General features: G+C 38.5%; 1 protein-coding gene across 2 annotated transcripts; it reads right to left on the reverse strand.

Annotated features, from left to right (window-relative positions):
• Positions 1 to 6,381: 6,381 nt before the first annotated feature.
• LOC136872057 (centromere protein L) lies at positions 6,382 to 120,851 on the reverse strand. Of its 2 annotated transcripts, XM_067145912.2 has the most exons (6): positions 120,496 to 120,851; positions 120,153 to 120,396; positions 91,306 to 91,524; positions 70,998 to 71,203; positions 36,541 to 36,914; positions 6,382 to 7,723 (listed from the first exon to the last, which is right to left on the reverse strand). In XM_067145912.2, the coding sequence occupies exons 3-6, from the start codon at positions 91,475 to 91,477 to the stop codon at positions 7,456 to 7,458; spliced, it is 1,020 nt and encodes a 339-aa protein (XP_067002013.2). In that variant the 5' UTR covers positions 91,478 to 91,524; positions 120,153 to 120,396; positions 120,496 to 120,851; the 3' UTR covers positions 6,382 to 7,455. The 2 variants fall into 2 exon arrangements, with proteins under 2 accessions (XP_067002013.2, XP_067002012.2); XM_067145911.2 differs by lacking the exon at positions 120,153 to 120,396.
• Between the last annotated feature and the right edge of the window lie 23,328 nt (positions 120,852 to 144,179).

Genomic DNA, 144,179 nt, shown 5'->3' on the forward strand with positions numbered 1-144,179 from the left:
CTTGGGCTGGGAAGACTTTGGAGAATGGAGACTTACTGCTCGACTAAGTGGTATGTATTATAAGTAATCAATCTCATTGTTTATCTGTACTGAATTTCAAGTAAATCTTAAAAATCACGAATATTTATTCAAATAATCCACCTACTCAATACAATGTTCCTGTAGTTAGGACTTAATCCTTTTTACAATCTAACGCTATTTTCAAATAATCAAAACAATCAAGTAATCAAAATAAGAACTTGTAAAATAGACTTTTTAAGCCTGTACAATGTAGAAAACCGGACGAGTTGGCCATGTGGTTAGGAGCGCGCAGTTGTGAGCTTGCATCCGGGAGATAGTGGGTTCAAACCCCACTGTCGGGAGGCCTGAAAATTGTTTTCCGTGGTTTCCCATTTTCACACCAGGCAAATGCCGGAGATGTACCTTAATTAAGGCCACGACTGCTTCCTTCCCATTCCTAGACATTTCCTGTCCCCATCGGCACGATAAGACCTATGTGTTCACAATTAAGTATTTATTTATTTTCCACCTAGTCGATACAATGATTGCTTAAGGCAATTTTAAAGGTCAAAAGTGGTACATGTTTCGTATATTATCAACATCTTCAGCCACATAACACTGTTTAGATGAAAAATATATAAAATTGACAAAGTAATGCTTTAGAGGAAGTGTCCTTAAAATTAACATAAGATTGACAAGATTAAAACAAACAAATAACTCAAGAGAAAATATATAAATTATTTCTACAATAGAAAGCAGTCGTCAAGGAAACACTTGTACAATATTCCATAGAGAAATTGTCCTAATAAATAAGAAAATAATATAATAAATAAATAATAAATAATATAATAAATAAATAATAATATTAATATACTTAATTGTGAATCTAATGAAGTGTGATACGGACCATGAAACTGATTTTATGTAAGACCTATGTGTGTCGGTGCGACGTAAAAAAAAATGTAGAAACTAAGTTGTATGTTAGAACATAATCAGGATCCTGATTATTCACTATGAGGTGCGATGTTGGCTGATGATGTCCAGCAAGAGGGCGAAACATATCCCAATTAGAAGGTTATAATAAGGATTAAGTCCAAACTATAAGAACATTGTATGTATTGAATAGGTGGATTATTTAAATAAATATTTGCGATTTTTAAGACTTAAGTGGTATGTTCCGAGCTGTCAGTGGAGAGATGGTGTGGGATGACATTAGCAGAGGAACACGCTTGAGCTGTGTCTTTAAAAGTAGGAAAGATAAATTTGGAATTCAAGAGGACAAAAGTTCATTAAAGGAGGTGGAGTTAGGGGCTGGAACAACTTACCAAGGGAGAGTTCAATAAATTTCCAATTTCTTTGCAATCGTTTATGAAAAGGCTAGGAAAACAAGACAGGAAATCTGCCACCTGGGCCACTGCCCTAAATGCAGATCAGTAGTGACTGATTGATTATTGTCGGTATAATACACTCACAATGGAAGTTCTGTCGAGGCTAGGTACTGAAGCCCAGGAACTGCAGTCAGAATATAAAGGTAAGAATAAGGTTGTCTTACAACTCATGAAGCATTTTGAAATACCAAGCAGAGCAGAAGAGATTTATACAGACATTGTTGAAAGTCACCATCAGGTTTCAGTTTTCAATTATTGGAATTCATATTTTGTTTCTTTTTATGTTACTATTTTGCACTTATGTTTATCAAAATGGTACGGAACAATGTGATACTAAAGAACCGCACTTCAATGCAATATGAACAATAAGGATGCCTTCTTTATAACATCTGCCAAAAGGATAGGGAAAAGAAAAAACGGCACTTAATTTGTATATTGACAACTGTCATCTTTGCATTTATAGACTTTCCAAAACACTTTGAACTTTCATCTCTCTATTCTGATATCAGCAACAAAAATGTTAGAAATATCAAACACATAATCAAATTCGTACTTTAAAAATCAGTGTAAAAGTAATGTAAAAATATACTGTTCATACAATTAGTATTTAGGTAGATTTAAAAAATGCATTTCCTGAAAAAATTTGCTTATAGCATTTATCAATTTAAAAAAAATATGCTGAATTCAATATAAAATATTAACACTATATTATAGTTTTCAGTTATCGATTCAAGTTGATTTATTTAAATTTTCATTTGAAAAGTTCATTTCATTTGGAATAAACTTTTCTTGATTCCAAATATTTTTAACTGTTTAATTTTAGGATAATTTCCTTGTAATTTTTCTTTACCTCCTATCTTTATGCAGTTAAATCCATCAGACACATGGACCATGGATGGTCCACACCCTGTGGATTCTAATGCGATCATTGGAGCTAATGGGCACAATATACAGGAATCTATGGTTTGGTTCAGGGTAGCTTATGTGATTGTTTGGTTTCTTATCAAAATGCAATGGGCAAGTTCTAGCAGGCTCACAAAAATATAAGTTTGATCCTAACAATTAACACAACTCTTTATACTTCTCGCTAACTTTTCCATTCAAATTTAAACAACTTTCACTAAACTATAATGTGAAAGAGAATAATGATATGCACAAGATTTTCATTCCTGTAGAATAAGTTACACCATGAGCAGCATATTAGGCCACTGGTAACAAAATGTTTCATTTATATGACTTTACTATACAACTTTGTCACTTTTTACTTCAAAGAAATGATGTGTCAGTATTCATTATCATCCTTACAAAATCTAATCCACTAAAGGAGAAATACAGGATGATCCGTTTGAGATGTCAGAAAAGTAAAACACCATATACAAGAAACTATTCAAATTGATTGTCTGCTAATGGTAGGAAAGTCTGAAGTTTGTGTCCCAGCATATTAGCACTCAACATATTTGCTATTGCGAATGTGGCACAGACCATACCTCAAGTCCAAGTTACACCAAGTGTTGCACAGCGTTTCTGGAGTGATTTGCTGAAAAGCTGCTATAATCTTCCTCCGCAGGTCGCTTAGATTCCGTGGTTTTTGTGCATACACTGTTGAGTTGATGTAGCCCCACACAAAAAAATCTAGAGGCGTTAAGTCTGGGCTATTTGGACGCCATGGGACAGGTCCACCAGCACTATGAAAGCCCAAGAATGGTGTCCAGTATCCCATCTTCCTGTAATTGATGGACTACAAAATACTTTATCATATCACAATAACTAACAGCACGAACAGTCTCCTCCGCAAAAATGAATGGGCCGTAAACTACCTCATGGGTCACTCCGCACAACACGCTCAATTTAGGGCTGGCTCTTTCGAGTTCGTATGAGACATGTGGATTCTTGGTTACCCAAATAATGCAGTTATGTGTATTGACTCTGTCACTCACATGAAATATGGCTCCGTCCGTGAACATCCATCAATTTGACCATTCATCAACGCTCCCTGCCACTCACACATCAACACAGCAAAACTGAGTAAAACTTCGTAATTCAGCTGCATCAGTGCTTGTGTTTACTGAATACAGTATGGAAACATCTTAAGGTGCTGTCTAACAATCCTCCGACATGTTGTGTATGGTGAATTCTGCTTTGCTCATGACTGGCGGAGTGACTTTCGTGGACTCTGAGTTACAGCTTCACAACTATCTTCCCAGTTGTTTGTATCACGCAGCCTTCCGCCTGCGTGAGGCATTCGGAATCCATTTTCCAAGAACATGTTGTACCATCTAACAATGTCTTGATGTAATGGGATATACCTACCTGATGTCTGAAAGCTCACTGGATCACTATGACATTCGAAAATTTTGCATACCATATGACACACTGAGCGCATTGTGGCGTAACGACCATTTTGTTTTTCACTTAACAATTGACGCACCGTGTGTGCTAATTTATACCAACTCCATAAAATTAGTTTTTCCGGTATTACTGGTATTAGTAAAATTACGAACTTTATCATATAGATCCGTATTCATACAGTTAAAATTAAGAAACAATGTTAGGTTTATGGTCTACCCAGCCAATAGACATCACTTTACAAGTGAAAACTACTTAATATAAAAACATATTAAACATATTTTGGGACATGTTTCATCTCTATTTGAGATTTCTCGATCCATAAAATCACGTGGTAGATTACGAAACTCATTGTTCGGAAAGTGAAAAAATTGGAAGAACCCAATGCCTTTTTAAGAACTATTTGAGATACTCTAAAGATATAATATACACATTATTTACACAAAATTGCCCTCACTTCTTGCAAAAACTTTTGTTATCTTCAATGTTAAAATTTGAAATATAACTTCTCCTACCAGAATATCTTAATTTTGAAAGAAATTTCCATACAAGTTGAAGTTCCGAGGTGGATTTTGTCCCAATCCTATTCCAAGGGCAGAATTTAAATCTCCCTCAGTCAACACACTGAAAACTACCAGATAACAACACTGCTTGTAACATTTTCAAGTAAGGTCGTTCAAAATTTAACATTGAAGAAAGATTGTTTGCAAACTACTTTAACCCTTTATAGGATAGTGGTTAATTAATTAACCACCTCGGATAAGGTTGACTATATATTGTATTTAGCTGCAACCTTATCATCATCAGTGTTCAGCTCGAACGCTTTGTGGTCCCAACATTACTCACAACCTTAGTTTTCAGTACGGCCATCAGAGAGAAGCGCCCGCGATTTTTTGTGGTCAAAATTTTAACCACAGTGCATTTTCGATAGCTAATAGCAGCACACGAAGTTTATTCAGCCAGTAAGTTAATATTTCTGTTATTTATTTGCATAAAACTATGTTATATCAGTGAGTTATTAGTAAAAGTAATAGTTTTTGCTATGACTGTAATTGGTTGCGAAACTTGTAGCCATATATGTGATTATACTTTAGGCTTTGTAAACAGCTGTCCAATCTAACCTCACTTTTTCATTTCGCAGGTCTTGCTTTTCTTGCTAAATTATTGGTTCTTCTCCAGTTTCCTGTGATTTTACTGCGATATTAGGTGAGTACAAAGTGTGTTTCGTACACTAAAGTTGAAATACTGATAAGAATGTATTGTGCTTAGATGATACGGAGATAATAATATGAAAGCAGTAACTTGAAAACTCTCGTAAATATATTACAGCTTTTTAGATGCTCTTTGAAATAGTATAGAAAGTGCATAGTGCAAAATGAAGTTTTGGATGAAGAGAGAGATAATGTTGGTGCATGGTTATTGTATCTTTTATTTTAATAAATCAGTTTTTCTTATATTTTTTCTTATATTTACTGTCGCAGAAGCATGCCACGTCTACAAACATCTGAAATTGAGGGACTGTGGGATACACTAGGAACAGATTCAGAAGCCGATGATGATTTTGATGCTGAGGATGCCTTAGTCATACCAGTAGCAGGTACTAGTACGAGCAGTGGTGAAGCAATGGCAGGTACCATCAGTGCACAGTTGATGGAAGAGGATTCGGATGGGAGCATGTATGATCCAGCTGACCCGGACCAAGCAGATAAGAGCCAGCAATCTTTAGTTTCAACATCCGATTCATATTCTGATCCTGAACCAGACTCAGACTCCTCGAGTCTAACTCTGCAGCCTCCACAGTATAATATTACTAATAGAGCAAAAGGCCCAATAGTTTCCAGAGCTTGGTATTCTCTCACCCATTTGGACCCAATGTACTGTGAATTTAGCTTCTCCACTTCAGATATTTATGATTTTCTTCTCTGAATGTATATTCAAAACCATAGTTGATGAATCCAATAAAACAAATTCAATAAATGAATATAATTTATGGATGTGGTTAATTTATTGACCACAAAATATGCATGTCCCTAATAGGATTGTGGTTAAAATTTTGCCAAACAATTTTAGTAGTGATTATCATAAAAGGATTTAGCTGCTATTGATTAAAGGTTTGTTGGTTCTAGTATTTACTTTAGAAGGTAAGTATGTTACTTTTTGGCCATTATGAACAAAAAAAAAAAGTTTTGCCCTATAAAGGGTTAAACTACTTTATTAAATAATGTGTATGTTTACTTCAGTGTTTTCTCGACAGTTCATAAAGCAACTTCCGTTTTAAATTACTAGACAGCAACAATAAACATTGTATTCTTTTACAAGACGTTATGGCTGGCATGTCATATTTCAAATTTTAACATTGAAGATAAGTTTTTGCAAGAAGTGAGGACAATTTTGTGTAAATTATGTGTATATTAATCTTTAGCATATCTTAAAAAGGCATTGGGTTCTTCCATTTTTTTCAATTTTTGAACAATGAATTTTGTAAACTACCACGTGATTTTATGGTTGAAGAAGTCTCAAATAGAGACGAAACAAGTCCCAAAATATGTTTAATATATTTTTATATTAAATAGTTTTCACTTGTGGTATTGTATACTGATTGGGTGAACCATAAACCTAACATTGTTTCTTAACTACTGGTATTACCTGAAATCTAATGTTTGCACTGTGAACCACGTGCTGTTGGGTTGCCTCCTGGAGCATGGGTGGAGGTGCATTAGACTTGTTTTTGTGTTTTGTTTTCTGTGTACAATAGCATTGCCATGCCCCTGGAAATGTCACTCATTGTTAACTCCCATCATTTATGCTTACATTAAAGAAAACAGTTAAGAGATATATACATTAACTTAATAAATATAACGTTATACTTTGCTGACATCTCAAACGGATCACCCCGCAATACAGAGTCTCATAAGTTCATTTAAAATCCTAATATCACGTAGATCAGCAATCAGAGTTAAATGATTAAGGGATTTGGAGTGGACTGAATATAGCAGGAGAGAAGTTTTAAAATGCTTCAAATATATTTCATTGAAATTCAAACAAGTTAGTAATGATTTCAATAGTCTGGAAGTCTTTCAGTTTAGTGAATAGTCCAGCTTAGAGAATTCAAATTAACAAATAAAATCACTAAGATACTACTCACAATATTTAGGAATTGTAGTGCCTTCAAACTATCTTTTACGAATTCATCCAAACATACTCTTCAGTCACAAACACTCACTTCAGAGTTCCCTTCTGTAATAGAAGATTTGCCATAACAGTTTAATATACTGGAAATAACTTGTGGACTTTTTCTGGTGTAGTGTGTACTTGTTCTTAAGGTTATCTTTTTATAATTAGATCCACTCCAAAAAGAGTTACAATTTATCGGTGCAGCTGCAGTAAAATTCAATGTACTACTCTGAAGTTGTCATCTTTTAAGAAACACAGCAATACTTTAAAACAACTGATTAGTTCATGATCAGCGTGATCAAAATGAAAGGATCATGAATATAAAACAATATACTGTATTTTCATCTAATTTACAGAGTAAAAGTTGTACTAAAAAGTTATATTTACATATAATAACATGTTATAGAGCATTAGATGAAAATGCTGTTAACACTTCTATAAATTAACAAATAACTAAACTGGTAAAACTGCACAGGAAAAAAAATCAAAAGTTTTTCATTCAGGAGTATTTGTTCCAACAAATCTAAAGTGAGGTATTAAAAAGGTCTCATTCACCCTGTACACAGAGCGACGGTGTAGCACAGTCAAGGATTACAGAAACGGTACAAATAAAACTGAGTAGTTTATCAGCAAGAGTAGTAGAGCGAACTTTTAGCACCCCGTTAGATGCCAAGTATAAATCTCTTGAAATGATTTTCTCCAGACGACACAAACCCAAATTAACTCCATATACACAGTACACATGTTCCATTAGCCCATCTTGTAGAGTCATAATTTCACTGTATAACAGTTCATCTTTCTGGTCATCATGAATACTGAAAGGAAACAACATAAATGGCATTAGTATCATCATTGTAGAGTTTTCTATTGTTAGCAATTAGTAATTTTTCCCTTGCTATACAAAGACCTTTAAAAATCAAGTGAAGGAACAAAGGATTTCACAAGTTATCACTAGCATGTCAATTCCAATTTCCTTGTTCTTCAAGATTATTAATATGATGATGATGATGATGATGATGATGATGATGATGATGATGATAATAATAATAATAATAATAATAATAATAATAATAATAATAATAATAATAATAATAATAATAATAGCTTACATTTCAATAAAGGACAGAAAATCCAACAGATAGCCATATAACCTGCTTGCTAAAAATAGCAATTAAAACAATTTCAAGATAAATGTTGTTCTGTGTGAACTGACTGGAGGCCAATCAGTTAGATTCCCTAATAGGGGTGGCTATGTGTTGAATATTCTCTCTCTATTATTATTTATTACTGAAAGGAGTAGGCTTATATTGTTTATCCTTTGATGATGATTTGGCCAAGAACACATGGCAAATAAATTTACTCCAGGTAAATGGGCGTTCCACTTTGCACCTGAGACCAAGCAACAATCACACCAGTGACTTCGCCAAAGTCGCGGAAATTCAAGCAAACACAGTCTGCCGGTAAAGTCATGACAACTCTGTTTTGTGATCGAAAAGGGGTATTGTTGGTCGACTTCATGCCCAGTGGAAAGCGATTCAGCACCGACGACGAGGTGAAAGATGAGGTTCACAACTTCCTGAGCAGCATGGCGGCGAGTTGGTGTGACATGGGCATACAGAAACTGTCACAGCGTCTACAAAAATGCATCGACTGAAATGGTGATTATGTAGAAAAATAGCTAAAGGTTCAAGCTGTAAAGTGATATAAACCATTGTAGAAATAAACAGGTGTATGTATTTATAAAAAAAAATAGGAGACCTTATTTTTTGGGATTACCCTCGTAATATAAAGAATGCACCCAAACAGTTGAAGACTGATAATGGTAAAATGAAGAAGGGATAATTGATACAGCTCAATAAGCTAGGGAAATAATGCAATGAAAAAAAGAATTAGGAAACTGGAAATAGCCTAACAATGAAAAGAAAAAATTCAAAAGTTTTTCCATTTAGGAGTATTTGTTCCAATAAATCTAAAGTTAGGCATTAAAAATGTCTAATTCACCCTGTTCATTGTTGGGCTGTTTCCAGTATCCTAATTCTTGTTTGGTTGCATTATTTCTCTAGCTTATTGAGCTATATCAATTTTCACTTCTTTGTTTTACCATGATCAGTCTTCAACTGTTTGGGTGCATTCTTTATATTAGTTATGTATTCAGGTTTATAATCTGTATAACAACAAGAAACCCCTCTCTACGGCAGCAAAATGAAGACATTAGAGCACAGTAATTAACCCAAAATATGAAGATCTGTAAGAAGAACTGGACACCAAGGGAAGTGAGAAATGTATCTGCTTGCTAGCAAACACAGGGGATATGACAACGGATACCCATGTGCATTGAAGACAAGGAAGTGTGCTGACTGCAGGACAGAAATCATATCCTGGACAGGCCGCAGTACTTCAAAGAAATTTCAAATGTGGAATTTCCACATCCACCTATTCCATACAGCGTGCCTTGCTTGGGACCGAACTGTATGACTTCCAATGAAGTCATCTATGCCATGAGGTATATGAAGAACTCAATAACACCAGACCAGATGATCTACCAGGATATATTTTGAAGCTGAAAGAACTCCTTAATGACGCCTCTTCAATGCCATGGGAGATGATGGTCATGCTCCAACTGACTGGGCAACAAACATACCAGTGCCCATATTTAAGAAAAATGGCAACCCAACAGACTGCTTAAACTATTGACCGGTCCGCTTCGTGTAATCATACAGCGAAAATACCTGAGCGGATTCTTGACCAGCGCCAGAAAGACATTGTTACAATAGGCATCAACCAGTGTGCTTTTATAAAGAGAGTGAATACTTCTGAAGCAATCTTTGCAGCCTGCATGCTTCTGAAGAAACATTAACAACAGAATAACCCATTACATGTGGCATTCCTTGACCTAGAGAAAGCATTTGGTAGCATTAAGGTGACACTCCTGAAATAAACAGAAATTTTTACCTAATGCATGGATGTTCACGAAACTTTGTGGAAATGTCACATACATAAAAGTAGAGATATCATGAACATTTCTTACATACACAATGAATAGTTTTTCAAAATATTTTTTTTAAATCTGGTTTTGAAATTTTTAATTCCATTTTTTCATGAAATTTAATTAAAATGTTACTGGAAATTTGTAATTAGGTAGATAATAGTTCTTTAAAAAGCACTGCATATCGATTTTTCTGTACATACTGTAATTTATATAAGGAGATATATCGTACTAAAGTTTGTGTAATTTTTATGTTCTAAAATTATGGACTTAAAAACCCCTACTACTTGAAAAAATTCTGCAATCGAAAATTCCATTGCAGGTTTCCTAATATATCTGTGATACATGTACTATATAAATTTTGTTACATTTGGCAGAATACTATGGGAGAAAAATGGGATTTAAGTGTAATATTACAATTGACGGGAAAATTAAAGCAAAGTTCAAGTGTCATTTTCTTCTTGATTCATTACCTAAAAGTCACCAGAACTGCATGTTTTTCCTTCCTTTTCTTTCATAGCCGCTTCTGTACGAATACTGGTAACTTTGGAAGCTTGTCTCTTCTTCTTCTTCTTCTCCTCTTCCTCCTCCTCCTCCTCCAAAGAAAGGAAAATGATTCACCTGCATTTTGTTTTTCACAATGCAATTTTTCCCGAGTCGAAGTTACGGGGATTGTAGTTTCTGTCATGCCATGATTGTTGGCTATAGGTGAAGGACATACAGGGCTTTAAGTTGATGCGACACTTTCCTGATGAGAACAATATGATTCCGATAACATTTCATGACTTTTTGTCCCTGGTTTTTTCAATAGAGATTCCTGTTCGGTAATATCTGGTCCCCATTTCTTTCCTATCAAACGTTCAGCAATTTGTCGCTTAGCTAAGGCTGATTTATGTTTACACATATTGTTTATTCCCTTGGATACAAGCTATCAATTATTAAAGCACACTGTCTTTCGATAACAATACAGGGTGTCTACTGAGTTCCATTTTCAAAATTCCAGTATATTCAGTATATATCAGCAACATTCCAGTACGTAATACCAGGTGAGTTGGCCGTACAGTTAAGGGCGCGCAGCTGTGAGCTTGCATCCGGTCTTTCCTATCCCATCGTCGCCATAAGACCATCTGTGTCGGTGCAATGTAAAGTAAAAAAACAGTACCTACTGCTATGAATTTTTTAAAGTTCTTCAGGAAAAATTACACCCTTGACGATTTCAAGTTTGTAATTTTTTGCCAACAAATGCACATTTTGCTTTTAATAAATTCAATCAGCCTTGATTTTTTAAAATGAAAATCCACAGCCTGTTTCCAGCTGTTTAACTGGGTCAGGAATGGAATGAATGAAGCCCCAATCTAGCGGCGAGGATAGGAATTGTGCCGGCTGCCGAAGCCTGTCGCACTCCTCTGGGGCAATTATTAATGACTGATAGATGAAATGAAATGATATTGGAGAGTGGCGCTGGAATGAAAGATGACAGGGAAAACCGGAGTACCCAGAGAAAAACCTGTCCCGCCTCCGCTTTGTCCAGCACAAATATCACATGGAGTGACCAGGATTTGAACCACGGAACCCAGAGGTGAGAGGCTGGTGCGCTGCCACCTGAGCCATGGAGGCTCACTTTGACTTTTTTTAAATACAATTTCTTTTATGCATTTTTTACAGGGCCTACCAATTCCTCTCACACCCCTCCACTCCACCCATTGCTTTTAAAACACTTTAATTTAGACAATTTATACAATTCTTGCTTTGGAAAAAAATCCCAATGAATACAAAATTGTTTGTAAGACTATTAAAACAATTACAAGACAAAAAGTTGACAAATGCCACTTTTTTATAAATGAAAAAAAATCATTGTATTTACAGCTTCGTAACTGTTTGTTTTCAATTTACAATAGTATAAAAAACAAAAACACACTCTCTCTCGCTCTCTCTCTTGAAAAGTCTTATCTAACATCACAGCTTCTAAGTGACAATGCACTTTTGGCTATTTCGATCACTTTTTAACACTTACTCCCAATAAGCACAGTCAAAGAAGGAGTATCACGTAACACACACTGTGGAAGTAAACCGTTCTTAGATTCTGTACCAGTCTTATTCTAAGTAAAAACTTGTTCTACATAATCAGGCACAAGAAAGACATATATATGAAGTCAATCACATTTATATGCAACACAGAAAAAGATATAAAATTTGTTACTCTATACACAGTAGTTTTTATGCTTTATAATATGGCATATGTAATGTACAAAACGTTGTGAGCTATGCTGTATAATTTACACATTTTGTAACAAATTTGTGAATTATTATTATATGTATTTAATTATCAATTCACAATGACTATAGCTTGCACTCACAAAGTACACACACTTACAACAGTCTTTTCACCTCTTTCTCCAGTTCTTCTGCCTCTTCCTTAGCACTCTCCATAATATATCGTTTCTTCAATTCAATGTTTTATTTCTTCCGCTGCTTTCTTTATGCTGCAATGTTACCTGTACTCTTTTTATACTTATCTAAAGCTTTAATTCTCAATGTTGATGCATTTTTGGCTGCATGGATCATCTTTTCCGAAACACTGACAGCTAATACTCCACTAGCTGCAGATACTGCATCATACACCGGACGCTGTGCAATCAAGCTATTTTCATGAAGATTCTCTGCTATGCATTCTTTGTTTATTGAAAAACCTCATTCTACAGTAGCGTTGCCATGAAACAATACAAGTACTTTTTGTATGAAGTGGATCAGTTCTTTAGAAACATTGTGTTGAAAATAGGCGGTGCTAAGAAAATCATCCAATCGATCGGTTTTGGGATCAAAGAGCGCAAAAAATTGTGAATGTTCCATTCAGAGTTGTTGTGTGCTGTTTTATATGCACCATGAACAGTATGCAAGGAGTAGGTACCAAAATCCAACAGCTCCGGATTTGAAGGTGTATCACCTACGTACTTCTTTAGATCTTTCAAAAACTTCATACTTGCAGCATCTTTTTCGTATCCAAACCAGGGTCTTTCAAGTATTGCAAAAAAGTCATCAGAAGGTCCTCAGCAGTAGCATGACCTAAAAATAAGAGGAAAGACTTCTTTCAAAGTTGACTGGTTGGACAGAACAATAAATTCAGATTGTTGCTAATGAAACATATCTTGTTTGAACTAAGTTTCCACCCCAAATACTAACAGCTATATCCATTTGACCCTTCTGAGTGACAGAATTTAAACTTTCATTAAAAGAAATACAAAAGCAAGGACATTTTTTAACCAAGTTTGTCAATTCTTTTTGGAAGTATGGACCCAGTCAATATGTAACTATGTATCCAAGATTATCCTTCTGCAACTTGAACTTCTTCGCAATTTTGCTGTCAGGAAACATGATTTTAAAAAAAAAGATCACTTCAAACGCCAAAACTTCTAGCAGAAGAATGAGTCACAACTTGAGTAATAGCCCACAATATCTCTGCAGTAATAACTTCATCCTTGATGATAAAATTGTTAAGAGTGCTTCTAGGCACAGCACAAGCATGCTTATCATAAACAACTTAAGTTAGCACTTCACACCAAGTTCAGCTTTCACTGGAACAGAGTTTGTATTTGATGGAGCAGCATTCACAGGAACAGAGCCTGTAGCTGCTTCTTTGGCAGGTATCATGTGAAACAGTTTTTTGCTGCAACTTGAAGCGTTTACTCTTTCGATGTGCCTTTTGCCTTTGGCATGAGATTGAACTGAAGACACCCCCAAGTAGGTAATATCAAAATTAGTCCAACACAAAGAGCAATACCCTTTATAGTTATCACTTTCCACTCTCTGAAGCCAATTCCAATCTGAATTTATTGTTCTGCCAAACCAGTCATCTTTGAAAGAAGTCTTTCCTCTTATTTTACTCAATGTCTCTGAAAAATAAGTGCAATACCAATGTAAACAAATAAATAAATAATAATGGATGAATTATATCATATGCATAATATACGCTTACTTGAAGTATAGCATATAATATAATGCAACCATTGTTATCATACTTGAGGTATTGCAAAAAAGAAGAATGAAGGAAAACGGAACGGAAGATGAAAACAGTATTAGTAGAAAAGGGGACGTTACGACTGTCTACAACACCAAGAGAGACGCCGGGCGATGAGGACGCCATGTCCTGACGCCAGGTTATTAGAGAAAATCATGTTATTATTCTGGTAACTGTAATTTCACTACTATACTACACAGGTATAACTTTTCAATAAAATCACTTTTAAGTTATAATTAGGGAGAGGATTTTTATGTAATTACATATTTTTTTTGCGTAAGTTTTAACGCAAGTTATGAAGTTCATTATTCCTATTGTGCATCCCCAAGTGTAAAAACTGAATCATATTTCACATAAAAACACATATTTTCACAATTTTTTTATGTAAATACATATTTTAAGAAAATCTATAATAAGCACATAAATCGCCAATATTTGTTGATCAATAAAATTTAAAATGCTTCTGTATTATAAAACAATGCTCATATTTTCATTTTACGATTACGGTATTGTTTTTAACAGTGTATTTAACATAATGTATCTGAATGTTTCGGCTATTTATGGACTTCCCTCCATAAGTTCTAAAACTTGCTGGTCACTGGCTACGTCGTTACATTTAGACAGCAATTTGATTTGCTGCACAAGATGTTTCCTTGCATGATGCCATTCCAACTCTTTATGAGTCAGCCCTCTCGGTTTTTGTTTATAGAATATCAGCGAAAGGCAATCACGGAGAGATAAGGTGACGTAATTCCGTTACGACATGGGAGACTCGGAAGAATATTGCCCCATCATTAGGTAGTGGAATTTCATCACTCATCTCATCACTCCTAAGAATAAGGTTGGCTGTTCGGGTCCATATATCATTCCCATGGTCGTGTGATTTTGTATGGATTAATAAGAAATATTTCCTTCAGTGTCCGCTGCTATTCTTTTTATTGAAACAGTGATTCACCGTAAATGCATGTCTCGTAACCTGCAAAATAATGCCAAAAGAGAAGTCGAGTACAAGGTCGCGTCTTCAACAATATGTAGTGGAATTTAAAAGCATTTTCACTACCGATGGAAAAGTATTATTTTGCCAACCGTGTGGTAAAAGAGTACGTGCAGATCAACGTTCTCAAGTAATCCAGCATTTGTCCGGAAATAAGCATACTGCGGCTGCTTCGCGTGTGCGTTCGCGACAATCACTAATAGCTGAACCAGCTACTTCAAATGCAGGCCCATCTAAATATTCCCAGTATTATTTAGATGTGTGCAGAGCATTTGTTTGTGCCGACATTCCTCTTGGTAAAATAAATAATCCGAGACTGAGAAATTTCCTAACAAAGTACATTAATTTTGAGCCTCCAGACAAATCCACATTAAGGAAAAACTATCTCCCAAAATGTTACGAAGAAACTTTACAGAGAATTCGGGCAGTATGTGATAGCGAAAATCTGATTCAAGTGGCAGAAAAGTAGGAAATGTTGTAGTTGGTGTGTTGAAGAATGACAAAATTGCTTTCGAACATTCTTATTTGCTAGTGTGTAAAGAAATGCTTGCTGCAAACCACGTCACTGTAGCTAGGTTATTCAATGAAGCCATGCACTTACTTTGGCCAAAAGGTATAAAATACGACCATGTATTGCTTTTCCTTACTGACAGTGCAGCTTACATGAAAAAGGCAGCCGAAGGCCTTTCTGTGAGCTTTCCGAAAATGATACACGTAACTTGCGTTGTTCATGCTCTACACAGGTTATGTGAAACTGTGCGGGCTCAGTATCCTCAAGTGGATAAATTAGTGTCTAATGGCAAAAAAGTCTTCGTAAAAGCGCCCTCAAGAATCGATCTCTTTAAAGAGAAAAACCCGTATCTTGCGCTTCCTCCTCTGCCTATTGTTACGCGGTGGGGTACCTGGCTTAGCGATGTGGTATACTACGCAGACAATTTCGACCGGGCGAGTTGGCCGTGCGTGTAGAGGCGCGCGGCTGTGAGCTTGCATCCGGGAGATAGTAGGTTCAAATCCCACTATCGGCAGCCCTGAAAATGGTTTTCCGTGGTTTCCCATTTTCACACCAGGCAAATGCTGGGGCTGTACCTTAATTAAGGCCACGGCCGCTTCCTTCCAACTCCTAGGCCTTTCCTATCCTATCGTCGCCATAAGACCTATCTGTGTCGGTGCGACGTAAAGCCCCTAGCAAAAAAAAAAAAAATTTCGAAAGTTTTGCAGCCGTTGTGAACGTGCTAGATAAAAACGACACGTCGTCAATTGAGATTCTTCAAGAGATACTAAAAGACAGCTCTTTGAAAAATGATTTGGCATTTATATCTGCCAATCTAAGCTTCTTGTGTAAAACTATAGACATACTTGAAAAATCCACTAACCTGTTGTCCAAACAGTAAAGGAAGTGCGCGCTGTTGAAAATAAATTAGACACACTCCCGGATTCGCAGGTACAGGGACTACATAAAATCAGTTTCATGGTCCGTATCGCACTTCAATAGATTCACAATTAAGTATTTATTATTTTCCACCTAGTCGATACAATGATTGCCAGGTACCCCACCGGGTAACAATAGGCAGAGGAGGAAGCGCAAGATCCGGGTTTTTCTTTTTAAAGAGATCGATTCTTGAGGGCGCTTTTACAAAGACTTTTTTGCCATTAGACACTAATTTATCCACTTGAGGTCAAATATCAACATTTGTTCAGGAAAAACAGAGGATTTCAAACAATGTGCCAAATTTCTAATGTATTAGAGGGTGCTCATGTTGGCGAAATTGATGGCGTTATTGTTGGTGACATTCCTCTCTTTAACTATGCTCGTCTGACTTCCTGTGATGTGGAGCGATCGTTTTCGCAGTATAAGGCGTTCTTTAGAGATAATCGGCATGCATTTGTGATGGACAATTTGGAGATGACCTTTGTTGTTCACTGCAATTCTGAGACTACTTCTAGCAACTAATATTCCAGCGTGTGATGGCTGAGTACGAACTGGTAGGCGTACTATTTTTTCAAAGATGATAGGTTGCTTTTGCCATATTTAAGCAAATCATTACCTTTAAAAAATAACCATCCATAATATCTACTCTGGAATATCAAAAATTAATATACCATACAGCACATTTCCATACACACACATCATTTTGCCTTAAGGAGCATGTTTGGTAGCACCATATTCTAATACAAAACATTATACTTATTTCTTGAGCGCGAGTAGTTATGTGATATTTAAAGGAAAATAATTTCAATTTTTTTATCACATATTTTAAGGTTTTTCAGCACATAAAAAAATATTTTTCACATTTTTTGCACATAAAAATCCGCTCCCTAGTTATAATGCCATCTTAAACCATTATTCTTATTACCTGGACTTTGAGTGCAAATATCCAGGGTATACTGTAAAGAATGATAATATTTGTTCCAGTATATTTTACAATTTTTCCAGTACTTCCAGTACCTATATTAAATTCCAGTACTTCCAGTCAGTAGACATCTTTAGTAGTATGATACACAACTACAAGAGGTTACTTGTGTGCATACTTCACAAATATAAACAGACTGGCTAATACCACAGATATACAAAAAAAATTTAAAAAAATTGAAAGATAAGAATTTCATTTTGGTCTGAATTGAACTGAATCACAATTAAATTAATAATATATTATGCTTCCATCTATTCTGTACGATAACACTAGTAATGCGAGGTTACTTCACAAGTCGATCACAAATGGTACTGTATTTGACCCCAGATCTGGGTCACCATCGGCCGATCGTTCAAAAGGTACAAGATAAAAGCAATGCACAGATGAATAACAAGTAACGTAGAAGATATAAAGATTTTTCAAGACAAAAGTTTGCGTGGAGTTATATAACACTTGAGTATAAAGCACTAGGTTTTAATAATGGCTTTAAAATCTTGATGTGAAGATGGATAAATAGCTTGATGTTAAATCTTATAATCCTGTGTTTGATATATTAAGATGCAAATAGCTAGTTGCTTTGTTATCCACAAAAGTTGAAATTAAACATCATTGTGAAGAGAAATAAGTAAAACAGAGTGCAGTATTAGAACAATTGAGAATCACAGTTGACAAACTAAGGTATCTTTAAGATAAATGCTCAAGTAGTTCTTGAGGTGGAGAAGAGATCAATTTGAAGGTCATATTGTTCTGAAAAATGGTTGATTTTAATTTCCAGTTCGATGTGGAAATGGAAAAACATAATCAGAGTAAAAAAAGCCAATTTAGGGGAGGGATACAATTTAAAGGCAAAAGAAAAATATAATATATAATTCACATTGCATAGCGTAATACAATGAGGGGCTGAATTTGGAAATGTGTAAGAGAGCGGAAAGGGAAAGAGGAGAAAGGGAGAAGGGAAGGAGAAGGTGGGGTAGAGGGAAAGGAGGAAAGGGGAGTGAATTTAAGGCGGGGCAGATGGTAAAAGATTTGGATGGGTACTATGCAAGGCATGAAAAATCAAATTTTAGTTTAAAGATTTAACACTTTTATAAATAAAGATAAGAAAATCGAAAAGAATATTTGGTTTCTCTGAAACGTCGTTTAAATTGAAATTAGGATTAATATACTGGTCAAGATGAATGTAACAACTTTCGCTTGTATTAAGTAGGGGGCCTTTGTTTATTATTTCAAGTATTTGCATGACCTGTTCTATGTTGGCAAAATTATGTTTAGAATCATGCATATGCTGTCCTACTGCAGAGAATCTATTGTATTTTAAAGCATTAACATGTTCTAAATATCTAATAGTAAAATTATGCCTGGTCTGTCCCACATACGAAGAACTGCAGTTGTTGCATTTAAATCTGTAAACCCCAGATTTTGAAAAAGAATTAGATTTGTTCACCAAGGTAGAGTTATGTAGGATATCTACATTCCTGTTGTTAGTTCTAAAAGTTATTTTTACATTGTGCTTTTTGAAAATGTTGGTGACTTTATAAACATTTTTATTAAAAGTAAAAGTGAAAAATGCAGAGTCATTGAGTTTTTATTCCATTAAAGTGGTTTTGGGACGGTGCTCGAATTTGTTGATTATTCTATCTATGAAAAATTTGTTATAGCCGTTGAATTTAGCAATAGCGTGGATAGTATTCAATTCGTTTCTCAAATCTTTCTCATACATAGGAATATTAAAGGCACGAAAGACTAGGCTGTTGTAAGTTGCACATTTGTGTGCTTGCGGATGCAAAGAGTCTTGTCGAATTATGGATGCTGTTTGCGTGGGTTTTCCAAAAATTTTGTAGGATAAAGAGGAAGGATGTCTGTGAATGGTCAAATCTAAAAAGTGTATAGCTTTGTTAGTCTCAGATTCAAGAGTAAATATGAGAGTCAATGTTCTTGAGAAAACGTGTAGAAGCCGCGTTAGAAATTTCTTCATTCATAATAACTAGTGTATCATCAACATATCTGGCCCAAAAGAGGATATTAGTAAAATTATCAATTTTTGTGTATTCTAAAAAATCAAGATAGATCTCCACCAAAATGCCTGAGTGGAAAATTTTCCATTTGGAATTGCTAGGCGGGCAATAATTCCATTGTGGAGATTTATCTCCCGTATGCAGTTATCAGACTGTGCCTCATATATAGGCTTCTGATAAGCTCACCTGCATACACCCAGCGTCAGTGGGTAGGGTCTGACACATCCCACTCTGACGAGTCTAGTGTCAGACCTAAGACGAAACGCTGGTTAATAGAGCAAACACCTGAGAAGCCTTACATCTGATATGTTTTTGGAAATGCCTGAGGCCGGTGAGCCCATGGCTAAACATCTTGCTGATATATAGTATTGTCAAAGGTGAAAATGTTATTATTAACGGCCAATTTAGTCTTGAATTTCTAGTTTACTTAGGTGACTGTATTTATTTATTTTCGATAATGGGGAATAACTTTGAGGTCTGTATACTGGGGTACATACAAAGGGCACTAGGAAAGATTTGCAATACGCAAAAATGGTTGGCTGGACACCCCTGTTATGGTGAGGGATGAAAAGAGGGGTGAAATTCAGTCTAGAAGACAGCAAGGCGCGACCTTCACACCAGTTGTTACCAAGCAGTGGGAATGAAAGCAAGTTAAGATGTCAGTGTGGTCTAAAGGTGAATATCGTGCAATTATCTGCTACAATTTTGTTTGTGGATTAACTGTTGACCAGTGCCTGGAGGAAATGATTCCTGTGATGGGGAAAGACAACAACAATTTTCCGCTGGTACTAAGAGTTATAGAGGGGAAATTTTGGGGTTGAAGACAATCCTCGTTCTGGGCGACCGCTAGAATCAGTGACTGAGGAAAACATTGAAGATGTGAGGAAAATGTTGCAGCAAGAGAGGCGGTTGACATATCAGCAGGTAGAAGAGACCCTCCACATCCCTGCACCAGCTATTCATTCAATTCTACACGACCATCTTCATGTTAGAAAGGTTTGTTCCCTTTGGGTGCCCCATGCACTTTCAGAGGAACGAAGGGCGCATCGAGTGAAATGGTGCCGAGAAATGCTAAAACACTTTGAAAATGGGACTTCGCGTAACGTCAATAGCATTGTTACAAGTGACGAAACTTGGCTTTATTATCACGATGCCCCAACAAAATCCCAGAACAAGTTGTGGCTGTTTGAAGATGAGGATACTCCTGTGACTGTGCAAAAGTCAAGGTCAGTGAAGAAAAGGATGATTGCAGTATTCTTCACTAAACGGGACAGCCTGACTCGGGTTGTGCTAGAAACACAAAGGACAATTATTGCAAAGTGGTACAGTGAGACTTGTCTGCCTCAGGTCATCCTAGCTCTCAAGCAGCTCCATCCAAGGTCACGGCTCAACACTTGGCTCTTGCATCATGAAATTGCTCCTGCGTATCGTGCTAATGTAACAATGATCAGGGTTGACTGTGCTTGATCACCCTTCATACAGTCCTGATTTTGCCCCATGTAACTTTGCACTCTTCCCAGAAGTGAAGATGAAGCTGAAAGGGTGGCGTTTTGCATCCGATGAGGAGCTTCTGGTAGCATGGGATCAAGAGTGTGAAAATGTAACCGAAGGAAAGTGGCAGTGTTGGTTCAGTGACTGGTTTCGACGTATGAAGAAGGGTATTAAGTGTGGTGGAAATTATTCTGAAAAAGTCTAAAGCGTTCACTCACATTGCAAACTTTCCTAGTGCTCTTTGTACAACCTGTGACAACGAAGTTCAATAAATAGCTCTGTACTTAAAAGTGACTTACATTTTACTTCTTCTGAATTTTACAGTGTCTACCCCCGTCATTTTTACATTGCCTCTTCTACTGATCCGGAGTGAACTTGATCTTTTATTTTCTTTTTCCTGTGCATTGTTTTTCATGTTTTAATTGGCTGATGATGATCTGAACTAGGGTCGAAACCGGTACCACTTCTACTTATTATTAAATAAGAATGTAATCACTGCATTTCTTATTCTTTTGTATTGAATAGGTTGAACCTCTTTATTTATTATTTCAATTTTAACTGTTCATTTCCCAACGTTGACAATCGTACGCCCGTGCAACCCCTTCTCCATCTCGCCCCTTTGGTAGTCCCGATCGCAGGTCCAGCATTGTATCTCCGCCTCGACGGTGTGTAAACGTCATTCAACCCTCTAACTCGCCTATAGTAAGCGATGGTGCAGCAAGGAAGTGCTGGAATTGTGGGAAACTACGGCATGTTTCAAAGAATTGTTGGTCTAAGTCTCCTCTGAAATGTTCAAATTGTGGTCTAGCTGGTGTCACTCAGCACGTGTCCCCCCGGTGCAACCCTCAGCAGGGAAACTAAAGGCACGCCGGCATGATGGCCCGTCGTTGGCGCCTGATGTTGGTGTTAATAAAAGGGTCTGGGGCCTTCCCTCATCTACACCCTGGGCCAAGATTTATGTTGGATCGCGCATACTCTTTGCCTTATTAGACACCGGTTCCTGCGTTTCGTTCATGAACCAATCCCTTGTATCTTCTATGGATTTAAAGTATCTCCAAGCCTGTGAGAGCTTGGGAAAGTTCATGTCTGCCGATGGCCGTCAGGTATGTCCGGTGGGTCGAGTCAAGTGTCATGTTACAATTCATTATCTTTCATGGGATTGGACATTTAATGTTGTTCCCGATCTGTTTGTCCCGGTTATTTTAGGAATCAATTTTATGCTGGCTACTGGTCTATCTATTGATTTCATCACTCGTACCTTTGCCTTTCGATTCAAATCTGGAGTAAGTTACCCTTTTGAAGCCCCGTTCCAGCGTGCCACTGTATGTGCCCTTTCGAAATCTCAACTTCCTAATGCCTCGTGTGAATTGACTGAGAACCAAAACTTGATCTTAAACGGTCTGTTGGAAGAATTTTCCGATGTTTTAACTGCTGATTTAGGTTGTGCTAAAAATGCCTCCTATTCCATCTAACTGAAAGATGATATCCCTGTTAGGTCGCATCCATTCGGTTGCTCGCCTCCAAAACTGTCCGCAATGAGAGAAACTGTTAACGACCTCTTGGAAAAGAAGGTGATTAGCCCCTCCAAGTCTCCTTTCAGTAGCCCCGCTTTCCTTGTCTCCAAAAAGGATGGTAGATTTAGGTTCATGACAGATTATTGTAAGGTCAATAAGAACATAGTCTTCGACAGCTTCCCCTTACCCACCACTGAAAGTGCCTTTCAACATTTTCATGGCGCTAAATTCTTCACCGTGTTTGACTTTAATTCAGCGTACTACCAAATCCCTTTGGACCCCAAAAGTCGCCCTTGCACTGCCTTCGCCACTCCCTTTGGATTATTTGAATTTAAGAAAGTACCGATGGGCATCTCTATTGGTGGACAAGCGCGAGAAACCATTGAGAAACATGAATATTGAGGAAAAATGGGAGGAAGCCGTTGCTCACTTGGTCCGAGCCCGAGACCGGGTGGCAAAAAGGTTCAACCGGGGAAGGAAAAACGTCACCCCAGAAGTCGGAGACCTAGTTGTGGTGAAAATGTTTCCTATAAGCTCGACGGCCAACCAAATCGCTGCCAAACTCTGCCATAAATGGTCAAGTCCCAAGAGAATTGTAAGGTTCCTGGGACCGGTAACTGTAGAATTGGAGGATCTGACAAGTAAGAGGTTATCTAACGCTCATGTATCCTTATTGAAACCATATCATCAACGGAGCCAGTAAAGCTTCATCATTTTCCATTATATTTTAGTAGTTGTACATGTTCATTTTGCTTGTTGTATAATTACCAGTGTTCTAAAATCCTTTTTCTTTCAGGGAAAATAATATTGAAAAAAATCAAAGGGAATGGAAAGGAATATCGGTGTCATTGGGTGAAGAAGAGACGAAGTAAGTTGTGAATTCCTTGGAGACATGAGGATTTTGTGGTTAATCTCAATTTCCCCTTGGCTACCTAACTCCTACCCGTGAATATATTGAATGAATTGCTTGAAAAACAGACTGATTGATTCAGTGTGTTATTATTCAAGAAAGTACAGGGCCTCAGAGTGAGGTGGACTTTTATAGTGCATTGTTATAACTGATTTTTGTAATTATATATGCCATGTGCATATCTTTAGTTTTAGTTAGATTTTAGGTTCTTTAGTATTTAGCAGTGTGCACACTTTAGTTTTAAGGTTTTTTTTTAACCTCGCTTTAAAATTTGTCTCCTTGTCTGATCAACAAGAAAAGACACATTTTAAAAGGGGGCAGTGAGATGAGACATGCTAATATAGCATGTTCGTAAAAAGCGATGTTTCCCGTATTGCTAAGAGCTTGTATCAGCTTTAGCTTGATTGACTTAACTATTTTCAAGGTTGTACTACAGAGGGCAGCACCCTCAGTTGTGAACACTGAGGATCATTCTTTCCGGCGAGTCTGTAACTTTATCTCTCTTTGACTCAAATGTTTGTTGTTGTTATGAGAGAGGAATATGAAAATGGACTCCTCGCAGATCGGAGTGGCTTTTCTGAGCTATAGGTGGGTATTTAATAGATTTAAACTCGGCCTATTCTGCCATCCTTCTTTTTAATTTGACGGCTGATATTGCAGGTATGGTGGTCCTTGTATTTATATTGGTTCTATGCTTTGTCCCATGAGGTAGATCATACACAACACTCTACGTTTACGGCAGTAAATTAACAAGAAAGAAAGGAAAAATTAACTGGAACACAAATAAGTGAATAAAGAGTACAAGCTGGAAGCGAACCCTGAACAAGAACAAGATACTTACCATAAATAAGGCCAAGAAAACCCACCCGGAACTAGAAGAAAGAAAATTGTACCTGGTACCAACTAGTTAATTTAAGAAAGAACAACACATTCATAGGGGAATTTAAAACAAATGATATATTTAGTGAGTTAATCTTTAAGAAGTTTAGAGGAAGGAAATACTCAACGCAGGAGAAATTAAAAAGGTATAAATTAATTTGTAAGATATCAAGTAAATATATTTTAAAACTTAGGGTGATCAATCCCCCCCCCCCCAAAAAATAAAGGAAAACACTAAATTATTAAATAAGTGAGGCCTCATCATACCAGCAACAGTTAGTTTGACTCTAGTATCAGTTCACACTGAATCCATTGTAAAGTCTTCCAGATCCACCGAGCTCTCACCAAGGGAATAAATCAAAGAAGTGGAGAAAAATTAACACGACACAAAGTACCCCTAAGAAACCGAAGGATAACCGAAATTAAAAATTAAATAGTCTAAACACGAGCACAAGGTCACCCAAGAGAAGAGAAAACAATCAGAATAAAGCATAATCACATCAATACCAAAAGAGTTGGCAAACAACCAACAACATCCACGATCCGGGAAAAACTCAGCATTAAAAATCAGTCAACAAAACCGATTAAAAAAAACGTTGGCAAGGTAACCAACAAACGCCATGTATCAAGCATGGTAACGGGTAACCACGGATACAAGGCTCATCTGAAACAAGGGAATGAAAGGAAAATCAAGGAACAAGAAACTCAAACCAAATACTAACTCAAACACAGCATAATTAAATAAATACTGTCCACTTGGTTAGAACTCAACTGGATAAATTGACTCCCTTAGAATGTTTTGATAAGGTAGCTAAATTGATACTTTACAAGCTTTACCCACGCTTTACCACATGAGCGTAAGGTATTCGAACTCCGATACATCTTAAATGATTTTACATATTTCACCCGAATAAAGGTTTCAAAGATTTCTTTCAAAATGATGATAATATCCAAATTTCTTTTAAAAGGCCGAGATCTACCTTTCAATTAAGAGTCCACCATTACTACACGACGGATACTGAAATTGTTTGAAGCTGAAGAGAATTAGATACGTAGAATTGCCGAAAATCTTCAATGAATTAGGAAGGCGTCAAGACGCCATTTTAAAAAAAACTTACATTCTGGATGATGAAGCGATGCAACGATTAAATTAAAAATACCAACTAGAGCAGATCCCGTGTTGATTAAAGACGCAAGATCGTAAGGAGGGCCAAGGGAGAGGCCCTCTTCACTCTTTTCTTCAAATCACATCCATAACGAGAGGCGGAATGCGCTCCCACCAGACAGGCAAGAACCGTGCGTCCATCTCAGTTCACAACTCACGCCAGACTCCTCCTCAATAATCGGAGATTAGCTTTTCTTCTGGAAGCGAGCTCTCATTCGTTAGTGGGCGGAGCATCGTAGGACGAAAGCTCAGGTAGAGAGCGCCTCATACAAGGTTCATTTCTTCCCGCAGTTTCAAGGAAACACCGCGACAGCGCAGATCAATGCACATTTTTAGTAAATAAATTCTCAAGCAGTACCGAACCAAAAAGAAGGTAATTCCAGCAGATAGAGATAATTTGTTACCAATTTCCACGGGGATTAGCCCAGGTCCAAAAACGTTAGGAGAGAGAAGACGAATAAATTTGACACCTCGGTGTCAGCTTATATTGTGATTTTCTTGTGCCTTTAATCATAACTGATTGATATGCATCTTCGCGCTCTGCGGCGTAAATGGACTGTGTGTTTGTTGCTGTTATTGTGATGGTGAGATGTGGGTAACTGGGTCTCTGATCAATTCTATTTATGCGCACTGCATTCTAATGTATTTTGCCATCAAATGAATGTATGCCCTGCGTGTAAACGCAGAGACCCATTCGTGTAGTACGGAGTGTGTATGCTGGTGGACTTATGCGTGACCAATGGGTCCCTATTGTCCTGCTGATGAAATATTTGTGTCGTGCACGTTACTCTGACATATGTGAGACCTTTGTTTGTGACCATGAGGGTCATACTACATGACTTTGTGATCTACTTTTTGAATGGAGCTACCACTCCTATTGTTGCCCGATACCGGCAATGTCTGAATGTTTTGGGTGTGTGTTCGTGAGTGTGGGGAGTAAAAAGATGACGTATCGGTCAGTTTAATTTTTCCTTTTGATCTTGTTTCCGTACCTTATGATTGTTTTTTCGGTACGATGTTAATTATTTTGCCTTGATCTCTGTTTTGACCGTTTGCTTGCCCACGAGGCCACCATGTTTGTTTACTTAAATTCAGGTGATGCGCATGCCTGTGATTCTCTTTGGATTTGATTATTGTTCTTTGGTCCAGTGATGTTTTCTCTCTCGGCCATCCCGATACCTGCATTCCTTTATTATATCTGCTCTGTGTTTCTTCTCCGGGATGCTGGGGAATCTTATCTTTCTATAGCTATTGTTGTCGAGATGATATTGGAGTTTGATGGATGTGTATGTAAAACAATGTAATTAATCTCGTGGAAAGAACGACCAAACAAATCCGCGTCGATTGTTTTCTGATTAACTAATTATGTAGTTTAATTATAATTGCGACGGTGAGCACGTCACAAATTAAATATTAATTTTGGTGTTTGAGAAATGCTGTGCTCATGCTTTCATGTTCTATTTCGACTGAACCAAATGAACACAAGTAAGTATCCTTTTTATTTTTTTTCTACTGGTGGCTTCATTTTCTTTTTCTTTGAAATCTTATTATATTAATAATCCCTCATTTAAATTTTATTTGAATTTTATTACTAGTAGTTAGTTCCATCCCTGTTGCACATTGTTAATGAGGGATGTTTCCAGTTCAGGGCTGTGCCTTGGCCTTTCCTAGTCGCGGTCCACGCCTCGAATCTCCCGATGTGCGTATTGTATTATGTTGTATATTATTGGTAAGGGAGGGGTGTGGTGCAGTAGTGAATTAAGTCCTCACACGCACAATTGTGTGGGTGCTGTTTTTCAGATGATAGTTCTTATTTTGTAAAATAAACTGTAAGCACATGTACTTGAGAACATTTTAGTAAATTTTTAACGTACAAACATAAATTCACACCTCCAGTTTTCTTTCAGATCTGATGAAAAGGTGCTGCCGATAAAAGGGCTGTGAAAGCAAAACTCGTCCTCAGTGTAGAAAATTATATTATATTATAATGTATACTTATGTTTGAACAATGATTTTAATTGTTCCACACTGTAAAGAAGAACATCTGATCATGTACATATGTATATTCACATGCACTGAGGTAATTTTTCTTTTTTTGTAAGTAGTGAATTAAGTCCTGACATGCACAATTGTGTGGGTGCTTTTTCTCATATGTTAATTTTCATTTTGTAGAATAAACAAAAAATATATGCATTTAAGAGTATTTTAGTCAGTTTTTGACGTATAAACAAAAATTCACACCGCCAGTTTTCTTTCAGGTCTGAAAGGGTTAGCACTATCCTACCCTTGCTGTTTACCCTCACTACGATGTCACTTAATGCTTCATAAAACTTATCAATTTCATCTGCACCCTCATGCGGTGAATACACTGAGACAATTCTCGTGCTAATTCCTCCAACTGCTAAATCTACCCACATTATTCGCTCATATACGTGCCTAACAGGAACTAATGGTATTCCTGATGAACAGCCCTACCCCACACTCTGCCCTTCCCTTTTTAACCCTGCAACCAGTGACTATATGACCTCCAAACGCTAACCATTTCTGGGAGTTTTGCAAGTAACTTTTCATAAAATCACACAAAAGAAAACATAACTAATTAATTTAACTAATAATTAAGTATTACATGTCATTTTATTCAGGAAAATATAGAGAAAAATATAGTAAGAAATCAAACTCAACAATTTAGCGTTTTGAGGGTGTATTGATGGAATATTCCACACAAAAGGAAAAAGTCTAAATAGTCCATGAAGTTCTAAGAAACATAGAGGTAAAAAAACAGCTTTATCACTGTTACATACAAAATGTGCGCCATTTTACGCTGATCAAGAATATATACACTTTTCACTATCCTGAACAGTTCTAAAGGTAAGAGAGGAAAAAAAAAAAAAGACTGAATAACATAATACATGCATATAATTCCAAAACACAGACCGCTTAGTTGGCCTCATCCTTGGCTCTCTACATTCCTGCCTTCACGGGTCTCCAGTAATCTTCTAATTTATGATAGCAGTGTTGATGAACACCGCAATTACATCCTGGGCACAAGAAGTGGCTGCGTGACTTTTTCTGCAGTTGAACAGACGGGGCACAAGGTCATTTCTTTCCTGGGGGATACACCAGCTGATGTCAGAATCTTCATTTCCTTCTTCCACAAGGATATCACTATCTTTTTCGCCTTTTAAATCTAATACAGTCAGGAATTTCACTGCTTCGTGACAATTCACTCATTTTACTGTAGATACAAATACCATGGAGCCTTTGGTTGTGGCATCATACGCAACCATTATCCCGGCTCAAGGGAGAGAGGGTCACCTTCCCTGTTCTCCACTTGAGTAATTCTTGCCTGGTGCATCCACGCTGCGGAGGTGGGCATCCTCCACATCAGTAGGCCAGTGTGAAAGAATGGCTAAGTTCAGATAGGGACCCAGCACCACAGGGTATAACATGGAATCCATGCCGAGGGTTAGGGGTGAAGACCTTAACGGCATCTTTGGCAGAGAAGGAGACCTTCGGAATGGCAGAGATAGCGGATGAGGCAACCCATCCTCCCTGGGGATAATTAGAAGAGGACACCACTGCCTTGTGGAGAAGAGGGACCTTCAAAGGCTAAGGGAGTAAACCCCAAAAGAAAATCCTCACCTGTGTGAGGCCTAGCAAGTCAACAGTTGAGTATGAATGTACTGCTTTCAAACCTAAAACAAGCCTCGGATGGAAGAATATATTAAATACCGGACATGACAGTTCTTCTCGTACCATTCGAATTTATGATGGCCAAAGGCTGATGCTCATCGGAGATACTAGAGGACACAAAACCCTCCCAAGAAAGAGCGACTGAAAATTGGTAACTCAATATCCTTACTCTCACCAACAAATATGAAGAACTTGTGGATCTTATGGAGAGGCGTAAGCTCAAGATATTGTGGTTGAGTGAGACAAAATGGAAAGGATACGGGAAAAAGCCCTTGAGAAATGGATATGTGCTGAACTGGAGTGGGAACAATGATGAATCCAAAAATGGAGTTGGCTTCCTCCTTCATAAAGATATAGACACATAGACAGATGTCAAATGTGTGAGTGATAGGAATCATCCAGATGAGACTAAGTGTTGGTAATGCACATCAAACTCTCCTGTAAGTATATGCACCGCGGACAGGATGTACTGCAGAAGAGAAAGAACAATTCCTTATCAAACTTGAGGAACAAATAACAGAGGAGAACACAATCATTATGGGTGATCTGAATGCCCAAGTTGGTAAAGAAAGACTAGACTGAGAAAACATCGTTGGCCCCCATGGCTATCGTAACAGAAACTCTGAAGGAGAGAACTTGATTGATTTCTGTGTGCGAAACAACTTAACCATCCAGAACACATGGTACCAGAAGAGGGACAGCCATCAAATAACGAGATACAGCTGGGATGAAAAGCTCAAGACTATGATCGACTTCATCATCACTGATAGAAAAGTGGGTCATTATGTTACAGATGTTAAAGTCATTTAGAAATTGAACATCTAGCATAGGAATACCAGAAAAAGAAACTGGCTGTAAAAAGACTGATCCAGGAAGAAAAGGAAAAGTGCTGGGATGACTTTACTACAAGGATAGAGGAAGACTGACAATGAAGTAGGAAACTACTATACAAAATAGTAAACAGTAAAAGAAATGAATATATAAACATCCTTGCATTGGAAACAGATGATGGTAGCTTAATACAAACAGAGGAAGGGATCAGGGATGAAATGAAGAAGTACTTCAACGTGCTCTTAAATGGGGACGGGGGCAACACCACCACCAATGATTGTGGTGTAGATGAAGCCAAAAACAACAAATACCCATTAACATGGCTTGAGGTAGAAACAGCACTAAAGAGCATGTGAAATGGGAAGTACGCAGACTTTGATGACCTCAGCTCAAACATGATAAAGGCAGCTGGAATACCGGGCTTGAATTGGCTATATAGAGTGTTATCAATGATTTGGGAAAGTAACAAAATTCCAGAAGATTGGAGTAAAGGAGTCATCATCCCAGTGTTCAAAAAGGGCAACCGATGGAAATGTGGAAATTACAGAGGCATCATGCTGTTGTCACACTCACTGAAGCTGCTGGAAAAGATCATAGAAACAAGACTTAGGAAGATAGTGGAACCTTTGCTTGAGGAAGAACAACACAGGTTCAGGAAAGGTAGAAGCACTGTGGGTCTTATCTTTGCAGTAAGGATGCTGACAGAAAAGTATTGGGAATACGGAAGAAATCTTGTGACTGCATTTGTGGACATTGAAAAAGCATATGGTAGTGTTCCTCGAAACAAGATATGGGAATGTCTGGAAGACCTAAAAGTGCCAAAGTACTTAATTGACAAAGTCAAGATGCTATACCAGAAGTGTTCAGATAGGCAACGGACGATCAAAATGGTTTGAAACAAAGAGAGATGTCCAACAAGGAAGTGCTCTGTCACCACTCCTGTTCATAATAGTAATGGACAAGGTCATAAATCTATCAAGAAAATGGACAGTGAACCAAACGCCCTGGTATTTGCTGATGATGTGCTTTTATGGGGAGAGACAGAAGCTGAAGTTCAGAAGAAATATAATGAATGGAACAACACATTCAAAAATTTTGGACTGAAGATGAGCAAACAAAGACAGTAGAAATGACCATCAACAGGGAAAGAACAAGCTCAAACATATTTCTGGAAGGAGCGAAAATCGAATCAGCTTCCCACTTCAAGTACCTCGGAAGCACAATCTCGAAAGACAACACTGTTAGGCAGGAAATACTCAGCAGGACACAGAAAGCATCAAACTTCTACAGTCAAGTCTCTAATCTTCTCTGGGACTGCAAAATACCACAGAAAGCAAAAACAATCATGTATCACACTTACTTCGCACCAATCCTCACGTACAGTTTAGAGACATGTACCCTACTAAACAAAGACTTCAGTAGAATCCAGGCAACTGAAATGAGATTCATTAGAACCATGAACCAAACAACCAGAAAGGACAAGATCAGAAATGAAGTGAATAGGAAAGTAGCTGGTATTGAGGTTCCTATTATCAGTGTCATAAAGAAACGCAGACTTCAGTGGTATGGGCACATGAGAATGAACAGGGAAAGACCTGCCAGAAAATATTTCAACCTTAATCTCGTAGGAAGAAGACCACAGGGAAGACCAAGAAAACGTTGGATAGAGACTGTAAGATCAGATGTGGAGGAGAGAGGATACAAATGGGAGGATGTACTGGATCAGACGATGTATGAAGACAGAAGGAGATGGCGAGCGCTTGTACACCACACCCAGGAAACTGGAGTTGGAAATGATGATGATGATGATGATGATGATGACAAATACCATGGAAACACACACTAGGCAACCACAATAAAGAAGATGGCTGCCTGCAAAAAATAAGAGACACATTGCATTTTCTAAAAGTGATTTTTTTCTGGATGGAGTACGTAATAAATAATAATCATAATATTTTTAATCCGTTTAGCCTCCAGGGTTGGTTTTTCCTTCGGACTCGGCGAGGGACTCACCTCTACCGACTCAAGGGCAGTGTCCTGGTGCGTGACACTTTGAGCCGGGATACAACTGGGGAGGGGTACCAGTACCTCGCCAAGGCGACTTCACCCATACGCTGAACAGGAGCCTTGTGGGAGATGGGAAGATTGGAAGGCATAGACAAGGAAGAGGGAAGGAAGCGGCCGTGCAATCCTGGCATTTTCCTGGAAGAGAAGTGGGATAACACGGAAAATCACTTCCAGGATGGCTGAGGTGGGAATCAAACCCACTTCTACTCAGTTGGGCTGAGTGGATCCCGTTCCAGCCCTCGTACCACTTTTTATATTTCGTGGCAGAGCCGAAAATCTAACCCCGGCCTCCAAGGGTGGCAGCTAACCGTGCTAACCACTTCACTACAGAGGCGATCAATAATAATAATAATAATAATAATAATAATAATAATAATAATAATAATAATAGGCTCCTTAGCTGAAAGATCTGCGTACTGGTCTTCGATACAGACGGCCCTGGGTTCGGTTCCCGCTCAGGTCGTAGATTTTGACTATGTATAATGAATTCCTCTGATACGGGGACTGGTTGTTTACGTTCATCTCAATACATTTTGTTTCATGCATACACAAATCACCCCACTACGAACAACCACAAAAATACGAAATGGAGGGTACATATCTCCATATAAGTTGATGTTAGGAAGGGCATACGGCCGTAAAACTGGGCAAGATCCAGACATTTGCTATCCACAATAAAATTGGGAAAATTTACAGGACGATATGTGTATTTGAGGAATTGTCTCTACTTTTACAATATTTTATCACAATATGAAATATTTAAAAAAAATTGTCAGTGGAAGGATAAATAAGCTGTTGACCTGCACAATTCATGCATAAGATTCGTCATACTGCCAATGAAGACTTTCTAAAAGTCAGCGACGCTATCAACACAATGCCGCCCCCGACTGATGACAATCGATGCGCCAGTTCAACCGGAACGAATCACAATACCAACCGGAAGTTTGTTATATTGCGTACTGTCGACTGTCCAATGAAAACCTTCTCTATAAACGGTCATTTTAGGCCGCGTTTTACTGTCGAAATACATTTTCAGTCTTTTCATATTCATGTAAACAGAGAGGAAAGGCACGCCAGCGTTTCTCAGGAATGTTCAATTCCTGTATTGTTGAAAGCTTAAACAGGCAACTCCATTGACTGTCATAGGGGTGATTAAAATGGTCACAGCCCAGAAGCTCCCATCTTGAGACCATAGGTTAGCTGCTACCTAGCGGAGCCTGGCATTGGTTCCAGCCACTTGTGCCGGCCGTTCCATGTTCTCTTTCTGCGTGTATGCCAATCTTCTCCACGATTCTAAATTACTTTACCGATGTGTTACAATTATAAACAGACTTTCTTCTTTAAAGTGACGTAAACAATCTAATCAATACATTGACAATAACAAAGCTATCACGAGATTAGTAAGCGCTGACATAATGCGTTGCGATTGCGGCGTTTACCGGTTGTAGGGTTAACACCCGTCAAGTACACTTTATAATCTCCTATCTCTTCCTCGTTATCTCCCCTTACCCCAAATATCACTTACTCCTAGCACATCCAGATATGTCCTCTTTGCTGACTCAGCCAGTTTTATTTCCTTTCTTCCATAAGATCCATTAATATTGATAGCTACCCATCGAATTCCATTTAGTTCACCAAGTTGTGTCCAAAGAGTCCCCTGCCTGTCAAGTGGGAATGGGACTACATTACCCGCATAGGTCTGAGGCTTGCTTAAAACGTTCCGAGTGAAAATGAGACTCCCTGGGCCTAGAAAGTCGTAATACCGTCGGGGTCGAAAAAGAACAAGAGTTGACCAAGGGAGCTGGGATGGGATAGATGAAAGTGAGGAGCCTGGTACAAGTAAGTGGGAACAGTGCCAGGACTCAACGCGCTGCTTGGTGAAAATTCTGTGAAGCAGGATGCTATTCTTACACATAGTCCAAGTGAGGACCTCTCCTCTAACAGGTTAGGGATCGGGGTGGATTGTATAGTCCTAGCCGCCTGAGCAGATGGAGGGCCACGACTCAGAATATGTCCAAGATTCCCACTCCCTTTTTTTAGCAATTGGTATCCCAACTTTCAGGACCGCTTACTATGCCACTCAGCCGTTGCCCTTGGTTCACAAACTAGGATGTGACTACAGTTACCCACACCACGAACGATGGCCAATTGAAATTGAAAGTAATTGTTGCAAGGTGCTTGTATGGTTACAGATGCAGTTGCTTATATGTTGTGAAGGCAGCAAAAGCCCTACAAGTATTTTACCCCAACCTTATACACATTAATGCCTTTGCTGGCAGGATCTAGTGTTTACAGTGCACTACGTCTTCCGGTATAGGCTAGAGCAATTTTGTTACTTTCATTGATCTGTCTCTGTCTTATCCTTGGCTTTGACAATATGAAAGTGACTGAGGTATGAGCGATGCTAGTAATGCCAATCCTTCTGCAGCCAGCCCCTGCTATGAATGGTGTGAAAATATTGCTCATAGGGTCAGCTGGTGTATGCATATCAGTGGGCATTGCAGACTGATATGTAATAGCAACTCTCACTCGGTGAGGAAAGCAACGGGAAACTACCTCACTCCTCATTTCCCTAGTACGCCTCTTCAGTGATGCCTAGGCCATCTATGACAGCTGATGGCAGAGCTGTTGAGGATCCCACCAGCGGTATCACTGACGAACTGAACATATACACATTACCTGCTTAGCACATGGATAACATCTTATTGTGGAACATATACACACACAATTTCCAGCTGTTAATGATTTAATTGCAACTGGGAAAAAAGGCATTTCTAAAATCAGCAGCCCGTGTCTGCCTGCCGGAAGTTGCTCTGCCCCTGGAACCTGTCCTAGCTAGGTGAGGAACATTGTTATCTACAGCTTCACTTTATCAGGAGAATTTTAATCAAGTAAAAGAAGTTGTTACAAAATTTCAGTGTTCAATGGGCACGTTGCGCTGCCATTTAGACCGCCCAGCTAACATAACCAAGATAGGTGCTAGTTACATAATATTAATTCATATTTAAAAGTCACTGGGTGCTCCAAATTAAAATGTAAATACTGTAAAACTGTTTATTTAAACAATAAATATTCATTACTTTCAGCATGACTGCATCGGAGTTTAAATGTTTAGCTTGACTATCACGTAGTGTTGTGTGTGAGCGGTGTCTGGATTATTGTGGAATCGCATGCGAGCACTCGATTCTGTGTGACCCCACAAACCCGTACAGCACTCTGCTGCAACCGAGTGGTAAACCCCTGTGTTATATGATTATGAACGAACAGTAGAACACTAAAAGTACAAAATACTCAGTTGTGTCTTGTTCATGATAATATCACTAAAATAGTTCCATTTTGCAATAAATGTTTACCTGTCTGATATTATTGTTAATGTCCTAAGGGGCATAAGTTGAAATTTTATCATACTCATTTCCCACATAGTATTCCCCGCCCGGTTACTCATTCCTGCCACCCAGCTGACAAAAATTTCTGGGGAGAACACTGAACTTGAAGATGATAGTGCATATGTTCATGAAGCAAAAGTGGTATTTGAAAGTGATTCCGAATATCAAGATGTGAATTTTATCCATACATATTTGTCCTCACTTCCAAGAACCCCTGAGAGTTTCCAGTGTATACATTTTGTCCCATCACTTCAGTTGAGGTAAAAAGGTCATTCTCGGCCTATAAACATATTTTGACAGTCAACAGACGTAATTTGTCTCCAGAAAACATTGAAAAATTTGCAGTTATCTATTGTGATGCTTCTTTCTGCAGTGAATGATTATAAAGTGAGTGAATAAAATTGGCTTTTCTTAAGTGTATATTTTTCAATTTTAATGCATTTTTCTACATTTTTCTGCATAATTGCATGCATATTTTAATAGTTTTTAGTGCATATGGATCTGCATAGCACTTAATTTATACAAGGTTCCAAATGGACTAACATTACATTTCCTTTTTGGTGAGTGTAGATTATTGCAACCTGTATTAATCTTTACCTCTATCTTCCCTTTACCTGTCTTTATCTGCCTTTCTTCTTATATCACCCTTCCCACATCAAGGCTGAAGTTCCATCAGGACAACCTTTCAATGAGTGGTGTTGTTGCCTGTCCACCTGATGAAGCTGGGAACCAGAAGCTGAGGACTGGGATTGATGACATGTGAGAAACCATTTGTTTTAAGCTGCCAGTGTATGAAGAGACTTGAGATGATCCTTGTCCTCTTATGCTTTCATATTTGATCTCGTCTCGTATTTCTAGAGCTCCCTCTTCCCACACTGACCTGTCAAGGTGTTTATCCTGTTATGTATTCCTAACCTTTTTTACGAACTGAATTCTTAGCCATGATTTACTTGGGCATAGACTAGCTTGTAATCATCATCACCAACAAGAGCCAAATAGCTACTGTATGTGAAAAAATTATTTTCAAGATAGGTAAACAGCATTGGAATCATTATGGAGTATTGTCACTTGATGATCAATCAATATAATACAGAGTTTTTATTCATAGACAGCATTTTTTTCATATATAATTACGGAGAAAAAACACGCATGAGATAAATGAATTTTACATTATGAAGAAGAACCGAAGTATAGGGAGAGTTTCCTCTTGCGACTAATATAATGAATGAATTAACAGAGTTACATAACAAAGCAGATAAATATGTGTACATTTACCTTTTCCACAAGTCTATCAGTGTCTGGTGTGTACAGTAAACAGAGAAGCCACCTTGCGTTTCAATGCCAGGTACAGAATAGTGGAATTCAACTCTACTATTCCTGCGGGATGCAGGACAAACAGCTGGTAGCATTGCACTTAGCCAGAAAACTTCCTCCTCAGTAAGCACCAGACGATTAATAGAACAGTCAAAAAAATTGGCTAAGAGTGCATGAACAGCATTCGTCAATCCAGCAGTCCCCCTACAGAGCAACAAAGGCAAGCTGACAACGCCCTTCAGACCAATTGGAGGCCGAGTAGATCCCCAGGAAATGAACAGGCCTTCATAGTAACTATTGTATGCTGCACCATTCTTTGAGCAGGTAACCTTGACCTGGAATAAAAAAAAGAATAAAAAAAATATAGTATTTTCATATCCTGCAATGATGAGAACTCAGGACAATCAAACAACCAGCATGATTTTGTGTTTCATGGTTAACTATATAAATAAATTAATAGTTTTGTCTGTACACTTCAAATATTTGCCTCATACTTTGTATTTATCTCTGATTAGGCATACACAGTCTAACGCAGATTCGGTTCAATTTTTGCCTCCGTGTGTCAATATCATGGGAAAACAGCTTAACAGTTTGGTATTTAGTTCAACAACAGCTAAGTGTGAACCAGGCTATATATTCAGGTGACCAAAACAAGCAAAGTTAAATGTTTCTGTCATCATTAGCTGTATTGATAAAAATGAACACAGAAAAAAGTTATGTAAAATACTATTTACAAATTTCACAATTAAATGACAAGAATAATAATGGAAATATCATGATTATTATATTCCTCACAAAATTTAAAATTTTTACAAAAATATTACAAGTTCTAGTACACAGTTCTATCTAAAGTTAGTACCAACAGTGTAAGGCAAGTAGGTATATGTACCAAAATAGTTGGGATGTGTGGAATCTGGTTAATACACCACAAGAGAAATTTAAGCGAGTGGAGATTGTTATCAGTGGAATACTGTGTAGAACAGATATATATGAAGCGATGGAGTGGGTCTGTGGGAAATAGGGAGCGAGATTTGTAGATCCTGAAAGGTCACAAATCAAACAAGTTGACAAAATTTAAATACCTTGGTTGTTGGATATCAGATGATTTCAACCCAGATTTCAAAATTAAGACCCCTATAGAAATGGCAAGATCAGCATTCAAGAAAATGAATGCTTTAGTGTGTGATGACGCCTTAAAGTTAAAACTGAGACAGCGTATGGTTAAATGTTATGTTTGGTCAATTTTGCTTAATGGAGTTAAAGCTTGAACCTTAAAAACGACCACCATAAAAAGGCTGGAAGCTCTAGAAATATGGTTTCATAAACGAATGCTAAGAGTCTCCTGGATAGAGCACGTCTCTAACGAACAAATATTACAGAGAGCAAACTCAAAAGAGAACATTACATTTCCTTTTTGATGAGTGTAGATTATTGCAACCTGTATTAATTTAAATAATCAAATAAATAATAAAATAAAACAATTGAATGAGTTTCAAATATCATTCAGTTGTATCGCATAGAATAATCAGATATGTCATGAATAAAGTTTTCGGTTTAAGTGTACCAGATGGATAATCGATTGCAATAAGCAAATAGATGGATTCTTAGGAAATTCATCTCCAAATGTTGACACTAAATGAGTCAATGAGCTGTGAATCTTTAATATATCGTCGCTGCCGGGACAAAACCTCCTATGTGAAATAATTTTAGCTTAGAACTTTGGCTGGTAAGGTTCTGTTATCTAAGGTGCAATATCGTGTGCATATTGTCAAGGCATTCTCGCTCTTCACAATGTATGTGCTGCGGGTCAGTATTTCTTCAAAACATATTATCACATAGGAGGTTTTGTCCCGGCAACGACGATATATATATATATATATACACACAGTGTACGGCGTTTATTGTAATCACGGATAATGTTATCAACCGTATTATATAATCATTTTTACGAAGTCCGACACGGACAAATACGGAACCATTGAAAATCTTCCGTTTATTGTGATCATGAATTCGGTTTATGTTGTCACATTTGTTTTCAAGGATTTCATTCTCAAGTATGCAGGTAGAGTGCATACAAAGAAAACGCTCCCAACTTTTAAAAAACCGTTTTTACAACTGCACCTGTCTTGGAAGAAACGAGAAAATATAATGTACAAACGAATGCATGGTGAGCAGAAGGAGGCTGATTCTGTCGCCGCTGAGAGGTGGATAGAAAAGGAGGGGCCTAAAATTGCTTGTGAATTCCCTCCCCAGTGTGCGTATAGTGCAGATGAGACTGCACTGTATTATCGCGCCTTGCCTGAAGACACTAAGTGCTAAAGGCTGTAAAACCTCCTAGGAACGAGAAACAGTTTTATGTTGTGCGAGTATGTCTGGTGAAAAGAAAAGAGTTAGTGACTGGGAAAAGTAAGAACCCACGTTGCTTTAAAGGCATCAGTAAGTTTCCAGTGGACTACCATTCCAACTCGAATGCATGGATGACTGCCCTAATTTTCAAAGAAAGGCTACTGAAGTGAGATAATAGGCTGGACCATAACATAGTTTTGCTGGTTGACAACTGTGCAGCAAGAAGTAAGTATAAATAACCACCTAATCGATACTTTATTAATGCCTCAGGCAAAATTGAATAAAATTAAAACTTACAGGACATGTTTCGACCACTTAGTGGTCCTCTTCAGCTGTATAAATAAAGAACTGAAAAGAAAAACATTGACAATAAGCACAAATAAAAGTTCTTTGGGGTCCTCTTCAGCTGTATAAATAAAGAACTGAAAAGAAAAACATTGACAATAAGCACAAATAAAAGTTCTTTGGAGGTTTATACAGCTGAAGAGGACCACTAAGTGGTCGAAACATGTCCTGTAAGTTTTAATTTTATTCAATTTTGCCTGAGGCATTAATAAAGTATCGATTAGGTGGTTATTTATACTTACTTCTTGATTAAACATCGATACGGTCATGAAATGGACAACTTGTAACTGTGCAGCACACAGTGTGAACTGTGAGCTCAATGTGGCTTTCTTACTGGCAAGTACGACTTCATTAATTAAACCATGCGATCAAGAAATCATTCACGCCATAAAAGCGTATTATCACCATGAAATGCACACAAGAATCTTAGAAAACATAGAGGACTCGCATAAAACTAGTGCCAATGTCTTTGCCAAAACAACCAGCCTTCTCGATGCCCTGCATCTTCTAGCCATGTCATAGGATATTTTCTCAGCACATGCAAGAAGGAACTGTTTCTGGCATGAGGGACTTTTAAGAGACTTACCAGAAGTAGAGGAGAATGTTGAACATTGTCCAACAGGCCTAACGGAAGATGAATTTCAGGAATGAACATAGATTAGGGCATCATTATTGATGCGAAACAGACAGAAGACAACATATGTGAGACAGTTACTTCCGCAGAATTAGATATGAGATGAAGAACACGGAGCAGAAGATAGTGATGCTGATGATGACGATGTTGGGGAAACTTCCTGAACACAATGTACTGCAGTGCTGTGTACCGGCATCTGTTTCATTGTAGTGAATGTAGGTTATGAATAAATACAGTGGCTACCTATGAATTTTTATTTTCGGCTACTGTTATCAATCGGTTAATATTATCAAATTATCTGAGTCCCAGAGAGATCATAATAAGTGGCGTCCACTGTATGTATAAAATAAGACTTCTGTCTGTACATTGCTCAGAATTTAAAAGGGATGGTATCTTTGTATCAATCATGTCCACAGTAACAAGGAAATGCATTTTCTAATTTTCCGTAATTTATGTCTGTCTGTATGTATGTACATGCATCACAAGAAAACGGCTGAAGAGAATTTAATGAAAATTGGTATGCAAAGTCGGGGAATAAGTCTCTAAAATCTAGGCCATAAATAATTTTATTCACACCGACTGAAATGGTAGTTTTGGGGAAGGCCTGACATCTAATTCTCAAATATTTATGTTATTAGAAGTCGTATCTTAAAGGAAATCGGTATGGAAAGTTGGGGAATGAGTTGCTATAATCTAGGCCATAAATAATTGTATTCACTGTGAGTGAAACAGTAGTTTAGGGGAAAGGCCTAAAATTTAATTCTCAAATATTTATGTTATTAGAGGTTGTATCGATAAATAATACATAACTACAGTTATATACGAGTTGCTCAAGAAGACCTTTGCACACAGGAACTCACTTTTGTTCAATGCCTTACGAGATCCACCTGTGATGAGGTTAAAATCCAGGAATCCACTCTGGACTGATCTACACTCCTATGAAAAATTCAGTGTAACAGCAGAATGGAGACAGCGATGGGAACAATGTCCACCCACTAACGCCTTTCTGATTAAAGACCCAACGAAGAAAGTGCCAGGTTTCGATCTTCCTCGACATGAGTGGTCAAAACTCAACCGTTTCAGAACAGGCCACGGCAGGTGCCGATATATGATGAAAAAGTGGGGATATTGTGAAAGTGCTGCGTGTGAGTGTGGTGCTGAGAAGCAGACATTGCTTCATGTTGTTGAGAGCTGTCCACTGTCAGCATTTAAGAACGGTTTACGGACTCTGCATGAATTGACACCAAGTGCAGTGGACTGGTTGTCGAAGCTGGACATTCTAGTTTACTTACCTCTATATTTTAATGTGTATGTTAATTGTATATTTTTACAGATTATGCTTGTAAATGCCATACGATGATGATAATGATAATAATAATAATAATAATAATAATAATAATACCGGCTATGATCACAGAGATATTCACAAATTTGGATTTTTGTTACTCAGTCTATATCAGTGCCAAGTCATGAGAAAATAGGTAAACAGAATTGACAATTGATATGTAAAGTCGGAGAATAAGGAACTACAGTCTATGGTATAAATAATTTTATAAGATACCGAAATATTGCAGAGTCGAAAGAAAACTAAATGTGAAGGGCTACAATATAGAAGGTTCATAAAATTGATCAAAAATATCATTACATTGATCATTGTTTGTTGTGATGTACTTTGTGTCTTCTGTTGCCACTCATCTCCGGTAGATAGGATTACTGCTGCGTTCCAAGTATTTTTTAAATTTTGCCTTAAGTCACACCAAAACAGATAGGTCTTAATGGCGATGATGGAATAGGTAAGGGCTAAGAGTGTGAAGGAAGCGGCCTTGGCCTTAATTCAGGTACAGCCCCAACATTTGCCTGGTTTAAAAGTGGGAAACCACGTAATATCATCTTCAGGGCTGCCGACAGTGGGGTTCGAATCCACTATCTCCTGGATGCAACCACACGGCTACCTCACCCCGTCGTACCGAGTGTAACAGCATGCCTGAATATTGGCAGGAAGTAAGATAACTTTCTTCTTTAGCATGCCATTCCTCTGGTTCATAAGTTTTCTGATACTACTGGTACGTAACTCACTGGTTCATCATAGCATTCGAGCTATTCAATCCCTACTCTGAGGCATTGAATGGAATGAGCAGTGTGCAAATTTAACAGAATAATGGCAGAGGAGTGTTCACAGCTGTCTGCAGCATGCTCATTCCAGCTTTGGAACTGCGGTCTGTTAGATCGGCACTGTAGTACTGTTTGTTAAAAGTGAGAACGTGCGGTTTTTCTTTTGATCGAGTATTTTATATGATAACATCGCTTTTAATCGCTACATTCCTACTGACGTTTTTGTATGTTGACTTCAGTAAGGAAAACCACAAAGTCAGTCTTTCTGAGACTCCTGTAGCGAAGCACGGGTTCATCAGCTAGTCTGTAAAATAAAGTTGTTTATTTAAGTAAATGCCATCTTCTGATCACATAATGGAACATAGTTCCAGTACGACCAATCGCCAATTTTTTTTCAACTTTCAGTAGACAATAAACCTACTTTAATTTTAAACCAAAGCCCCTATGTATAAAGGAAATGGCAATAAACTTAAAGCAGAAAATTACAGGTCAGTCAGTTTGACATCTGTTACATGTAAGCTTTGGGAAAGCATTATTTCTGATTATATTAGACATGTTTATGAAATTAATAACTGGTTCGATAGAAGGCAGTACGGGTTTAGGAAGGTTATTCTACTGAAGCTCAACTTGTAGGATTCCAACAAAATATAGCACATATCCTAAATTCGGGAGGTCAAATGGACTGCGTCGTGATTGACCTAACTAATGCATATGATAGGGTAGATCATGGGAGACTACTGGCAAAAATAAGTGCAATTAGTAGACTAAACAAAAGAGAGGCTGAATGGGTAGCTATATTTCTAGAAAACCAAGCTCAGAGAATTAGGGTACGAGAAACATTATCTGAGCCTGTAATCATTAAGAGGGGAATTCCTCAACGAAGAATTATTGGACCTTTATGATTTCTTATATATAAATCACGTAAGGCTTTTTGGATTGATAAGTCATCAGCGACATTTCCATAGAGCCAACAGACTAAGATGAATTGCAGGTGAAAAACGTATTCTCAGAAATGAGTAGCGGCCGCCGCCAAAATATAATTATTATACAGCTTTCTCTCTTTCATTCACAAACCGTTATTTTCCGCCGTAGAATGGGACAGTAGAATAACATCCATGGTATGCCCTGCTTGTCGTAAGAGGCGAGTAAAAGGGGCTCCAGGGGCTCTTAAATTATATAATAAAAGACTAGGTGAATAACTGATAGGCAATCTGCCACCTCGGTGACTGCCCTAAATGCATATCAGTGGCGATTTACTGATAGATGAACGAACAAGCGAGCAAGCAAACGTGGGTTGGCGACCACGGGACCCTTAAGTGAACCTAGGAATTGCTTCCACTTATGCCAGGCTCCTTACTTTCATCTATCCTAGCCGACATTCCTAAGTCAACTCTTGTTCTTTACCAATCCCAACGATGTTAGTTTCCGAGGCCAGCAAGTCTTTTATTTTCAACACCCTTTGTTGTCCTGTCTTTCTTTGGCCGATATCTTCATTTTTTGAAGTGTTGGACAACTTCCACTTTTTTTTTTCCTGAGCTTAGTATTAATGGAGGACAGTTGCCCATTTGTATTTCCTCTTAAAACAGTAATCACCAGCTTTTAATTCATTGATCTAAAACTTTATTAGCCAGGGAAAGAACGACTATTACAAAACATCATCATCATCAGTGTTGCAAACTCTAACAATCTGGAGTCTTTTTGAAGTCATCAACAGAATTACAAAGATAGCGACCAGCAAATTTGTCATGTGGAGAAAATTCTTGCGAATTTAAAATTTATGACGATAAATTTGGTAGTCAACACTAGCATTGCCCTTTGTGTAATGCAATATATTAATCTATGCATTTTAATTAATGGCATCTGAGTAATGGTGTGGGCTACTGTAGTCACGTCCTAGTTTGTGAACCATAAGCAACGGCTGAGTGGCCTAGTAAGTGGTCCTGAGAGTCAGGATACCAGTTGCTATGGAATGGGAGTGGGCCTCTCGGACATATTCTGAGTCATGGCCATCCTTGTGCTCAGGCGGGTAGGACTATACAATCCACCGGTGGTCCATAACCCATTAGAAGAGAGATCCTCACTTGGACTATGTATAAGTAGGGTAGCATCCTGGTTCATGAATTTACCTACCTCAGAACATTTTAAGCAAGCCTTGGACCTTTGGGAGTAACGGAGTCCCACTCCCATTTGACAGGTGAGGGACTTCTTGGAAACAACTTGGCGAACGAAATGGAATTCGATGGGGAACTATCAATATTAATGGGGCTTATGGAAGAAAGAAAGTAGAACTGGCTGAGTCAGCCAAGAGGATGCATCTCGATGTGCTAAGAGTAAGTGATATTCGGGTAAGGGGAGATAACGAGGAAGAGATAGGATATTATAAAGTGTACTTGACGGGTGTTAGAAAGGGAAGGGCAGAGTCTGGGGTAGGGCTGTTTATCAGAAATACCACTGCACGCAACACAGTTTCTGTTACGCCCGTAAATGAGTGAATGATGTGGGTAGATTTGTCACTTGGAGGACTTAGGACGAGAATTGTCTCAGTGTATTCACCATGTGAGGGTGCAGATGAGGATGAAGTTGACAAGTTTTATGAAGCATTGAGTGACATCGTGGTCAGGGTCAGGAGCAAAGGATAGAATAGTGCTAATGGGCGATTTCAGTGCAAGGTTGGAAATCTGAAGGATACGAAAGGGTGATTGGTAAATATGGGGAAGATATGGACGCTACTGGGAATGGGAAGTGTTTGCTGGACTTCTGTGTTAGAATGGGCTTAGCAGTTACGCATACATTCTTCAAACATAAGGCTATTAACTGCTACACATGGGAAGCTAGGGGTACCAGACCCATAATAGACTATATCTTAAAAGTCTTCGAATTCAGAAAATCTGTTCGGAATGTATGAGTTTTCCGGGGATTCGTCGATGATAGACCACTATCTGATCTGTAGTGAACTAAGTATCTCTAGGCCAAGGGTTGAGAAAGTGAAATCTGTCTGCAAAAGATTCTGGAACAGCACATAACAAGACAACTGGATAAAGAATTAGGAGAATATCAAGCAGGGTTCAGAACTGCAAGGTCTTGTGCTGAACAGATACAAAATCTGAAGACCATCCTTCAATATAGCAAGAAAAGATGCCGACAGTGGGTAGCTATCTTTGTCGACTTCCAGAAGGCATACGACTCCGTGGATAGGATCACACTCTTCAACACCTTAAGAGAACTGGGACTAAACGAAAAAATTAATAGGTTGGTGCAAGCCACCCTGCACAACACCACTTCCAAAGTTAAGTTTAGAGGTCAATTATCAGAGAGCTTCACAATCAAAACAGGGGTGAGGCAAGGAGATGGTATCTCATGCATATTATTTAACTGTGTCCTGGAAAAGATCATAAGAGAATGGACCAGGTCATTACCTGAGAACACCGGATTAAGAATGGGGTTTAAATCAGACAACCTGAGGATTCCATGCCTGGCCTTTGCTGATGACCTTACTTTATTAGCAAACGACATGCATGACGCCACTATGCAGCTTCAAACACTGCACTCTATTGCAGCTAAAGCGGGCCTCATGATCAACATTGGAAAGACCAAGTTTATGACCAACATCAAAGATGCCCCTACAACAATGGGAGTCAGTGATACAAAACACATCAAGAGAGCTAAAAATGTGAAGTACCTCGGAGAGTGGGTATCGGAGGACCTAAGTGAAACGATGGCTCTTGAACAAAGGAGAATCAAATTAGACAAGGCCTACCATGCCTGCAGAAAACTGTATGCCTCAAAGCATTTATCAAAGAATGTAAAACTGAGACACTATAATGCAGTAGTCAGACCATCAGTTCTCTATGCAGCAGAATGCCTATCCCTAACTAAAAAAAACCCACTGAGAGCCCTGGAAGTGCAAGAACGGAAATTCCTGAGAAGAATAATAGGGCCAAGGATCCTACCAGATGGAAGGCGATGGTACAAACCCAACAATGAGCTCTACCAGCATCAAGAAAACCTCATAGATGCCATCAGGAGAAAACGTCTGACTTTCTATGGACACCTATACAGAATGGATCCTAATAGATTATCCCATAAGATCTTCAAGGTTGCTAACAAAGGCAAGGCTACTGGATTCCCCTGGACCAAACAAATGGACAAAGATCTTGCAGAGCTTAATATTAATCAAGCCGCCATTACTGACAGAAATGCATACCGTTTAATGGTCAAAACTAAACCTTTCCTAACATCCCTTACATCAGCTAGCCACAAAGGAGCCGGGAATTGGTCAGAGGAGCGCAGGAAAGAATTCAGCGAGAAAATGAAGGAATACTGGGCCAACAGGAAAGCTCAAGAGGCCACTAAGAACACAATCCAGTATGCTAAAAGGGGCAGACGAAGACAAAAACACAGCTAGAACACAAGCACCGTGGTCCACAGATGGCCTAAACGCAAAGAGAGAGAGAATAAGGGTAGAAAATCTCTAGGACGAGGAAATTAGATAGAAGTATGTGGATCTGATTAGTGAAAAGTTTCGAACAGTAGACAGTAAGCATGTTCAGGATATAGAAAGATAATGGGTGGCATACAGGGATGCTGTAGTAGAAACAGCAAGGGAATGCCTAGGAACAACTGTGTGTAAAGATGGGGAAAGGCGAACATCTGGTGGAATGATGAAGTGAGAGCAGCTTGCAAACGTAAAAAGAAAGCTTATCAGAAATGGCTCCAAACAAGGGCCAAGGCAGACAACAAAGTGTACGTAGATGAAAAAAAAAAACAGATACTTGTTGAATCCAAAAAGAAGTCATGGGAAGATTTTCGTAATAACCTGGAAAGACTAGGTCAAGCAGCAGGGAAACCTTTCTGGACAGTAATAAAGAATCTTTGGAAGGGAGGGGGGAAAAAAGAAATGAACAGTGTTTTGAGTCATTCAGGTGAACTTATAATAGATCCCAGGGAATCACTGGAGAGGTGGAGGGAATATTTTGAACATCTTCTCAACGTAAAAGGAAATCTTCCTGGTGGTGTTGCGAACAGCCAAGCTTATGGGGAGGAGGAAAATTGATGTTGGGGAAATTACACTAGAGGAAGTGGAAAGGATGGTAAATAGACTTCACTGTCATAAAGCAGCAGGAAATGGCTTCATAGAGTAGTAAGATTATCATGAAGTGTTGGTAAGGTACCTTCAGATTGGACAAAAGCAGTAATTGCACCTATCTATAAGCAAGGGAACAGGAAGGATTGCAACAACTATCGAGGGTTGATTAGTGTACCAGGCAAAGTATTCACTGGCATCTTAAAAGGGAGGGTGCGATCAGTCGTTGAGAGAAAGTTGGATGAAAACAAGTGTGGTTTCAGACCACAGAGAGGCTGTCAGGATCAGATTTTCAGTATGAGCCAGGTAATTGAAAAATGCTACGAGAGGAATAGGCAGTTGTGTTTATGTTTCGTAGAACTAGAGAAGGCATATGACAGGCTATCGAGGGAAAAGATGTTCGCTATACTGGGGGACTATGGAATTAAAGTTAGATTATTAAAACAAATCAAAGGCATTTATGTTGACAAATGGGCTTCAGTGAGATTTGATGGCACAATGACTTCTTGGTTCAGGGTACTTACAGGTGTTAGGCAAGGCTGTAATCTTTCACCTTTGCTGTTCGTAGTTTACATGGATCATCTGCTGAAAGGTATAAAGTGGCAGGGAGGGATTCAGTTAGGTGGAAATGTAGTAAGCAGTCTGGCCTATGCTGACGACTTGGTCTTAATGGCAGCTTGTGCCGAAAGCCTGCAGTCTAATATCTTGGAATTTGAAAATAGGTGTAATGAGTATGGTATGAAATTTAGCCTTTCGAAGACCAAATTGATGTCAGTGGGTAAGAAATTCAACAGATTGAATGTCAGATTGGTGATACAAAACTAGAACAGGTCGATAATTTCAAGTATTTAGGTTGTGTGTTCTCCCAGGATGGTAATATAGTAAGTGAGATTGAATCAAGGTGTAGTAAAGCTAATGCAGTGAGCTCGCAGTTGCGATCAACAGTATTCTGTAAGAAGGAAGCCAGCTCCCAGCCGAAACTATCTTTACATCGGTCTGATTTCAGACCAACTTTGCTTTACGGGAGCGAAAGCTGGGTGGACTCCGGATACCTTATTCATAAGTTAGAAGTAACAGACATGACAGTAGCACGAATGTTTGCTGGTACAAAGAGGTGGGAACAATGGCGGGAGGTCAGAATGAGGAGATAACGCTAATTTAGGAATGAACTCAATGGATGAAGATGTATGCATAAACCGGCTTTGGTGGTGGGGTCATGTGCGGCAAATGGAGGAGAATAGGTTACCTAGGAGAATAATGTACTCTGTTGTGGAGGGTAAGAGAAGTAGAAGTAGACCAAGACGACGATGGTTAGACTCAGTTTCTAACGATTTAAAGATAAGAGGTATAGAACTAAATGAGGCCACAGCACTAGTTGCAAATAGAGGATTGTGGCGACTTTTAATACATTCACAGAGGCTTGCAAACTGAACGCTGAAAGGCATAACAGTCTATAATGATAATATATGTATGTCTGAGTAATGGTATTTTATTCATAAGTGTGGAGCATGAATTCGTATTATTTTTGGAAGGCTTAATAGGCCGATCCTTCTACCCATATACTTTCTGTAAGGGAATGTAGATAGGTGGTTATAATTTCCCCATGATGAGAGGGATGACATTGGGATAACTTTTCGTTGGATTATTTTGAAAGCATTCACTGTATGACTGCCTCATTCATTCGAATGAATAATCGGGAAATAATTGAATGGGAAAAGAAAATGAAATGGAAAAATAATCAAATAAAGGATAATTTTGTATTTGATTATCCTATCACTTGTAATAGGGAGGTACATTCAAGGAAATGGGATGGACTAGGAAGCTAAAAGTCAAGTACGGATGACATAAAATTATTATTGTTAAGCAGTAGAAGTATTGTAAAGAAAAAAATTAGGATTAAGCAGTTTAAGAGACATTCAGGGGTGACGATTGTCACCCCTCACAATGACTTTTGAGTCACTAATAATGTTATTTGCTTTACGTCCCACTAACTATTTTTACGGTTTTTAAAATCCAACCATTAATATGAAAAACCTACAACCTGTGTTCCAATCACTGACCGGGTCAGGGAAGGAATGAATGAATCGTATATAGGCTATTAGTACAATGGGGTCACCACTCCCAAAGTAAGTAACTCGTGTCCTCATCCCGACGTGGTGCAGCTCTTGTCAGGCATACCCCCAGTGGAGGTGAGCTGCATGTACCATTTCAACCACATACCAGCCCTCCTGCCATTCCTAAATTTCTGGCAGTACCGGGAATCGAACCCGGGCCCACGAGGACGGCAGCTAATAACACTAACCGTTACGCTACGGAGGCAGACACTCCCAAAGTGATTTATTAATGACGGATCGATGCTATGAAATGAGAATGGAGAGTGTTGCTCGAATGAAAGATGACAGGGATAACCAGAGTACCCAAAGAAAAACCTGTCCCACCTCCGCTTTGTCCAGCACAAATCTCACATGGAGTGACCGGGATTTGAACCACGGTATCCAGTGGTGAGAGGCCGACGCGCTGCCATCTGAGCCACGGAGGCTGCCCAACCATTAATATAATACTTGAAAATGGTGTCAACTTTTTCCTGGTGCAGTATTATAATTAACATGTACAGAACGTACAAAATTTAATTCTCCTTCACTTCTGCCCTTCTGTGACCTTGTATCTCCGAAATTATCTCAAGTTCTACTAGTGCATGTTCATCATCCTCCTCCTTTCCCCTTATCCAGCTCCTGTAGGGTCGGGGCATTTATGGCACTTCTCCAACTTCCTCTCTCCTCTTCCATCATTTTGTCCCAGTCCATGTTTCTGCTTCTTGCTATCCTCTTTATCAAATCAATCCATCTTGTTCTAGGTCACCCTCTCCTTCTCTTTTACTCAAATTTCAAATCCATCAACTGTTTTGGTATTCTTTCCTCTTAAATCCTCTTTACATGTCCAAACCATCTTAGTTTACTTCTATCAATTATCTCAGTTAGGTTTTCCGTTTCAACCTCCTTTCTAACATCTTCATTTCCCATTCTCTCTTTGTCTTTCCTATCGTACTTCTTAGGTATTTCCTTTCGCTGGTTTAATTCTACTCATCTCCCTACTTGTCATTGTCCAAGGTCTCAGCCCCCGCATATGTCAATACAGGTGCATAATACATTGTATACATGATCTCTTTACACTTCCCTGGTACTTCCTTATCCCAGACAAGGTTTCTTACACTCTGGTAGAATGCACTGCCCTGATGCACCCTCTTGCTAATCTCCATGTCCAGCTCAAAAGAAATCACAAAACTAAGCCCCTAAGCCTAAAAGAAAAATGGACCCTACCCAGATAATCAAGAATGAAAATTACCAAAGTTCAACTGAAAAAAAAAAAAAAAAACCACACACACAAAAAGTCTTGAAGACCTAGAAAACATCCTTAAACAGACTGCAGCAGAATTGGTCCCAATAAAACCCCGTAAAAAGCATCTAAGGTGGAGCAGCGAATGTGACAAAACACGGGAGAAAGGACATCAAGCATGGCTATTACACCAATCCCAAAAATCAGGCATATCCTTCCAAAATGTGGTACAGCAAGGAAAGGAAACTACCCGCACCCTATATAGGTCAAAACTTTGGGGAGAAAAAATATGATTTATTTGGTTTTTGTCATTGGGATCCGTTGTTTTAGTTTTCACCTAAATCTGAGTCAATGATTCACTTGTTAATGACATATGGGGAGGTAAATATTTTTATCAGAGATCATTTAAGACTTTTCCTCACTGAGTGTGCACTGGTATATAGGTATATTTACTAACTTTGTTTACATAATTATTCCAATAACATTCAAGACCAGCCAGTCTAAAAATCCTTTCTAAGATTGTAATAATATTGTTCTTACAAAACAGCATAAATATGCACTGAGGCATGCATGTACTCAGGGTAGTGCGGATTTGGAGATATATGGAGCCAAGCTCTGCATTTGGGAGATGCATGGGTTCGAACCCCACTGCTAACTGTCCTGAGAATGGTTTTGCTGTGATTTCCCATTTTTACTTCCAGGCAAATGCTGTGACAGTTCCTATTCATAAGCCAGAACTGATTCCTTCCACCTCCTTAACCAATCTGATTCAGTATGAATCATGTCATCTTCCTTAGCTCCTCAACTGAGGTTGGCTTCAGGAACGGCACCCGGCCATAAAAGCATGTCCCCCTGTGGGTGGGGGCGGTAGAATAACACTCACGGTATTCCCTGCCTGTCGTAAGAGGCGACTAAAAGGGGCCCCAGGGGCTCTGAACTTTGGAGCGTGGGTTGGCGACCACGGGGCCCTCAGCTGAGTCCTGGCATTGCTTCCACTTACTTGTGCCAGGCTCCTCACTTTCATCTATCCTATCTGACCTTACTTAGTCAACTCTTGTTCTTTTCCGACCCCGACGCTATTAGGTTTGCGAGGGCTAGGGAGTCTTTCATTTTCACGCCCTTCGTGGCCCTTGTCTTTCTTTGACCGATATCTTCATTTTTCGAAGTGTCGGATCCCTTCTATATTTCCCTCTGATTAGTGTTATATAGAGGATGGTTGCCTAGTTGTACTTCCTCTTTAAACAATAATCACCACCACCACCACCATAAAAACATGCTATAAATATTCATCTCATCTCATCCATGACCCCATACCAGGAAATACAACTAAGGCGAATACATTAAATACATTATTATTATTTTCCGCATACGCTCCTACACTCAGAGGAACTAAATACCATACAAATGGACTACATTTATGTTTTTTGCAAAATACACATTAGATGCTTTCGATATATTGTAGAACCGTTTTCATTATTTGAGAAACTAATACATCTTGTAACTGATGAAACAAACTTGCATAACCTCGCTTTCTTGCTTCATACTTTCATAATAATAATAATTATTGTTATTATAATAATGTTGTAATCCGAGTCAATTGGATTTACATCCAGCTAACTACTTTTATGGTTTTCGGAGATACCAAGGTGCTGGAATTTAGTCCCACAGGAGTTCTTTTACATATCAGTAAATCTACCGACAAGAGTCTGACGTATCTGAGCACCTTCAAATACTACCATACTGAGCCAGGATCGAACATGCCAAGTTGGAGTCAGAAGGCCAGTGTGCCTCAACAGTCTGAGATATTCAGCTCGGCTGACATGTCGTCAGAATACTGTAAGAAAAAGCAAACAAAAAGCATGTAACTAGACGACCTGAAGTCTATTTTCCAATATTTATATAACCAATTACATTAAAAACTTAAGAATGCTACCAATGTGCAAAACGAGCATGCTATTTTGCCTTTCTTTGTACTTTGTAGGCTAATGCTAATTTAGAGAAAATCTCTCTAAGATAAGCCGAAAACATGAAATATACTGTATGTTCAGAAAGTAAATATGTATTGTTAAATTTTATAAACCAAGAAAGACCAATATTCCCACTTAAATTGAACTGAATCTTACCATCAACACAGTGCTTACACAAGTGAAGTTCAAGTGACGAAGTCAAGTAAATGTACCACATTCGGAAGTGGAACGATTCAAGTGGACATGAAGCACCGATTTAAAAAAAAAAGGAACATATTATTACCAGCGAGTGTTATTAAGACTAGAAAACAGGCAGTTAAAACCACATGAAGTATTACCTTCTGAACATTTTCACCTGGAAACACAAATGGTAAATATATTTTCCAGCAACCCATAAAGGGTTAGGAGAATTAAGAGACATTACACGGATGCACTGAAATTAATTGAAGAATGCAACAAAACACAAATATGATAGGAATCAGTCAAGGGATGTCCCACCATTCAACAATTTATATAATGTGTATCATTTATAGCTATAATAAATGAAGACTAGTTTCGATTCTCTTGGAATCATCATCAGTTCAAACAAATAGGCTACATAAATCAGAAAGGTATCAGAATTAACACACATTTTACATAGAATTTGCCTCAACAATACACTTAAAACGGTTAACATGAGTTGTATATCATAAAAACACGTTGAATTTAAATTACTTCTTTACCGTCTGACTAATAAAAAGTCCTTATACAGTTGTTTAACTCTTGTTTAGTTATACAGTGAATAAACCCTGTATAAGCGTTTTACATTTTTCTTACTAATAAACGAGGTATACGCATTGTATTACTATACAGCATGTATACACTCGTTCCAAGGCGTAGGAATCTCTTCCTGCAGTTCACTGACGCATTTCGCGCGTTCACCGCCTTTATGATCGCTTCTGCTGGATATCTACGAGCAAAACTTTCTGGAAAGTCGCACAGTATATCGAAAAGGCAGTGGCAACACTAGATAAAAGTGCGGTATAAATTTATTTGGCAGTTTGGACATTTATCTGGAAGTTCGGTTGAAACCGCGTACTACGACTTTCGTTTATGTGCAATCTGGGAAAATATTCTCGAGTATAGCTATGCCGAAGTTGGAGAGGCTGTTAACGCTCTTATCTGGGACTTAGCTCTTATTGGGGACGCTGCTGTAAAGAATCAAGATGGCTACTCATGAAGATGAATCTACATCTGCATGATGCTGTGCGAAATTATAAGTTGTTAGAATGTAATTTATGTATATATTTATAAAGTATGTCATGCTTCATGTCCAGCTATCACAGAATTCTTAAAAATTTCCCAAGCTAGTAAGTTGTTGCTACAGACTATATCAGTAGTACACAAGCAGTCAACCGCAAGGTTCATGGGTAGCCGTGGTCGTTAGGGCATCAAAGTTTGCTGTTAAGCAGTTTTCCCTACGTTCGAGTCCCAATAGTCTAATATTTTTTTACCTTGTAAATGGTAGTCAGTAGGGTACTAGAGGTGATAGTACACATTTCTTAATCATTAACATGCGTGTCAAAAGCGTGGGTTCTATTCCAAATCTATCCGCGACGCACATATGGAGTAAAGGTATACGACGTTGTTCATGGCGATTCATCCATCGAATGAGGATGTTAAGGAGGTTATATTTCTTTTACTTCATAACAACTTGCTACAAAAGTATTTACACTAAAGTGAGATAAATGCTTGCCATTTACTATTCTCACATTGTACTGAAAAGAAAGAAACTAACTACTTATTCAATGAGCAAACAATGAATTGAATTAATAATAAAAATTAATGATCCACGCTGCATCAGTGGCATTAATTACGTATATAAACTTTACTTTCGTCGTAACGCGCAACCTCGTAAATAGTACTAGACAAAAAAGATACATAACCTGAATCTTAACTTTTGCGTCCAGGTTACATTTTCAGTCTTTTTATTTTCTATAACAGTTTCAGTTTCATTATACAGTTAATTAATTTTAACATTTCTTCGTATGTGTATATTTCAGTCCTAATTCTGTTTTCGACCTGGACTTCCACATTATAGCTTAATAAGAGTCTGATATTGGATTCTAGTAATACAATTTCAAAAGGAATAGAGCTAAACAAACGAAAACACCAGGGAACACGCATACCACCGTGCTAAATTTCACTATATTTTCAGTAACCTTATTACCAACGCAATAAAAATGTTACTAGATCTTCCGCATTACAATCCCGCCGTTAAAATCCGTTGGTAGTACGCAAGAAAATATTTAACTTCTAGTTTGCAAAACTGCAGCCTACGTATCTGGCTGTTTACCTGACAGTCGTAGTACAGGCCGTAAGTGAGACAGCTGGAAATTGGCTTATAATGATATCAACATTTCTTTAGCTTGCTCGTGTAATGAACGCCAAAAAAAGAAATGAAAAGGCGTAAGAAAAGATCAATAGCTTTTAACTGGGATAGTACGTAAAACGTACGCAATTGTAATTGAATCGGCGAGTTGAAAAGAGTACACATTCCAAAATCCTTACTTTGCAGGAGAACGGAAAACCTGTTTTGTAGCTAAATGAAAGGTTTGATCAAAAAAGTTTCTATTAGGCATTTATACATCATATTTCTGCGTATTCAACTACAAAGTATGGAAATCATATTACGTATGGTTTTCAAGTTATGCCATTTTTTATCTCGAGGAATATGTCTCATTTTATAGGTACTCAAATTTGAGAAAGATCTTTGTAGGGGCAGATAATGTATAATAAACTCGCAATATCAAAAGTCTATTAAGCAGTAACACATTATTACACAAAAATACAACCAACCATCATTTCTTTTATAGTTATTCAAAGTGTTTTACTTTACGAAGATGTCTAGCCTCCATAACCTCTGAATGGTGTATGTCTTCTATGTTTAAAATATCGTGAAGATCATCAACGTTACTGTCCATTCTTTCAATGTGTGTTCAATGTTAAATGGATAAGTCAAATATTTCACCACGATTATATTACTGTAGACAATAAATACCACTAAAATAAACTGCTCACTCGTTTCTTTTTCCGCTACTCGCTGCTATACAGCGCTTATACAAGGGTCCTGGTCTGTATAAGCAACTCAATGAATAACTATAACAGATGTATACACAGGAGGCTTATACACGGTTTATTAGTAACGAATTTCACATAAACAGTGTATAAAGCTTGTATAAAAGTTATACACCGTTTATTAGTAAGACGGTTAAAGTCTACGTCACAAATAACTGAGCACGTATGCACAATTTTAAGCAAAGTTTTAAAAAATTATGTAAACATTTGTGGTTGAGGATCTTCTAAAGTTCCTGTGATCCTGTGGATGTAAACATAGATATAAAAATATATGTTAAAAATATGAACACTTGATTTGGTTAAAAAGCATGTTATTAGAATCATTCCGTATTGATGGTTTTCACTTTACAAAGGAAAATTTAATATGTCCTCCTATATAACTCAACTCGATTAGATGGAGTATTAACAGTCACACGTTTCGACTCGTTTGAGCCACCTTCAGTGAAAAAAGGGCGTTAAAGTTATTTACATAATAGAAGCAAAAAAATGTGTTAAAAACATAATGAAGGAAACAAATGAAAAACAAAAGAGACAGGATGGAAATAAAAAACAATTCAATATATACACATTTCCATCATTAGATGGAGTAATAATCAACTCGTTTGAGACATCTTCGGTGAAAAAAGTTAAGATTTTTACATAATTGAAGCTAAAAAGTGTGTAAATTTGCAAAGAAAAGAATGAAAACAAGTGAGATGACGGAAATGAACAATAAGTGTTTATAGTGAGGTTGTGGAACTCTTAGTCTCCGGCACGTCTCTCTCTTTTTTTTCTTCTTTTTTTCCCTTCATTATGTTTTTAACACATTTTCAGCTTCCATTATGTAAACAACTTTAACCCCCTTTTCTCACTGAAGATGGCTCAAAGAAGTTGAAACATGTCTGACTATTAATACTCCATGTGTGTAGCAGGAACAAGCTGCTCGTAATGCATCATCCAGTAGTAAGTCTATCAGGCAGAATTTGTTTTTACTTTTGATCACGTTCATTGACGAGAAAGAGACTTTGCGACGAATAGAAGGACATATTAAATTTTCCTTTGCAAAGTAAAAAACGTGTGTCAGAAGTGACACTTTAAATATGACAAAAATCTTGTAGGAATGCCAATGTTAAGGCAGTCAGAGGCTGTAGAATTGTGATTACCCAGCTGTTACTTATTTATGAATTATGTACAAGGTTGCTGAGGAGTTGGGCATCCTTCGTTACTTGTAGTGGCTGCTATAATTTGAAAGTGACACTATTGATTTTGATATGTCGGTACGGCCTTGGTTGTATGGAACAATGTAGTCGCAAAAAAGGTGGATGTCTGTGGAGAAAGAAGAAATAAGATGTGAGTTATAAATTATGATATATCACCACAAAACCTTCAAAAAAGCAACTCCACAAATACAAATTCTCAACCTTACTAATGAAGGATGAAAATGGTAAGCTAGCCCATAACAATGAAGACCACATGGAAATCCTAGCTATATTTCACTAAAATCCTAAATTGTGGGAAACCAACAGATCATCTTAACTTGGACATCAACACTCCAATTACACCACCACCAGAAAACATCAACCCTCCCCACAATAAAACTTTACCAAGTACTGGATGAGATGAAAAATAACAAAGCACCAGATCAGACCTATGTAAAGATCTAGAAATATGTACGAATAACAGCAAAAAAACATCCTTCAGCAATAGCTTGTTAGCATATGGATTGAAGAAAAACTACCAGAATATTGGACAACAGCCATCATCACCCACTACACAAATAAACTGACAAAACAGATCCTAATAACCACAGGGGAATCTCAAAATTATTTCAAGAATCATCCTTATCAGAATCAATTCACAACTCAAGAAGAAACTAGGAGAATACCAGGGAGGTTTCAGACCCTGGAGGAGTTGTCCTGATCAGATCATTAGTCTCAAGCTAATAATGGATTACAACACCTGAACGAACAACAGACCAACAGACTCCAGATGGTCGAAAGAACAGGAAGCACTGCATCAACAAAAAATACCAGAAAGATGGACAGTGGCGAATAGTACCCAACAAAGTCATGTACAAAGAGTTGGAACCCATTACTGATACTATGCACACGAGACTAAGAATCTTGGGACACATAATGAGAATGCAAGATTCAAGACAACTGGTTCAGTATAATCTCGACTTGGATATATCATTGCAATTCTTACACGTTAGCGTAGTCCATTGTTTTCTCAACAGATGATGGTCACGTGAATGGCGCGACATTCTTGGCACACGTTTTCCAGCAGATGACAGTGCAGCAATGAATGAAGCAAGATCGTCGTTTGAGCAACACAAGGTCGTATTGAAGTGATACTGGAAATACAAAAACATGATGGAGGTACAAGGGCAATGGCATAATGTGTACGGAATTCAGCCACCAACACGTACAAGAACGCATTCGGGATAAATTTGAAGCCGACGTGAATGGCGCGACATTCTTGGCACACATTTTCCAGCAGATGACAGTGCAGCAATGAATGAAGCAAGATCGTCATTTGAGCAACACAAGGCCGTATTGAAGTGGTACTGGAAATACGAAAACATGATGGAGGTACAAAGGCAAAGGCATAATGTGTACGGAACTCAGCCACCAACACGTACAAGAATTTATCGTATTCGGGATAAACTTGAAGCCGATTGTACTGTTTAGGATGTGTATAAGAAAAGGTCTGGTCGACCAAAAACATCAACAAGTCCAGCTTCCAGCGCTGCTGTGTTGCAACATTTTACTAGGTCACCTAAAAAATCTGTGCATCAGGGCGCACATGAAAGCGCAGTAAGCTGATCAACCGTATGATGAATTCTGAAGGCTGCAAAGTGGAAAGTACACATTCCGAGATCACTGCACGCTATGAACGAGGACGACCCAGATCGAAGGATGAAGTACGGCGAGTGATTTAAAGACAGGCTTCGCGAGGATGAACGTTTTGCAAGGATGGTTATCTGGTTTGACGAGGCGCAATTCACACTGAACGGTACTGTAAACTGCCACAACTGCGTGTACCGGGCTCCTGAAAAATCCTCACGTTCACATGGACAAACATGTTAATCTACCCGGAGTTAATGTGTGGTGTGGTCTGTCACCGCGCGGTTTGATTGGCCCATTCTCCTTTTGAAGTACCATAACTGGTGACGTGTATCTTCATATGCTGCAAACATCGGTTTTACCTGCCATCCGAGGGGTGTTTAGAAATGACAGATTTTTAAAAATTTTACCTACAACAAGATGGCGCTCTGCCTCACTACCACAGAGATGTCAGAGCCTACTTGGATGAAAATCTACCTAGACGATGGATAGGTCGAAGAGGAGCTGCTGAGTACCCACCATGGACTTCTACCTATGGGGGACCTTGAAAAATGAAGTTTATCAACAGAAGCCAGCCACACTGAACGAGCTACGAGAAACCATCGAGGCGTCCTCTGTGGCTATCACACCAGCAACACTAACAGCGGTAGTTCATCGTAAGTTATAATTTTCATTTCCGTGTTGACATATAACTTATATAATAGGAATTAATTGAGGGATGTTCCACTATTCAACACAATAAAATACTTAACATTTTTTAAGTGAAAACCGGTTTCGATTCCCTTGGAATCATTAGTTCACAGTAAATAAATAAATAAATCAAAGCATCTTAACAACAATCAACATGAAATATACCTTTAAATACATTTAAAATGGTTGACATGGGTTATATGACATAAAAACACATTCAAATTTAAAGAACGTCCTAGGATCCAGGTCACAGACAACTGCAGTGCGTTCGTACAATTTTGAACAGAGCTTTAAGATAATGTATAAAAACTTGAAGTTGACGAATACTGTGAGGTCCTTATTTGTCACTGTGGATATAAAAACATATGTTAAAAATGTTCAAATATTCGCAGCTGAAGGATAAAAACATGCATCAAAATTGACGATCTTGTACATATGCATGAATCCAGTAACATTTTTTCCAATAAAGACAAGGACTTTCACTCCCCCACTCTCTCGCATCCCCTCCAAACCACAGCCAATCCAAAACAAGTCACCCCCCCTCTAAAAGCCTCCAATAAGCTCCACGCAGGCAGGGACGAGCAATGTACCTCCTACTTTTCTAGCGGCAGGTCAATGAGAGCGAGAAATAAGGGAGTAAGTACTATCAAACAACTTTCCAATAATTAAATCCGAACACACACATTAGTTCTCATTTCTTTTCTTTCTTTTATTTTTTCCCCCCCTCAGACATCCACCTTTTACGATACTGTGCCATACAATCACGGCCATACCATCATTCAAATTTTACTTCAACAACAAAGCAGATGTTATAAAACAACGGAGGATGTTCCCCAACTCCTCAGCTGATCGTTTTAACTGCAAATTGTCTTAACATAGGCACTTTACAAGAACGTCAATTTTTATACGTTTTTATCCTTCATTGACGATTCAACTACAAATATTTAAACATTTTTAACATATGTTTTTATATCCACAGTGACAAATAAGAACCTCAAAGTATTCCTCAACTTCAAGTTTTTATATATTATCTTAAAGCTCTGTTCAACATTGTACAAATACACTGCAGTTATCTGTGACTTGGATCCTAGGATGTTCTTTAAATTTGAATGTGTTTTTATGTCATATAACCCATGTCAACCATTTTAAATGTATTTAAAGGCAGATTTCATGTTGATTGTTGTGAAGATCCTTTGTTTTATTTATATACTGTGAACTGATGATGATTCCAAAGGAATTGAAACTGGTTTTCGCTTAATAAATGTTATGTATTTTATTGTGTTGAATGGCGGAACATCCCTCAATTAATTCCTATTATATGAGCGGTAGATCAGTCAGAAGTTTAGCGGCTTTGACGTTGTTTGGCTGCTAATGGGGGTTACTTTGAACATATAAAATAACCTTCCTCGCAAGCAAGAATTGTAACGGTATGTCATTTTGTTCCATTAATATTGACTATCAAAGACGTCTACATTTTTCTGGACCCCTTTGTATTAAACAAGAAAATCCAGAACACAAACATCTGTTTCACACTCACAAGAAAGAAACTTAAACACAAATTTTCAACACAAGAAAGGGCATGAAAATCAGAACACATTGAAAAAGTACTGGGAGAATCACAAGGCCCAAACAGTCCCTCTGAAGAGATTTGGATAATGGACTTGCTAAAGTGAGCATATGCAGTCACAAGATTGAAACAAGCAGAAGAAGAAGAAGAAGAAACAATGCCAGTCCGAACAGTCCCTTTGAAGAGACTTGGATAATGGACTTGCTAAAGTGATCTTACACAGCCACAAAATTGAAAGAAGCAGCAGAAGAAGAAATAATACCAGTAATAACAACAGTAATATAGAACCATGTAGGCTAATACTGACAATATTTTTCAAAATATCATACTTGTAACCTTACGAATGTAAGATCCTCAAATTTTTAGGTTAGGAAATTTTCGTAATATTGAAGTTGTGTAAATCATGTAATTTTGTTCACTTATATGTAAAAACATAAGATTAGAAGAAGTATTTGTAGTAGGGAATTTTGTATATATATGTAACTTTAATTTGTGTAAGTGTCTGCACATGGCATGGCAGTGTAGGTTGCTCAAGAATTGTGCAACATGGAAAGCAGTGGCTATATCGGGATAGAAGATAGGAAACTTAAAACGGTCCACCTTTTCAATACAAAATTGTTATAGTTTATTACAACATATATTTACATTTGGAACTAGTTTCGACGCTGTTTGGCGTCATCTTCAGCCAAAATGTGGGAAATAGGCTAGCATGTAGACATTTATATTACACAAGGCGTTATATTAAACAATACACATCTTGCAAGGAGATAAAAACAGGGACAAATATAGAAACAAATGAATCGTTGAGAAAGCAAAAGTTATACATATTAAAAATAACCTTAACCACACATCTTGTAGTGCGAAAATATTCGCCTTGAATGATTCCTGAATACAAAACGCACGCGCACACATTTCTGAAGAGCCAGCAGGCAGGAAAAAGTAAAGTGAAACCTTAAGAGTTCTTCTGAGAAGAGTTCATAATTTTTTCTGTGTTCCGACTAACTAATGAAGTTTCCCTTGAGTTCCTGATAAATACACAACAGGAAATTCTCCTTCACTCTCAACAATAGCTATAAAGACCAACGGTAAATTTCATTTTAAATATTGAGCAGAGACGTGAAGTCATGATCTTGAACATGATATAACTTCTTCATTTAACCCGATTTTTTACACAAGGTGTTACATTCAACAATACACATCTTACGAGGAGATAAAAACAGGGACGAATATAGAAACAAATGAATCGTTGAGAAAGCAAAAGTTATACATATTAAAAATAACCTTAACCACACATCTTGCAGTGCGAAAATATTTGCCTTAAATGATTCTTGAATACAAAACGCACGCGTACACACTTCTGAAGAGCCAGCAGGCAGGAAAAAGTAAGGTGAAACCTTAAGAGTTCTTCTGAGAAGAGTTCATCATTTTCTTTATGTTCGGACTAACTAATGAAGTCTCCCTTGAGTTCCTGATAAACATACACAACAGGAAAAACTCCTTCACTCTCAACAATAGCTATAAAGATTTTAATCGCGTCTGCTAATTCCTGTAGATCGGGGGCTACGGGTTTGTGTTCGTATTCGTACGCATCTTCAAATATATACAACACATTACACGAAAAACAACCACAGAAACACGCAACAGTGTCATATCCCTTCACATATGATTGGTGTTAGCCTAGTTTTGCTGCCGGATGCCTTTCCTAAGTCCATACAAAGTCCTGCGCCACGTAGGCTAATTAGGAAAAGGCTTGAAAGAAGAGAGTAGTTGTCAAATATTCCTCCTAGAGACTGGGTGAATTCACGAACAAATCCTGGTTTTAATTTTTAAGACACAGCGAAAGGCACAGCTAACATAATGCTCGTTTGGCGGTTTATGAAGGAAGCATTTCATATTTTAGAATTTCATCCTTAATTATTATTATTGTTCAATTAAAAAAAATTCCGATGAGTGTAGATGCATTCCTCTCAAGTGTAGCATAGACGAGTATGTAGTTCACACCAACACACTAGAAGCCACGATCGTAGCTGTTCGCACTCCACTCAATGCTGTTGAGATAGAGCTGTCCGGTATTGTTGTATTCAAGTATTTGCCCGGGGTACGGCAGGTAGTATAGGCTGAAGAATTGGAGTGGATCAATGTGAATATACGTGAGTGGACATTCAATGTCACATCAGACACTCAATAGCCAATACGAGGGCTTTGTTTTAAGCGAGGTTGGGTTGACTGAGTGACGCGTCAAGAAGTGCCTGTGAGAGCGTTGCTACCAGTAAACTTTTCGGGACGCTTTTACCACGTGTAGCAAGCCTATATAAGCATGTACGCATGTGCGGCAAGTCATTCGGATTCTGATGCTGATTCTGTGTTTTTTCTCATTCGGACCGGTGCACGGGAGCGACATATTTTGCACAGTTTCCATGCGACCGTCTATTGTTCGTGAGTATCTTTTACGGAGTGAACAGGGTATAATCAGAGATGCGAACGAGTTTCCGGCTTTGCGGTGGACGTTCTGTAAAAGACGCTACTAAGTTTTGCCTATACTACAATTCTTCTATAAGATAATGTACAGTGGATGTGGTGGTGCATACTGAATCTACATTATAATTGTATGCCCTCGCAGAGCAATTTTGTAGAGCTTGAACAGCTCTACATTTCTTGAGAAAGGAATTCATCGTCGGCCGAGCATGCAGTTTCAGTTGGAGAAACGTGAGGCGTCACACTAACCTGTGCAGTAATCGGGAAGGATTCAAGACGTCGATGAAGAAGTGTGTAAATAAGGTTAGGGATGCTCTTTGTAAAGTAGGTTGCATCCGTACGTAGAGAAAGTCGTCGTACTTTTCTTTACCAGATTAGGATTTTCTTCTGTAACACTAGAGAGTGCAGTAGGACTCTTACCTGAAGGTATGTTAAATGTATATAGTGAAAATAATTTTTTGGTGGTTTGTAGATGTTTGTAATTTGCCTTTGTAAGCGGCAAACACAGAGTTGGTCTCGTTAAGTGATTTTTTTTAGTTGGTGTTTTTAGTGGTTTGTAATTTGCCTTTCTAAACGGCAAACACGAGTAGGTCTCGTCGAGTAATAATTTTGTTGGTCGTAGTTGTTAGTAATTTGCCTTTGTAAACGGCAAACACGAGTTGGTCTCGTCAAGTGGTTTTTTTTTGTTGTTGTTGTTGGTGGTGGTTTTAGTGGTTTGTATAATTGCCCGTTTATAAACGGCAAACACGAGATGGTTTCGTCAGTGATGTTTTTTTTTTTGTTGTTGTTGGTGGTAGTTGTTTGTAATTTGCCTTTTGTAAACGGCGAACAGGAGTTGATCTCATCAAGTGATGATTATTGGGGTATTTTTTATATATATTTTTATTTGACACGGCATAAGCCCAAAAGTCTATACAGCATCATGTCTATAAGTACGGGCCGTGAAAGCATTAATGCCAAAACTAATACACTTAGGCGCAACAGTAAGAGAACCGAGGCTTATTCTCCCTCGTCTACAGATTATAATAATCGGGTCCATTCGACCATCCCTGTATTTCAGAAGCCTGTTATCAATATTTCGAAGACCCTTTTGATAAGTCGGAAATAAGAATTAGGGAGAAAGGTTCCCAGTTCAATTGGCCCGTTCAATTCAAACTCAAGGACGCAATCACGATCATGGCAGAAGTTAAAAATGCAGTACAGAAGTCACCGATCGAGAACCAAACGGAGACTAGATTTAATATAAAGAAAAAACTTTCTAATTTAATAAGTAACAACAAAGTTAGGGTTCCTTCACATCATAACCAAATATTAGGTTCATTGAAACAGAAAATTAAGGAGAACGATTTGATTTTGACTAAGGCGGACAAGGGGAATGCTATGGTCATTATGAGTAAGGAATCATAAATACAGAAAACCAAAACTTTTTTTTACAGATAATTCATTCAAAATTATGAAAAAGACCCGACCAGTATTATTAACTTATTCTGTAAACTAATAAATTAACAATATAAGTTAAATCTAAGCCTGTTTTCAGTCAAAGAAAGGTCAGGAATGAAACAGTGCCACAAGTAGCTCCGAGTCATTGAACTGGGCTGACTGTAGAGGCCTGTTATATACCTGCTCTTTTATGACTGAAGATAAGTGAATGAATGAATGCAGGAATGAGTGAAAAAACTGATTATGGGGCTGAAATGGATTGAAATTGAAACTGGAGATCCAGAAGAAAAAGAGCCTGACCTTCACTTTTTTCCAGAATAATTTCCAGAAAATGCACCAATCGAGACTTGAACCCAGGAAAGACAGTGGAAGTCCAACAACTAATCATCCAGGTCACAAGGGGGCTCGATGAACCAAGTAATAACGTTCTAAATTGGCAGACTAGGGCAGTGGTACAAATTATTTAGAAAAAATAATGTTTACCTTCTACACTAAGACCGATGAACTCGTTTCTCTGCGTCTTACATCGTGAATGGGATGGTGTTACTGGAATACCATATTCAAAATCATCATCTCCTCCATCAAGTGACTCAAAGACTTGGTTTTCGGAGATCGATATTAAAAGATCTTCTATTTCGTCTTCAGACAGACCCTTCATGATCTACAAAAGCAAACATACCATGACATGACTTGACTGAATTCACTGTATTATCTTTTGGCTATCAACTGCAAAGGGTAATTACGTGTAGATCTATCAGTAAAGGTCTGATTTCACTATTATATTATAAATTATGTTACTATCTCTCCCAATGTTATTGTGAGAATATGTAATATCATGTAGTTAAAATTTGAGGTTAAATACTTCTGCGTATTTATATTGCAATACTTAAGTATTCGTAAGTAATATAATACTATTTTATATACAGATGTATAGTTATCTACCTTGTCAAAAAGATACATACCTTGAAACCGCAAGAAATCCTTTACCTTCTTCAAAATTCAATTGTAAAGCGAAAACTAACACAAGCGCACGCTCACAGGTAGACCTCCAAATGGGCGTGGTACAAATGTGTACCATTTTGCAACAATATGTCACTGGAGAGAAAACAGAGGTTTCCTAGACCTCAAACTAGCTGGCAGCACAATCCACAAGTGCTGGTACATCATCCCAGTCATTTGGTACACACTTGTACCACGACACATATATGATATCGTTAATATAAGATGGTGGTACATTATTGTACCAAGCCCTATAACGGGTTAAACATGCTATCGGACCAGAAGATGTATTCATCTGATGTCAAAAACATGTTCGCAAATATTCCGGTATCAAAAACAAATCTTGTAAAGAGCAATCTACTCAAATACAGTAATTTTAGTAGGCAAGACATAGCAGATTTTATTAATATCTTGGAGTTCGTCACCACTAATAATTATTATTTCACCTTTAATGGTCAGATTTATACACAGGAAGGTCCCCAGCTTCAGGAATTATGATGGAAATTTACATGGATTTTCTTGAAAATAATAAAATCAATAACATTAAAGGAATAATATTTTGGTTGAGATACGTAGATGACACGTTTACAATAACTGATCACAGCATTACTAATAGAGAGGAGGTATTGGAACAATTAAATAATATGGATTCACAGATTAAATTTTCTTTCGAAAGTGAGAATAAAGCTTTAAATTTTCTTGATATTACAGTCATTAACGACTCCTATAAACTTAGATATAAAATCTTTAAAAAAACACTCAAACAGTGAACATTATTAGACAAGATTCAATGCACCCAGGAGCACATTAGAGGGCCTCCTTTTATAGTATGATTAATAGGGCTTATAATATACCCATGTCAGAAGTAGATCACAAAAATGAATTGGATACTATTTATTTAATAGCTAAAAGTAACGCATTCAACAGGCAATTTGTGGATAAAATTATTAGCAAAGTTGAGAAGAAATCGTTTTTGACATTAACTAAAGATACCAAAAAGAAAGAAGACAGTAACATCCTTTTCACCTACAGTCATAGTAAAATCTATGAAATTACGAATGTTTTCAAGAAACTTACCGTAATATGAAAGTTTCTTTCAATACAATCAACAACAATGCTCATCTTATAATCAGCACACTATTGATAACGTCAGTAACAAATTTCAGAAATCAAGAGTTTACAAATTAAAGTGCCAGCAATGTTCCGCCAGTTACATCAGACAGACAGGCTGCAATTTTAGTATAAGGTATAAGGAACATGTAATGCGTCGAAATACGCCAGGTTCTTAGCAATGGGTTCTCATATGGTTGATACCAATCATACATTCACGGACATAAAACAAGACCTTCAAATTCTCCAATTAAGAAAGGGAATCTACTGTATACAGTAGAAGTCCGCTATAGCGAGTACGGCATATAACTGTGTTGTTTACTCATATGTTATATAACAAGAACTCCGTTAGAGCGACGATTTTTTCTGTCCCTTCAAAATTCCTACATTAACCTGTGTATCGTCCTTCATTTACAGCGAGAACCCTATCACTGGCGCATCCATTATTACGAGCGATTAAGCGCGCACAATTTTTTCTGTTACCGATATTTATGCACCCCCGCGATAATATTGCATGCGATCGATTACCTTCGGCATCGTTTCCTCGCTATGTGCACTAGCATTTTCCCTCGTCGACATTCGAAGGCGATGTCAGAGTCGATTAGTAATATCCGTCGACAGCTGTTCTGTAAAGAAAATTTAAAATGAAAGAAAACATATTTTCGTAATAAATGCGTAAATAACGTGTCCGATAACGGTAATTAAAAATTAAGGCTGACTAAAAGACCGCTTAATTTTGAGGCTAAATACTGCAATTAAGAATGGGATACACCTCGAGATATGGCAGAGTGCTTAATTGATTTCATAGGTTAGTTTGTATTTTGTCGCGTCTGGTTAAATTACGGAAAGGCTATTATGAAAATTTATAGCGAGAAAGGTATAATTTCTCTACCGGCGTTTGTGTGTTTTCATCATACGTACAGTACGGTTAAGTTAGGATACATGACGCTGTTTGAATAAGAAAACTGAAACGTTTGCAACAAAATGCGATCGATCATCGGTATAGTTTTCTCACTTTGTACATTTGCGAGCTCTCTCGTTGACATTCAAAGGCGATGTCGGAGTTGATTAGTAATACCCATCGACTGCTGTTCTCTAAAGAAAATTTGAAATGAAAGAGGATAACACGTTTTCGTAATAAATGCGTAAATAACGTGGCCGATAGCAGTTGTTAACTCATTAAAATAAAGACTGAATAAACGATATCTTAATTTTAATGTTATATACGTAAATTACGTAAGAATGTCATAGACCTCAAGATATGGCAGAGTGCATCACTGATTTCAGAGGATATTTCATATCTTCTCGCGTTTAGTTACGGCTATTTACATGTAAATTTTTTGCGACGAGGTTATTTCTCTACATGCGTTTCAAATATGTTTTCATGATAGGCTACATATACGGTTGGGTTAGGTGACGCTGTTTGAAGAAAGCTGAGGTGTTTGCCACAGAAATATCTGGAGTGACACCGTATTTCTCTGAATCCAAGACTTTTCTTCTCTCAGAATCTCATGTGAAAACTCAAGGGTTGTTGCATTTGCGGCCTAACAGTAAGTTAATGGATACCCCTGGCAACTACCGCAGTAACCACGCTGCTTCTTTTCACACGCACACAGAACTCATTGACGACCGCTCCTTTACTACACATCGCTACCGGTTGTACAGTGTACAGTGCCTGTGTGTTTCTCAAATCTGCAGAATGGCATCAAAACATGCGACCCTTCGAATTCTTAGAAAAACCAGGGCTACTCAGTGGCAGAGTCATAACGCGTCTATTGTACTTGATGCTTAGTAAAATTAAGGTTTATAGACAGCAGGAATATTTTCGTGACGGATAGTCGTATTGTAAAGATACGTGGAAAAAGTATTGCCGAGAAATTTTCGACGGGTTCTAGTCGATATTATGATGCCAATTTTAAGTTAATGTTTATTAAACATTCGGAAACGTAGAATAATAGTGCAGCCGCAAGAAAATACGGCATAGGCCTAACTGAAGCCAATATTTGGTGTTAGCGTGAAGACAAAGAGCTAAAAAATGCGTACTGTACAAAAACTGCATTCAGTGGTCCACAACAAGGACGCTTTAAAGAAGTCGATGATGAAATTGTGAGGTATGTGCACGAAAAACGCAAGGGCGGCTGGCCATACCGTGGCGCAATAAACTCGTTCGTTGACTTTCAACGTTCGCGATTAGGCCTATACATCACTAGCCATTGAATTTGGCTGCACCCGACAAGCGAGACGTGCGTGTAGCGATAGCCGGTTATATCTAACGCTGCGTAAAAGTAACAGTTTTATAGACAGCAAGAATAATTTCCTGATGGATCGCTGTATTGTAGAGACGCATGGAATAGGTATTGCTGGAAAATTTTCCACGAGTTCTTTTCGGTATTATGATGCCAATGTTAAGTTAATGGTCCTTAAACCCGCGGAAATAAAGAATAATTGTGCAGCCGCAAAAAAGAATGAAATACAGCGTGACGAAAGTCAATGTTCGACGTCTAAAAATAGTCTAAAAATGCGCAGGCCTGTGCGATTTTACAAACTTCTTTCTGAGCCTGATTTAAATTTTTGAAGGAAGAAGTGGAGTTCATCTTGGATTCGGAGAAATACGGAACTATATTTTTTTCAGAATGAAATTAAACATACACTTTCACGTAGTATCGGATTGCGAAAAATAACAAGTAAGCCGTAGTGTGGATATCATCTGCGGAAACGCAAGTTTTGAACAAACTGATTGCCGTTACATACCGATTTTAAAGTGCATGAAGGGTTTTCCGACTTTTATACAAAAATCGGATATAACGACAATCCGTTATAGCGAGTAATTTTTTCGCTGTTATGAATTCTCGTTATAACAGACTTCTACTATATTTTTGAAAACATTTTTATAAACATTGATCAAAAAATGCAACCCGATTTATAATATGAATGAAATATCGGAAGATATCAATATACTTTTCGAGGAGATAATCTTAAAATTCTTTACACGAAGGCGCGTAAGTAATGCATTACCTCACAACTCCCCCCTTACATCAAACTCCCCACAACCACCCTTCCAAGTCAGTCCTAAATGGCCTTCGAGAACTGCATTCAGTTAGCTTCAACACTTGATGTGAGGTGGACGGCACAGGACGGGCAAGGTGAGTGACCAGATGGGCACATAGTTTACATTTCACATTGAATTTTTCATTAGTTCATATTTTTTTCCTTTTTTAGGCCCTAATTGTCAACAACACAACCAGGTTCAACTTGCATCATACAACCTAAGTCCCCCTTTCTTCAACTCATCACAAGAAGCTATTTTAACGTGGCATCAATATTATACTATTTTATGTACACATTCAAGAACATGCACATTATGTTCACAATGTCAAGATAATTTAATATTTAATTCGCTTAACCACTCACGTTATTTTATATTTGTGCAATTCCACGCATATAAGGACATTTTAACCTGTGTAATAACTGGACTTTGTGGTTCACATCATGTTCATGTTGTGCTATTTTAAGATTCAAGATTGACAAGACACTAATATGCTGCTTCACAAGATTCACAGACTTTTTTTATTCACTAATTTTAATGTGTCCGTATCATATTTCCAATGATTTTATGTGTGACTAAAGAGGACGAAACATGTATCACCAATATAGTTTAATGTAGTCTCATTAATAAAAATGATTACAGTATTGTAAAGGTGGAATTATAAATTTAAATTTATCAACTTGATTGTGTACTAAAAGCCTGAATTCAATTCCAAATCTCTGCTGATGACACTGAGACTGCTGATGGTGATTCGTGCATCAAATGAGGATGTGAAGCCTTGGTGTTATTTGACAGGAGTATGTTATGTGCTAACAGTGGGTTACACCCTCCCTCCCTATCTCATCATTATCACTATCAAATTCATCATCCCACATGCAGACATGCAGGTTGCCCGTGAACCTCAAATGGAAAGACTTGGACCAGGCAAGCCGAACATGTCCTTGAATGAATGCTCGACCTTAAAAGCCATATGCTAAATAAATTAAAACATACACTCCATGGTTGAGTCCACTATTGTCGTAGGTAAATAATCCTCCTCTATTCGGCTCACACAACTTCACCACCACAGCAGTTTTGTATGTACAGCTTCATCCATTGAGTTTATTTCTTTATCTGCTCATTTAGAGTACCCTCCTGAGATTGGTTCCCACCAGTGAACTAAAATAACATACAGTAATTCTTTTACAGGTGAAGGATTTGATATTAGACCATTCCAACAAAGAATAAAAAGCAATATTTCTGCCAGGATTTCAAAGATACTTGGCATTTTCGTACAAGCAAGTTTCCTAGTAAACTATGCTACTAATTATTGTACAAAAGAAGGGTTACCTTGATGGCTTCATAATCTTCTGGGACCCGTGTCAGGTCATCAACAACAGAAAATGCAGCCTGGTATTCCATGTCTTCCTTACTTTTCTTCAAGACAGACAGATATTCCCTGAGCTTCTTCCCATACTGTCTTAAGCGAATAGCACTGTACTCAAATCTATGCAGGGGAGACACTCGGAACAACTTCCAACTTTTACCACAGATATCTGAAATTTAAAAGTATTATTTTTGTTGAGGTATATCCACGAAGAACAAAAACAAAATACATTCACCATTAAATTAATTATATTGCATAGAAATATGAAAGCGGTCATCCAGTCTACGATGATCCAGTTATAAAATAAAAATAAGAATATCTCACAGTCTGAGCATGACTTTGGAGAATTGCAGACTATAATCCCCAACTGAAGTTATGCTTTACAGGCTACCAGCAAATACTCATTTTAAAACGGAAGACTATTTTGAGAAGGATTTTGATGATTTAAATCAACATATACTTCTGTAAATTTTACAAATTGAAGAAGTATATTGTACATATTTTGGTGTAGATACTTTTGTTATTTCAATATTATAGGAAATGTAAATAGGTTATGCTGTTGAGGTGGCTTTGGAACTGACCAGATGGAAAGTGATGATGCTTCCTATATTTGAGATGATGTAAGGTTAAAGTTGGTTATTTTTTAATATTTTGTCCTTTAAGGCATGTCAGTCATCTGAAGAAAGTTTGTGAGTGTTATCTACTTTTTTCTTATCATGAAACAGAAATTTACATCACAATTTTATATTAAAGATTTCTCGATTCGATAGTTTTTTGTTATCCTGTACATATTTTTGCGTATCTTATTTTTTCATGGAATGATAAAGCTCAGCTAGGTATAGATCGATACGGAAGAATTATCTGGCGCGGAAGTTATACACATATTTTATATTCTTTTTCTTCAGTAGCTGCTAGAACGGAAGTAACATTCAACGTAAGATCAGTACAGAAATTATATATACATTTTTTAGGTATTCCTTCATTTCGTATCAACTCCAATGAGCTTAGGGACGAATATTTGATATATAAATGACAACTAACCATAAAGCAACACATAACCCCTCATCACCCACAACGCCCGTTGACACATCATTAGTTCCCAGACTTTTAATTTCATCCTGAGTTATCCTTTATATATAACCATCAATATGACTGATATTACTTGTGACAGTTATAAAGACCAGAAAATTCCTTGTCAGTACTATGGTAAACAGTACAAAGAACTTAAAATTCATATTATCAAACCCCATCCAGAAGAATATCGTGAATCACTTGTAAATACGACCTCTTTGACTCCTACACCTGACCCAAATGTAGGGTTAGAAGATGTCAACTCATCTTTATCATTGCCCTGTTTACAAGAACCAGATAAACGCAGAGACGTAAATAATACATATGAAGGGGAAATGATGAGAGGAATTTCTGTACACTTAAGGTGCGCACATCCCGATCACAGCTTGTCATCAAGCATGCACATTGTGTCTTATGCAACCGAAGAAAATTCTATATTAACACCTATCGAACGCCTTGCTTGATACCCAGGAAACCGTGAACGCAAATTCGTACGAAAACAAAAACAATTCACAAGAGCCTCGGGAAGTCAAATGTCAATACTGTAGCCAGTATTTTCATGGCGAGAGGGGCGTATCCATCCATATTAGTTGCTCTCATCCCGACTGATATCGCGAAAGATTGCTTTAGAATCACACAGCCAAAGTATCTCAAATAGATACACCCGCTCCAGTCCCTAGCGAAGAACTCAATCCTGATGTCATAAAAGAAATTTATAAAAGAATTTATAAATCAGGAACTCAATCCTAGCGACGACAGGGGTATATCAGATAATTCATCTCTTAAGTACAAACAAGAAATTCGCATTTGGAAATAAAAATTTTAACAATTCAACGACCATCATGGGTATAATAAATTGGTTCAAGATTTCGCATCATTCCTCTTCACATCGATTAACCTCCTGCCTGACCCCAAACACCCAGCAATCAAATTTTATGAGGCTAGGAAGAAACGCTGGCTAGCTCTTAACGAAAAACACCACAGTCACTCGTCAAATCCACAGTGTACAAACAAACGTGCCCGCAAAAAAAGGTGAAACAAATATAACTACGAACTGACTCAATACCAGTTCTACAATCAGAGACGGAAGACAGTGAGGCAGGCGTTGGAAAACAAGTCCAAGGTGTGTAAAATCGACCTTGGAAACATTAATAGCTCCTTTTCCGATACACTTTCCCATGAAAATTTACACGAAAGGGAAACTTACCCTTCAAAAATCACGGAAGCGGAGCATGTGGAGATTAATGAAACGTTCGTGCCCACCACGTCGAAGGAGGAAATTACTGCTGCCGTCCATCATATCGCAGTGGATATGGGACCGGGCCCAGATCGCGTTTTGATGAGAGCCCTTAAAGATGACGATGTACAGGCTATCATCGCAAAAATAGGAACCAGAATGCTACAAAGTGGCAAAATTCCCTAATGTCTGCGGAAAGTACGAACAATATTGCTATATAAGAAAGGCGATCCGAAGGCCGTATCGAACTGGCGGACCCATCACTATCTGTTTAGTCATTAGGAGAGTAATAGAAAGAGTACTTGACAGTCGCCTACGTGAGTACATCCACTATAATGAACTCCAGGCACCATTATAAATACTTCCATTCTCGGCGCATTGTTAAAATCTGCTAAACAGAGGAAAGAAGACATCACAGCAATTTTCTTGGACATTCGAAAGTCATTTGACAATATCGGTCACAGCCACCTACTAAAAACTCTACAGTCTGAAGGAATACCTTCAAAACTCAGGGACGTAATTTCCAACCTTCAGACCGGGAACGTCACTCACATCGAAACACAGAAGGATAGAACAAAACCTATCCTCATAAAGACAGGTGTGATGCAGGGATCTCCATTATCACCAGCCCCCTATAACCTAGCCATAGATCATATCTCAAACAAGCTAAGCGAAAATAGTCTATCGCGGCATTACAGGGCACCTCTGTCACCCGAACTACCATCTATAACCATAATGGGCTTTGCCGACAACACCATCATCATCGGGAAGAACAAAGAAGCCGCCTTAGATCATACTCGACTAGCCCGCAGGAGGTTCGAAGAAATTGGTCTTGATATCAACCCACAGAAGTGTACAGGGATATGTGTAATCCAAGGCAAGTTGAAGCAAGAGTCGCTATCCATGGAGGAAGACTGTAGCACTGACTTAATCGGAGACGGCGAACAAATTTGTTACCTTGGAACTACATTCAGGGATACTCTAGTGTTTGACGACACTGCTGTAATGAAAGACTTTCACAACAAGCTCCAACTTCTAACATCGCCGCCACTGCTTAAGGAAGACCAAAAACTCATAGCACTAAATTCCTCAATCTGTCCCACCTTGATATACCCTTTCCTGACATGCAGTTTCAAGAAAATCGCACAGAATTTTTTATCCGATAGCGATAAAATGATTAAAAGTGCAACAAAGGAGATAATGCAGTTGCCAACAGATACCCCAGATGGCATGCTGTACACCGAAAAGAAATAAAGGACTCGCTCTTTTTAAAACCTTGTGGGAAGTTTACCTACAATGCATTAATGCCTGCAATATCTTGCTGAAGACCAAACATCCACTTGGTGTCGCTTCAAGGGATTCTCACGTGGAGAGTCGGGAATGTATAAAACGCCTGAAACTAACAAACGCTGATATCCAGAAAATAACTGCCAAGAACGGCCTGTACGATACTAAGAAGACCCGTCAAGAGCTACGAGAACATGTATTCAATTACAATGAATAAACGTTGTGAATTCACCTCCTGGTGTTTACTACCGCAAAAAGGACTCTGCGTAAAACTTTACAAAGAGTATACACCAGCAAACTCTTGGGTGCAAGATCATACCGGACTGTCTTGTAACGAGTGGAGAGAGGCTATAAAGATGACTGCTAATGTTTCTGCGCTGCGCTCGGTGCCAGGCAGATCCCTGGACAACAATCTCTGTCGGCATTGCCACGCAGAGAAGGAAACTCTTGGTCATGTCCTGGGATTCTGCACACGCGAGGAGCTCCTAAGAAACACACGGTACCACCAGATCAGATCCTTCATTGCCGAAGAACTGAGAAGGAAGGGATTCAATGTACATGAGGAGGTACACGGACTGGCCATAAATGGTAGTTCGCAGAGAATTGACATCATAGCCTTTACAGACAACAGCTCCCAAGGATTCATATTAGATCCGACTGTCAGGTTTGAGCACCATAGCGGTCAGCCAGAGGAGGTTAATCTAGAAAAGATTGACAAATACAAACCCACTATCCCTTACTACAAATCTAAATAACACCTTTAGGAAATTGAAATAATAGGGATAATGATCGGAGCTCGCGGCACCATACCTCGTTACTTCGTCGCCACATGGAAGCGCTTCCAACTCCCAATGAAGCCCATCCCCGAAATCGCGACCCTCGTCCTCTGAGGCTCCATCAAGATCTGAGATACCACCTCTACAGCTAATTTTGAATTTTCTTTAATTAATAGATATGTACAGAAAATTTTATATGTTTTACCTTGTTCTTAGCGGCAGCCTGTAAATACAGGAGGTCTTTCCAAAATAAATGTAAATTATATAATAAACTACACTAATTAACATTCTTGAATTTGAAAAAATATGTTGACCTGAAATGCTCAGCAGAGGAGAGACAAATGTGGTTGCAGCGAAAAGGTTTTGCCTTTAGGATATTAATTAATTAATTAAGAGTCAAATTATTTATTTATTTTTATTTATCCTCAAATGTACTAATCCTTTTCATTTTCTTTTAACAAAAAAGTCGCTTCGAGAACATACTATGGCATTAATACACACTTCTAAAATGACTGGCAGTTAATCCTTGTTCGTAACATTTATACAACTTTTTTATTGTGATGAGTTAACATGTTACTTTCCACAGAGCCAAAATATATTGGTGTGTATCAGTCTGTTTGTTAAAAATGAAGCCATGTTTTCCAGTGTTGACTTAGTTAAATGTAACAAAGGCTTTTCAGTCTGTCAAACACACAGCAAATACAATGTAAATTAAAACACTATAAACATATCTGTAAAACACACACTAACATACAAGGAATGACATGTTTCATTCTATTTTTTTTTTTCATCAACATTGGAGAGGGGAGAGATGTTATTGACCTTTTCATGTTAAATGTACCTTTATGTAATATGGATGAACGCAAATAAATAAAAAAATTTATTTAGGTGAATAAAGTAAGGGACATTATTATTATTTTATTATTACTATTACTATTATTATTATTATTATTATTATTATTATTATTACGATAGAAGCAATTTAATGAGTAGGTGTTGTCAGATATTATGTGAGTAGAGCGAATAGGGGGAATTATTTAAATGTGTATGCTCATTCAGGTTATTTGCATTAGCATTTTTTGCGACGTAAATTTCTATTGCTTCTTTTATATTCAAAGATTTACTTTTATTTTCGAAGTGTAAAATTTTTAGATCAGTGTTGATGTCTGTGAAATGGTGTGAACAGTCGTAGATGTGCTCCCCAAAGGCTGAATGCCGATTATATCTGATCGCGTTTTTGTGTTCTTTGTATCTTGTATGGAAATTACGTTTTGTTTGGCCTATATATGTGGCGTTGCAGTTAGGTTCTTGGCACTTGAGTTCATACACTCCTGACTTTGAGAAAGGGTCCTTTTTGTTTAGGTTGCACCTGCTGAAGAACGAAACATGTCATTCTTTGTATGTTAGTGTGTGTTTTACAGATATGTTTATAGTGTTTTAATTTACATTGTATTTGCTGTGTGTTTGACAGACTGAAAAGCCTTTGTTACATTTATGTATCAGTCTGCCAAGCAAACTAAAATGCAATCAATTTCTTTGAAATCGTTTAAGAAAAGGTTAGGAAAACAACAGGTAGGGAATCTGCCATGTGGGCGACTGCCCTAAATGCAGGTCAGTATTGACTGATTTGATTTTGATTGATGCACACACTAACAGACCTTACGAGCAACACTTCCACACCATTTGCAGCAGAGAATCGTTAGATAAGGAATGGTATTAGTAGCATTGTTCATGCCCTAAGGGCCGGTATTATAATAGAGGTTTAAACTGTTGGCTCAGTTTAAACTTCGGTTTATCTTTTAGTTGTGTATTATAAAACTTAATTTTTAAAAGTTTAACTAGAGATTAATTTAACTGCCACTCATCTACCGTTTAAACTGAAGTTTAAGAATACATAACCTTACAACATGGCAGAACGAATGGATCTCAAAGATATTTTTGAGGTGTTTGAAGAAATACTGAGCGATGCCGAAGAAGTGGTTCAAATTATTGAACGACCACGGGCACTACGAGTTTTCCGAGCAAGGGGACGTCACTTTCATATATGGAATGAAAAATAGTTTTTAAATAGGTTTAGGCTTACAAAACAGACTGTCATAACCCTATTTCAACAAATTGGTGCTAGAATAAAACATGCAATGAAAAGGTAAGATGTAAAAATGACTTTTAGAACTGTTTGAATTTCAAAAGTGTAAACTTTAGAAAATAAAGTAATTTCCTTCTATTTCAAAAATCATGCTGTAGAACCCCTCAGACAGCTACTAATAGCATTGCGATTTTATGCTTCCCGTAGCCATAAGTTCACTGTTTCACGGACTATATAAATATTTCTGTACTAATTGCACAAGCAATTCTATTTCCTTACTAATAAAATTAGGACAACGTTTATTGTTTTTATCCGCCATTTTACCTACAAGAAGCAAACAAAACATTATCGATAGTAATCTTTTCTCGCAAGTCACTGCTACCAAGATCGTTTATTTCCTTCTTCACCTCAGTTTAACTCAGGTCGGCCATTATAAGACTCAACATCGGTTTAAACTCAAGTTACAGTTTAACACAATCTTCAGTTTAAACCCTCATTATAATACTGGCCCTAAGTCACTTTCATATTGTCAAAGCCAAGGATGAGACCAAGACAAGTCAACAAAAATAACAAGTTTCTTCAAGTCCGAGAAGACAGTTTTATTGCTGGTGTAGCAAAATCCTCGTATTCCTTAAAATTTCAAATGAATGAATTGAATATTGGGTAAATATTGAACCTTACCCTTACACGCAATTCGAAGTATTTATTTTTAGTCTCCTTAAAGATAAAAGCAAGCGAATGAAATGATTCTTGGGTAAATATGAAATAAATAATTACGTTTGAATTTAAAATAATTAATGAAAGTTTACTTGTATAAAGATTCATCTAAGAATAAGCCTATCTTTAAAATTTCAGATCTCTGAATGCCGTAGGTTTGGCTGAGTATCACACACGTGCACACAGACAAACACTCCCAGATAACATGGGCTGAACACGGTCCCTCGTGTCGGTAACCAAAAATGGCTTCCTACACCATGGACTTAAAATGGTTCCTTGACTTGTACTACCTATCTTATGTACATTGCCTAGCATTTAATCTGGTGACAGCACATTGGATTTTCATATTCCAACATGTTTTCCGCCGGTGTTAGTTTATAAATGAATTTTACTACAGTAGAAGTCCGCTATAGCGAGTACGGCATATAACGAGAACCCCGTTATAACAAGTTTCTTCTGTCCCTTCAAAATTCCTATATTAAACTGTGTGTTATCATTTGGCTGCAGCAACAGCCCTATACTGATGCATCCATCATTACAAGTGATTAAGCGTGTGCAATATTTTCCATTACTGATATTTATGCGCCCAGATGCAATCAATCATCTTCGGTACAGTTTCCTCGCTATGTCCACTAGCGAGCTCTCTCGTCGATATTCAAAAGCGATGTTGGAGTCGACTGGTAATAGCCAATGACTGCTGTTCCCTAAAGAAATTTTGAAATGAAAGAGGATAACACGTTTTTGTAATAAATGCATAAATAACAAGGCCAATAGCTGTTATTAACTCATTAGAAATATAGGCTGATGCAAATGATCACTTAATTTTAATTTTATATACAGTGAAACCTTGTTAAGATGTTTCTGCAGGGGAAAAAAAAGTGTTAAGCGAGAAAACGTACTAATGAATATACGAATAAAAGCTATCCTATACAGACAAGAAATATGTTCCACCTATCAATACTTGATTTATTATAAACAGATTTACATCAGTACCGGTTTCGGCCTTCCACGGCCATCATCAGCTGGTACATTATAATATTGTAGCCATTCGAGATGTCACAAAGATGTTATTATGATCAGATCATCTGGATTTCTAATGGGGTTAAAAATAAAACATATTGTAGTAATGTTTTGTCTATGTGGGGTTAAAATAGTATCAATGATCAATGTGGCAGTGAAGGCTACAGTAAACTAATACTTATCGAGTGTACATTAGACATACTGAGCACATTAAACATATTAAAATCCATAAAGCACATTTTTAAACACTTGATAAGTTTAAACACACTAAAATATAAGGTACATGCATGTTAAAACACTGTTAAAATTTGAGAGTTTGTGTTGTGTGGAGTTTCTTCTTCAAGCTTCCTTGTAGTTCTTGCACTTCTATGTCTACGTTAATTAGTTGCATAAAGTGATCTTCGAGAATATTCTATTTGGTTGATATATGTCATGTTAATTCGTGGCAAAAACCCTTGTCGTAAAAATTTCTTTACGTACTGTTGTAATTCAACAGTTGATATACTCCAGTAAGTTTTGTGAAAGACTGCAAAGTCTTGAGTTTTAAAAATTTTGATTAAAGGAGCTGTTGGTAGCGACACCTCTCGTCTGTATTCGTGTTGTAGATATTGCTGTTGTTGTTGTTGTTGTGGAGGTCATGTAGCATTGTGTTTGGAAGCTTGCTGTGTACTACTGCGAGTGTGACACGCACATGTACCTTATATTTTAGTGTGTTTAAACTTATCAAGTGTTTTATATTGTACTTTATGGGTTTTAATATGTTTAATGTGCTCAATATGTCTAACGTACGCTCAATAAGTTTTAGTTTATTGTAGCCTTCACTGCCACATTGATCATAGATACTATTTTAACCACACACAGACAAAACATTACTACAATATATTTTATTTTTAACCCCATTAGAGATCCGGATGTTCTAATTATAATATACCAGCTGATGATGGCTGTGGAAGGCCGAAACCGATACTGATGTAAATCCGTTTATAATGAAGTATTGATAGGTGGAACACATTTCTTGTCTGTATAGTGGATCCAATCAATACGGAAAATGAAACTTATAAATAATAATAATAATAATAATAAAAGCTATCCAACAGGGATATAGAAACACTAGATACGATTTTTCCGAACGTAAGGGCATTTTACGTAATGTATCCGCGGGCACACTGAAAAGTATAGCCCTATCTACCATTCCTAAAGATGAGAGGAAAGTATTAAAAGGTGTGAAAAACACGAGAGAACATATATGAAAACCTTTTCTGCTGGGGATTATAAATACAGTAACACTGAAAGGTGTGAAAAACACCAAACAAATATGAGCACATATGCACAGGGGCCAACAAAAATATCGAATTATTGCGGATCACACTCTTTCTACAACAAATGTTAGTAGAAGCCTTTTATTTCGGAGCAGTGGGTTATTAAACATTATTTTCTGGTCACACTCTTACACAATGAATTGGAGGTTACGTTCGACCATGTGCAACCGCTAGGAATGACTTTGGCCGCCATTTTTAATAGAACAAAACTTCGACCAACTTGAGTGATCAAGTTGAAACTCAAAGGTGCGAGTTTAAATTGGTTTCAACATTCACGACCTCTGCACGCTTATGCCAGCCCACTTACGACAGATTTCAATTTCATCTTCATTAAGCTATTAAGGAATTTTACATTTTCTGTGTCCATAACTAGGCTATCACAAGACAAATATGCACCACGCTAGTCAATTTCACACGATTAGGGTACCGTATCACGCGACAAATATTAGCTACACTTCACTATATCACTCACACAAAATGCATTTCTACCTTCGGAACGGAATGCAAAATACACGCACAAACAGTATCACTCTGCTATTCAGCAATCTCGCTGCTAACTGGCAAGCAAAACTGAACATTCTTGAGGCTAATGGCTTGCTCCCCAAAAGTGCAACTTATCCTTTGAAGTTCAGGAAGGGCTGTACCCGTAATCACGCAACTGTAGCGACGACTCTTACCCGAGTTGGAAATCACATTTCCTTCAGAAGGGATGACAAATACAGTAACATTTTCAGGTCTGGGAAAAATGTGATTGTACTAAGCGTTAATAGCGAAAATTTGTGACACGATAAGTGAGGTATTTTTATATAGATTTAATACAATGAGAATCGGGACTTTGATTTACGACGTGCTAAGGGGGAAAACATGTTAATGAGGAACGCACTAATGAGGTTTCACTGTACTGAAATAGAGTAAGAAAGGGATACACCACAAGATATGGCAGAATGCGTAATTGACCTCATCAGAGGTTAGTTTATGTTTTCTCGCACCTGGTTAAATTGTGGGAAGGCTATTTTCATGGAAATGAATTGCGAGGAAATTATTTCTCTAATGGAACTCATGGTACATATGCAAATTAGGTCAGGTGACTGTTTGAAGAAGAAAACTGAAATGTTTGCCACAGAAGCCTTTGGAGTGATACTACAATTTTTTCATAATGAAATTAAACATACACTTTCAAGTAGTATCGAATTTCGAAAAATAACAATCGACTAAGCCGTAGTGTGGATATCATCCAAGAAAACGCAAGTTTGGAACAAACTGATTGCTGTTTCATACCGATTTTGATGTGCATGGAAGTTTTCCAGACTTTTACAAAAAATCAGATTCGACAATCTGCTATTGCAAATATATTTTTCGCTGTTATGAATTCTCGCTATAACGGACTTCTATTGTAGCAGTAAACAGTGATTTCCTCACAAATTTTCATTAGCCGGGCGGCGGGGAACTCCGCTTAAAAAATGAATATGATATTAATGAAGTGTGGCCTCTGAAGAGGCCGAGTGCAGGTCTTTCGAGTTGACGCCGCATAGGCGACCTGCGCGTCTATAAGAATGGGGCCCTACCTGCGATGAATGTTCTAATGCTGAAGACGGCACACGCACCCAGCCCCTGAGCCATTAGAATTAACCAAAAAAGGTTAAAATCCCCGACCCAGCTGGGAATTGAAACCAGGGCCCTCTGGAACAGAGGCCCGTATTCTAACCATGATAAAATGATGTGATAAAATCCCAATTTTTTCCCCCTCGGGGAATTAACAACAATATCAGATAGGTAAACATTAACCACAAAATTGAACTATTTTTGTGCTTTTATTATCACGAACAATACATTATACTCCGCACCGCACTACTTCAAAATTGACATTCTGGCAGATTTTGGCTCTGTCTGGTAGTTATGCGCTGAAGTATAGACTTCCAACCAATCCCAAGCTGCCATTCATGTCGATTTATATCGGCAGAGCACGATTTCGAAACCTAGTGACCCAGTGACTCAGAGATCAGTGGAGTGTTCACTTTGTAGGCCATAACCACCTCCTTTGCCAGCCATTAGCGGTGAGTGATGTTTTATTTCCTCATTCTCTTTTATTCTTAATAATATATTCTCTTATTAGTGTCAGATGTTGTTAGAAGTATAGTTTTTGTGAATTAGTTTCATTCATTCATTTTTCTGAGTACGGTATCACATTTTACAAGGGCTGTTTACCGCGGTCGTATTGCATCGTCTGTTCTCGCGGGCGTAGCATGCTGGCAACAGAGGAAAGGCAATGCTCATTTGTTTTGCAAAACTTCAATTTAGAAGTAAGGCAGTGTGGAGTATAGAGTATTCTGAAACAGTGTTGCCAGGTCTCCCAAAATTTCATAAGATTTCTCTATTTTTTTATAACACACCAGAAAACCTGAAAAAACAAAGAATCTCCTGAAATGTATTCCAACCCAAATTTAAGGAAATTAATAATAATGATTAATGGTACATAATACATGATGTGACCGTTCATGACCTCGTCATACGTATATGGAGACATCCTGTAGAGAAAATATGCCGTTTTCCGCGCAGTTCTACGTTAAATAGCCGCCAAACGGGGATAATCTTGACGGTTCCGGGATGCGAGGCGCTCTTCTTGTTGCGCGCAATTGAGAAAACAGAGAGTACAGGCGCCCGTAAGTGGAATTCTTTCTCTCTCTGAGCGAGAGAGCTGGGGCAAGCGAGATGTCACATGACTGAGAGGTGAGGTCACGAAACAGCCTCAAAGAAGTCGTCCCAACATTCGAGACGATATCACCCCATGTATTCCCCTAAATATCTGGTGGCACCAATGTATAGCTTTCAACTGTTTCGAGGCTATCAACATTAATAACTCGGAAATGCTTGATAGATAATTTCGAGTTACAGCTTCAATAAATGAGGGGATTTTATGTGGATTTATCATGTGGAGAACCATTTTACATAATAAGAATGAGAGGAAGTACGCACATAGCTGATCGCCTGAGATGAGAAAAACCAGAAGCCTGGCATGACAGGACCAGGAAGACTGAAAAATCCCCGGGGGTCAAGCTCCACCTACTTTAAATTGGTACCGACGCTTTGATAATTACAGGCGAGCCCGTGAAGGATTCGCAATGAAAATTGATCAACGGAAAGTGGAACGTACAGGCTTTAATTCAATACTAAATTCAACGTGTAAATGTATCTGCTAGCGGATCGATGTTTGACAAGAGGGCGTGGACTGATTCCCCCTCCAGAAATAATTTTTTCCACCATATAGGCGAGAGGCAAGAGACCAGTGTATTCCAGTATATTTTGTGCATTCGGTCTGATCAACAGGCCTATTCGTGAGTGAACAGTTAGTATGAATACTCAGCGTTTTACATTGTGGAAATTCCTCATCGAACTGTGATATGTAACAGTAGATGACAACATATAGTGAGTGACAGTGCGTTGCAAGCCAAATATTTATTATGTTTCTAATGCAGTCTGCAATGATCTGGATGTGGATTTTTTTTAATTCGGATTATGTATCAGAGAAGCGCGGGGTGTTAAAGATATAGTTCGATCACTGTGTTGCAGTGAGGTTCGAACCGACGACATCAGTGACTGGCATTCAGCCATCATTTTTTTTGTAGACCGGGCAGTGTCCGCCGTATTCGCTCTAACGCAGTGAGTTGCACATTGTATTAAAGATTATTGAAGCGGAGTGGGTCGATTGATGACCGATAAAAAAATATATTAACACGTATGTTCGAACCCTCTGAGTGCGCCCATCTAGTGTGTGGTGCTCCTAGATTCAACTACAGTATTTATGGAGAACTAGTGTGTGCAAGGGAAGGCAACGGTTTCGAGCTGCAGGACAGATTAACAATCTAGGGCTAGGATACTTGAATATATTAGTACCTTTAGCCGTGACAGAATTATAATGCATGACACAATTAGTGCATTTATAACACATTAATCCTTCCTCATTCCATATTTGACCTCCGAGAACTTCAGGGCTGGTGAGCGGTCCGCTGTATAGTCACTTCAACACAACAGGTATACTATGGACTCTCCGACGACATCTGAGGATCCAATCGGCATGCGGACGAACCGGGCTATGAGGACTCTGGACAACCCGGCAGATATCAACGCCCCGATGGCCGCCTAAGCTGATGGATGTACTCCCTGATGAGAGCTGATTGCAGAAGTGTTGAGTACTCTTTCATTTATCTTGATAGCTAGTCACGTGTAGGGAAGTAAAATCATTTGCATGTAAATACTTTGAATATCATTTGAGTATAACGCAGGTTTCAGGGATTATAGTTGATAAGATTTTCCTGTGAGATTTTCTTCGTGGCTGGAGCCACTCATTTCATTAATTAGGGGATATAATGCATGGTAATTAATAAGGCCCTAGTATAATTTACAGGTGACGTGATGTAAATAAAGGCAAATAAGGTTTCATAATATGATCCGATCGTCCAAGGCTGAGTTTAAATGTTACGAATCATCACAAAATTCCGATTAGTTATTTAGGATGGTACGTCACCTGATGATAGAATTTCCTCCTGTATAGATTTAAGGCTGCATACTACAAGACGGCAATGAACCAATTGTGGGGTGTACTTGAACTACATAGACCGCGATTAACCATGAATTTTTTTTTTCTTTTTTGGTCCTGAAGGCTAGAGTCTTCTATTTAAATGTGCATAGTTTTCGGAATATGAGGATCGAAAGGACGGTACTTGATTTGTTAGTTCGTAAGTATGAAAGTACAGTGGTGTTTACATGTGTGGATTCCCCCGGTAGAACAGATATATGGGACGATGGAAATGCCGTCATATGAATGAGATGGCTGAGGCCATATGTAGGATGTCACGCTGACAGTGCCAATGAATCGTAGAGAAAAAGTTGTTTTGCGATAATACGAGTATTTAAATATAGCAAGTGAATAGCCTTGCTCTGTGGGGGAAGAAAAAAGGAAAATAAAATACAGGCGAGCCGAGCCGACTGACAAATTTATGGCCTAGAGGGGACGGGCGGAGCTCGCTGGCCACTGTGTAAAGGGATGTTTTCAGTCCTCCTTTCTTTCCATAGTAGAACGAAAACATGCATAATTCAAGATAAAGACACCGTCGCACATATCTCAGGTTTGACAAATGAAGGAACTCCTTCCACCTTTGTTATTATTATTAAAATAAAAACCGTGATAGGATTTTCAGTTTTTTTTTACACCCCACATATGGGAGTCCTGAGCTCGAGGCTCCAGGGTTCGACGAAGACTGTTGCCCACATGTGGTAACTAAGTTGAGCTGTACCAAGATCCTGTGTTTTGTGTTTTTTTTTTTTTTTTTTTTTTCCTGTCTTCTTTGGCATGGAGAAGCAAATGCAAGGTGTTATGTTATTTCTTCCAGTAAGTGTAATATGTGTTAAGTGATGCAATCTATTGGTTGTCGGTTGATATGCCTGTTATTTTTAGGAACACCGTTGAAATGAAATGTCACGTGTTATATTGACACCTAGGTAAATCCCTATGAAGCAGGCGTTATGAGAAGTTAATGCTCCGTGCGATAAATCAGACGAGGTTATTAGCATAGAGAATGTGACATGGCTATCGTGTTTCAAGGTGTACTCGATAATTTTAGCGACCCTCAATTAACATGATATGATTAACTTGAATGATACAACTCATGCCATAAAGAACATATGCCCTTGTAAATAACATATGTGTAAAATGCTTAACATAATAAGATCTTCGTGTGTTAGGTAATTCAAAGGGGACGCCCTTTTCAGTGTGTTTAATGATTTGAAGGTTATGAAATGACAAATGCCGGTCTGAGAAAAAGACAGAAAAGGACATTCAAGCTCAGACCTGATTATGGATTAGTGTAGTGTATTAATAAATATCTCAGCATATTTGTATGTAATGAAATTTCAAGTGTTTTCCTTAGTTAATTAAAAGTGTTTCTGCAAAATGACGGCGTTCCTTCTCATTAGTAATGTGTTCGTATTCCTTTGATGTCCGAGACTCTTTCCCTCTACTTAGAATTAAATAGTTTAAACCCCTTTTCGGACAGACCACGTACCCAAGCTCTGAGCAAGCCGAGGAAAAACTCAAGTAAGGGTGATGGGTTTTGATTCCAGGGTCCGTCCAAGGGTCTCGTCAAATAAATCCTTACAGCCACTTCACAAGCCAATTAATGTAAACTGTTATGCACTGGAGCCCTGGACAGGTGCATACAAATGGCGCCCAACGTGGGGCTATACAAATGGCGCAGCCAACGTGTGGGCCATACAAATGGCGCGCAACGTAAGGGCCGCACAAATAGTGGCCGACGTTAGGGGCGTACAAAATATCGGCCAACGTTCAGGCATTAATATGGTAGTTTAGTGGCAAAAATATATAACCGTATTTCAGAGTACAAGTTCATTTCCGAACACGTGGCTTAGTTCGAACACCACTACTAGAAAAGAAGTTTCTGGTAAATTTAGTAGTACCAAAGGTGTATGGTGAGAACTAAAGGATTAGAAATGCCGAATTTATCCGAATGTTGAATTTATTAGGAATGAGGAATACGAGATAAAATCAGAGCGTGTGAATACAGTAGCTAGTATGAATGATGTGTCGGACGGAGTGCTTAGGTCATTGCCGTAGACAGTTGTATCACACGTAATGATATGTAAATGAGTGATTGGAATATATTATACTTAATAAAGTTACGGAGAAAAATGGGAAAACCGTGTAACCAGATTAAGTGGTAACGTACACGATGGTCACTCATGATCATGGCAGACCCGATGAAGTTACAGAATGGTGAAACTTCAGGGAAACAATACAATGTCTTTCCCGTTAGTGAGGACAAAGTGATCGGGCAGAATTCTTCAAATCCTGCTGGTTATGGGTTTGTGCCAGAAGCGATGCATTAGTAGCAGGCCTCGGTAACTTAGGGGATACGTCCTATATTAATATCAGATGCCATAAGAGGGGGAGCCTCACCCCATGACTCTTATATTTCCTAAAATGAACAGTGAAATGTTGTCAGCTCATAGACGGACAACTGACCGCTAGTGCAACTTGTACATCTTGAAGCTGACGGCATCCAATGTTTATCGGATGTACCATGTGTCTGGTATAGGTAAATTGCCGAGCCCATTTAGGTCATGAATTCGGGTGACATTTAATTTGATAAAGGGCTACAGCAAGTTATTTTGTAGTAAGTTCCGGTGAAATATTTACGAATGATGTATAGGCATACTAAGGAAATACTTGCAGTTATTAGAAGGTGTGACGTAGCTGTTGTGAAGCTAATTTTGGTATAAGATAAATTACGTATTTCAAAATGAACACACCTGCCTAAGTCTAGGAAAATAAATCATGTTAACTGAGGATACTGTAGTCAGCTCGATTCAGGGGGTACACGTTCTCCAAAAATAAGTGTCAGTATGAATGTAGAGGACATTAAGGCGATGATGGCCAGTCTATTGGCCGAACAGAAGGAGCAGATCAGGATTGATAGTGAGAGGCAAGCAGAACTTTTGAAGAACCAGATTAGGGACGATAGTGACAGGCTTGAAGAACGTTTTGTTAGACAGGAGCAAGCGAATGCTGAAACCAAAGAGCAACTTAGTAAGTTAGATGAATGTTTGAACCAACAGACCAGCGAGGTAGGGCAACTCACTGAACGCATAGAGAGATACGAGGCGTCATGTAAGGCTCAGGCCACAGAACTTAAAGACCATTTCAGCTCCAGTGTTAACGACTTAACCGCTCATATAGATTCTTTGACACAAAAATTAGATCAAACAAGCATCCGTCTGGAGGGACAAATAAAAGAAGTTGATGAAAAATTTACCGCTCAGGAAAGTAAAATCGATAGGTTGGAAGCAAAGGTTAATACCGGAACGGAAGAGGTCGTAAATTTACGAACTCAAGTTGAAGAATTGTCCGTGAAATCCCAAGATATGGAGGCGCAACTGATAATGGTCACCGACAGTACAGAGGCGAAATGTAGGGAGTACCTCGACCAACAGGTGGACCTACTGAAAGTCGAACTGAAAACTGACGTCGAGGGAAAACAACGGGAAATTCAAAGCAAGTTGAAGGAAACGAAGGACAAGGTTGACAAATTTGAACTGAAGGTTCATAAAGCAAGTATTAAGGCTGACGTCCACAACAGATTAATATTGGAGCTACAAGAGGAAGTCGAGAACCTTAAATCTCACGAGTCACGAGGAGACGGACTATTAAAATCCGCCTTAAAGAAGCCAGAGAACGGTGAACACGATGTTCTAGGAAATCGTGCCGAACCAGATAAAATTGAGGCTTCTTCACAAATAAATGAAACGAATCCAATGGGTCTTCCACCCGGACGTAACACGACACCACAAGATTGTAGCTCAATGCCAATTTACAATTTTCTTCGCATGAGTTATGATGAACCAAAGAAGTTCGGTTCGAACGTTCACATGACACCGAGAGGATTCCTTTCTGAAATGGATCAATACTTTCTTGATCACAATATTCCAGCAGATAAGCGCCTAAGAATGGTGGAGAAGTATCTAGTAGAACAGCCTCTCATTTGGTTCAAGGCGTTCAAATATTGCGTCGGAAGTTACGAGGAATTTAGGTGTCGATTCCTTGAGAAATATTGGTCGATTGAAACTCAACAAAATCTATGTTTGGAATTGTATTCTCGGCGGTATTCGGCCACGGGGCAGACACGATTTTGTGAATACTTCGTGCACCAGCTCCTGAGGGTGAAAGAGCTGGATAGTCCCCCATCAGAAATGGAATTGGTGGCGGCGATAGGGAAAGTTACCGCTAGAAGTGCAGAAATTACTTATCTCTGCTAATGTTAGGACAGCGGTCGAAGCTGAACATGTTTTGCGGCAGCTCGACCAAACAACTAACGGGGGATACGTTCGACAGAGGCACCATGAGGCTATCCACACAGTCAATACAAATCGAGAAGGAGGAACGCCTCAGCTCAGAAATCAGGGGACTAGTACAGAAGAAAGGAGAGAAATGTACTCGGCACCGAGGACAGAAGATAGGGATACTTCAAAGTGGAATAGACCAAGAGAACGGTATTGTGACAGATGGGGTTCTCGAAATTACGAACACAGAAGACCCTACGAAAGAAGAAATGGATTCAGACACAATCAAGTCGATCGTTATCGAAGACCGTACACGAAATGGAGAAGTGATGGAGGACGGTCATGGGAAAGATCTAGAGGTTCGGAGAGCCACATACGGGATCGTCAGGCCGAGTCTCGGAGATACGTTGAACAGCTCAGAAATCAACCTGTTATGAATGACAAATGGCAAGGACCAATTCAAGAGATGGCCGCGATGGAAGAAAGTAGAGGGGCGGAAAGTCTTCAGCTCCAGGCCCAACGTAGACAAGGTTCCGAGAATCGACTCAACCCTCACGCGAACGAATATCATGCTGGAGGTGGAGCTGTAAAAAAAAAATGAACTAGGTAGCGAGGCGAGCAGAAGACGAGCGAGACCAACAGTGAGAAGTGGTCGAGCCTAAATTGTACAATATGTAAATGAACTTCATCTTAGTTATAATTCATTGTGAATAGTATAGACTTAACTTTAAGAGACTTGGAAGAAACGGGACCAACGAAGACCATTGTACATAAAGAATAAGAAGACATCGAAGAAGAGAGATGGAATAAATCACGTTGAACCCGGTGCATGGTATAACTTCAGAAGCCGCGATTCACGTATCATAGACTTTTTCATTCGAACACGTGCCCACGAGAATTATTACTTGTGATAAAACCCGGACAGCTACCAGCAGAAAACCCGGATGATCATGGTGATGGAGAACCATCGGGAGAAGAAGATGAAGCCGACGTTGAAGATGACCATCAACAGGAAGAAGAGGGTGATGATGTCAACTGTGTGCTGATGGAAGAAGATGATCGCGATGCAGAGGATGATGGTTATTCAGATGAGGATGATTGTATAGATTGCGCGGAAAGACGGAATATGATGACTCAAGACTGCCTGCGCATCCTTATGATCGGATATAAATTGAGGTTGGAGAATGTTATCCTCCGAAATAGTCAAGTGAAAGGGTCATGATGATGCATTTGATTTGTAAGAAAAATCCCTCCTCATTGTCGTGATTTTTCTTAAACCCAAGTGGGGGAGGGATGTGACCGTTCATGACCTTGCCATACATATATGGAGACATCCTGTAGGGAGAATATGCCTTTTTCCGCGCGGTTCTACATTAAATAGCCACCGAACGTGGATAATCTTGACGGTTCCAGGATGCGAGCCGCTCCCCGTAGAGTCACGCGCCTCTCCTCTCGTTGCGCGCAATTGAGAAAACAGAGAGTACAGGCGCCCGTAAGTGGAATTCTTTCTCTCTCTGAGCGAGAGAGCTGGGGCAAGCGAGATGTCACATGACTGAGAGGTGAGGTCACGAAACAGCCTCAAAGAAGTCGTCCCAACATTCGAGACGATATCACCCCATGTATTCCCCTAAATATCTGGTGGCACCAATGTATAGCTTTCAACTGTTTTGAGGCTATCAACATTAATAACTCGGAAATGCTTGATAGATAATTTCGAGTTACAGCTTCAATAAATGAGGGGATTTTATGTGGATTTATCATGTGGAGAACCATTTTACATAATAAGAATGAGAGGAAGTACGCACATAGCTGATCCCCTGAGATGAGAAAAACCAGATGCCTGGCATGATGGGGCCAGGAAGACTGAAAAATCCTTGTAAGTGGTGTAACATAAACAAGACAACTCACCTTCAAGAGCCTTCGAGTATTCACTTTCATCAGAAGAATCATGAGGCTGCACAAATTTTATGCTCCTCCTATCTGGACGAGGTGTGTGAATGGAAGTGAGCAGTCTATGGAAGTAAGGGGATGGCGGAGCACCATGGTCTATCTGATTTCCTGACTCATCTTCTCTTGACATAACTTATCAGTTCTATGAACTGCATACTGCGCAACTGCATCAGTTCACTGGAAAGAGACAGAGAAAGTAAAATACTGCATTAAAATATTATAGGGTGAATTTCTTCAGTTGTTATAACATCAGATCAATCTTTAAATATTTACTGAAGTTTCCCCAGGAAGAGCAGCTCTGGATATGTTCCAAAAAACAGTCCACTAATAACCCACTGAATCCTGACTTTCAGTAATACTTGGGTCTACTTGAATGTTAAGTGACAAATTGTTAGCTTTACTTACATATACACCCCACAAGATTTACATCTTGAAGGTTACAATAAAATTGCTGAGAGTGCTAAGTGTGCTTTTCAATATTTGAAAAATGCTGTGGGCTATAGTTCACTTATTCATCCATTTTCATTATTATCATAATCATACAATACTTACATTCCATAGTGCCAACCAATGCCAATAACTTGGATCAGGTTGCAAGAAATCATCTGCATTTTCCGTATTGATGTTATACACCGTCAAAAGAAGTATAAAACATAACGGTTCCACTTGATTGATTCTGTTTATTTGCCTGAAGCAAATTAAATACTGTAGAACATGTTTTGTCTACTTAGTAGACATCTTCAGTTACATATGTTTAGGCATACTGTATAATTAACAAGGACACATTCTTACTATCTTAATGTTAAAACTCACATTAAAAACATTTAAATTTTTTAACTGAAAGTGACGGTGGTGTTTATTTTGTAACCAATTTTCGCAAGTGCAACGATGGAGCTAAACTGTTTTGTGAACCACCGACAAAAGACAAGTGCTTTTTAAATAAAAGTGCTCAGTTGTAATCGAGCTAGCAAAGCGAGAGGTTGTATTGTTCAGTGAGTGCTGAGTGAGAAGTAGGAATATTGCTATAGAGCAATATCGCACGGTCATAGGTCGATGGCACGGGCGAGTGAAGTGTGTGTACGCCAAGTGATAAGGTGCATCTACGAAAATCTGGGCTCGAGGGAACTATGATGGTGGCAGCAGTGGTGGCAATTCTTCTGATAATAGAAGGCGTAGAAGTGAACCCTGGACCAACGGGATCAATGAGCTGGGAGGACATAGAAAAGATTAGGGAAATAGTCAGAGATACTTGCCAGATTGAGCAAACGAGGGAGCTAATTCGCGAGTTAAGAAATTATATGACATAAATGAAAGACTGTATAAAAGAAGAGGTAAGAATTATGACAGAAAAGGTAGTGGAAAACTCTAGGGAAATAGAATTATTGAAGTCGAAAATGAAGGTGATTGAAGGAGAAATGGATAAATTAAATTGGCAACAGAAAATGACTATCCAGGACGCAAAGAGGAAAAGTATTTTCATATACGGCATTCCGGAGAACGAAAAGGAGGATTTGATAGATCTAACGAGTAAAGTGTTGGATATTATAAATAATCATATAAATTGTAAAGAAGAAGATATTGATGAAATCTATAGGCTGGAGAGAGTCAAAGGGAAAAGACCTATTAAAGTCGAAAATGAAGGTGATTGAAGGAGAAATGGATAAATTAAATTGTCAACAGAAAATGACTATCCAGGACGCAAAGAGGAAAAATATTTTCATATACGGCATTCCGGAGAACGAAAAGGGAAGAACTTAAAAGGAGAAAGGACTTGGGTAAGAAGAGATATGGATAAAGAGACAGGCATGGAACAGAGAGTCTTGCTATTTCATCTAGCCTAGTAAAAGCTAGGAACTATGGACTAAAAGCCTACATAAGAGGCAAACGTCTTACAGTAGGTGACAGTAACTGGTCGCGTATCTGGTCAATTGCACAGCTACGGGAAATGGATAGACAGTTAAGTTCATCACACCAGGAAGTGCAACGGTCTGTAGAGGAAGGAATGTGCCAGTCAGCTGCCTGTGCCGTGGCTGATAACGTACAATCTGATGACAACAACGACCTTCATACTCTACAGAACAACAGAAGACTGCAGAGTGACAAACACATAGTAAAGGAGGATGGACAACCAACTGACTATCGAGTCAACACGAATCCAGGAAGCAGTGGCCCATCTGATGACAGAACCAAGATTTTAGCTGGGAAATGTAAATCCTTGAGTGTAATAGACTTCTGGGTCAAAAAGAGCAAAAAACAGAAAGACAATTTAGACAAAGAAATAATTACTTCACCAGAGGGTAGTATTCTAAAACTGGAGAAAAAGAGAATAACTAGAAGTAAGACAAGCAACTCGTCTGAGGGTAAAAGTAAGAAATAGCTAAAATGGAATATTTGTATGGGCAACATTGAAGGTTTCTTGAACAAGTTAGGAAATTAACAGGTGAAATTGTTAATGGCAGAAATGCATATCATTACCTTTGTTGAGAGTTGGATAGCACCGAGATATGAAGTACATATTGAAGGTTATAAAATGTATAATAAGGCAAGGGGCAGGAATACTCGTAAAGGTAGATATCCCGGTGGTATACTAACCTTGATAAGGGAAGAAGTAAAGGAGAAAATTGAAATAATAGAAACAGATATTGAAGAAATACTTTGGGTGAAAACAAGGGTAAAACAGAAGAGGGATGTTAATCTATGTTTCGGTTTTGTATACAATCCTCCCGAGGGCTCGACGTTGGCAAATAAGGAATTCTTCACAGAGTTAGCACTAGAAGTAAACAGATTAAAGAATATACATGGGGACATAGGTATTGTAATAATGGGGGTCTTCAAGGCGAGGATTGCAGACTTAAAACCAGTTTATTGTAAAGAGGCTGAGGGAATAATAATTGGAAAAAGAATTAGTCAAGATAAAGTTTGAAATAACTATGGCGAAAAACTATTAGAATTATGTGGAACAGAAGAACTCTATATTTTAAATGGGTGGTGGCCAGGAGATGAAAGGGGTAATTTAACGTTTATAACAGAAATGGGTGGTAGTGCAATTGATCTAGTATTATGTTCTAAGGAGGCATTACCACTCATTAAGAGGATAAATGTTAAAAGGTTGGGGAGAATCGCATCACTTACCCATAATTATAAATATGGTAAGTATGGAAGAGAATAGTGGGGAAATTATATAGGGCCTAAGTGATATTAAAGGGAGGTCAGTGACAAAATATATATGGAGAAAAGACCTTAGCACAGAATTCAAGGAATATTTCGAAGGAAGGAATATTTGAAATTAAGACAGGAATAAAGTCCACGATGGAAGATAATAAAATAGACGAGGCGATACAGCTAATAGAAAACACAATACTGATGGCAGGACATAAGATGCAGGCTCGGGAGGTAAAAATACAAAGGAAAAAAAAAAAACAGATGCTCAGAATAATAATACTAAGAAAGTAGGGCATACAATAAATCAAATTTGTAAAGATAGAAAAATATAACTCAGGTAAATATAAGCCATAGAGAATGGATAGAATACTTTAGTAAACTATTAAGTGGTGAAGATAGTTGGAAACAGGACGTACGAAGATGGGAGTCTCGAAAGGATTGGAGTGCACCCTGCCCGATTTAGATAAGGAAACCTCAACCGACGAAGTAAAGGAAATATTAGAGAAAGGAAGGAAAGGGAAATCAGGAGCAATTTCAGGTATAAACAATGAATTCTGGAAGGAAGCAAGCAAAAATAGCTTTATCCTAGCAAGTATAGTCAAAATATTTAACAAGATCTTCGAGGGAGCAAGATTCCCTAAATCATGGCAAGAAGGTATCATCTGTTCTGTATACAAGAAACGTGGAGAGAGATCTAACCCAAGTAATTATAGAGGGATTGCATTGCTAGATTCTTTAACTAAGATATAAACAGGGATATTGGCAAAAAGATTGATGAATTGGGTGGAGGGGTACTCAATCCTGTCGAGATTACAAGCAGGATTCAGAAAGAGAATGAGGACTAGTGACAATATAATGGTAGTTAAAATAATAATAGATAAATATATTAAGAAGAAAAGAGGCAAGTTGTACATTACTGTAATCGCTTTAAAAAAAGCGTTCGATTCGGTGAGTAGAAAAGCTGTTGTCCACAAGTTGGGGCAGATCGGAGTATCAGCTAAAATTATAAGAGTAATTGATAATATATATTTGGAATTTAAATGTACTGTCAAAGTTAAAAATGGTTTAGTAGTGGGAGAGATAACTTCTAAAGTGAGTCTTAAACAAGGGTGTAAACTGTCCCCCATATTATTTTTATTCTTTATGAACGATATTTTCCACTTGAAAGAATTTGAGAAAGGAGCTTATCCATGTCTCGAGTATCAAGATATTCCAGGCCTAATCTTTGCGGACGATATAATTCTACTCGTATTAACACCCAACAAGATGCAAAATAGTATTAATGAGGCAGAGAACTACTGTAAAGAGTGGAATTTAAAGGTTAACCCACTGAAAACCAGAGTAATGCTTTGTTAAAAGGGGTGTAAAGCTTTCTAAGAGTGAACAGTGGTGGATGGGTAAGACAAAGTTAGAAGTGGTCAAAAAAAATCGAATACTTAGGGACGATTATAAGTCGTAATGGTAGTTGGTCTGACCAAATAAAAAGATCAAAAATGAGGGGAATAAGTCCCTTGGCTAGTATCAAAATATTAGATAAAAAGATGCCTAACGTAGAATACAAAATTCAGGAAAACATATTTAATGCAATAGTTAAAGCTAAGGTATTGTATGGATCAGAAATTTGGGGAATAGATCAGGGAATTGTAGCATTAGATATAATCGTTAGCAAAATTGTCAAAATAATTATGGGACTACCAAACTGTACTGCAAACAGTGGAGTAAGAATGATGTGTGAAGGGGTGAGTATACGGGCTGATATTGCAAAACAAATAGTCAAGTATTGGTTGAGATTAAAGATGGGGGGAGGGCAGGTGGTGAAATATTAGGCTTAGCCTATCAGCACCAAATGAAACATCTAAACGAAGGCTACTGGGTGGATGGGGTGAAGGAGCTTCTAGAGTACATAGGATTGGGATCATACTGGGTAAATAATATTATAAGGGATGACAGGAGATTGCATAAGAAAATAGTTCAAAGAGTGAAAGACATAGAAAGACAAACAATTAGGCCAGAATGTATCAGCAAGAGAACACTAATAGAATTTTGTAAAATAAGTGAGAATATGACAATAAGGACACAAATGTTAACAAAATGGGAAATGAAAGAAATAATCTGGTGGTTGATGGGAGTGTCTAAAAATAAAGCTTTAAGAGAAAAAAATGACGAAAATAAATGTATTTTATGTAATTCAAATATGGAAGTGGCACATTTGATTAAGGACTGTAAAGAAACAAGAAACATTAGAGAGAAATACATAGAAAGGAAAGAGTTGGATAAAATTCTAAATGAACATGAACTGTACACAGTTTCAAGTCTATTAAACAGAGAACGGAAGAAACCAGGAAAAATAGAAAAATTATTTTATATTATTAGAGGTATTTGTGGAAAAAAATGTAAAGAAAACAGAGATAATTACATGTAGTTAAGGAAGAGGTGTCCTGGACTGTACAACTTAGTTAAAATCCATGAAATACCTCATAAGGATAAGGTTGTAAACATTCAAAGATTTATGTAAGTAACTATTAAAGAATATGTCTGTGGTAGTAAATTATAATTGAATGTATCAGTTACAAGTGAGTAGCATTTTGAAATTGAGCAGAACCAGTGACATATGATAGCGATGGATGCGATGATCGGACGGTCTCTCCCCCGGATTGGTGGCCATCCTGTTCAATACAATACAATATGATCCACTATTTCATATGGTCAAATATTTTTTATACATAATACATAATAATATTATAATAATATTATGTATAAAAAATATTTGACCATATGAAATAGTGGATCATATTGTATTGTATTGAACAGGTGGACTTATAATATTGTAATAATACTTGAGACATACGTCAACTTCAATACGGAACCAAAATGAGAATAGTTACTTGTAACTTGGTGGCCATCCGTCGCTGGGGGGGAAGAGATGTCTGTCATTATTTCCAATCGGTCGTGTGGAGTTAAAATATATTCAATTTACTGTACTTAATAATTCTGGTCGCATGTGTGTGCAATGGTCGCAGCGGGCGGACCTTCTCCCCCTCCCCGGTGGGCGGTTGTCCCTGACTTGGGGGGAGGGGGATCTGTTCGCTGTTTTTATAAGGATTTATAATATGTATGTGGTTTGCAGTATATACTAACACTAGCTGATGTACCCGTGCTTCGCTACGGAATTCTACATTGTATACGCAATTCTAGGTACACGTTGTCAGCAAGATTGTATTAAATCGCATAGCTCTTAACGTTACCCTAGAAACGCGACGGGGAAGTCACCAAACATATTTTCCCATATGAAGAGTGAGTTAGGGAATTTTCTCTGTAATAGTAGACCCGCTTGCATACCATCAGTCACAATCAGGTTGGGGAGTTTTCATTGTAATGGTAGACACTCACTCTCCACCTGCCTTTTTACATCCTCAGAAAGACTATGTTAGTGGTTTTCCAAACAGAAATGAACATACATTACAACGACGTCAGTAGGAATGGCGCGATTAAAAGCAATGCTTTCATATGAAATACTCGATCAAATGAAACACCCCATATTTTCTCACTTTTAACGAACAGGACTACACTGCCAATCTAATAGTCCAAAGTTCCAGAGCTCGAATGACCAAGACGCAGACAGCCGTGATTCGTGAACACTCTTTGTTGTTTTTTGGCGGGGAGAGGGTCGAATAGTGGAGACTCCCAGGGTAAAAAATATGCCCTTTTACTAATCTGCTTCCTAGGAGTACCCGATGAGTCGGAAAATATCAATTCACTACACTGGCGGAAAAATCTATCTGACTTGGGGGAAACATTTTCCTCCAAGCCTGAGAGAAACCCCCGCTTCATTGACAATTTGGAATAAACTGAATGTAGAATTTAAGAAAAATGAAGAGGAAGAAGCTTTCCTTAAAAACGGCTCTTTTCAGGGTTGAATTTTGAGTTATTTAGTGAACTGTGGTGCTATAATTAGGAATAGGCCTAAATTGTTATTCTAGACCAGGCCATACTACTACTAAGCCTCTGCCTTAAGTATGCACATTGTTCATTCAAAACAGCGCGTCAGAATAGGGATCGAATAGCTGGAATACTATGAAGAACCAGTATGTTACGTACCAGCTGTATCAGAAAATGTATGAACCAGAGGAATGGCATGCTAAAGAAGAAAGTCTTCTAACTCCCCGGCTATTTCCCGCCAATGTTCAGTCAGGCTATTATACTCGGTACGCAGCAGTAATTCCATCTATCGGAGTTGAGAGGCAGCATAAGAGACTAATATCACAACAAACAATGGTCAATGTAATGTTATTGTTGATCAATGTTATGCGCATTCGATATTGCAGACCTTCACATTTAGTTTTCTTCCGACTCTGAAATACCACTCTTATCATTGTTGGTACGGTAAAACTGAATAAAACATATATGATCGGAAATTGTATTTTCTGTAACTTTTGTTATGTAGTACTTTTTGATAGGACCAAATATATAGGTATTAAAAATTAAATTTTAGGTGCCTTCCCCTAAACTACAATTTCATCCAGGGTGAATAACATTGTTTACATCTTAGACTGTAGTTTCTTATTCCCCGACTCTATATACAGATTTTCATTACATTCTGTTAACCCATTTTCTCGTGGCTCGGTGTCGATATGGACTTAGCAACAAAAATACTAATTCATGAATATCTGTGTTATCATAGCCGATACGGTAAAAACGTATAAGACATAAATGGTCGGAAATTTAATTCTATATAACTTTGGTTATGTAGTATTTATCGATACGACCACTAATAACGTAAATATTTAAGAATTAAATGCTAGGCCTTCCCCTAAGCTACCATTTCATCAAGCGTGAATAAAATTATTTATAGCCTAGATTGTAGCGACTTATTTCCCGAGTTCGCATACCAATTTTTATTAAGATAGGAGCACTAATAATTTAAATATTTGAAAATTAAATTTTAGGCTTTCCCCTAAACTACCATTTCTATCAGCGTGAATAAAATTATTTATGGCCTAGATTGTAGCGACTTATTCTTCGACTTTGCATACCGATTTTCATTAAATTCTCTTTAGCTGTTTTCTAGTGATGCGTGTACAGACAGACAGAAATTACGGTAAAGTAAAAAATGCATTTTCTTGTTACTGTGGACATGACCAATACAGAAATACCATTATTTTCAAATTCTGAGCAATGTACAGACAAAACTCTTATTTTATATATATAGATTATCTAACTGTTAACGAATTTTAATATCTTTGAATTTTTGTGCATCTTGCTTTCAGTTATTGGTTTGTTGGCTTGGAGTACGTTCAAATTTAACTACATGTAATGTTTTAGATTACAATAAACGAATACGCTCTCCCCAGTTGGTCATCCGTGACTGGAAGAGAAGTGTATTCATTCTTCATTCATTCAAATAAAAGTGCAATCGAAAGAAAATTACCAGTGCTTCATTTTACTCATGGGAAATGGTATTTTGACGAGTCCATACCAGAAGCAGAATGAACAAATTTGTTTTTTTCATTTTATATTCTTTCTGATCAAGCTTTCATTCAAACTGTAGGCTACTTAAGCGTTGAATGTTCAGTTATTTTTAAATATTTTAGTTCATTTTAGATTCACTGTTACTAGTGTTAAATGAGTGACAATTCATAAAAGCATTTTACTTTATTAAGTAGGCCACATGTCAGTACCAGTATTCATTCAATCACATTGTTTTTGCCCTTATGGACAGTGTTTGAACTCAAATATCTCATGATGACACAATTTTCACTTCTTTCCCTTCTTCCTCTTCTCTTTCCAAAATCTCTTCATCCATTGGCTGTGCTCCTGTTTCCTTTGTTCTGGCCACAATGTTCCTGTCTTCTTCTCATTTACAATAAATTTTGTATTCCTAATTTTGTTTCTGAATTCTTTTCTGTCTCCTATCATTTGCCTGTTGATCCCCCACCTGCCTTAAGTCTTCCTATATTTCCTAATACCAATTTGTTTTCTTGTTTGAACTGTTTACTACATCAAAGATTTTCTTTGTAAATCTGTTGTTGTCCATTCTCTGTATGTGCCCATAGAAAGTTAGTCTGCGTTTCCTGATCATGTCTGTGAGTCTGTCAATGTGCTGGTACAGTTCTTCGGTAGGTCGTTTCATCCATATGCCATCTCTGTGTATTGGTCCAAATATTTTCCTGAGAATTTTACGTTCTATTCTTTCTGTCTCTATGATACCTGATGCTCCAATTGTGGCCGTTTCTGACACGTACAATGCTTCTGGTAATACGACTGTTTTGTAGTGTCTAAGTTTGGCTGTCTTGACATGCTTTCCTTATTATAATGTGACCATGTGAGTTTGTATGCTTTCTAGAGTTTTTCCGTTCGTTCTATGTTAGACGCCTTATTTGAACCTTCTATTTGTATGTATTCCCCTAAATATTTAAATTTCTCAACTCTTTTTACGGATCCATATACAGTATGCATGGTGTGCACATTATTGTTCTGTCTTTCCGTGTATTGGGTCTTCTCATAAGATATCTGTAGACCTGATTTGGCAGCTATTTCATGCAAGCGTTCCAGTGCTTCCTTTGCCTCCTGTGCATTATTGCTGAGTATGGCTATGTCATCTGCAAATGCCAGACATGATTGTTTTTGCTTCATGTGTTTTTCTTCCAAGCTGTATTCCTTTAACATGTTCCTCCCACTGCTTGATAATTTTGTCAAACACCATATTGAACAAGATTGGTGAGAGTACCGTATTATTATTTTTATTACAGGGAGGAAGGAAGGAAACTTACAGTTTTGCGTAACCTACAATCTCACTATCACAAGCCTCGGGACCTCATTTTTTACGCAAAATCCGATCCACCGGACGTGACTTTCACCTCGAAAATGACACATGGATTAATCAGGACTCGAACCCAGTCAGTCTTGATGGCTGCAAGCAGCTTGACCGCTGCGCCATCACGCCCCTTCTTTATTATAACCTGTTGTAACTAGAATAGTCTGAACATAGATTAAAATTATTGCAGTGTACTGTAGTATCTGTACTTAGTCTGAACGTACTTTAAAATTATTGTAGTGTATTATAGTATCTTATTAAAAAATAGTGTGCTTATTCTATCACTGTGAAAGATTTGTGTAGTATAGTACCGTTTCTGTGGTATCTGTAGTAACTCTCTTACTGGAATTCTGTTGTAATTAGGGTAGACTTAACTGCAGTTAAGAATTGTGTAATTCTTGTGTATTAATCTCTGTTTCCAGTAATTAACAGCAATTTTCATCCTGTTAGCGTGTTGTAGGAATAAAAAAATTGTACAATTTAGTAGCATTGTAGTGCAGTAGTAGCCTATATTAATTAACTTATTGTCGTGTGATCTTTGTGAACTAACCTAGACAATGGGTGGTGTGAATAAAAATGAATCTTAGCGAGTGAGCGTATGCTCGCCGAGTGCCTGAATGTCTCCCTGCCGATGAGCCTCCACTCAGCATTTGCAGTGAATAAAAATATAGAGCGGAAGCACAGCATACACTCGAGTGTCTGGAGCAGCCACTCAATGTCACTGATCAAGGTCGTGCACATGCCATGTATATAACACCTTAGACTGTGATAACACTTCGATCACTTCTGGGTAGTTCAATGCTTAACATGGCAGACGACAGTGTGGAATTCCAGTCCGCTTTTATCTCCATTTTAAAGGAACGCACAATTATGTTTTCTAAGTCACAGTTACCGGATAAGAATCACACAAAAAAAAAAAGTGCAAATAAATGCAGTTCAGTGTGAACTACTCGCTAAATTTAATTTAAACATTTCCGTTCAACAACTACCTGACTGGCTGAATGGTCAGCATTGAGGCCTTTGGTTCAGAGGGTCCCGGCTGGGTCGGGAATTTTAATCGCCTCTGATTAATTCTTCTGGCCCTGAGACTGGGTGTTTGAGTTTGTCCCAACATTTTCCTCTTCATATTTGCACAGCATACTAAGCTACCAACCATCACAGAAACACGCAATAGTAATTACATCCCTCCATCTAGGGTTGGATTCAGGAAGAGCATCCGGCCATAAAACAGGGCCGAATCCACATGTGCGGCACAATTCGCACCCAGGACCCCACAGAGGTGAGAAAAGCGGTAGGAGAAAAAGAATTTCCGTCTAACAACTGTTGGTAAAAATTTACAAAACATGAAAACAAGACTGAAATATAAAGTAGAATTAAAGCGTACGGGAAACAAATGCATATCGTTAAAATAATGGGAGAAGCGGCAGATGAATCTGATCCAGGGGGAGAATAACCCTACCACTGGCTGTCTGAAAGGTAGGAAATCATAGCCTGAATATTACAACATTAATAAATTGAGGAAAATGGCAGGCCTATAACGTAAATAACAAAAATTAATTATGATGAAAGTAATACATTGACAATTGAATGACAATTTTAAGGAGCCAGATCTGCAGGACCGGATAAGTTGGCGGTGCGGTTAAGGGCGCACTACTGTGAGCTTGCATCTGGGAGATAGTGGGTTCGATCTCCACTGTCAGCAGCCTTGAAGATGGTTTTCCATGGTTTCCCATTTTCACACTAGGCAAATGCTGGGGTTGTACCTTAATTAAGGCTATGGCCGCTCCCTTCCCACTCCTACGCCACTCCTATCCCATCGTCGCCATAAGACCTATCTGCGTAGGCGTGACATAAGCAAGTTGTAAGATCTGCAGAAGTTGTCATCCCTTCGACTTCCTGCAGAGGCATCATAACTCTGCAAACATCGGCGTTCCTCCAAATTCGGGAGTCATAGACAGAGTCAATCGTGATACATCTACACTGGTTGAATTCTTCCTTTCCATTGCAAGTGGCCTGTACATTAATGATAGGGACGCCTTTTCTGTAAATGTAGTCATTCCCATGAACATGTGGCTTCTGAATTTGTACATGAGTACAGTCTACAGTTCCGACAGCATTAGGGAAGCTCAAACATTCATGCCACTTAGCCCGTGCTTCCTGCATCTAACCAAGATTTGTTGGAATTTTATCTAATAATCTGCTTTCATTTCTGTTCATGTCAAAACCTGCGAAATTGTTTTTGAGACAGTTCTCCGAGATGTCTTCACCAACTCCACTCTGAAACCCAGGGTCACCAACATAACGCAAGAAGATTTACATTTTTTCTTCATTTGTTAGTGCACCACCTCTTGCTTCTAGGGAGTGCCCAAGGAAATGCTCTGCTAACCATTCAGCATGCTCCTTGAAAATCCAAAGCGTGTTTGCAGTCATCTGACCAGGTCAGGAATGGAATGAATGAAACAGCAAGGATAGGAATCGTGCCGGCTGCCAAAGCCTGTCGCACTCCTCTGGGGCAATGATTAATGACTGACAGATGAAATGTGTAATGATATTGGAGAGTGTTGATGAAATGAAAGATGACAGGAAAAACTGGAGTACCCGGAGAAAATCCTGTCCCGCCTCCGCTTTGTCCAGAACAAATCCCACATGGAGTGGCCAAGATTTGAACCACGGAACCCAAGATGAAAGGCCGGCGTGCTGCCATCTGAGCCACAGAGACTCTTCAGCATGCTCCTTACTGGACCTCTACAACACTCTGTAATCAAGTTGAGATGATTCTTTGCAAAGTTTATACAATTTTCTTTTCCGATTAACCACCACTATTACCTCTGCCATGCTATTGAACTTGACACTATCATTTGGAGTCACGTACTGAGTTAGCTCTTACTCGAAAGAGTGCCTGCTTTATCTTTATTCACCAGAAATCTGGAGCGCCCACTCAGCTACTCGAGTGACTGGAGTGTGTGCTCGGAGTCACAGGTCTGCTGCACTAAATTCGCGAGTAAAGAGTGCGTGCTCATTTTTATTCACACCACCCAATATTTCTTTCTGTTCATTTTTATTCTGCACAGAATAAGTTACCTTATTTTTCCTTTTCTTTTCATAATTTAGTAAAGAATGGCTAAGGAGTGCGAGTGTAGGAACTGTGGGTATGACCAGGCATTAAGGAGTATGAGGGAGGAGTTGGAGAGCTTGAGGGAGATAATTAGGATTCTCTCAGAGGACAGGAAGGAGGTCTTCCTCAAACAATGTACAAGATACAGCAGATGTAATAGAGGGATGGGAAGGAAATGGGGAATTGTAGAAAACAGGTGGACTAATGTTTTAAGGGGAAGGTGATTGCAGGCTAAGGGCACCATACAGGATCAGAATTTAGGACAGGTGTCTGTGTGAAATCGGTACGAGTCACTGCAGGTAGAACAACCAAGGGAAGATGAGGAATGGGGAGCTATTGCCGAGAAGTGTGGAAGTAGGAGACAGGGAAGAAGTAGGAACGGGAAATGTGGAGAAGTGGATAGGAAAAGACAGGTGGAACAGGGTCATGGGATGGAGAAAAGGGAGGAGAAAGTAGCTTCTGCAGCTGTCAGGAAAGATAGGACTGAGCAGGAGGGGAGGGGATCAAATGAGGTGGGTAGGGTTGAGGCTCTGGTCATGGGGGATTCCATCGTTAGAGATGCCGGGAAAGTGTGTGGAGGAAAGGGTACCAGGGTAGAGTGTTATCCAGGAATTAGGTTAAGGCAGATGTTGAGGAAAGTAGAAGAGAAGGAGGAGGGAAAGGAGAAGGTGGTAGTGTTTCGCGTTGGTACTAACAATGTAAGACAAGCAGCTATAAGTACCAAGATACAGTAGTTGGAGATGTGTGGGACCTGGTAAATGCAGCACGGGTGGAGTTTAAGGAAGCAGATATTACTATCAGTGGAATACTGTGTAGGAGGGATACTGACTGGAAGGTGACTGAAGATTTAAATGAGACTATGGAGTGGGTATGTGGGAAACTGGGAGTGAGATTTCTAGATCCTAATGGGTGGGTAAGAGATAGGGATCCGCACTCAGATGGCCTTCACTTAAACCGCAGTGGTACATATAAGTTAGGAAATTTGTTTAGAAGGGTTATAGGGAGGTGCATTCAGGGAAACAGGGTGGCCTAGGGAGCGGTGTTAAGGGAACACGGAACTGGAAATCAAGTAGGGATGACATAAAAATGTTAGTGCTCAACTGTAGGAGTATTGTAAAGAAAGGAATTGAACTAAGTAATTTGACAGATATATATACTCACCAGATATTGTAATAGGAGTTGAATCATGGCTGAGAAACGATATAATGGATACAGAAATTTTCTCACGGAACTGGAGGGTGTATTGTAGAGATAGGATAGGAATGGTAGGAGGGGGAGTACTCGTTTGGTGAAAGAAGAACTTGTAAGCTAAGAAAAAGTTAAAGATGACAAACATGAAATTCTAGGGGTAAGGCTCATCTCTAAAGATAATAGGCAACTTGATGTTTTTGGAGTGTACAGACCAGGAAACGGTAGTGCAGATGCTGATTCAGAATTATTTGATAAGATAATCAGCTCTGTGGGAAACGATAAGGAAAGGAAAGGGATTGTAGCGGGTGATCTCAATTTACCAAATGTCAATTGGGAAGGTAATGCGAACGACAGAAAGCATGACTAAAAAATGGCAAATAAGTAAATATGGGAAGGGCACCTGATTCAGAAAGTGATGGAACCAACTAGAGGGAAGAATATTCTGGATGTGGTGGTGGTAAAACCAGATGAGCTCTATAGAGAAACCAAAGTAATAGATGGTACTAGTGATCACAAAGCTGTTTTTGTGGAAATTAAAAATAAATGTGAAAGAAAGGAAGATGTTAAAATTAGGACTATATGGCAGTACCATATGGCTGATAAAACAGGCACGAGGGAGTTTTTAATAACTATGATCGGTGGAAAACTGTAAATAAAAATATAAACAGACTCTGGGATGGGTTTCAAGCAATTGTTGAGGAATGTGAAAATAGGTTTGTATCTTTAAAGGTGGTAAGGAACAGTTAAGATCCACTATATTATAACAGAGAAATAAAGAGACTAAGAAGGAGGTGCAGGTTGGAAAGAAATAGAGTTAGAAATGGCTGTGGAAATAAGGAGAAATTGAAGGAACTTACTGGGAAATTGAAGAAGTCAGCTAAGGATAACATGATGGCAAGCATAATTGGTGGCCATACAAATTTCAGTGAAAAATGGAAGAGTATGTATAAGTACTTTAAAGCAGAAACAGGTTCCAAGGAGGATATTCCAGGAATCATTAATGAACAAGGGGAGTGTGTATGCGAGGATCTTCAAAAGGCAGAAGTATTCAGTCAGCAGTAGGTAAAGATTGTTGGTTACAAGGATAATGTCCAGATAGAGGAGGTGACTAATACTAAAGCAGTACTAAAATTTACCTATGACAACAATGACGTTTACAATAAGATACAAAATTTGAAAACTAGAAAAGCAGCTGGAATTGATAAGTTTTCGGGGGATATACTAAAGACAATGGGTTGGGATATAGTACCATATCTGAAGTACTTGTTTGATTATTGTTTGCATGAAGGAACTTTAGCAAATGAATGGAGAGTTGCTATAGTAGCCCCTGTAATAAAGGAAAGGGTGATAGACGTAAAGCTGAAAATTTCAGGCCAGTCAGTTGGACATGCATTGCTTGTAAGCTTTGGGAAAACATTCTTTCCAATTATTTAAGACATGTTTGCGAAATTAATAACCGGTTTGATAGAAGGCAGTTTCTTTCTGATTATATAAGACATGTTTGCAAAATTAATAACTGGTTTGATAGAAGGCAGTTTGGGTTTAGGAAAGGTTCCACTGAAGCCCAACTTGTAGGATTACAGCAGATATCTTGGCTTCAGGAGGTCAATTGGACTGTACTGCGATTGACCTGTCTAAGGCATTTGATAGGGTAGATCATGGGTGACTACTAGCAAAAATTAGTGCAATTGGACTTGACAAAAGTGTCTGAATGGGTGGCTCTGTTTCTAGAAAATAGAACTCAGAGAATTAGAGTATGTGAAGCTTTATCTGTCCCTGTTATAATTAAGAGGGGAATTCCTCAAGGCAGTATTGTTGGACTTTTATGTTTTCTTATATATATATCAATGACATGTGTAAAGAAGTGGAATCAGAGATAAGGCTTTTTGCAGATGATGATATTCTGTACAGAGTAATAAATAAGTTACAAGACTGTGAGCAACTGCAAAATGACCTCAATAATGTTGTGAGATGGACAGCAGGCTATGGTATGATGATAAACGGGGATAAAAGTCAGGTTGTGAGTTTCACAAATAGGAAAAGTCCTCTCAGTTTTAATTACTGCATTGATGGGGTGAAAGTTCCTTTTCGGGATCATTGTAAATACCTAGGTATTAATATAAGGATTTCATTGGGGTAATCACATAAATATGATTGAAAATAAAGGGTACAGATCTCTGCACATGGTTATGAGGGTATTTAGGGGTTGTAGTAAGGATGTAAAGGAGAGAGCATATTTGTCTCTGGTGAGACCCCCAACTAGAGTATGGTTCTAGTGTCTGGGACCCTCACCAAGATTACTTGATTCAGGAACTGGAAAAAATCCAAAGAAAAGCAGCTCAATTTGTTCTGGGCGATTTCCGACAAAAGAGTAGCATTACAAAAATGGTGCAAAGTTTGGGCTGGGAGGAGTACACAGAAAGGAGACGAGCTGCTCAGCTAAGTGGTATGTTCCGAGCTGTCAGTGGAGAGATGGTGTGGGAGGACATCAGTAGACGAACAAGTTTGAGTGGTGTCTTTAAAAGTAGGAAAGATCACAATATGAAGATAAAGTTGGGATTGAAGAGGACAAATTGGGGCAAATATTTGTTTATGGGAAGGGGAGTTAGGGATTGGAATAACTTAGCAAGGGAGATGTTCAATAAATTTCCAATTTCTTTGCAGTCATTTAAGAAAAGGCTAGGAAAACATCAGAAAGGGAATCTGCCACCTGGGCGACTGCCCTAAATGCAGATCAGTAGTGACTGATTGACTGATCGAATGGTTTACTTAGGTCACCAGATTTAGTTTTCTTATTGACCCTCCATGTAGTGACTGATTGATTGATCGAATGGTTTAGTTAGGTCACCAGATTTAGTTTTCTTATTGCCCCTAAATGTCCCTTCCCGAAGTATCGGAAAGAAGACCCTCTTCCATATTCCTTACTCCCAGCTTTCTCTTACCCAAAGGTCCACCTCTATCTCTATAAGCAATCCAGCCATGTTTAATACCTTATCTATCAAGAGGAACCTAGATGTCTTCATAACCGTAACTTTCCTTCTGTCATGATATTTCTCACGCAATTTAATTTTCCTTCGCTTTCCTGTCTATTCTCTTGTACTTAAGTGAATCTTCCTTTGTTTATGTCATTTATGTAAGTATGTCCTCCTCTGCGAACCATGTGACCTTGCCGCGGTGGGGAGGCTTGCGTGTCCCAATGATGCAGATAGCCGAGCCGCAGGTGCAACCATATCGGATGGGTATCTGTTGAGAGACCAGACTAACGAATGGTTCATCGAAAGGGGGGTAGCAGCCTTTCGGTAGTTGCAAGGGCGGCAGTCTAGGTGATTGACTGATACGGCCTTGTAATAATACTCAACATGGTTTAGCTGTGTTGATACTGCTACACGGCTGAAAGCAACGGGAAACTACAGCCGTAACTACCTCCCGAGGACATGCAGCTCTCTCTGTATGAATGATGTACTGATGATGGCTTCCTCCCGGGTAAAATATTCCGGAGGTAAACTAGTCCCCCATTCGGATCTCCGGGTGGGGACTACACGAGAGGGGGCGATTATCAGGAAGATGGATACTGACATTCTGCGAGTCGGAGCGTGGAATGTTAGAAGTTTGAATCGTTGTGGTAGGTTAGAGAATCTGAAAAGGAAGATGGATAGGCTAAAGTTAGATGTAGTTGGTATAAGTGAAGTACGTTGGCAGGAAGAACAGGATTTTTGGTCAGGCGACTACCGAATTATCAACACAAAATCAAACAGGGGAAATGCAGGAGTTGGTTTAATAATGAATAAGAAAATAGGGCAGCGGGTAAGCTACTACGACCAGCATAGTGAAAGAATTATTGTCGTCAAGATAGACACCAAACCAATGCCCACCACAATAGTGCAGGTCTATATGCCTACTAGTTCAGCGGATGATGAAGAAATTGAAAGAATATATGAGGAGATAGAAGATTTAATACAATATGTAAAAGGTGATGAGAATCTAATTGTGATGGGAGACTGGAATGCAGTGGTAGGCCAAGGAAGAGAAGGTAGTACAGTAGGAGAACTTGGATTGGGACAAAGGAACGAAAGAGGAAGTAGGCTGGTTGAATTCTGCACTGATCATAATTTAGTCCTTGCCAATACTTGGTTCAAACACCACAAATGACGGCTGTATACGTTGACGAGACCTGGAGACACTGGAAGGTATCAAATAGACTTCATTATGATTAGGCAGAGATTCAGAAACCAGGTGTTGGATTGCAAAACTTTCCCAGGAGCAGACGTGGACTCTGACCACAACTTGTTGGTCATGAAATGCCATCTGAAGTGGAAGAAATTGAAGAAAGGAAAGAATGCAAAAAGGTGGGATCTAGACAAGTTGAAAGAAAAGAGTGTGAGGGATTGTTTCAAGGAACATGTTGCACAAGGACTAAATGAAAAGGCTGAAGGAAACACTATACAGGAAGAGTGGAGAGTCATGAAAAATGAAGTCAGTAGGGCTGCTGAAGAAATGTTAGGAAGGAAGAAAAGATCAACTAAGAATCAGTGGATAACTCACGAGATACTAGACCTGATTGATGAACGACGAAAATACAAGAATGCTAGAAATGAAGAGGGCAGAAAAGAATACAGGCGATTAAAGAATCAAGTGGATAGAAAGTGCAAGGTAGCTAAGGAAGAATGGCTAAAGGAGAAGTGCAAGGATGTTGAAGGCTGTATAGTCCTGGGAAAGGTAGATGCTGCATACAGGAAAATCAAGGAAACCTTTGGAGAAAGGAAATCTAGGTGCATGAATATTAAGAGCTCAGATGGAAAGCCACTTCTAGGGAAAGAAGACAAAGCAGAAAGATGGCAGGAGCATATCCAACAGTTGTATCAAAGTAAAGATGTAGATAATTTGGTTCTGGAACATGAAGAGGCTGTTGATGCTGATGAAATGGGAGACCCAGTTTTGAGGTCAGAGTTTGACAGAGCTGTGAGTGACCTAAATAGGAACAAGGCACCTGGAATTGATGATATTCCCTCTGAATTACTGACTGCCTTAGGAGAAATCAGCATGGCAAGGTTATTTCATTTAGTGTGCAAGATGTATGAGACAGGAGAAGTCCCATCCGATTTTCGGCAGAATGTTGTTATACCTATTCCCAAGAAAGCCGGTGCTGACAGGTGTGAAAACTACCGCACCATTAGTTTAGTATCTTATGCCTGCAAAATTTTAACACGTATTATTTACAGAAGAATGGAAAAACAAGTTGAAGCTGAGTTGGGAGAAGATCAATTTGGCTTCAGAAGAAATGTAGGAACACGTGAAACAATCCTGACTTTATGCCTTATCTTAGAGGATCGAATCAAGAAGGACAAGCCCACGTACATGGCATTCGTAGATCTAGAAAAGGCATTCAGTAATGTTGATTGGACCAAGCTATTTATGATTCTGAAGATGATAGGGATCAGATACCGAGAACGAAGAATTATCTACAATCTGTTTAAAAATCAGTCTGCAGTGATAAGAATCGAGGGCTTTGAAAAAGAAGCATCAATCCAGAAAGGAGTGAGGCAAGGCTGCAGTTTGTCCCCTCTCCTTTTCAATGTTTACATAGAACAGGCAGTAAAGGAAATCAAAGAGAAATTTGGAAAGGGAATCACAGTCCAAGGAGAGGAAATCAAAACCTTGAGATTTGCCGATGATATTGTTATTTTATCTGAGACTGCAGAAGATCTCGAGAAGTTGCTGAATGGTATGGATGAAGTCTTGGGTAAGGAGTACAAGATGAAAATAAATAAGTCCAAAACAAAAGTAATGGAGTCCAGTCGAACGAAGGCAGGTGATGTAGGAAATATTAGATTAGGAAAGGAAGTCTTAAAGGAAGTAGATGAATATTGTTACTTGGGTAGTAAAATAACTAACGATGGCAGAAGTTAGGAGGACATAAAATGCAGACTAGCACAAGCAAGGAAGAGCTTTCTTAAGAAAAGAAATTTGCTCACTTCAAACATTGATATCGGAATTAGAAAGATGTTTTTGAAGACTTTTGTGTGGAGCGTGGCATTGTATGGAAGTGAAACATGGATGATAACTAGCTCAGAAAGAAAGAGAATAGAAGCTTTTGAAATGTGGTGTTACAGAAGAATGGTGAAGGTGAGATGGATAGATCGAATCACGAATGAAGAGATACTGAATCGAATTGGTGAGAGGAGATTGATTTGGCTAAATTTGACGAGAAGAAGAGATAGATTGATAGGACACATCTTAAGACACCCAGGACTTGTTCAGTTGGTTTTTGAAGGAAGTGTAGGTGGTAAGAATGGTAGGGGTAGATCAAGGTATGAATATGACAAGCAGATTAGAGCAGATGTAGGATGCAATAGTCACGTAGAAATGAAAAGGTTAGCACAGGATAGGGTGGCATGGAGAGCTGCATCAAACCAGTCTACGGACTGATGGCTCAAACAACAACATGTAAGTATGTAAAAATATAGGATTGTACCATGCATTTTTTATTGTGTCTATTTGCGTCCTTTGTAAATGTTTGTATATAATTTTTTCATTTTAGGTCAATACTATTGTGGGCCTACATGTTGCGCACCTTTGTAATTCGGTGTTATGGTGTTACCGATCCTAAATCTATATATATAAGAGTTTTGTCTGTACATTGCTCAGAATTTGAAAAGAATGGTATTTCTGTAAATATTTTCATTTTCACTATTGTGGGTCTACATATTACGCACCTTTGTAATTTGGTGTTTTGGTGTTACCGATCCTAAATCTATATATATAAAATAAGAGTTTTGTCTGTACATTGCTCAGAATTTGAAAAGAATGGTATTTCTGTATCAGTTATGTCCACAATAACAAGGAAATGTACTTTTTACTTTTCTGTAATTTCTGTCTGTCTGTATGTATGTACACGCATCACTAGAAAACGGCTAAAGAGAATTTAATGAAAACCGGTATGCAAAGTTGCTACAATCTAAACTATACATAACTTTATTCGCGCTAAATAATAATAATAATAATCGTATGGCCTCAGCTACCGTGTGCAGACATTTCAATTTGACGCCATCTGGCTGTCTGCTCGTCAATTTCGACGTTCCGTTTTAATCTAGGCCCCCACTAGATGGCAGACCGAGTAAACCGAAACTCTCTTGGGCGTCTGTGGCTGAGATTTAATTAATTTTGTCGGGTAAACACCAAATGTGTCACCAGAGATCTTTTACATGCCGACATCGTACGACATGGAGTGTCGAATGGACTTTTTTTCCGCCCTTCAAAAATCCGACTACCTCTGCCGGGTTTGAACCCGCTATCTTGGGATCCGGAGGCCGACACTCTACCGCTGATCCACAGAGGCAGCTTTTATTCGCGCTGATGGAAATGGTAGTTTAGAGGAAGGCCTAAAATTTAATTTTCAAATATTTATGTTGTTAGTGGTCCTATCTTAATAAAAATTGGTATTAAAGTCAGGAAATATGTCGCTACAATCTAGGCTATACATAACTTTATTCACGCTGAGTGAAATGGTAGTTTAGGGGAGGCCTAAAAATTTAATTCTTAAATATTTATGTCATTAGTGGTCCTATCTCATTGAAAACTGGTATACAAAGTCGGAGAATGAGCCACTACAATCCAGGCTATACATCATTTTATTCACACTGAACGAAATGGTAGTTTAGGGGAAGGCGTAAATTTAATTCTCAAATATTTGTATTATTATTGATCGTATCGATAAATACCACATAACCAAAGTTATATGGAATTAAATTTCCATTATGTCTTATACGTTTTTACCCTACCGGCTATGATAACACAGATATTCATGAATTTGTATTTTTGTTGCCAAGTCCATATCGACGCCGAGCACAAGAAAATGGGTTAACAGAATTTAATGAAAATCAGTAGGCATATATAGAGTCGGGGAACAAGAAACTACAGTCTAAGCTATAAACAATTTTATAATGAAAACTTCCCAACCTGATTGTGACTGATGGTATGCAAGCAGGTCTACCATGAAAATTCCCTAACTCAGTCTTCATATGAGAAAAGATGTTTGGTGACTTCCCTGTGCGTTTCTAGGGTAACGTTAAGAACTATGCAATTTAATACAATCTTGCTTACAACGTGTATGCTAGAATTCCGTAGCAAAGCACGGGTACATCAGCTAGTAAGTAAATAAATAAATAAATAAATAAATAAATAAATAAATAAATAAATAAATAAATAAATAAATAAATAAATAATCCTCAAAATCTCTCAGACAAATTCAAAAACTACATGACGAAAGAAACCCTCAACAGATTCGGGAATGAAGTGTCGAAAGTGGAAGCAAACAACATGATCTACAATGAAGCATGTCTTACCATTGAGCAGAGTTATGGCACTACGTGAGAAAATCCCAAGTGACTTTGCGTTACCAAGACCTCAAGAGAGTGAGAAGCCCAAAGTGAGGTTCTAAGAGAATTAATGTCACATAATACAGGTCAAATAGAACAGCAGATGGAAGACATACTTCTTAAGCTTCTCCCTGAACAGGAGGTGGTCTTCAACTGGGTTACTAGTAAAATTCAAGTCAATAGGGTGCTGTTTAGTTTCTAGATTCCCAAGGTGGTGTTAGTCTGGCCCCGTGATGTAGGGGGCAACGCGTCCGCCTGTCACCCGACGTCCCCGGGTTCGATTCCCAGTTGGGTCAGGGTTTTTTAATTGTAAATGATTAATATCCGTAGCCTGGGTGTTTGTGTCCTGGTTAACATTCCTTTCCTCACATTCAACACTTTACACTTCTGCAATTACACTTACACTCATGTTTCTCTCATACGGTGAAAGTAGTAGCAAAGGATCTGCAGAGGTCGACGCCACGAACAAATATCATTTAAGAAAGAAAAAAAGGTGGTGTTAGGATATCCTTTGTCTTTAACCTACTGCTGGCTCACGTTACGAAGGACTAGATGTAGTACCAGTCGTTGAGGGGAAAATCAGTTGTGCACGATTACACTTTAGTCTACCCTTCATATTACCCCACACCTTTGGAGTTACATTAGTGGACATGCCTCTCTCTATCAGCAGCTCGTTTATCATGACATGCTCCCTTCCTTGCTCTCTGTGCAGTTTTGCATTATCATATTTTCTTCTTGCCGTGGTCATAGAAGAAAAGTAAAGGAGGTGTGGGTGTTTCAAGCAAAGGGTGTTTGCAAAGACAGGTTACAGCTACTGCCGACAATGGGATTCAAACCCACTATCTCCCGGATGCATGCTCAGAGCTGCTCACTCCTAACTACACGGCCAACTAACCCGGTAGCCCTAAATTACTTTTTTTTTCATGTTAAGCAAGCACTGTTCTCATGACAGAGATTGGCCTGGATTTGCAAAGATATGTTACTGCCACTACCAGAACCTTTTCTTGTGTTTTCATTCTCAGCAGGTTGGTAACGGAAGCTGCGGGTTATGTATTCTGGAAATAGCGTCATGTCGGCAAATGGTAATGCTCATAGCTGGTCGGCTAAAGGACAGTGGCGCATGAAATGTTTCATTAGGTAAAAAAAAAATTAAAGGTGCCATTAGGGGCAGGTAGGTTGGGTCCTTGGCATTCATAATGAACATCTCTCTTCAAAAAGTGCTTTACGTTTCCCTATGAACAGGAGGTTGTCTTCAACTGTGTTATTGGTAAAATTCAAGTCAGGAGGATGCTGTTTATTTTCCAGTTAAATGCCCAAGGTGGTATTAGGATATTCTTTGTCTTTAACCTACTGCTGGTTCAAGTTAGGAAGGACTAGGGCCTAACTGTAGTACCCGTCGCTGAAGGAACAATCACTTATAATTTAACTTAGGCCGCTATTAGCCGTGTGCGAATAGTGGTGCAACTAGCTGCTCTGGCGAGTCAAGGACCATTGGATCAAATGGAGCCTATTAGCCGGCCGTCATCTGAGCCGGCAACTGCTCTGGCGACTTTTAGTTGCTCAACTGCGTGATGGGGCATTGCAGTAAATGTAGCCTATTAGCCGTGGGCGACTAGTGGGGCAACTAGTCGCCGGATATACCTTCCCGCTCATACGGAAACGTCACTCAAGTTTGTGTTCTCACACCAGCTTGACGTAATGCGGACGATGGAACGCAATTAAATCAGCGATCCACCTAACCATTATCTTTCTTCATTATCTTGTTTGGTCTCGTGCTGTGGCAGAGTGAATATTTTACTTATTGTGATAGTTTATTTATTGAACATGGAGACATCAAATAAACTACAACAGCAAATGAAGGAGATGGCAAAATAATTTGAAAGTCAAATAAATAATTAAGACCATTTTTGACTTAGAATGAAAACCGGTCACTTGGGATTCCAGAACTGAAGCTTAGGCCTACACTGACAAAATAAAAACACTGAATTCTTGGAACAGCATTTTAAAGAACTTTAGGTGAGTATTATATTTTTTTTTTGCTAGTGGCTTCACGTCGCACCGACAAGATAGGTCTTATGGGGACGAGGGGATAGGAAAGGGTCAAGAGTTGGAAGGAAGTGGCCGTGGCCTTTATTAAGGTACAGTCCCAGAATTTGCCTGGTGTGAAAATGGGAAACCACAGAAAACCATCTTCAGGGCTGCTGACTGTGGGATTCGAACCCACTATCTCCCGGATGCAAGCTCACAGCTGCGCGCTCCTAACCGCACAGCCAACTCCTCGCCCAGTGTGTGAGTATTATAAAACGTTTACTACTCTTATATGGAAATACAGTATGTAATGCCCATATAAATTCTATAATCGTTTACATTTACAAGTACCATTGATCCATTATATGGCTTTATTAGTGAATTACAGCTCAACTGGGAAACACTTGTTTAGTCGTATGTCGTTTCCCATTATTTCTTCTTTTATGTGGCCAAGCAGTTCGCAAAATGACGACTTTGACATGCGCAGGTAATTGAAAAATTGACTGTCATCCTCATTTAGATCGTCAAACAATATATAATATAATCCTCTAGTCAGCCGAGAAACAAATATAGGATGTTTCCGCACTTTCCTGACCCTTCAGTTTTTCCTTTTTAATAGATGCTCAAGAAGAAGAAGTTCTTCGTAGGACGCCATTCTCTCAACTGGCTATTCCCCAGTATGAACCGAGCAAGTATTCACAAGTTGCTCCACTGATCGCCCGGTACTTAAAGCCACTAGTCGCCCACGGCTAATAGTGGCCTTATATTTACTTGCAAAGTTAGGCCTATGTGTTAAATGCTGGAGTGTCTACACTAGGTTTCAACAGTACAAACCTAGCGTAGACACTCCAGTTTATAACACACAACTTCATGAAGAAATATACATGAATTTTACCTTCAAATCCTTGTAGAAGAGAGATGTGATCATTACAAATGCCAGGGACCCGTGCAACCCGCCAAAAAGGAAAATATAAATTACTTTTATAACCTAATGAAAGATTACATATGCCACTGACCATTAGCCGGCCAGCTACGAGCACAGCCACTGGCTGACATGACAAAATTCCCAGAATTTCTAACTCGTTGCTTCCATTCCCAACCAGTGCAAAATAAAAACACAGCAAAAGGCTCTGTTAGCAGTAGCTGTAACCTCGCACGGCAAGAAAAAAAATTTAATTTAGTAGCTGTAACCTAGCTTTGCAAATCCAGGCCAAGCTCTGTCGTGAGAACAGTGGGACCACACTCCCTTCGACAGGCTCTTAACTGGAAATTCTAAGTTCCCATGGAGGGAATTAGATATTTTTCCACCAATAGAGCATGTCAAAAATCTGATCAAAAATTAGAAGGTGGCTTTTCCGGCGTTCTCTCTATTAACCAGCGTTTCGTCTTAGGTCTGACACTAGACTCATCAGAGTGGGATGTGTCAGACCCTACCCACTGACGCTGGGTGTATGCAGGTGAACTTATCAGAAGCCTATTTAAGAGGCACAGTCTAGTAACTGCATACGGGAGATAAAACTCCATTGTGGAAAAGCCAACATCTAATTTTTGATCAGATTTTTGATATGCTCTATTGGTGGAAAAATATCTAATTCCCTCCATGGGAACTTAGAATTTCCATTTAGAATTGCTAGGCAGGCATTAATTCCATTGTGGAGTTTTATCTCCCGTATGCAGTTATCAGACTGTGCCTCTTAAATAGGCTTCTGATAAGTTCACCTGCATACACCCAGCGTCAGCGTCAGTGGGTAGGGTCTGACACATCCCACTCTGACGAGTCTAGTGTCAGACCTAAGACGAAACGCTGGTTAATAGAGCAAACGCCTGAAAAGCCAACATCTAATTTTTGATCAGGCTCTTAACTATTGCCGCGGCACATACCGCCCGCACGGCAAGGAAAAAGTTAATTTAGTGGTTGTAACCTATATATTTCGTTGGACATTTTCTTAACAGTTGGTAACAGTTCGCTGGAAGATCGTAAATTCCCTCCACGGGAATTTCAAATTTTATATTCGGAATTGCCAGGCGGGCAATAATTCCATTCTGGAGATCGATCTCTCGTATGCAGTTATCAGACTGTGCCTCTTATAAGGGCTTCTGATAAGTTCACCTGCATACACCCCAGCGTCAGGGGGTAGGGTCTGACACATCCCACTCTGATGAGTCTAGTGTCAGACCTAAGATGAAACGCTGGTTAACAGAGCAAATGCCTGAAAAGCCTTACATCTGATATGTTTTTAACATTTTTGACATGCTCTATTGGTGAAAAATACCTAATTCCCTTCATGGGAATTTAGAATTTTCCATTCGGAATTGCTAGGCGGGCAATAATTCCATTGTGGAGATTTATCTCCTATATGCAGTTATCAGACTAGGCCTCTTATAAGGGCTTCTGATAAGTTTACCTACATACACCCCAGCATCAGTGGGTAGGGTCTGACACATCCCACTCTGATGAGTTTAGTGTCAGACCTAAGACGAAACGCTGGTTAATAGAGCAAACACCTGAAAAGCCTTACATCTGATATGTTTTTAACATTTAAGACGCTCCTATCGGCAATCCCATGAACTAAAAATAAAATGGCATCACCTGCTGCTGAGCCTCCACGTACAGCGAGGGGAGTGAGTACACTAGGCTTCTGCCAGTTTCAACCACTCTTGCTACTGTGTCAACTTGCAATGTTATGTAGTCTCTGCGAAGTGATCTCTCATGTTTTGTTGCTTTGTTTTTAATTTCCACTATTTTAATAGTTCACTGTGATCTCTATGGTGATTTTATATAATCAGTATGCACTTTATGATGTGACAATCATTATTTGCTGTAATACATTGTGTTCTTTGTTTTTATGCAAATTTAAATGTCATGTTCTGGTAGTTTAATCAAACATTGCTACCATGAGAAATTACTGTAGTCGTAATGCTTGGCAAATATTTTCATTTAATAATTTACTAGTTGCAAAAAAAAAAAAAAAAAACACCATAATTTGGTGCCGCTTCCGTACCCGGTGTGCAGACTTAGGGATGATAAAAATCATCTAAGAATGATGTGCAACAATACCTTAAGTAGCAGAAAGAAGAGATCCTTCCTTCACCACCATCCTACCCCAAAAAGTATTCTTACTTACATAGAAGAATTAAATCTGAGACTGTGTAAATGAGCTGAATGCGGCCATGTGCTGTGTTCCTATTGGCCGGCCAATGTTCGCGATGAGTTCCTATTCGCTGGACAAACTTTCTAATAACTCCGACAGAGCTCGCATCGTGTGTAAGTACAGGGCTACCATATTCGCTAAAAGTAAGAGAACCATGAATTTCAAACATACCAGACTGTATTAACTCCAGTCTGTAACACACAACTTTGCCAAGAGACATACATGAATTATACGTTAAAATGCTTGTAGAAGAGAGATGTGTTCATTACTAATGCCAGGAACCCACCCAGGCCGCCCGAAACAGCACATTCACTTTTATAATCTATTGGAAGATTTCATTCGCCGACATGACGTCATTCCCAGAATTCCTAACTCGCTGTTTCCATTACCAAACCGTGCAAAATAAAAACATGTACCTCGCACGCCAAGAAAGAAAAAAAAAAAAATGGAGCTGTAACCTATCTTTGCAAATCCAGGCCAAGCTCTGTCATAAGAATAGTGGCCCCCTTCGGGCGCCACACTCCCCTCAAGAGGCTCTTAACTATGGTCGCGGCGCATACTGCCCGCACAGCAAGATAAAAATGTAATTTACTAGTGTCGGAACAGTCGGTGACAGTTCGCAAATCACTGGTAGACGCTCCTATCGGCAATCTCGTAAACGAAAAAGAAAAGAACATCACCCGCTGCAAAGCCACCGAGCCAAATGGTCTTGTCACTAAGAATGTGTAAGTTGGCAAGCCTCCCGAGTGTTACGTGACGTCGCCCGAGTCAGGCCATGTTGGATGTCTAACCTCACTTTCGCACACCGGGCATGGTAGCTTAACCCATAATTTTTCTAACCAACATGTTCTTTGGACATGGTAGAATTTGCCCTTTAGGATAAAAGAATTCCTGAAACCCAAATTTGCGACGGTTACCATCTTTCTTGAACCCGTATAAGCTGGAATAAATTTGTTACTTCATATTACCTGTCTCAGTCCTCTCATTGGCTTTCACAACATGAATGTGACCGAGGTATGGGAGATGTTATTAATACCATTCTTTCAACCAGCCCCTTGCTATGAATCGTGTCAAAATGTTGCTCGTAGGATTTGTTGAGCGTGCAATACAACAGGCTAGGCAGACTGATATGTAACAACTTCTGGCAAGAAAGCAACGGGAAACATCATTCATCATTTCCCTATTACACCTCTTCATTAACGCCTCGGCGTTCTGTAACAGATGAGTGCAGAGCTGCTGAGGTTCCAACCAACCGACAGCGATTAAAGTAGGCCTAGCTGATTAAGAATAACATACCAAACGTATACCAACCTGTAAGTTACTTCATCCAAACCACACCAATTATACCACAGTGTACTGAGCGACGCTTAAAGATAGAATTTTCATAGTAGGGTACAGCACATACAATCCCGACTCTAATAAACAGCATCGAATCCCTTCGTCTTGACGAGATTAAAGAGGAAATTTTCTAATTTTTCGTACGGCTTCACTGCACAGAACACGTATATACTCCTCAAAACATACTCCAACGTTCACTCAAAACTGATACAGTGCGAACATTCAGAATCACATCAAGAAAAAGCAAGTAAAACACAACTTTTCAAAAAACAACACACCCACATAGTTCTCAAATACCCTCTCTTTTTTTGAATAGGCAAACGCGTCAACCGTTTCATCAATTCAAGGAGTAAAAGGTAGAAACGAAGGCTAAGAGAAATAGCTCCCTTACACATGAATAATAAATAGGGTTGAGAAACCGGGTCATCGAAGCTATACAGACATGTTGCTCACTACCAAAATAAGGAAATAAATACCACGATAGTACCTCGTAATCAACTGGATAATGACAGTTGTTACCGTACATAGTTAAAATTTTAATTGTAACAGACAGAATAATTCCATATCGGAAGCAAAGAACTTCACAAACAACTCCTATGCATTTTTACTTGAAAGATATATTTTAGTTATCGTTTTCGTACGTTGGCATTTCTTCTAATTCGCTAGGTCGTATCAAGCCCAACTACAATATCTAATGTAAATGTAATAGTAGTTGGTCTTGGCTGTATCAAATACAGTAGAGACAATACGCGACACTCTGCGAGATATCGAGGGATAGCGATTAGAGCTCTGTCTAGCTGAAGTGACCTAGAGTTATTGGTTTTGTAATAAAAGCATGTGTATTTGTTTGCGCATTTTTTGGCGATATTGATGCGTTTGCATTAAGTTGGCATAACCAAATAATGGCGTGTGTCATTCTTTTATATCTCCTCTCAATAGGAGTAGAAAGATATATGCTGTGTTTGGCTGCAATAGCTATGACGTGCCGAAGGATTCGCGGTCTTTCTTTCGTTTCCCTCGTGACAAGTAAATATTGTGTTTGTATAACATATTCGTCCAGTTACAAAGTTATTTGTATAGAACTTCCTAAATTTCTGACTTCCGAGACCCATATTTTAACTGCTATAAAATATAACCTTATGTTATTGTAAGTGCAACAGTTAATTTTCAGTACCGGTATGTCGTTGTAGGTGTGATCTGTGGGTTTCGATTCAATTCAGGAAAATGCACATGCATATGTGTGTAGCTGGTTGTGTTCCAAGTTACCCTATTTGGAATGGCATAATTCGTTGTCAAGCACTGAAGAAAATATGGGTGATTTAAGAAATGTACATATTTTGTTGAAAGAATATGGTGATTCAAATTTGCTTTTCCCTAATGTAATGGCACATATTGCTTATAGGGAAATTTTGAATGTTCTTGAGGCAAAATTTGTAGATTTTCTTTCTGTTAGTAGGCTTAAAAAAAGGAAAATAGTCCAGCTCTTAAATGTAAATTCAATGAATCATGTATGTAAGGAAAGTGCCGATATTTTATTGACAAGTGACCTAATGTGATGATACAATGCTTTTAAATGGGAAAAAATAAAAATATAGCCGTGAAAGTTCAGGCAGGAATACTGTACCAGTAAAAGAGCCCGACTTTAAGATTTTAATTTTAATGTAAGCATGAAATAGTTCTCAGGACGAAACTGGATGGACACTAGTTAGGGCTTGGTACAGGAGGCAGGGTCCTATCTACAAGAAAAAATTTAATCAGATTGAATAAGAGTTTATTCATGAAATGCATATCAAATTGCACATCACCTCATTGTAGATATGGGTTGCCTTCAACATCGTCCTTTTAATGGTCCGGGTCTCCAGCTCGCCGGGTCGAACAGGCTGGAACACGTTCCGGAAGATGTCAAATACTCCGTGAAGATGAGGCCGGAACACCCAGGTTGGTCGTGTGTGAGGAAGTCTCGAACTTCCGATGTTCTGGATGATCTCCGATGGTCTCTGACGATGTTGCAGGTAATCACATTTCACCTAAGTCCAATGTGGCTGATAGACTCAATGTCCACAAAGACTTCGAAAATGTGTTCTTCGTCAATCGCAGAATTTACAAGTCAAAGTTCATAAAGACCTTGAATAATTGGTTTCTCACCACTGGCTAATCACAAGTCAATGTCCATAAGGACTTTAAAGAATTCGTTCCTTAACACTCGCGAAAATGACAAGTCCATGTTCACAAAGACTTTGAATGATTTCAGAGTTCATCACTGGTAAAAATTACAAGTCACTGTCCATAAAAGACTTTAAAGAATTCGTTCCTTAACACTCGCAAAAATGACAAGTCCATGTTCATAAAGACTTTGAATAATTTTGGAGTTCATAACGGGCAGAAATTTATGTATTTATGTGTATTTATTTATGAACAAACAGGCTTCCAGCCCCAATACATGTTCAAAAAGCAATAAGTCTATAGAAAATAATATTAATAATTATAGTAATAATAATAATAATAATAATAATAATAATAATAATAATAATAATTATAATATTTAAATAAAAATATAATAATAATAATAATAATAATAATAATAATAATAATAATAATAATAATAATAATAATAATAATAATAATAATAATAGGCATAAATATAAACAAAAATAATAGCAGTTAGCTGTAGCAGTCATCGACTCATAGTTCCAGCAAACCAATCACGTGTCCTTATGCGCTCAGCAACTTGCGTCACATTCATTGTTCCCTGACCTACTCCTGATCAATACCAAAACAACGACAGTCAGCAATTACATTCCAACCAGCCATATCACAAACAAAAAGTCCCTACCTTTATGATATCACATATCATTTACCCAACTCCACCCACTTAACTATTTACTCAACACAATACTCCACTTCCCATTAATTTTATCATACTATCTCCATCCATTGTATATCATCCGATTATTAAACACGCTTCCCCTAGACATACATCGCTATTCCAAACACGTACCCCTTGTCCACCCTCTATCTCTCCTTCTTTCATTCTGCTCTCACAGGACTTTTTTACCGCACATAAATGCCTGTCCAAAACGCCCCGCTTTCCCACGGCTTTATAATCCATCTTAAAATAGACTGCTCATCCCCTCTTCCCAATAGTTTCCGATGCTCAGCACTCAGTAATCTTATTTCTTATCTTATTCGTTTCTTCACAGTCACTTAATAAGTGAAAATCGTCATTCACTGCCCCGCAAAGTATACACATTGCCCTGTCCCTCCGTTGTAACCATCCTTTATTCCTATGCAATCCCATAAACCACCACATCATCCCATACCTTTTTGACCTGTCAACGTATCTAATATTTATCCCTGCTACCCCCTCTATTTTAATAAAAAAAATTCAGGGAATTTCTCAGTCTACTTTCCCCCAATAATTTCCGCCTATGAATGTCTCTAATCCTCCTCACAAGCATCCTTGTCCCTTTAACTTCAGTCTTCGTCCAAATCTCCCCCCATAGATGCCCTAATCCTATGATCTCCAAATAAGCCTTAATTTTGTCTAGCCATCCGCCCTTATACATGCTCTTACGTTGCTGTTCATACGCTGCCTGTAAAACCCTCCCACCTTCCTGTCTTTTTAAAATCATCCAGTATCTAACTATTCTTTTCACACCCTCCGATTCCAAATCCTCCCCAAACATTAATTCCGCCCCTGCATTTGCTGTGCAGCCAGGCAGACCCATTACTATCTTACCAAAACTACTAATAATACGTCTTAATTCCCCTCTTTTCTCATCCAACCCCAAAACTTGTGCGCCATACAATACCCTCCAGAAAATCACCGATGTTAACACTAGCCTCAAGGATTTATAACTAATACCCGGGTATTTAGCTATCAAGTTTCTGACTGAGGCAAGGGCTGCTAATCCTCTGTTTTTCACCCTACTAATCTGATCGTTCCAGGTTCCTTTACTGTTAATAATAACTCCTAAATATTCCAACTTCCTTACTTGTTCCAACCTTTCTCCCTGCAGGACCCATTCCCTTCTATCTTTCTTCCTTTGTTTATCTGGGCTACTAATATTTTAGATTTATTCCCATTAATCCTCAATCCCCAATTCCTCGCAAACAACGACACTGCATTTAACGCTCTCTGCATCGCTCCTGAAGTTAGACTCATCAATATCACATCATCCGCAAATACCAGTCCCGGTACCTCCAGGCCATTAATTACCGGCACGGCCCAATTGCTTGCCCCGTGCCCTTCCAAAATATCGTTAATGAATAAAATAAACAATATTGCGATAACTTGCACCCTTGCTTTAAACTCACCTTGGACTCTAAGTGTCTACTCAGTCTCTCGTCTCCCAATTTCACACAAAACCTGACAACCCTATATATTCCCTCCACTGCCTCTTTTCCGAAACCCCCAGCTTGCCTAATTTCTCTAATAGAGCCCCTCTATTCACTTATCAAACGCTTTTTCAAAATCTATTGCTGCCACATAAACTGTACTTCTAGCCAGGCTCTTATACTTTTCTAAAACAGTCTTTACTATCATTATATTATCCACTGTTCCTTTCTTTTTCCCAAATCCCCCATGGAAATCTGTCAATATTTCATTTTCTTCAGCCCACTCGCTTAACCTGTTCGCCAACACCCCAGTGTATATTTTACTTAAGGAGTCTAACAGAGATATTCCTCTATAATTGTTCAAACTGTCCCTACTACCCTTACTCTTATATATTGGACATACAATTACTATTTCCCATTCCTTCGGGTACTTACCTCCCTCATAGATCTTATTGAATAGTTTAACTATGCCCTCTATCACTGTCTCATTTTTGCTAATTTCTTTCCAAAAATTATTTATCCCATTACATCCCCTGGCCGACTTTCTACTAACTCTGCTTTTCACACTCAAGATTTCTTCCCTTGCAATTTCCTTGTCCGGTTCATAAATTGCCACTCTCCTATTCCTCCAAATTACTTCTTCCCCCGTTCCTCTCCACCTTTCTTCCCCCTTCTCCCCTAGTAATTCACCAAAGTACCTCACCCATTGAACTTCCTCAATGCTCGTTCTCTCTATATTCTTTACACCCTTAATTATTCTATTAATCTTTTCCCATACTTTCTAAATGTTGTTAGTCTTACAATCCTTATTTATAGCTTCAATTTGTTCCTCTAACCACGCCTTTTTTACCTCACAAATTTTCTTTTTATACTCCTTCCTCAATTTGCAGAAAATCTCCATTTCTGCACTCCCACCTTTCTTTCTGTACTCTCCTAGCGCACCCAGCACCTTCCTCCGCACTCCTTCACACTCTCTATTAAACCATTCTTCACCCTCTTTCTTATTTCTCTTTCTACATTCTGCCTTCTGCGCTATCATCTTTATTGGATGTAGCAGCAATTCCAAGGCTTTATCAATATGATTCTCCTCTATCGCATCTTCCCACCCATATCTCAGAAGTTGTACTTCCTCTTTTGCTACCCTATTCCAATCCCGTCCCAATTTATCTGACCATTTATACTTATTATATCCACTCCCTTGTTTATCCTTCGTCTCAGCTTCCTTCCTTATACACTTCCCTTCCCCCCTTTTCAACAACCCACCTTGGGAAATGGTGTGATTCAATCCAGTCTCCTATTTCCATTCTTAAAATATCCTCCAGCACTCCTTCCGAGCTTAAAACCATATCTATCACACTACCTCCCTTCTCAGTAACATATGTCAATTTCCCCGTACTGTCACCCTCCATCCATCCATTCAGAATATACAAATTCCCCGCAGCGCACATCTCTAGGAGCTTCTCCCCATAACTGTTTATAATTGTATCCTCACTCCTTCCACTTTTCAACATGAATTTGGGACTTACCTTATATCACAATTCAATTGTTGGATAAGTGAAGGGAGTAATGTGGATACACTTTGGGCTAAATTTAAAGGAAATATTTGGGACGGAGGGAAGAGATTTGTACCTGTTAAGAAGGGTAAAATGACCTCAGACCCTTTTTATTATACAAGGGAATAAGAAAATTAAAAAATATAGAATAGTAAACAGGAAAATCAAAGAGGGTAGGGAGAATAGAGAAACTAGAAAACAGCGAATGAAGGAATTGAATGGAGTAAAAAAGGAAGCAAAAGAAAATTATATGAATGGCATACTGTACCAATAAAAGAGCCCGACTTTAAGATTTTAATATTAACGTAAGCATGAAATAGTTCTCAGGGCGAAACTGGACAGACACTAGTTAGGGCTTGGTACAGGAGGCAGGGTCCTATCTACAAGAAAAATTTTAATCAAATTGAATAAGAGTTTATTCATGAAATGCATATCAAATTTCAGATCACCTCATTGTAGATAGAGGTTGTCTTCAACATCATCCTTCTAATGATCCGGGTCTCCAGCTCGCCGGGCCGAACAGGCTGGAACACGTTCCGGAAGATGCCAAATACTCCGTTAAGTTGAGGCCGGAACACCCAGGTTGGTCGTATATGAGTAAGTCAATCAATCAATACTGATCTGCATTTAGGGCAGTCGCCCAGGTGGCAGATTCCCTATCTGTTGCTTTCCTAGCCTTTTCCTAAATGATTTCAAAGAAATTGGAAATTTATTGAACATCTCCCTTGGTAAGTTATTCCAATCCCTAACTCCCCTTCCTATAAATGAATATTTGCCCCAGTTTGTCCTCTTGAATTCCAACTTTATCTTCATATCGTGATCTTTCCTACTTTTATAAACGCCATTCAAACCTATTCGTCTACTAATGTCATTCCACGCCAACTCTCCGCTGACAGCTCGGAACATACCACTTAGTCGAGCAGCTCTTCTTCTTTCTCTCAATTCTTCCCAACCCAAACATTGCAACATTTTTGTAACGCTACTCTTTTGTCGGAAATCACCCAGAACAAATCGAGCTGCTTTTCTTTGGATTTTTTCCAGTTCTTGAATCAGGTAATCCTGGTGAGGGTCCCATACACTGGAACCATACTCTAGTTGGGGTCTTACCAGAGACTTATATGCACTCTCCTTTACATCCTTACTACAACCCCTAAACACCCTCATAACCATGTGTAGAGATCGGTACCCTTTATTTACAATCCCATTTATGTGATTACCCCAGTGAAGATCTTTCCTTATATTAACACCTAGATACTTACAATGATCCCCAAAAGGAACTTTCACCCCATCAACGCAGTAATTAAAACTGAGAGGACTTTTCCTATTTGTGAAACTCACAACCTGACTTTTTAGCCCCATTTATCAACATACCATTGCCTGCTGTCCATCTCACAACATTTTCGAGGTCACGTTGCAGTTGCTCACAATCTTGTAACTTATTTATCACTCTATAGAGAATAACATCATCCGCAAAAAGCCTTACCTCCGATTCCACTCCTTTACTCATATCATTTATATATATAAGAAAACATAAAGGTCCGATAACACTGCCCTGAGGAACTCCCCTCTCAACTATTACAGGGTCAGACAAAGCTTCACCTACTCTAACTCTCTGAGATCTATTTTCTAGAAATATAGCAACCCATTCAGTCACTCTTTTGTCTAGTCCAATTGCACTCATTTTTGCCCCGATGTTCTGGATGATCTCCGATGGTCTCTGACGATGTTGCAGGTAATCACATTTTACCTAAGTCCAATGTGGCTGATGGACTCAGTGTCCACAAAGACATCGAAAATGTGTTCCTTAACACTCGCGAAAATGACAATTTCATGTTCGCAAAAACTTTGAATAATTTCAGAGTTCATCACTGGCAGGAAGTGCAAGTCAATGTCCACAAAGGCTTTGTATAATATTAGAGTTCATCACTGGCGAAAATTACAAGTCACTGTTCATAAAAACTTAGAATAAATTGTTCCTAAACACTCGCAAATATTACAAGTCCATGTTCATAAAGACTTTGAATAATTTTAGAGATCACGCGCGCACAATTGATAAGTCCCGTATGGCCGTGATGATTTAAGTTCCGCATGAAGACTGTAACTACTCGAAGATAGCCTCTGACAACTACGGCAGCGTGTAGAGCCAGGCTAAATACTGAGCTGTGACTGACTGATCAGGCTAAAGTGAGCCCTCCTTATATTCGGTTTGGGGGCTTCTACGTCATCATACAGCGTGATCCCTTGAAGCTGGTTATCCCATGAATCCCTCGACAGATTTACTTGAGATTCATGCTTCGCGACGTTTATGTGATTCCCTTCAAAATGACATGTCGCTCAAGTCGCTACCACAATTATTAGAGGAGTTTTAAAATTTTCTTAATCGAATATTCGTGAAGGTGTGACGCTTGAATCCAGAACATACCAGGTCAGGCCAGCTACACTTGGCGTGTCAGGCGGGTGATCTATCTTGCTCCTGCCGCTACGTCACACACACAGCTGTCCTCCACTCGCTCACTCGTCCCACCGAATGTAAACAAACCAGGCTTGCTCGGGAGATTACGCGTGATGATTAAATGCAATTAACTATCAAAAATACGTATGTACAGGTCGTAACCGGTACAATACTTCAAGAGGGTAATGACCACAAAGGGAAATGGAAAAAAGCTATATTCATATATCAGGAATCAAAAAGGACAAGGAATCCAAATTCCAAGAATGGTCGGAGAAGAGAGTGAACACTATTTAACAGATACTGAGAAAGCAAACCTATTTAGTAGGGAATTCAGACATTCAGTAGATGATTGGCAGGAGTTGGAAACAGAAAGAGAATATAGAGAGGGAGAGACACATAGGAAAACAAGAAGCTTCTCATTCACAAATGAAGATATTTTCAGAGAAATCCAACTGCTTCAGCAATGAAAAGCAGCAGGAAGTGATCAAATTACTTGGGAGGTGTTAAAGACAAACGGGTGGTACATAGTGCCTTATTTAAACTTTCTCTTTGACTATGTCATAAATAATAGTGTAATACCAAAGGAATGGAAGGAATCTATAATAATACCAATTTATAAAGGATAGGCTGATGAAAGGAAACCAGAGAACTGCAGACCAATCAGCCTGACCAGTATAGTTTGTAAAATATTGGAGAGTTTAATATCAAAGTACATCAGAGGGATATGTGATGATAAAAGTTGGTTCATGAGGAGCCAGTATGGATTTAGAAAAAAAATTCTTGTGAGGCACAACTGGTGGGATTTTAGCAGGACATATCAGATCAATTGGATTTAGGAGGCCAGTTAGATTGCATAGCCATAGATCTTTCCAAAGCTTTTGATAGAGTGGAACATGGAATATTATTAAAGAATTTGGATGGAATAGGATAGGACGTAAGGGTTACACGTTGGATAAAAACGTTTCTAAATTCAAGGGTTCATAAAGTCAAAGTAGGAAATAATATATCGCAGGAAGAGAATGGAAGGGAATTGCACAGGGTAGTATAATCGGTCCATTACTTTTCTTAATATACGCAAATGATTTAGGGAACAATATAACATCGAAAATAAGATTGTATACAGATGACATAGTTGCTTATAGGGATATAAATAACATTGAGGATTGTTCAGAATTACAAAGGGACCTTGAGAGTATCAAACAAAGGGTTGAAGAAAATAATATGAAGGTTAATGGAGGCAAATCAACTGTTACAACGTTTACAAACAGGAGCTTTAAAACTGAATTTGAATATACTTTGGATGGGGTAGTTATCCCAAGAGATGGCAAGTGCAAATATTTATGTGTAAGATTTGAAAGTAATTTGCACAAGAAGGAACATGTTGATGACATTGTTGGGAAAGCGTACTGTTGCTTCCGGCTTTGCTGTCAACACTGTCAACCATTTGCCGGAAGTTCCACATGCTGGACAAAAGAAAAAAGCAGTTGAATCGAGTAATGGCCGCTATGTTTTTGTAGACTACTTCTGATGTGATGTGAGCTGTATACAGAAGTGTTGTTAACATTGAATTCAGTGCAAATCAATGGTAAGGCTTCCTTAAAATATGTTCCTGCGTGTAATTTATTTACACAACATATAGTGGCGACCGTGACAGAACATTTACGACTTGAAGAAGGAAGAATCGTCGTCCCCACGAAGAACAAGGAGCGCGAAAGCCTCGATAAATTACTGAGGCAAACGAGAGCGACAAGCACTTCGTTTACGAAAATTGCTTAACAGGTTAGTGATTCGACTGGAGAGGAAAATGTTAATATTACGGAACTTCAATCATTATCCACCTTGTTAGGAAGTAAGATAGCGATTTTGAACGAACTAGATTCGAAAGTGCTCGATTTGTTATTAGACAATGACGAGGCTGATATTGACAAGGAAATGGAAGGGACTGATGAGTATCAGAAAAAGTATCTGGACCTTAAATTGCGTATTTCGGGAATACAGGTTCAACAAAATGAATATCAATCAATCAATCAATCAATCAATCAATCAATCAATCAATCAATCAATCAATCAATCAATACTGATCTGCATTTAGCGCAGTCGCCCAGGTGGCAGATTCCCTATCTGTTGCTTTCGTAGCTTTTTCCTAAATGATTTCAAAGAAATTGGAAATTTATTGAACATCTCCCTTGGTAAGTTATTCCAATCCCTAACTCCCCTTCCTATAAATGAATATTTGTCCCAGTTTGTCCTCTTGAATTCCAACTTTATCTTCATATTGCACCCGTCATGCCGGGCTCAGCTCGGCCGGTGAGCGAGGATCTCCTGGGGTAGATCGTTCGCTTAACGGCTGTGCGGAAAATTTTAAGTGCAGGGATAGATGATGAACTAGTGGCAAATGAAAGAAAGCTAAATAGGTTTCACACATTTATTGTAACTACTGCTCTTCTCAAATTCTACAAATAATTTACAAAATCTAGGAACTTTTCGTATGATTCATCTTCTTTTATGTCGTTACTAACATGGACACTCCATCGATAAATGGAACAGCAAATGCCTGAGTCTGTAAATATAATATTTAGATTTTAGTTAAAAGTTAATTAAATGACTAATAATAATTAATTTGAAATTATTCCTTCCATTAATAATTAAATGATTTGAAAATAAAATTTCCTTCCTCAATGGACATCATTTAAATCGAGTTTGAAAATGGTCATTTTCACTCCTTTGTAAAAATTAAAATAAAGATTTTTCTCCCATGAAATTTTGGTTGAATCGTCTTCCTTAGCCTTTAAACTAGTCAATAAATTCCTTTTCATAATTATTCAGTAGTTGATCTTCACACAATAACTTGGAATTTGACATCATGTCAACCTACGTTTACTCATTGATTGATAATAATTGGTTATGTCACAGATACAAATTCTATTTTTGTGACTTCAATCCACTGACATGGCCTATACTTCGCTAATAAAGACCCTATTCTTCCTTAAAAACGAGAAAAATTAATTAAAGGTTTATATTCTGTTAAATAGTGAACCACTGAAGTTGGCATAATATTGGCCAAAAATCCACGAAAACAGCGAAGAGCATCGTCACAAATAAGGACCGTAAAATTACAATGAGCAAAACATAGAAAAATCACACACACTACATTCACTCAAAGGTACACGGAAATATTATATACATATTTACACGAATGCTAGCCCTCGATTATTATTTTTCAAGTTAATTCAAAGTCGGGGAAATATTCTCATGATGACAATATCGTGGGAAATTCCTCTCATTAACTTGAGATGTGATAGAGCAATGATTAGCACTTTATTGAAGAATTCAGTCATACGACGATGTTCAGGGAAAATTTACGAGCAGAAATCATCCGAAAATTATCGACAAAATTGCCTAAACATAGGTCAGAATTAACATTACACGCACGCGGTTCATGAGCTGCGATATTTATTTTTATCCTTCCACCATAATTGTGGCTCTCAATTAATCTGCGCTCACAAAGAAGAAATCATGTCAGGTAACACATTTTCTTCTTAAATTGACTCAATAATGGATGCACAACTTATCCGCTAAATTCTATAATATCCATCTACCAGTCAAATAATTATAATAGCACAGCAAAATATATAGGTGTATCGGTCAGATACAGCCATTTCCCAGGCCTAAATTAATACAAAATGAGCACACATCAATCTTATTCAATAATTATTATTATTATGCTCATGACCTTAGGTGTTCCTTTACGCGATAATTAGGTTAATTTATTTTTATTTATTATTATTATTATTATTATTATTATTATTATTATTATTATTATTATTATTATTCCTGGCCGCGCAAGATCACACATGCGAAAGCCACTGCACGACAATATCTCAGATGACTCTATCGCGCTCGAAATCCAACAATACGTCGTATAATCGAGGAATGAACTCTGGTATAATGGAATTCACGAAATTACTGTCCCATCTGATCTCAATTCAAGTATAAAAATTATTCAAATAATCCTAGTTTAACGTTGAGGTCGTATTACTTTTATTTCTCCTGCCACAATGTACTCGGGGCAGTTGAAACATTTCTTGATGACATTCACTCAAAACAAGCTAATAGGTTCAAAATACACACACTCATCATCCCAAACTATCTTCACCAAGAAAGAAGAGATGGAAAACTTCTAACTAATAGAAATTCTTCTAAGCAAATAAGTAGAGGCTATATCATTACATTTTACATTTTACAAATAGAAAGAAAGAATAACAATGTTTAAATATTACTTGGTGGTGACTGTCGATCGTAGAACTCGGGCTGATGACCTAGTGCATTACCACGTTACGCACCATCGATCCTGGTCTCGCCCGTCTGAGCTGCTTCACATTCTACTCCTTCATTGAGGACACGCTGGCACGCTGGAAACCACACCATTCATATTGTAGGAAGACAGGCATCTTGACTTGCGCTCGAACCAATAATCTCCTCTGAAGTAGTTCTTGCGAAAGCTGAAACTGAAAAGTAAGTCTGAGACAAGTCCAACACACACACCGATGTTTGCCGAGATGGAAAAGCAACTTATCTTTTGATATCTTCAGTTAATTGTAAATAGAATCTGTGAATGTCTGAACTGCTATCTGTAACATGTTGGAAGCTCTAAATAAGGCGAAGTTCTCCAGTGAGCAAAGTGCGTCTTTTCACATCTGTAGTTGAAGTCAGAATAAAACCCCACTCGTCGCGTTCAGAGGTAGAAAATCCAGGGAAAAGTTTCCTTAGGAAAATCCATAATTCACCGTCTTAAGACAGGGGTGCGTCTTCTCATTATACACTATTGGTCACTTCATTAACTTCACACGAAATTTATCACCTAATTGGCTGCCATATTCAGACGTCATATAACCTTCCTAGTATTGATCGAGTGTTAGACACATATTTCGCCTGATCACGTGGTGTTCACGGCTGATTTGAAGGTCGACTGGCTAGCGGCATCTGCTTGTTTGCTCTCGCTCGCCCTTAGCTGGGATTTACATGCACCTGGTAACCGGTTGTAGTCGACTCAACGTGCTAAAACTCCCTTCCTGGTTCACGGAATAATGTTCCAATTCACAGTAGAAATAAAATATTCTCCCTTAAATGATTTTACCACTTTTGAAGGGGACAATATTGTGATATTTCCTACTTTTATAAACGCCATTCAAACTTATTCGTCTACTAATGTCCTCACCATCTCTCCGCTGAATACTCGGAACATACCACTTAGTCGAGCAGCTCTTCTTCCTTCTCTCAATTCTTCCCAACCCAAACATTGCAACATTTTCGTAACGCTACTCTTTTCTCGGATATCACCCAGAACAAATCGAGCTGCTTTTCTTTGGATTTTTTCCAGTTCTTGAATCAGGTAATCCTGGTGAGGGTCCCATACACTGGAACCATACTCTAGTTGGGGTCTTACCAGAGACTTATATGCACTCTCCTTCACATCCTTACTACAACCCCTAAACACCCTCATAACCATGTGCAGAGATCGGTACCCTTTATTTACAATCCCATGTATGTGACTACCCCAATGAAGATCTTTCCTTATATTAACACCTAGATACTTACAATGATCTCCAAAAGGAACCTTCACCCCATCAACGCAGTAATTAAAAGTGAGAGAACTTTTCATATTTGTGAAACTCACAACGTGACTTTTAAACCCGTTTATCAACATACCATTGCCTGCTGTCCATCTCACAACATTTTCGAGGTCACGTTGCAGTTGCTCACAATCTTGCAACTTATTTATCACTCTATAGAGAATAACATCGTCCGCAAAAAGCCTTACCTCTGATTCCACTCCTTTACTCATATCATTTACATGTATAAGAAAACATAAAGATCCGATAATACTGCCTTGAGGAATTCCCCCTCTTAATTATTACAGGATCAGATAAAGCTTCACCTACTCTAATTCTCTGAGATCTATTTTCTAGAAATATAGCAACCCATTTAGTGACTCTCTTGTTTAGTCCAATTGCACTCATTTTTGCCAGTAGTCTCCCATGATCCACCCTATCAAGTGCTTAAGACAGGTCAATCGCGATACAGTCCATTTGACCTCCAGAATGCAAGATATCTGCTATAACTTGCTGGAATCCTACAGGTTGAGCTTCAGTGGAATAACCTTTCCTAAAACCGAATTGCCTTCTATCGAACCAGTTATTAATTTCACAAACATGTCTAATGTAATCAGAAAGAATGCCTTCCCAAAGCTTACATACATTGCATGGCAAACTTACTGGCCTGTAATTTTCAGCTTTATGTCTATCACCCTTTCCTTTATACACAGGGGCTACTATAGCAACTCTCCATTCATCTGGTATAGCTCCTCCGACCAAACAATAATCAAATAAGTACTTCAGATATGGTACTATATCCCAACCCATTGTCTTTAGTATATCCCCAGAAATCTGATCAATTCCAGCCGCTTTTCTAGTTTTCAACTTTTGTATCTTATTGTAAATGTCATTGTTATCGTATGTAAATTGTATTACTTCTTTGGCCTTAGGCTCCTCCTCTATCTCGACATTATCCTTGTAACCAACAATCTTTATATACTGCTGACTGAATACTTCTGCCTTTTGAAGATCCTCACATACACACTCCCCTTGTTCATTAATTATTCCTGGAATGTCCTTCTTGGAACCTGTTTCTGCCTTAAAATACCTATACATACCCTTTCATTTTTCACTAAAATTCGTATGACTGCCAATTATGCTTGCCATCATGTTATCCTTAGCTGCCTTCTTTGCTAGATTCAATTTCCTAGTAAGTTCCTTCATTTTCTTTTTACTTCCACAGCCATTTCTAACTCTATTTCTTTCCAGTCTGCACCTCCTTCTTAGTCTCTTTATTTCTCTATTATAATAAGGTGGTTCTTTACCATTCCTTACCACCATTAATGGTACAAGCCTGTTTTCGCATTCCACAACAATTTCTTTAAACCCATCCCAGAGTCTGTTTACATTTTTATTTACCGTATTCCACCGATCATAGTTACTATTTAGAAACCGCCTCATACCTGCTTTATCAGCCATATGGTACTGCCTAACAGTCCTACTTTTAAGACCTTCCTTTCTATCACATTTAGTTTTAATTGCCACAAAAAGAGCTTCATGATCACTAATACCATCTATTACTTCAGTTTCCCTATAGAGCTCATCTGGTTTTATCAGCACGACATCCGGAATATTTTCCCTCTCGTTGGTTCCATCACTTTCTGAATCAGCTGTCCTCCCCATATTAACTTATCATTCAATCAACCAATACTGATCTGCATTTAGGGCAGTCGCCCAGGTGGCAGATTCCCTATCTGTTGCTTTGCTAGCCTTTTCCGAAATGATTTCAAAGAAATTGGAAATTTATTGAACATCTCCCTTGGTAAGTTATTCCAATCCCTAACTCCCCTTCCTATAAATGAATATTTGCCCCAGTTTGTCCTCTTGAATTCCAACATTATCTTCATATTGTGATCTTTCCTACTTTTATAAACGCCATTCAAACCTATTCGTCTACTAATGTCATTCCACGCCATCTCTCCGCTGACAGCTCTGAACATACCACTTAGTCGAGCAGCTCTTCTTCTTTCTCTCAATTCTTCCCAACCCAAACATTGCAACATTTTTGTAACGCTACTCTTTTGTCGGAAATCACCCAGAACAAATCGAGCTGCTTTTCTTTGGATCTTTTCCAGTTCTTGAATCAGGTAATCCTGGTGAGGGTCCCATACACTGGAACCATACTCTAGTTGGGGTCTTACCAGAGACTTATATGCACTCTCCTTCACATCCTTACTACAACCCCTAAACACCCTCATAACCATGTGCAGAGATCGGTACCCTTTATTTACAATCCCATTTATGTGATTACCCCAGTGAAGATCTTTCCTTATATTAACACCTAGATACTTACAATGATCCCCAAAAGGAACTTTCACCCCATCAACGCAGTAATTAAAACTGAGAGGACTTTTCCTATTTGTGAAACTCACAACCTGACTTTTAGCCCCGTTTATCAACATACCATTGCCTGCTGTCCATCTCACAACATTTTCGAGGTCACGTTGCAGTTGCTCACAATCTTGTAACTTATTTATCACTCTATAGAGAATAACATCATCCGCAAAAAGCCTTACCTCCGATTCCACTCCTTTACTCATATCATTTATATATATAAGAAAACGTAAAGGTCCGATAACACTGCCCTGAGGAACTCCTCTCTCAACTATTACAGGGTCAGACAAAGCTTCACCTACTCTAACTCTCTGAGATCTATTTTCTAGAAATATAGCAACCCATTCAGTCACTCTTTCGTCTAGTCCAATTGCACTCATTTTTGCCAGTAGTCCCCCATGATCCACCCTATCAAATGCTTTAGACATGTCAATTGCGATACAGTCCATTTGACCTCCAGAATCCAAGATATCTGCTATATCTTGCTGGAATCCTACAAGTTGAGCTTCAGTGGAATAACCTTTCCTAAAACCGAATTGCCTTCTATCGAACCAGTTATTAATTTCACAAACATGTCTAATATAATCAGAAAGAATGCCTTCCCAAAACTTACATACAATGTATGTCAAACTTACTGGCCTGTAATTTTCAGCTTTATGTCTATCACCCTTTCCTTTATACACAGGGGCTACTATAGCAACTCTCCATTCATCTGGTATAGCTCCTTCGACCAAACAATAATCAAATAAGTACTTCAGATATGGTACTACATTCCAACCCATTGTCTTTAGTATATCCCCAGAAATCTGATCAATTCCAGCCGCTTTTCTAGTTTTCAACTTTTGTACCTTATTGTAAATGTCATTGTTATCATATGTAAATTGTATTACTTCTTTGGCCTTAGTCTCTTCCTCTATCTCGACATTATCCTTGTAACCACTGATCTCTATACATGGATCGCTGATGGCAGGTCTCCGCTGCAGGAGAAAGTACGCCAAGTTGAACGCGCGGTTCGCCATGTTGGCGTACCCAACCTCGAGCTCTCCTTATGGGGAAGCAATGATAATATAGTCAATTTTAAGTCGCAATTAATGGCGCATTGGAATAATTAAAAATATAGAGACATGTTCACTCAAAGCATAAGGACATTGGGATCACTGACACGTCATTCCGAGGTCAGTAAATCTCCGGGATAGCAATAAAAATGAGTGTATAATAACGGCCGGCAAATATTAACTTAGGTGCTGAGTACATGCAATTAGCGATCGGTAACACAATACGAGTGAAAACCAGTTTCTGGAAACATTGCTGTAAATTGTATACATGTATGCCACGAAATTATGCATTTTTAAAATGATGTACCTATAAACGTAGCTCAACCTACAGGCCTAGATTCGACATATCGTAATCGGTGCTTGATAATGAATTTCTGTTTCCTGTTTCCAAGAAATAACGCGCATATTATCAAATTAAAATATCATTGAAGCAAATGTACACATTTATAAAACCAGCAAATATTCAAAACTAGTCAATATATCACATTACCTGCAGCTTAATGTACTATTACAGACCTCTTTAATTAAATTCAGCTAGCAAAGCGATATTGATAGTCATCATCAGAAATATGTAACACCAGTTAAGAGTCCCAAATACCACGAATAGTATAATGGAAAAGCCCCAAACACCCACCACACTTTCCCTTCTCCCACCACTCCAGTGTCTGAAACCCATAATTATTACTGATGTAAATAAGGTCTAGAATTCCTCCAGACTTAATTTTCTAAGATTGTTATAAGGTCACGTCAATTATTTCATCGAAACCGTCAGTTTAATTATGAGAAATAAAAAAAATACATAAGTAAATCTTTACTTGCAGTTAATGTTCAGCAAAATGGAAAACAGTTGGCTGTACATCACTTCTAAGGTGTACAGTTTGTCCATTTCTATCAAAACAGTCTTCCTCTAAGTGATCCGAGCAGAGAACAGCTGTTTTAGAAGGCTGCCAATTCTCCCGCCTGATACTCCTAATCGATGATCTTAGATGTTCGGGTCTCGAGAAAGGAAACCTACAAAAATTAATTGCCATTTTGCTCCCGGAATATGCGAAATAAGATGCAATAAACCTAAAACTCAAAACACTACCCTAGGAAGATTCTTATGTACAGTATAAAACTCCCCGAGCCGGGCTGAGTGGCTCAGACGGTTAAGGCGCTGGCCTTCTAACCCCAACTTGGCAGGTTTGATCCTGGCTCAGTCCGGTGGTATTTGAAGGTGCTCAAATACGACAGCCCCGTGTCGGTAGATTTACTGGCACGTAAAGAGAACTCCTGCGGGACTAAATTCCGGCACCTCGGCGTCTCCGAAGACCTTAAAAAAGTAGTTAGTGGGACGTAAAGCAAATAACATTATTATTAAAACTCCCCGATGAAATGATTTCTCCTTCTGCTGATCGGTTCTGTTTGTACATCCATAAGCTGAATACTGCGGTATGTTAATACCCCGTAGAATGTTTCTTCATTCATATTACAGAAAAACATATACATATTTAAATTTAATCTTGTAATTCACAAGCATACTACAAGGCAACGAACCTAAATTCGTAAAATACACTACTATTTACTTTGCAATAACACAGCACAGAACACTCGTGGAACTACAATCAAGAGGCCTGGCGTCACTGAACTAAGCATAAACAAAGCAAGCGCGCTCCTCGTGGTATATTGCACCATGCGCTCGCTGCCATCTTACGACGCCAGTCATCTTCTATTCGGCTTACTGCTACCCAAGCTACCAGCCATCCAGGTATAGAGATCAGTGCTTGTAACCAACAATCTTTACATACTGCTGACTGAATACTTCTGCCTTTTGAAGATCCTCACATACACACTCCCCTTGTTCATTAATTATTCCTGGAATGTCCTTCTTGGAACCTGTTTCTGCCTTAAAATACCTATAGATACCCTTCCATTTTTCACTAAAATTTGTATGACTGCCAATTATGCTTGCCATCATGTTATCCTTAGCTGCCTTCTTTGCTAGATTCTATTTTCTAGTAAGTTCCTTCAATTTCTCCTTACTTCCACAGCCATTTCTAACTCTATTTCTTTCCAGTCTGCACCTCCTTCTTAGTCTCTTTATTTCTCTATTATAATAAGGTGGGTCTTTACCATTCCTTACCACCATTAATGGTACAAACCTGTTTTCGCCTTCCGCAACAATTTCTTTAAACCCATCCCAGAGTCTGTTTACGTTTTTATTTACCGTTTTCCACCGATCATAGTTACTTTTTAGAAACTGCCTCATACCTGCTTTATCAGCCATATGGTACTGCCTAACAGTCCTACTTTTAGGACCTTCCTTTCTATCGCATTTATTTTTAACTACCACAAAAACAGCTTCATGATCACTAATACCATCTATTACTTCAGTTTCCCTATAGAGCTCATCTGGTTTTATCAGCACCACATCCAGGATATTTTTCCCTCTGGTTGGTTCCATCACTTTCTGAATCAGCTGTCCTTCCCATATTAACTTATTTGCCATTTGTTGGTCATGCTTCCTGTCGTTCGCATTTCCTTCCCAATTTACATCTGGCAAATTCAGATCTCCCGCTGCAATCACATTTCTTTCCATGTCGTTTCCCACATAGCTGACTATCCTTTCAAATAATTCCGAATCCGCATCAGTGCTACCCTTTCCCGATCTGTACACTCCAAATATATCAAGTTGCCTATTATCTCTAGAAATGAGCCTTACACCTAGAATTTCATGTGTCTCATCTTTAACTTTTTCGTAGCTTACAAATTCTTCTTTCACCAGAATGAAAACTCCCCCTCCCACCTTTCCTATCCTATCTCTACGATACACACTCCAGTGCCGTGAGAAAATTTCTGCATCCATTATATCATTTCTCAGCCATGATTCAACTCCTATTACAATATCTGGTAAATATATATCTATTAAATTACTTAATTCTATTCCTTTCTTTACAATACTTCTACAGTTCAGCACTAACAATTTTATGTCATCCCTACTTGATTTCCAGTTCCCTGTTCCCTTATCACCGCTCCCTAGGCCATCCCGTTTCCCTGAATGTACCTCCCTATTACCCTTCCAAACAAATTTCCTAACTTATACGTACCACTGCGGTTTAAATGAAGGCCATCCGAGCGCAGATCCCTATCTCCTACCCACCCATTAGGATCTAGAAATTTCACTCCTAGTTTCCCACATACCCACTCCATAGTCTCATTTAAATCCCCAATCACCCTCCAGTCAGTATCCCTCCTACACAGTATTCCACTAATAACAATCTCCGCTTTCTTAAACTTCACCCGTGCTGCATTTACCAGATCCCACACATCTCCAACTATGTTGGTATTTATATCAGCTTGCCTTACGTTGTTGGTACCAACGTGAAACACTACCACCTTCTCCTTCCCCTCCTCCCTCTCTTCTACTTTCCTCAACATCTGCCTCAACCTAATTCCTGGATAACATTCTACCCTGGTTCCCTTTCCTCCACACACTTTCCCCACGTGTCTATCGATGGAATCCCCCATGACCAGAGCCTCAACCCTACCCACCTCATTTGATCCCCTCCCCTCCTGGTCAGCCCTATCTTTCCTGATAGCTGCAGAAGCTACTTCCTCCTCCCTTTTCTCCTTCCCATGACCCTGTTCCACCTGTCTTTTCCTATCCTCTACTCTACATTTCCCTTTCCTACCTTTTCCCTTCCTCCTACTTCCATGCATCTCAGCAACAGTTCCCTGTCCCTCATCTTCCCTCTGTTGTTCTACCTGGAGTGACTCGTACCGATTTCGCACAGACACCTGTCCTGAATTCTGATCCTGAATAGAGTCCTTGGCCTGCAATCTCCTTCCCCTTAGAACATTAGACCACCTGTCTTCTACAACTCCTCCCTTTCCTTCCCCTCCCTCTTGTACACCTACTGTAACCTGTACATTGTTTGAGGGAGTCCTATCTTCCTTTCTGTCTTCTGTGAGAATCCTAATTATCTCCCTCAAACTTTCCAACTCCTCCCTCATACCCCTCAATGCCTCACCACACCCACAATAAGTACACTCGCGCTCCTTAGCCATTCTTTACGGGGGAAAAATTATAAATTAAAAAAATAAAGTAACTTATTTGCAAAAAAATAAATGAACGGAGGGATATATTGTCTGGGATAGTACACAACAATAAGGTAATTAATATACGACTACACTACAATACTACTTAGTCGTGCTCTATTTTTTTATCCTACAACCCCTAACAGGATAAAAACTGCTGTTAATTACTGAATATCGAAAGTAATACACAAGAACTACACAATTCCAAACTGCAATTAAGCCTATCCTAATTTCAACAATATTTTAGTAAGAGTTTCTACGGATACCTCTACTACTCCAGTACTACACAAATATTTTACAATAATAAAATAAGCACACTAAATTCTAATAGGATATTACTCGTATGCTACTGTACAGGTCACTACAGTAATTTATAAACTACTTTCAGACGTATCCTAATTACGATACCGGTACCGTACCGTATGTCACTACTAAGCACAACAGAAATGAAATTTGTAAGAACTACTGTACTCAAAGATTACCAACGAAGCTAAATGCTTAGACAAATTATTATTAGTATTAGGGTCTAATAGATACACACGAAAGATAACACACGAATATAGCAGGCAAGATACGGCACTATCTAAATGTACCGTACTGTATCTATACTACAATATATCTACACTACACTATACTGCGTTTGGTTAAATGCTTAAGTATCAAAAGGATTGCCGTACACGAAGAAAAACACGAATATAACTGGCAAGATACTATCTTTGCAATTTGTTGGTCATGCTTCCTGTCGTTCGCATTTCCTTCCCAATTGACATCTGGCAAATTCAGATCTCCCGCTACAATCACATTTCTTTCCATGTCGTTTCCCACATAGCTGACTATCCTTTCAAATAATTCCGAATCCGCGTCAGTGCTACCCTTTCCCGATCTGTACACTCCAAATATATCAAGTTGCCTATTATCTTTGGAAATGAGCCTTACACCTAGAATTGCATGTGTCACATCTTTAACTTTTTCGTAGCTTACAAATTCTTCTTTCACCAGAATGAACACTCCCCCTCCAACCCTTCCTATCCTACCTCTACGATAAAGACTCCAGTGCCGTGAGAAAATTTCTGCATCCATTATATCATTTCTCAGCCATGATTCAACTCCTGTTACAATATCTGGTAAATATATATCTATTAACTTACTTAATTCTATTCCTTTCCTTACAATACTTCTACAGTTCAACACTAACAATTTTATGTCATCCCTACTTGATTTCCAGTTCCCTGTTCCCTTATCACCGCTCCCTAGGCCATCCCGTTTCCCTGAATGTATCTCCCTTTACCCTTCCAAACAAATTTCCTAACTTATACGTACCACTGCTGTTTAAATGAAGGCCATCTGAGCGCAGATCCCTAACTCCTACCCACCCATTAGGATCTAGAAATTTCACTCCCAATTTCCCACATACCCACTCCATAGTCTCATTTAAATCCCCAATCACCGTCCAGTCAGTATCCCTTCTACACAGTATTCGATTAATAACAATCTCCGCTTTCTTATGAAGCAGGTAGTGTTGCTAGTAGGTCTAGCAACCAACAAAGAAAGAAATTCAAGTTGCCGAAGTTAGAATTCCGCACTTTTGGAGGAGATTTAAAGGAGTGGTTGCCATTCTGGAGTCAGTTCTCAAAAATAGACGAAGATCCCGAAATAGCTCTGGGGGATAAATTTCAGTATTTAATACAGGCAACAGTAAAAGGATCACGTGCTGGGCATGTGGTTGAGAGTTTCCTCCCAACACGAATAAATTACAGCAAAGCAATTGATAGCCTAAAATCTCGTTTTGGCCAAGGTCTTCTTGTGGAGGTTTATGTATGTGAACTTTTGAGGTTAGTTTTACACAAGGCCTCGCAATCTAAATCCAGAATTGCATTGTCTCAACTGTATGATCAGTTGGAAACACAAGTTGAGGTCACTAGAAACGCTTGGTGTCACAACGGACAAGTGTGCCTCTATGTTATTTCCCCTTGTTGAATCGTGCCTCCCCGAAGACTTATTAAGAATTTGGCAACGCAGTATTCCATTCACCTCTGCTACAAATGCGAAAGACCGGCTGGAGGGGTTAATGAAATTCCTGAAGTCGGAGGTGGAGGGTGAAAAGAGTATAAACCTTGCTATATCTGGGTTTGACTTAAAGTGTGAAGGGGCAAAAGAAAAACTGAAACTCAAGGGGAAGGATTCAGACAACAAC

This window comes from Anabrus simplex, chromosome 4, assembly GCF_040414725.1.
Source record: "Anabrus simplex isolate iqAnaSimp1 chromosome 4, ASM4041472v1, whole genome shotgun sequence".
In the NCBI taxonomy this organism is placed as follows: Eukaryota; Metazoa; Arthropoda; class Insecta; order Orthoptera; family Tettigoniidae; genus Anabrus; species Anabrus simplex.

Excerpts from the sequence above, each read along its gene's own strand:
- LOC136872057 (XM_067145911.2), bottom strand. The coding sequence starts at position 91,477 with ATGTCAAGAGAAGATGAGTCAGGAAATCAGATAGACCATGGTGCTCCG. Across the intron at positions 36,915-70,997 it reads AAGATTATGAAGCCATCAAG|GTCAAGGTTACCTGCTCAAA; the intron begins GTAACCCTTCTT and ends TTTTTATTCCAG. Across the intron at positions 7,724-36,540 it reads CTGATAGACTTGTGGAAAAG|TATTCATGATGACCAGAAAG; the intron begins GTAAATGTACAC and ends GTTTCCTTTCAG.